We start from the raw sequence: 144179 nt of genomic DNA on the forward strand, positions 1-144179 counted from the left end.
CACCGCTGTGTTTCACGTACATGAATGAAACTTCATACACATGTATATCATGTCCAGGCGCACAAAAAATCCTCTTGGAGCCATGCCCTAAACCCAACAGGAAGTCCGCTATTTTGAATTAATTATGCAAATTTGGCGATTTGCAGCCCTCACACTTTTTCTAATAACTCAGAGGTTTTAGACGTTATCATCTTCATATTTGGTTTGTCTAACCTACACCCCCAGGGGAATCTAAATCTCGAAAATGGTGAGTTTTTGCCAAGGGGGAGGGGTCCTTATGCCCCTTTGAACTTTGATCATTCGCCATGAAATTTTGATTGCCTCTCATTCATACCTACATGATCCAATGTGCATCAAACTTCTCCAGTAGGATGAGGGTGCCCCCCTGAACACATACATATGACAATATTTAATATCAGTCGCAGCGCCACCTAGTGGGAACAGGAAATGTCATATTTTACACTTGGAGGTCCAGCTCCAAGGTGGTTTAGCAGAACCATCTCAAATTTCACCTGGAAAGCCTTAAGAAGTTGGACTTACTGTGTTTTCAAAACTGTGACTTTTTGACAAAAGGGCGTGACCCTTATGGGACGGCAAAATTCGATGATTCGCCATGAACACAAAAATGGCTGTAACTCAAAGCCAACTTGCCCAATCTGGCTCAAACTTCAGTGGTGTGATAAGCATGCTGCCCTGAACACATTCATATGCATAAAGTCCATAAACGTTAGAGCGCCGCCTAGTGGCAGCTCGGAATATCTTAAAATAGCAAGTTTTTTGAGTAGCCCCGGAGCTACGTTTTATCTACATGTATGAAAATGTACAGGCTCATGTAACATCCTAAGACGTACAAAAAAGTCTCTTGGACCCATACCCCAAACCCTACAGGAAGTCGGCCATCTTCAATTGAAGGTGTCAATTTTTGCGATTTCCACGCCTGCTATTTGAACGAACTCGTCCTAGGGCATTTCACCCACTGACACCAAATTGGCTCCAGATCATCTACACAAGAAGCCCATCAAATATTGTGGAAATCTTTAAAAAATATTAAACGGCCTTGTCACACCAGGCCATTAAATTTGGCCTTTGTTTTTCTCCCTCACCACCAAAATTGTTTGTGCACTTGTTCGCACATGCTTTGTCTGATCAGGCTGAAAATTTAATCACTCATGTACACACCCAGGCTGAATCCATAACTACAGATTCAAGACTGTAGGCGCAATAGCGCCCCCTACAGAAGCAAATGAAAATTTGTATGACCGTCCACAGAATTAGTTTTGCTCTGAAATACATGAAATATCTTTCACCATTCCTTACAAAATCCTCATCTATTTGATAAGCCTCCTGCCCTGAACACATTGATATGCATAAAGTCCATAAACGTTAGAGCGCCCCCTACTGGCAGCTTTAAATATCATAATATACCATGTTTTTTAGCTAGCCCCTGAGTTACATTTTATCTACAGCTCTGAAATTCTGCACACTCATGTAACATCCTAAGACATACAAAAAAGTCTCTTGGAGCCATACTCCAAACCCTACAGGAAGTCCAGCATCTTCAATTGAAAGTGTCAATTTTTGCCATTTTCAGGCCTGCTATTTGAATGAACTCCTCCTAGGGCATTTCACCCAGTGAGACCAAATTTGCTCCACATCATCTAGACAAGGAGCCCATCAAATATTGTGGAAATCTTTACAAAATATTAAACGGCCTTGTCACACCAGGCCATTAAATTTGGCCTTTGTTTTTCTCCCTCACCACCAAAATTGTTTGTGCACTTGTTCGCACATGCTTTGTCTGATCAGGCTGAAAATTTAATCACTCATGTACACACCCAGGCTGAATCCATAACTACAGATTCAAGACTGTAGGCGCAATAGCGCCCCCTACAGAAGCAAATGAAAATTTGTATGACGTCCACATAATTACTTTTGCTCTGAAATGCATGAAACTATCTTTCACCATTCCTTACGAAATCCTCATCAATTTGATAAGCCTCCTGCCCTGAACACATTGATATGCATAAAGTCCATAAATGTTACAGCGCCACCTACTGGCAGCTTGAAATATCATAAAATAGCATGTTTTTTAGCTAGCCCCAGAGCTACATTATATCTACAGCTCTGAAATTCTGCACACTCATGTAACATCCTAAGACGTACAAAAAAGTCTCTTGGAGCCATACTGGAAACCCTACAGGAAGTCCAGCATCTTCAATTGAAAGTGTCAATTTTTGTCAATTTTTGCCATTTTCAGGCCTGCTATTTGAATGAACTCCTCCTAGGGCATTTCAGCCAGTGAGACCAAATTGGCTCCAGATCATCTAGACAAACAGCCCATCAAATATTGTGGAAATCTTGACAAAATATTAAACGGTGTTGTCACACCAGGCCATTGAAGTTGGCTTTCATTTTTCTCAATGGCGACCAAAATTGTTTGGGCACGTGTTCGTACATGCTTTGCCCGATCTGCCTGAAAATGTAATCACTCATGTACACAGCCACTCTGAACCCATAACTGTGGATTCAAGGCTATACGTAGCTGCAAGAGCGCCCCCTACAGAAGCAAATGAAATTTTGTATAGCATCCACAAACTTAGTTTCTCGGAAATGTATGAAAATGTGTTTCAACATTCTTGACATCATCCTGATCAAAACAGTCTATCAGACCCATGCCCTATTTTGCATGCTGGAGCCGTGACCCCACCCCCAAATATTCCATTGCGTCTATGCCGAGAGCAAAAGATATCTTTTCCTATAAAAGAATTCAACTTTCTACAGACCTTCTGTACACCATCACGATCACAAGACCTCCGAGTGCGGCACGGGTCGACGAGCGCCACGGGTCGACGCGCAGGGAGTGCGAGGGCCCGATATCACCGCTTGCGGTTTTAATTGTATTTATTACTTGTTTGTAAACAAAATAAATAATTCTACTGTGAACTGTACAAACTGATAAGCGATCTGCTAAGGCGCCAGTCATACAGGACCACAGATGGGTTGGCGATTGCCTGAAACCACCAGTCGCTACGGAAAAAGGAGCGTTTCCAGACTAGTTGCAAGCCCCAGCTGTGGAGGTCTAAAGATTGGTCAGTGGCTCCGTGGAAAAATGTGTATTTCCTCAGCAGTTGCTGAGTGGCTGCAGGTGAAACGGGTTGCAAAGAGGTATACAGCGCTGCACCAAAAACCTCCTTCCACCTGCTTTGGTTGCACCTTTAGTTTTATGGAAGACGCCCACTTGTCATCAAACGCTTGCAAACTACTCGCTAAGCGGTTGTGAAATTACAAACCACAGAGTGTTTGCCTTCAGAGTAAAAGTTGTGTCCTTCGAAACATATTGGTTACAGTGGCAAGGCACAACTTTTACTCTGAAGGCAAACAGTCTTCATGCTGGTTGGTTCATCGGTGTTTGCAGATAAGATGGCATCTCCCATGCAACCACATGGCGACCACGGCAGTCTGATAGTGACCAAAGCAATCGCAAGGTTTTTGGTGCAGCACCATCCTTGCAGCCTTGAATTATGTGAGGGTGGTGCACTATATGTATGAGGACAGCGAGATGGTGGTCAGGTGTGTGGTTGGCATGGCAGATGGGTTCAGGGATCAGCTCTGAGCCCCTTCTTGTTTGCAGTAGTGACAGGCAGTCTGACAGGAGCCGTCGCTGCCTGTGACGTTTGCAGACAGCATTGTGATCTGTGGTGAAAGCAGGGAGCAGGTGGAAGAGAGCCTGGAGGGGTGGAGGTACGCACTAGAGAGAAGAAAAATGAAAGTCAGTAGAAGCGAGACAGAATAAATGAATGTGAATGAGCGGGAGAGGCAGGTGTAACAGTGAAGCTGCAAGGAGCAGAGGAAGTGAAGGTGGATGAGTTTGAATACCTGAGGTCAACCAGCCAAAACAACACAAGAGGTGAAGAAGAGAGTGCAGGCAGGGTGGAGTGGATGGAGATGAATGTCAGGGGTGATTTGTGACAGAAGGAGAGCAGCAAGAGTGAAAGAGAGGGTTTACAAGATGGTAGTGAGACCTGCTATGATGTATGATTTGGAGATGTTAGCACATAGCAAGATGTTAGGATTTTTGTTGAGTGACCAGGATGGGCAGGATTAGAAATGAGTATATCAGAGGGACAAACTCAGGTGGAGCAGTTTGGAGACAAAGTTAAAGAGGCAAGGCTGAGATGGTTTGGACATGTGCAGAAGAGGGATGGTGGATGCTGAAGATGGAGCTGCCAGGCAGGAGGCAAAGAGGAAGACCTCAGAGAGGATCCATGGATGTAGTGAAGGAGGACATGCAGCGGGTTGGAGTGACAGAGGAGGATGAGATGGAGGCAGCTGATCCAATGTGCTGACCCCTAAAGGGAGCAGCTGAAAGAAAGAAAGAAACTCCAGCTGCATATGTCAAACACATGGGATTTAAAATAAGACATCTCAGTGTCATGTTCAGTGGTTTCAACATTAAAGGCACACAATACAAAGCAATTTCTTCTGTGGTTTTGTTAGTTAAGCTCAGACGTATGAGGACACACATCAATCGGTGGCAGCAATGAACCAAGATACACATCAGTGCCTCACTAAAAGCAGTGCAGATAAGTATTGTGTATTCAAACTACTAATGGTGTTTCTTTGCTCGGAGAAAAACCTGAACCACCCATTATTTCAGTTCAGATCCTAAATGCGAGCTCTGAATTCTCTGTGGTTTGAAACTGGAGACTTAATGATGGAAAAAGCTCAATTTGAACGCGAGCTTTTTCAGTTCAAATAAAGTGACCGCACGTTTTTGTAAACGAGCCTGTAACACACACACACACACACACAGAGTATGAATTATGAGCGTGAAGTTCTGTATTCATCATGTTGGACTGTGCAGAAAGCAAATGCAGGAGTTACAGAGGAACCACGGAGCTGCTTTGACAAGAACATCTCCTTCAAGCCAAAACACTGGACATGACAGGCAATAGCGGCAGTTTAATCAATCCGGCATGACAAGAACATCACAAAGAGAAACAGAACAGGTTACATTTTAAATGAGCGCCGATGGCCTCGACAGTCTATTGACAGTCCACACCACCACCCAGAGGCTGGTAAAACCTTCATCAGCGGTCTTCTCGCGTCCTCGGGGATCCTCTTACACGGTGCTCCACTACTCTTTTTACTGTTCGCTTGATGAGCTCTCCTGTCAGCATCAGTCATGTTTTACACAGCTAGATGAAAGTCTGCAGGGAGTGTGTAAAATGTTACTGGGTGAGTAAGCACGGCGCAGGTGCTCCTCTATAGATCCACCACATGTCAGGGCTCATGCAGACCCGCTCGTCCTTTCCCATGCTGCTTTTTAACGAGGCATTTTGTTTAGTCGTCAAACGCTTCTTTTCTTTTTTTTTTTTTTTTTATGGAGCCGGGAGAAGGCTGTTACAGATATTTGCAACGAGCTCTCATTCTGTGGTTTTTGAGAGTGTGTGTTATGAATTACGGAGGCTTATAATGAGTGCAGTGTGTCTCTGCAGCGAGGAGGGTCTCCAACGGGCCCCTGGGAGCTGCAGTTTGTGGTGTCTGGCCTTGTGCGCTGAAGAAATATGCTTTGCATTGTTTGTACTGATTGAATGCACATAATGGAGAGGGTATAGTATGTTCTATTTGAGTCCCAAGGGCTGCAGGTCAATTTTAAGGCCCACGTAAGGCTGATCTGACTGCTCCAAACTATCACTCACAAGTTAACAACCAGCATCTCTGGGGCCGTTTTCTGATCCAATAATCAACCAAAATGCTTTGGACAGCTTTAGAGAAAGGTCTGTGGCCAAGAAAAATGCCGGCTATTGAGAGTCTTATGGGTCTGGGAGGGTGCTGCTGTCTGCTCAGCTGCACTCCTCACAGTTGCAGGCGAGGATGTATCTGTAAGTGGCTGTAATGCGAGTCCCACCGGTGCAGCGCAGCCTCACCGCCTTCAGCTTGGAGGTGTGCGGCCGGCAGCAGGAACAGGTACTCTTGAAGGGCTGTTTGAGCACCGAGCTGAAGGAGATGAGTGGGTCGGAGCGGGTCGTGTGGCTGCAGTGGCCCTCGCAGCGTGCCAGCAACACCATCTGAAATAAGACATGCAGGAAAGGCAAAGTTATGAAAATACAGATAAGCATTTTTCTTTGACCTTCAAACTCTTTAAGGGAGTAGAAGGATGTCTGAGTTCAATCAGGCAAGGCCGGACTCAGCGGGATGATGTTTGGGCTTTGTACGTCTTAAAAAATCTGCCAGTCTCGGCCTTGCACCTGCAAAACGAGAGATAGCCATAAGAACAGCCACACACTCCTACACCTGCCACGCCTCAGGGTCACACATTTGAGCGAGGCTGTCCACTGTTTTTCTGTGATGTGTAGAGGGGAACAAAACCAGAATATGAAACCTTTCCCAAGTTTAACCAATACACCAACACACACACACACACACACACACACACGTACAAAGCACCGCTGATTAGAGTTGTGACCGTCTGACCGGCATTCCTCTGTAGGTCACTGCTGTCGCCTCCCTAAACTCACTCCTGTGTCATGTCCTTCTGCCAGCTGCTCTGTGTCACCACCCATGTACCCACTTTGATAAAAGCCTGTCTGGGGCCATGTATGGCACACACACACACACACACACACACACACACACACACACACACACACACACACACACACACACACACACACACACACACACATCAGGAGTGCTGTCGCCACTTTAAGACCATTTGTCTTAGTTGTGACTGAGGATCAGGCTGTCCGACTTTGGCCTCCTCTCTGTCTGCACCTTTCGTGCGCCTCCTTTCATGAGCGGCTACATCAAATAACCACATGCAAGACTCAGTTAGTGACAGAGCACTGTAACAGCACCATAATGAGAGTAAATGCCACTGAAAAGTGTTAAACTATTAGTTTGTGCTCTCCTGAGGCTCAATTCTCTCACTGCGAGGTAGGACGTGGCAGTGAAAACTGAAGGTGGACTGTAACAGTGCTGGAGGCGTGTCGGACAGTGTGATAACTATAAGTGGAAATTACAAAAATTCTTAAGAAGAAAAGTTAGCTATGAGTCCCAAACGGCAACAATCAACATCACAACGCTAAGCTTAAAGCTCTGCTGTGAAATGTTGCTGTGTGTGCAGTGAGAACTCACGCTGGTCTGTTGTGTTTCAGGTTTTCTGATATAACTTTTTCAAAGCTTTAGTCTCTTTATCGGCAGTTCTTAATTTGAGGTTTTGGTACTTTTGCAAACTAAACTGTGTTGGAGTTTATTTGAGCCCAGGTTGCTGAACACATATGGATTAGTTAATAATGTGCTCACAATGTGATATAAAGAATTTTGAGTATTTTTCCTTTAAAAAAGTAATAAAAAAACCAAATATTAAAACTTAACTGTCACAAAAAAGCACATCTGCAGAAGTATTAGAGTCCAAGTTTAGGCAGATTATGCTGAAAACCAAGATATTCCAAAATGAAGGATGATTTCCTGCATCTCCCAAAGACAAAATCCAGAGAGCCGAGACAGTGATCTGTGCTGTCATCAGCTGGATAGTCTGTGGGTGATCTATACAGACTGCATGGGACAAGTGATGGTTTTCAGGGTGCCTTTTGCTTTAATGCAGGTTGAAGAGCAAAAAGGGTAAAAATCTGAGCAAGTGAGATATGTGAGGTGTGAAAAGGTTGATAAAGCTGTCTAAATATCTGTATTCTGCCTGGTGACTGTGGTTTCTTACAGTAAGAATATTTGTTTCATGCATCTAACATCCTTTGTTTTAGAGCCTGAGGTGTAATTTTGCTCTTTAAAAGGCGGGGTGTGACGGCCCCCAGGTCTCTAGATCCACTTCCTGTAGTTTGTGGTTGCTTATGCCGGGTTTCCATTAGGACCTACTCAGCGCGGGTTGAATCGACTCGACACGACTCACCACGGTTTTGTTTTGTTTCCATTACAATTGAGTACCACCTCAGTGTGGGTGGAGTTGATATAGCAACGTGGGCAGTACTCTCTAAAAAGTACTAAAAAGTACCTGGTACCTGGGCCTGATGGAAAAGCCTACAAAACGTGCCGAGTCGAGTCGAGCCACATTGAGTAGGTACTAATGGAAACACAGCATTAGATCTGGGGAATGGCTCACTGGGAGTAATGGCTCACACCTGGGATGCTCACCTGTAGATATACAGCACAGGTCTGAGCAGTCAGCTGCTCTGTCTACGTTTGATTTGACTGAACTTTGCTTGCTTTATTCTTCTTGGTTTACTTACACAGCACATGTTCACACATTCAAACACAACACAACACACACACACACACACACACACACACACACACACACACACACACACTACTGAAGAACTGACTGCATATTTAACTTTTTAATCTCGGCTGGGCTGTGATGGTAGGAACAGCAAGTCCAGTCAGCTGTTCCTAAATTGATTTTCAACTTTGACAAATGTGGTGTCGTGTTTAGTTTTAAATGCAGCAACTAAATGTGTGTGAGAGTTGCCAGAGAAATAACCAGAAAATAATTGAATAATCTCTTTAATCAGAGCAGAGCTCAGATGCTAACATTCTCTATTTTCAGTTTCTCAAATGAAAAGATTTTGCTTGGCTTTATGGAGTTTTAAATCTTAGGTTTGGAACAGTTTGCAAAACTGACTTTGTAATTTGATGAAGTCACCATTAGTTAAAGTTTTGCACCTGAACAGAACAGGCCTTTCATTAATGTGCTTAAATACTGTTTTTTCCCACAATGATCCTGCCTTTTATATTATTTTGTTTAGGTCTCAACTGTTGATGTTAGTTACATTAACGTGAGGAAGCAGCAGTCAGCACCGGCTATAAACCAGATCCTGCTAATGTTACCTGTGAGTTTTCATCATGTTTTTTGCTAATAAGGTGACATGAAGGATTTGGCGAGTGATGTGTCAGCGTCTGAGCTGAACCGGCACTCAGAAACGAACCCAATCCTATTTCTTTGTACACCTCACAGCGCCAAGATAATCATGATTATTTTCCTTCTCCCTGCAGATCCACAGAGGACATTATACAACTGCTTCCACAGGCTCAGTGGAGCTTTTTGCAACCTGCAAACTGAACTTTATGTGAGGAATTATTGTTGTGACGCTTTAAGTTCAAATTTATAATGGAGGAGTTTGCTTCCAGTATATTACTCAGTACCTGAGCTGCAGACCGCAGCACAGTAGAGATACTTCAGCAGTCCCTCTTTTTCCACACCTACAGTACTGTGCAAAAGTCTCGAGCCACACCCATTTCTTTTTGGGTGGGGAATGTGCAGCAATACACAGTCAAAAACAGAGTTTGTAACAAGCTTGAAAGTCAATATTTGGTATCATCACCTTTATCCTTTTAGGCAGCTTTCTTGTCATTTCTTAAAGGAACAGCTCTCCGGGCTTCCCGAAGGACATTCAAAGCTCTTCTTTGGATGTTGGCTGCATTTTGTTCTGTTCTCTGTCAAGATGATCCCACAATGCTTGAATAACGCTGAGGTCCGGGCTCTGGAGAGGCCAGTGCATGACTGATAGTGTTCATTTGTGTGTTTTTCTATCCAGGTATGCTTTTACTGCACTGGCAGTGTGTTTAGGATCATTGTCATGTTGAAAAATGGAGCTGCTGCCAATCAGACACTTTCCAGATGGTATTTCATGGTGGATCAAAATCTGATGGTACTTTTCTGCATCCATAATTCCATCAATTTTGACAAGAAATGCAGCTCCAAACCAGGACAGAGCCTCCATTGTGTTTTACAGATGGCTGTACACTCACTGCTGTACGTCTCCTTCTGACCTACATATAAATCCTTTGACCATTTGAACCAAAAATTTCAAATTTCTCCTGTTTCCACTGATTTTCAGTCCAGTTCTTGTGTCATTTTTGATACCTCATCCAGTCTTGTTTCATTCATTTAAGAAATATAACAAAAATTAGACCTTTATTGACACCCAATATTATGGAACTTCTTATACACACTTTAATTTTCTCCCATCTTGATTATTGTAACTCAATTTTCGCATGCATCTCTCAGTCCTCCTTAGCCCATCCTCAGTTGGTCCAGAACTAGCCAGCATGCATACAGATACTGTTCATTTGCTGTAGATAGTTTTTAAGCCTGCCACTTAGTCTTTTGTCCTCCACTTGTCCAGCTTCCTCAGACTTTTTTAAAAGCTGTGCCGAGATATACCAATATGTTTACAGCTCTTTGTAAATTATCTTGTTGGTGTAAAAATACTATTTTATTCCTATCAAACCGTGTTATCGTTGACACGGAACAAAGGCTGCTAGTAACAAAGTGCCTAAAGATACAATTTAGAATTGGTTGTTCTGTCATGTGCAATCATTCTAGTATAAAATAAAAGGCATTTAACTAAAGGGCTAAACTAGTGTTGTACTGGTTTATCCCTAATAGTTAAACGCCTTTTTTTATACTTATACTCACCCATCCAAATCATTGAATTCAGGTGTTCCAGTCACGTCCACGGCCACAGGTGTATAAACTAAGCACCTAGGCATGCAGACTGCTTCTACAAACATTAGTGAAAGAATGGGTCGCCCTCAGGAGCTCAGAGAATTCCAGCGTGGTACCGTGATAGGATGATACCTGTGCAACAAGTCCACTCGTGAAATTTCCTCACTACTAAATATTCCACAGTCAACTGTTAGTGGGATTATAACTAAGTGGGAGTGATTGGGAGCAACAGCAACTAGTGGTAGGACATGTAAAATGACACAGCAGGGTCAATGGATGCTGAGGCACATACTGCGCAGGGATCAGCAACTTTCTGCAGTCAGTCACTACAGACCTCCAAACTTCATGTGGTCTTCAGATCAGCTCAAGAACAGTGTGCAGAGAGCTTCATGGAATGGGTTTCCATGGCCGAGCAGCTGCATCCAAGCCTTACATCACCGAGCACAATGCAAAGTGTCAGATCAGTGGTGTAAAGCACGTCGACACTGGACTCTAGAGCAGTGAATTTGTGTTCTCTGGAGGGATGAATCACACTTCTCCATCTGGCAATCTGATGGATGAGTCTGGATTTGGTGGTTGCCTGGAGAACGATACCTGTCTGACTGCACTGTGCCAAGTGTAAAATTCCAGTGAAAGGAACTCTTAATGCTTCAGCATACCAAGATATTTTGGACAATTTCATGCTCCCAACTTTGTGGGAACAGTTTGGGGATGTCCCCTTCCTGTTCCAACTTGACAGCACACCAGTGCACAAAGCAGGTCCATAAAGACATGGATGAGTGAGTTTGGTGTGGAAGAACTTGACTGGCCTGCACAGAGTCCTGACCTCAGCCTGATAGAACACCTTTGGGAGGAATTAGAGTGGAGACTGTGAGCCAGGCCTTCTCTCCAACACTCCTAAACCTGTGGAAAATGGTCAGGTACAAGGATTGGACTCAAAATCAGTGAAAAAGCAGCCAATGTCCAAAGAAAAACTTTGAAAGACCTTCAGAAAGCTGGAGAACTATCGCTCAAGCCCACGTTAAAAAACAAGAAAATCTGGCTTTATCCTTGGAAGCAAAATATAAAGAAATTAGGTGGTGGTTCAAGATTTGTGCACAGTTTTCTACACACAGCCAAAAACTTTAAATACATGCTTAATAAACATAAACAGGACACTTAGCAAGTCCTGGTGCAGGTGGATTTTGTGTAAACTTGTACAGATTGAGGTGTAAAACAGTTGCTCATTCAGGCTTCCACTCAGCTGTGTGCTGTAATAGAAAGCCGAGCTCATGCTGAGAGTGTGTTCAGCCCTGCCTCGCCTGAGCTGAGTTGCGGTTTGGCCACCTGCTCGATGCACTCAGAGTCAGAATATTAAAAAAAGACCAAAGAACAGATCACTCATGCTAGACGAGCAACTGCACTGGAGCAGAACAAAAGGAAAGAGAGAAAATTGACAGCATCTTTCCACAATAGCATTCATATGTTTGGTGCTGCTCAGTGGATCATCAGTCTCTTTATGTCAAGTGGCTGTCTTTAAGCTGTCAGAATACACACCAGACCATCGTTTAATCACTAGCCCTCCACTTTTCTTCTCCTTTCCTCAGCCTGTCTGTCTCTCTTTAGCCCCTGGCAGAGGCAGGGGAGAGCAGGCTAACGGTGAGACAATGGCTTCAGCCAAAACTGAGCCCCAGCTGAGGTGCAGAATATGTCTGCAGCGTGGCCCATCTCCAGAACCACTAACACACACTCCAGTGTGACTCTTCTAAAAGAGAGCTGGAGATTAAGAGAGCAAAGGAAAGAATGATACACTAGAATGGTCAAATGGCGAAAGGCTTTCAAGGGGAAATGAGCAATACTTGTAGAAAGGAAAACAAAACTTGTGAAAAAAAAGGCTTTTTATTCATTGTTGGGGTTTTTTAGGGCCTGGGACTTGATTTGGAGCAAACGGCCTATTACCTTATGGAGCGATGCACAACTTTAGAAAACCATTGTTATTAATGACACCTGCAGCCAGGTGATCAAGAGAGCTCAAGTTCACGTGCAGCTTGTGCTGTCACACCTTGTATGAGCTTCCGTCATCAGAACAATTCACAAGACTGTCTTGCAAATATTCTGTTGTATGTACTGTTTGTCTTGTATCTAGTACAGCAACCAGGACACCAGCGTAAATGAAGGGTATCAGCATGAAGATATCACAGTTGACTTGGATGTGACGAAGCAGCTGCCTGCTGTGTTACAGATAGCTGGCAAACCACCTCAGTGTTGTAGAGAGCAAATATTACACAGAGATATTTGCCCTGTAACATTACATGATTTACTGATAGCAAAAATCAATACCATGTGATACTATGCATAAGTTGCTATCATGGAATACTTTAGCTGGTAAAGAAACTGGGCATGCTAACCAACTAGCACTTTTATTCAATATTTTATTAATTTTTTTTTTAGCAATAACATTGACAAGCAAGATGCAGTTAGCCAGTGTGCTGTAACCATTCTCAGACTTTGTGATGTTAGCAGATAAAGTCATTTTGAAAATGGCCAGGTAAGTTACCAGATTATCTCCAGGGTTTGGACGACTTAGCCGACCCTGCTACATGAGATAGTTTGCAGTTTGTCCTTGTTAGCTATATTAGACAGAAGACAGCTGATCAGATTTGAACACCAAACATTTCCTCCAATGTGCTGCTGAAGTTGCCCAGCAGTTGACATTTTAATTTGGCCAGACAAACTTCAGTTGATAAAACTGTCCGCTCACCCTGTTCGGCCAATCCCAGCTGTCATAGGGCGAGAGGCCAACCTGAACAAGTTGCCAGCCTGTCAGCCTGCAGGGCCAACACAGAGAGACAAACAACCTTTCACACTCACATTTACACCTATGGTGTATATTTAGTATAGCCAATTAACCTAACCCCACTAAGTACGTGTCTTTGGAATGTAGGAGGAAACCCACGCAAGCATGGGGGGAACATGCAAACTCCACACAGAGAGAGGGAGAGGCCTGGTGGAATCGAACCCAGACCTTCCAGATGTTATTCTAACTGTGAGGCAGGAGTGCGAACCACTGCGCCACCGTGCTGCCCGATAAAACTGTCTTCTGATACCTGATACTTGATACCAACAGCAGGTAGCTGGCTAGCCTTGGTTTTCTTGCTGACTAACATTGTCACTAGCTCAATCCTATCAGTGACAGCATGTCTTTTGTCCTGTCTCCCTCCCCTCACTCCCAACCAGTCATGGCAGATGACTGCCCCTCCTGGCTCTGCTGGAGGTTCCTTCCTGTTAAAAGAGAGTTTTTTTCTTCCCACTTTCCCCAAGTGCTTGCTCATAGGAGGTTGTCTGACCGTTGGGGTTTTCTCTATATTATTGTCGGGTCTTTATCTTGCAATATAAAGTGCCTTGAGGCAACTATTTGTTGTGATTTGGTGCTATATAAATAAAACTGAACTGAATTTAATTGTTTTGTTGTTCTTTTGTGTAGCTTGTCTTGCGGTCTGCATTGCCAGCGGTTACTGGCGGCCTGCTTTTCTAAGCTACCATTTTCTACTGTTAACAGCGGGACCGGAGGGGAAGCACCGAGGCATGTGGGATCTAGAACAACTGTTTGGATTTTTGAGGAAAAGCCGACCCACATCCTTCACATAGAAAGCAGACCACAGGCTGATAGAGGGAACTGAGAGAATCAGGGATGGTGTCATTTTTAATGTGAAACTGCAGTCCATTCGCAATAATAAGCATTTAATGTATTTTTTTAAGAGTTACACAATACACATTGACAACTTTCTACCCAAAATGAGCATGTGAAACAGGCTGACTTTTAGTGTGTTGGTATAGGTGTGTTTACCTTGGAGTTGCACTTATAAATCGGGTGTGTGATGGTCTCCACAAAGTGGTGCCTCATGCAGCGGTCTGGGTCAGTATCTCCCAGATGTGCATGTCCGTTATCGCTGGCCTTGTTGCCGCTGCTGGCAGACTGGACCAAACCCAGGAGGGGGCAGCACATTAGGACCAGCAGAAGGCCAGAGGGGGGGCCCACAGAGATGGAAGGTTTCATGATCGGGCCACCCTGAGGCTCTTGATCCTCACGGGAATGTCCAACGTGTCACGTAGCTGCTTTTTTTCTCCTTCTTACAGAATCTATTTCTCAGTCCAGTTCTATCACAGGGCACAAAATGAGACTGTTTTTGACTCTCTGTTGTTCCCGTTAGCACAGTGTAGGTTCAAAATCAGCAAGCTGTAGAGGGAACGGTAGCAGGAGGGTTTCTTGGGCAGGCCGCTCCATCCCCCTCTGCCTTAATCCATCAGAGTCTGGAAGAAGAAGACAAACAGAACTGCATCAATGGAAACATGAAGAGATAAAGACCAGAAAAAGCAGCAATATTACGTGTGGCCCTTCAGTGTTTTGTCCATAAGTTAACTGTTCCAGCTGCAATTTGTGTGTAGCGGATGAAGCTATCTCCAGACATAGACTTTTTTTTGCCAGTTTTTGAGATTAATTATTTGAGTGTGTGCGTCTTGAAAAACTGGCTGTCTACTTTGTCTCCTTTATTCCACGCTCAACCCAGTACACCCACACACTGCGCACACATGTAGACACATACGTCCTTGTGCTTTTATTGCAGAGGAGAAACTTAAGCCATGCGCAAACAGCCTGCAGCCGGGCCCTTTCCTCTCCCCAGGAATGACTTTTTCATTAAAATAATTCACTCTCCCAACAAGCCCTCTCATGACTGCAAACCCACTGCATATTTTCACATTTATTTAGGTAATTTCTTTTTTCAACTTCATAGTTTTATAGTCCTTCTGACAATAGGGTTTGTGTTAAGAGGGAGCCTGGTTCTGGCTGCTGCAGGTATGCTGAAAGGCAATGTGTTGTTAATTAGGTACATGGTGAGGTGAGGGATGGAGAAAGGAGCAAAATGAGGATTTATTAACTATTATTATCTACTAAGTCTGTATAGTTATATTTTTTTATTACTAGATTGGTTTTCACCAGCTACTCATAAATTCATACTTACTTTGCAGTAATTTTGTGTGCCAGAGGTTTACGATGAAGTGGTTACACATGTAGCTGCAGAAGCTGCATTTATGCTGACAAGTGGTCTTTCAAAAATGTAGCAGTTATTCGGGTTCAGACTACTGCCTTACTAAATATGTACAATTAAATGTAGCTGCCCGTTTGTGTTACTTGGAGTGCAAATATGGCAAAATACATCTTGTAGACATTAATTGTTCAGTTACTTTAGGATGAGAAGGAAATATCAGCGGTTTGATGTTGCTTGCACAATAGTTTGTAATCTGTGTTTTGTTAATATATACGAGTGTTAGGTCAGATGAACACTTCCTTAAGACGTCTCAACTGAATGAATAGGTATTAGCAAGCTAGGATGACATTGTCATTTCATACAAACAGTTACTCAGGAAGCGAGACGCTCTTCACGCACTGCTCTGTCGGTTGGACATTTGAGTCTCTGGTGAAGTCGATAACGCTCTGATGTATTCACCACCCTGTCATCAGTGTTATTCTTCATTGTCATTTGTAAGTGCTTTAATTGCTCTCCTTGAAGTTGAGAAAAGTTTAACTAGCCCTTGAAGTTGCTCAGTGTCATTGATTTTCTATGGCCTCAGGTTCCCATCTTGCTGATTGTTGCGTCCTGTGTGGACACCGCTTGATACATATTGGGTACAAATTGTCATTAAGTGATAATGTCTGCCTGTGAAATGTAACCTGTTTGGATAGTACTTGGAAATTATTGATATGAGTTGATAAATTATCTAAGTTAAGACAGTGTTTTCAATATGTGCATGCATAATGATAGTAATGGAGTAGCTAACTCCCCAATCCATTGCTTTAGTTACATAACTCCAAATGAAACGGAGTTATGTAACTATATTAGGAAATAATAAATGTAATCAGTGTTTTTGAGAGTGTGTATTGAGAGTGTGTGTTCGAGCATCTGCTAATGGCCCAGCTGATACCCTTCAACACATTCAAGTGTCTTTCTCATATAGGATACATAATTATAGTTGCTATAGCCACAGTCATGCTTTCTGCACATCTGCAAGCCACTTTGCAACCCAGGGCCACCTCCAAAAACAGAGCCAAGATAAGTTACTGCAGATGGAAATAGTATATATTTTTGTAATTATTTTGGTCCTGACTAAACTGAAACTATGTAATAAAATCAAAATGTTGCTTTTTACAAAGTGATTATATGTGACTTTTTTTTTTTTGACAAAATGTTTTTTATTGATCATTTTTCACCATCATTTTCTTAATAGAAGAAATGTCAGAATGGGGCTGGAGCCTATCTCAGCTGTTATAGTGACAGTACAGTGACGTGGGGTACACCCTGGACAGGTTGCCAGTGTATTATTACAGGACTAACACACAGACACACACATTCACACCAACGGCCAATCATAGATCCACCAGTTTCACGTGCCTAATATGCATGTCTTTGGACTATGAGTACCACACCAACAAGTTAAGCTGGGTGACCAAGTCATCAGACAGACATGCTATTCAGAGATCCAATCCAATCCAACTTTATTTATAGAGCGCTTTAAAAAAACAACAAAGTTGAACAAAGCACTTCCCAGATAAAAGACAGCAATACAATACAGCACAATAAATAAACACATAAAAAATAATAATAATTTAAAAGGTTAAACCATAAAAGGAGTACTAAGTAAAAATATAAAAGCAGTTCCCAAAATGACTCAAACTAACTAGGGACAGATATTTTGAAATGCCTTAGAGAAAAGGTGTGTTTTTAAACGAGATTTAAAGCCCTCTAGTGTTGGGGCCAGCCTAACATAGAGAGGCAACTCATTCCATAGTTTGGGCACCACCGCAGAAAAAGCTCGGTCACCCCGATGTTTCAGTCTCGACTTGGGGACAGCAAGAAGTAGGTGGTCAGCTGACCGGAGTGACCGTTGCGGGGTGTATGTGTGTAAGAGGTCTGTTAGGTATGTGGGGGCCACGCCACTTAAAACTTTAAAAGCAAACAATAAAATTTTAAAATTAATTCTAAATGAAAATTCTAAATGAAAATTAATTCTCGAGATGAAAATTCAAGAGCTTTCCTTCTGAAAACAAAAATAATTCAATCGTGACTGCAGAATAAAGCTTGTTTACCAGCCGTGAAAAGGCTGCTAACACTGTCAAACCTAAGGAAACATCTACAGCTCGTAGAGAACTTCCCTGTTTTATTGCTCATGCTAAAACAGTTGTTTCAAATGTAATTAAAAAGTAATCAAATGTAATAAACAAATGTATTTTCTAAAATGACTAAATTACTTGGTCTTCTTTTTTAAATCAGTAGATTTAAAATTATAGGAAAAGAGGAAATAATTTAGCAAAACCCAAATACATACAATTCAGTTTTTGCTTTGAATTAAAATCCCTGCTAGCATCCCTTTTCAACACTGCACAATTCTGCACTGATTTCTTCATTTAAACTAAAACCAAGCATCTAGTTCAGGTGAAACCTTCCCCCCATCTCTCCATCTTCAGCTCCCCTTCATTTCAACCCCAGTGTTTTTCTTTCTAAGGGGGAATCATTTAACCTTAACATTCCTCTTGAGAGAAATAGAAGTATCCTTTGGCCTGTTAAAATAAATATTCCCCAAGATGCTTCGTTGGCCTGTCGAACATGTGCTGCAGGGTTTACATTGTAGTCGGCTCAAGCAAACGGCTGCTTTATACAGCCAACACCCATCAGCACCTCCAGCTCTGCCAGCCGTACCTGGCCGAGCGTCACGACGATCACTGTTATCCCCATCTCTGCTGCCGGTATCACTATCAGCACCGTTAGTGTGCATGTCTCAGGAATTACAGTCAAGTCACTGAAGATCGAGCAAGAGTATACAATTAAATCAATACTTGGTTCCCTTATAAGACAGGAGGAAAATAGAGGCATCAGCCCAAATGGAGATAAGATTTGAGCAGATGTTGGATAGTTTTTACTAGATAGGCATTATCTACATATTTATGTGCACCTATCTGAAGGTCTATACAGCGGCAAGGGACAAAAATCTGCCGTTAGGCTCCTTTTGACCCCAAGAAACCATCACCTATCACCCTCTGTGCACATTGTACATGCCCTGTGGCCTCCAAATTCCCCCTTCAGTGCAGTGCACACTACAAAGTACACAGCTTCATTTCATCCCCAGAGACCCAGAATAACAAATACTCCAGTGGTAGACCAGCTCCTAGGTTTTCTGCATGTTTGTGGTTGCCAGTTTTATTTTAGAATGAGTGTGATCTGAAAGCCCGACAAAATCAAATACAGGGTCACAAAATTAGGCAGACCTTTCTTCAATCTGCTATTATCAACACAAAGAAATCGGTGCATTTACAAGTTAAAAAGTCAGATATCTTCCTAAAAATTAAGTGGAGTCAAAGAGTTAAGAGGACTGAAAATTACAAAGGTGCATTCAGCAGGGGCCAAGAGACAAATCTACAAGGAATTGGAACAGTGTTGAATATCTGCTGAATGTTCAAATACGCAGATGTCTGCATAAAATCGTCTGCATCAGTTTAAAACATGTTAATCTGGTTTCCCTGGTCCCGAGTGGCTAAACAAGGAATTATTGACAATTCGACTGATTTTAGTGTTCAAATTGTCGGTTAAAGGTACAAAGGTAGCTTTGGCGCTCAGTGACCGCTGGATGCTGCTTTGGCTGGACGACAGTCTGGTTTTGCGTGAAAGAACAGAAAGCATGCACGTGTGATTGCAGCATCTCCTAAACCCAGTTGTTAAGGGATATGTGTTAAATCAGTTCAGATCAAAGATGACAATGTAACTGTATTGAGGCGTTTTCACAGGAGAAACATCCGCAGTATTTCCTCATAAATCAAAATTTCCTCTCGGAACATGTGGTTCCGTTAGACGGCAGGTCCTGGCCTTACCGTGAAGCGAAACAAACAAAGATAATGACAGGAGTGATCCGCCTTGAAAATGCCAGGACAAGCCAAACAAACTTTATTTTACCCGAAATGTTGTAATTCTGATCTACAGCCAGCTCTCCCCTCTCTGATTACTAATTAGTTGAGCTTGCCAGACATTCCCACCTTTTTATGTGCAGCAGGGAGACGATTTTCTATTGACTGCTGTCTGCTTGTTACGTATCCAGCTGAGGCGGCTTCACTCAAACAGCATTGCCCTGCAAAGCAGGGACGTCCCTCACTACAAGGTGACTACACATCATTATTACTGTCGCCTTTTGTAACTCGTCCTCTGAAAGTCGGTGATCAATAATGTCTGCAAATGGCAGCTGACTCAGATAATGGGGGCTTTCAGGATAATATAAAGAGATTGCATCTGGCTGAGTGAGTTCATTACTGCTCTGTGAATGTCCAAACTGAGAACTTATTAATGTGTGCGATGCCAGGTAGCATATGCTCTCACCTATCCAGCTCATATTTATAGAGCTCGTAGAGTTTAGAAAAACAAGCTGGATTGCCCCGTCCACCCCATCCCCCCAACTGATCCGAGTATAATGACCGGCAAACCCGAGACCGTTACGGTCCATATATTTCCTGGACCTATTGTTTGGAATCAACCCCATCATCAAGTCCAACCAAGCTTGTCTTTCTGATATAATTACAAAAACAAATCCCCATAGTGTTCCACTTTAAACTGCACCTTTCCTTTTTCCAAAACAAGTCCCTCCATTCTTCCTTTCCCATCACATCTTTCTTTTTAATTTCCCAAGACCAAGCAGTTGCACTGGTACTGTTGATGTCTGATCTGAGTGATTAATTCTGCGAGGTGTGGTGGATTCAACCTAATCGTGTCACCTCACTGTTTTCATTATACTGTGCTGCTATGTTGACAGCTGAGCCCAAAGTCATTCTTTCTGAGTTACCCATAAAATTTCACCTCAGTTAAAGTAAGCAGCCTCCTTCGATGACTGTTATAGAAAAACTGCTGCAAGACCAGGGCCCATCCAGTAAACCTCCACCAAGAAAGTCACCTCATCCCTCATTCCTACCAAATGGATGACTTCTACTTGATGAGGTGGGGGATCTTTTTTTTGGGAACACAAAGCCACCTTGTATCACACAGATCATTCTGATTGATTTCACTTTAACAAATCCAGGTTTTCAGTTCTGTTATCTTAAAGCCCCTGTTCTGATATCCCTGACAGAAGAACAGCGCATGAGGCACAGAGCGGCTGGTTTGTTGCTTCGGAGCATTAGACTTTTTCTGTTCTAGCAAAGAAGGAGAAAACGGGACATGGGGGGGAGATGTGCTGAATTAGCTGTCACAACCTTGCCAAGTCTAAGGCAAAAACAAGTAATCTGGAGTAGCGGCATTATTATGAGAGGAGAAGGATAGAGTGGCAGTTCTGGGGTGACATTTAGCTGAGAGCATCACTAATAGGGACAGGACTAAATTAAACACATTTACAAAAGTTTTACTATTTCTGTACATTTTTGGAATCTTTGAAACAAAATGTGTAAATTAACCATCATTAATTTTCCTGGTGAAATTCATTTCAGCTGCACAAGTCATTTAAAAACACTGCCTAGAGCTAACCTTTGAATGCGTACAGCTAACATGTGAATGAAGTCTTAAATATAATCTTAATGGCTACATAGTTTATATAAGGCTGAAGCTAATGTTGCGTTTCCCATGCAAAGTTAGCAGTTAGAAAATTACAATTAGAAAACTTCACCAATATAGAAATTGTGGCTTATTTGGAAAGGTTGCCAGGTTCTCTCTAAAGAGAACAACGAACCGCAGCTTAGGTCTGGACATGTTGAGGGTCACTGAGTCCACTATGAACTCCTCTGTACACCAAAGTATTGTAGACTCAAATGTGAGGCCATCTGTCTGACAGCTAAAGCTTGGTTCATGTAAGACTCAATTAATCAATGTCCCAGTCAAAGTCCAGACCTCAACCCAAATGAAATGCTGTGGTGGGACCTTAAGCGAGCTGCGTATAAATGAATGCCCACAAACCTCAGTGAACCGAAGCAACACTGTAAAGACGAGTGGGCCAAAATTCCTCCAAAACAGTTTGAGATACTGATAAAGTCATATAGAAATCAATGAATTCAAGTTATTGCTATTACAGGTGCTTCTACAAGCTACTGAATTCATGGGGCATACTTAGCTTTTCATAGGACTGCACAGAGTTGTGAAAATGCGGCACCATGGATGTAGCCTTTGGCTTTTGAAGTGAAATGTAATATTCTTACTGCAAGCGTCACTCGTGGGGAAATTCAAAGCTTGACAGACCTGAGATGAGTAATGATTATAAAATCATTTAGCAAAGAGCTAATAGTTCCAGCTTTAGATTCCACCTGATCATCCAGTCTTTCTGGCCTAAACCAGGTAAATGGCATTCACCCTTTACCTGGTGGAGTCTGTACACTTGCCTCAGGTTTGACTCCAACAAATTGGAACTTTGATAATTTGGCACAATAGCCTCCAAATCCAAAGCAATCTCCTTCCCTCTTTAACTGACCAACATGAAATTCCCAGTACTCAAAAACTAATAAGAGAGCCAACGCTGGAGGCCCAGAGTCAGATGAAATCATTACACAGCATGTATTATTTGTACTGTAAGGCAGGCCTATCTCTAGATCTGTGTTTTTGCTTATAAAAAGATATATCATCTGTCACAGAACAAATCAAATTAAACAAATTCCACTTCATTTTTTACATAACTTTAGCAGCACTGCCAAAGGGAAGGTCATTTAAAAAAAAGGGGGGGGGGGGGGCTAGTATCTGCAAAAAGATCTAGCTTGGGTTAAAAATGTAATATGTGGGAATCCAAACCACATTACTACAGCGCAGTCCCTCCTTACACACCACAGTTTGTCTGGTTTGAAGCTTTTGGATTCAGCTAGTTATGAGATGATGGTTCCAAGCTTAAGAAGTGAAGGTACTGTGATGGCTCTCTTAGAGGCTACTGTGGGAAAGATGCCTCCCCACACTCACCTGGGATACAGAGATAAATCATTACAGATCTGAACTGCAGGCAGGCCAGATCTGTGAACATCTTCAGCTTTTCGACTGCTTTTAGGCGAACAGTTTTCATCATTTTCTTACATCTTATAAAGCCATATGATGAATCGGTTCATTTTGAAATAACACAGAGAAATCAGTGACAAAAAGAGCTGTTATCCACCTGCTCTAATGACTTCTTCTATTCTTAGTAAAAACACACAGACGCACCGAAGCCACAGCCAAAAGATGTGAGGTGCAAAAAAAAGTCATAATGAAGTCTTTTGTTTAAGAGGTGCGAGCACAACAATGACATCATCTCAAAAATCTGTTCTGAAAAGTGACACTGTGCGGCCTCCCCAGTGTACGTGCCATATGTTGTGTAGAACAGAACTGCACAATACTTGTTACAATGTTTTGTTCTTAGCAGTGGGGTGCGAGTATAAATATCCCCGGCCCACCTTACTTATGGGTTTTTGTTCACGCGCACACAAACCCTCACACGTTTTTTTGTATATAGTACACGAGGGCGGTGTCATGCGGCGTTCTGGTGGATGTTATTGTGCTCCCGCTCTAAACATTGCTGGGATGTTGGTGTGTGATGGCACATGGGCCAGATCTTCAGAGGGGTCCTCTGCTTTATCACCCATGCCTGGCGGCAGCTGAGTGCACAGTTGTTGTCCAGTGACGAGCCTGTCTGCAGCCACAATAGGGAGCTCGGGTATAAAGCTCCCCGCTGCCATGCTGAGAAAACAGGTGCATCACAGGACGATGGAGGAGGTGGAATTAGGGTGAAGTGACAGGTAGAGTGGAGGGAAAGGTTATTTTATGGCCATTAATAACTCCATCTCGCCTTCTCTTCTTCATTTCCAGCTACATCATCATCATCACACTCCTCTCTGATCTGCTCCAGCTCTGTCTCATGCCCAAGGTTTACGTCATGATTTTCTATTCACTACCCCCCCGCCCTCATCCCCAACCTCACCCCCTCCATTGTTTCACCAGCTTTTAATAAACTAAAGGGCAGATTCCTGACTGCAGTGAGGGGGTGGGAGGGGAGGGGGGTGTACAGAACCACAGACCTGTCCAACCACACACACACACACACACACACACACACACACACACACACACACACACACACACACACACACACACACACACACACAGTTTGGCATGCAGAGTGCCAAGCTCTTCCACCGTCTACTGACGCCAGCTCCCAAAACGCACACACAAACTTACTCTTCCTCTCTCACACACGCACACACACACACACATTCACCCTCTCTTACCCTCCCCACGCGCCACTCTCCTAAAAGCTAAGCTCCTCACTAAATATATCCCCCCAGTAAAGATAAGACAAACAGTGTGGATTTGAAAGCACTGTACAGCCAATGACAGGCAGCCGTGTGAGCTGGAGCTAATCTTGTGTTAGCTTTACAATTTAGGCTTCTCAGAACCAGTGGGAAATAAGAGGCACGGAGAGTGGAGAATACACAGAGAAGGTATTTGTTTAAATATTCTCCAGTTTCTTTTTCTCTCATTTAACCACAGTAGTGTGGGAGCCGTTTGGTAACTGCTTTGATAAAAACAGAAACCCCCTAATCTTCCTGGGTCAAATCCTGAACCCATCTCCTCTGTTGTTCTCTCCATCCTTATCAGAAAGAAGAAGAAGAAGAAGAAAAAAGCTGGGAATGTGGTGAGCTGCGAGCTAAAAGCTGCGCATGAAACTAGATCAATCCACTATTCAGCTCCAAGCCTAAGGCGTTTTCGAAAAAGAGTGAACGAAGGAGTTTTAGGCGCGTTTGTTTTATCGCTCTGGACCAGGTTTCTTCGGGCAGCAGATATCTGTCGCATACTTGTCTGGGAGGGTGGCGTTAAGGATCCTCTCGATGGCCTGCGGTTCGTGTAGAGCATCCATTTGTCAGAAGCACATTCCTGTAGCAGTGAGACATTGTGAACTGCCTATCAGAGCTTCAACACTGTCCAAATAAATATACTCACAATGGGCCCCAGTGTGTGTGTGTGTGTGTGTGTGTGTATGTGTGAGAATACGAAACATGAGACACAAAACCAAGTGTGCACTGCTCTGCCAGAGCATTACTGTCTATCTGCACCTGGCTGAATTTGCAACGCTTCAAACACACCTCCTACTCCTCTTCTTCACCTTTTTCTCCAAACAGTTCAGAGGTGATTTTCAAAGTCTGAGGCGACCTTTTGTTACTGTACAAACTGTTTCTCATCTGGTGTCACCGGAAGTGGACGGGGATGTCTGGAGGGGTGTTTGCATCACACATTCTCAGTCTCTTTCTTTTTCCCCCTCTTGTGTCACACTCTCTCATTCTCACCTCCTCCAGCCCTTCTTCTCTCGGCCTCTCTCACACATCTCAGTTTCATTCTGTTTCTCCTATTTATTGTGTCCTCCTCTGGCTCTGCCCGGCTCTTTCTCAGATGTTTTTCCTCCTACTTGGGCTTTTTTTCTCTTACCCCTTTCGCATTATCCCACAGTCTTTTGTAGCCACTTCATTTTTCATTTAAACACCTTCTCCCTCTATCTTTCTCACACACATACATACACGCCTCTCCTTCTCAGTCAAATGAAAGTGGTAGCTCGCCTCCTCCTCCTCCTCCTACCTACCACAGAGTCTATTGTATCTGTCATCATGTACTTTTAGCATAAGCCAGCAGCCTCAGGGTCCAACACAACAGGCCAAGTCAATCATACACTTACGGGCAGAAACGCACACACCTGTAAAACACATATTCATACATCTCCAGAGTTATTCACACCACTGTTAACCCTGTGCGCCCGTGCACGCGCTCTTCCTACAAGCTGCGCGGGCTCCACTATCCTTCCAGCCTCGCTGTCAGTGCCTGATTAGCAAATCCGCCGGCGCCAACACAAACACATTTCCTCCTATTACAAATCATGTCACACCGCGTCCTAATCACAACCATTTGCAGTTTCTGGGCTCAAGCAGAGTAGAAAAGACCTGCAATAAAACAGGAATGCACACCTGAGCTTAGGGATGTGCAACAGAGAACGAAGTGCGCACAACTGTCACTCAAACTCTCTGTGAGTGCGCCCATCTTTGATGCACACACAGCTACGTAAAAAAGCATACATGTAAAACACATGCAGGCTATAATAGTGAATGATTGAATCTTTTATGGCATGCCTGATATAGAGTTTGATTAACTATATTTGCAGCACATAAGGTATAAAAATAGGATCCACCCAAATTTGTAGGACTGCAGACCTAGAGGTGTGACACCCAGCTTAGTGGTCTTACCTTCAGTGACCGGCAGCAGAGAGACAGCAGAGGTATCCGGAGAGGCTGCATGCAGCACTGGATTTGTTGTTCAACTATTGTTTCCCAGCCAGCTCCTCTCTCCTCTTGTTTCTACCTCTCTCTCTCTCTCACACAGACACACACACACTGATTGTCTAAGCGCTCCTCTCTCCTCCCTCTCTCTCACTCACCTCTGCTTTCTCTCTCTCACTCTCTCTCACTCCCCCTTACTTTTCTTTAACAGGGAAATCACCAGACAGAGGGAGCAGCCTGGATGCTCTCTGCCTGTGAGGACAGTCATCACATGTGGATCGTGACACAGCAATCGTATATCATACGCCCTTTCCCTTTTCCTCTCGCTCGCAGACCAGCTGACGCACCGACATGCTCCGCAGCGGCAAATGGGAATTCCAGGCTTGGAACGACTCTGCTCGCCCCATCAGGAGAGAGCTGACCAAAAGCTGCAGCCAGTTTTTTACGAGGTCAGGGTTATAAAACTGTTAGCAGATTTAGTTTATTTAAAAACAACTGGCCCCTGTGGCCCTTCCTCTTCACGCGCTTTCCCCTACCATGACACTGGGGGTCAGGGTGGGGGTCGGGGGGGTTTGCAGGTGGGATTTTTTTTTTTTTTTTTTTTTGAGGGGGGGGGGGGCATATTTGAGATTGCAATGCTGAGATACCACTCACCTCCATACAAGAGGAAAGTCTCATGCATCCTGAATATATTGAAAAAGCAGAAAGCATGCATAATTTCATTCATCACGAGACATTCTGAAATGCTCCAATTTATAGCATGCAAATACAAATGATGGAATAATTTGCCAAACACTACACAATTCTTTCATCACTCCTTGTTTAAAAATATGCACAACCCAGGGGGAAAATATGAGTACAAATGTAAAGCCAGTTGTATGTTTAGAAATGATGAAAACAACTGCAATACAGGGGCGCACTGAGGAGATCCAACTGCAACAACCTCATCCATCATCCTCAAGTGGCTCAATATGAAGACAGACTGACCCTGAAAAATTAAAGGGACAAACTGCCAAGAATAGAAGGCAAATAATGAGGGTGGCCCTGAAAGTCATATATACTCTGAGGCTGCCTGATTATTGCAATATATTACATCAGTGGCCTTGCTTCCCTTTCAGCATTTCTGGACAGGGAGATATCAAAAATATGACACCTAACTGATGTGTAGGGGAAAAACTCAGAGGACGGATGAAGCCAGGCAAATCAATAAGATCATTTAGGACAGTGTGTCAGTGTGTTTCACACAGGCGCAGGGAGGCAGAGCACATTAGGGAACAGCCAACCAGGTGAACTCAGCCATTTTCATAGCCGCATTAAATAAGGAAAGTAATGAGTGTATGGCCAAATAAAAGGTGAAAAAGACTAACACGGGTTTGGTGACAGCATGTGTATCACACACAAACACGTCCTGGTATGCAGAGCAAAAGTTCTCGAGGGAAATAACGGCAGCAAGCTGCATCACACTAAGTAGAGCTTAGTGGGTCAAAAGTTTAAGAAGCACAATTACCTGAAGGACCTCGGGTGACCCCCAAATTTCTCGCCTTCTGTTCCCTCTCTCTCTCTCTCTCACACACACACACACACACACACACACACACACACACACACACACACACACACACACACACACCTTCAACAGAGGCGATTTACAACCAGCGGCAGGAGGGGGGTGAAACTCATATGCCACCAACAGGCTCCTGGAGAGAGTGAGAGCAAGAAGCACACATAAGCACGGTTTGTGTTTTGATTACACTTTCAGGCATTGTAAATGATCACCGCTGTGAACAGTGTCAAATTAAACGGTCATAACTCACCTGGACAGAATCTGACCGCCTCTCCTTGGCTTAACTCAGCTTGTGTCCACATGAGAGGTGGTGACAGGGAGTAAATGGCTTCAGATAATGTATCATAATATCACATTAAGAAAACGGTCAGTGGAGCCAAATGTGAATCCCATATGCGGGGAAGAGAGGGTGGGGTCGGGAGGCAGAGAGCGGAGGAAAAAGGCCAGAAGACAAACTGAACAAAGGGGGATGCACCGAGCCGACATACGGCTCCAAAAGCAGCTTTCTGACAACTTGGAGAAACTTTTTCACCTTCTGCATATATAGCTGGTAAACAGGCGGTAATAAAAAGCAAAATAATGTGGCAGCTGCTGGCAGGCGTTTCCCTCTTTGCTCAGCTCCATTTTAGTGACGTGTCACTGCCTTAAGATTCTGGCTTTGCCTGTGGCTGCTCATTGCAGCAACATGTGATGTGACAGTGGTCCACGTCTTGATTAAGTCCCACCTTGGCTGTAGGCAGTCTGATCCTGCTGTTCCAGCATTTGAGCCGGTCTTCAGCGGGATTAGCGGGGCAGGGTCACATCACATCACCTGAGTCACACATTTGCTGGCCTTCGGGAACGGTATCCCAACGCCAGCCGAGAATTTATGGCGATGATAAAGCTCTGATCCCCTGTCCAAAGTGTTAAACGTTGATATCTATCAGTTTTCAGCTTCTTTCCTTCAGCACAGTACAGCCCATTTCAAGCCAGTTATTATTATCTGTGAGAGACATAAAGCCGTAGACTGACTGACGGTGAACACACACATATTCAGTCTTCATTTGGAAGGTTGATTTTCAGCCTTATTTGAAGCTGCACGAATAAAAAAAATAGAAGTGAGCTATAATTCTTGGAGATTTATGCAGACCGGTGTGCAACAGAAAAACAGGCGTGTTTGCCTCAAAAGTGGTCTACACTGGGAGCCAAACGTCTGACAAAAATAGTCCCATAGTTGTAATTTAAATCTGGTGTAGAATAACTTTCTCTGTTCTTGACCAGGTAGAGTAATGTCACAGCAGCTGCCAAAGACAACTTGATGTTTGATGAGCGTACCAGGTCTGGTTTTGGAGTTCAGGGAGAAACACAGTTAGCTCAGAATCAAGGGGTATTGTCTACTACAGCAATAAAACTCTGGTATCAAAGAGAAACTGCAGGGCTCAAATGGCGATGAGGGCGCAGTGACTGCAGACCACACTGTAGGTAATGATCTTAACACTCATTTAAACCCAACCGCGCAAAGTTATGTGCATGACATTGCATGTGGAGTCAGAGCAATCCCACCAGGCGGAGGGTTTGCGGAGAAAGGGATAAAAGTGAACAATTCTGAACCAGAGATGAGAGATATGGAATAATAAAAGAGTAAGAGCGTTTCCCCATGTGCACCCAGGCCAGGGCCTGACCCTGTAAAGTGGGGTATAAGCCTCAGCCCTCTCTACCTCCACCCTCCCGCTATACCGATGCCCACAGTAATCAGCAGAATGAGGCAGAGCAGCCAAAAACAATCTGCTAAACTCTCTTCATTCCTATAGAAGTGCCATTGCACTGGACATTTAAGTAGCTGCTCCACCTCTGCAGCCCGCCTGGGACAGCAACAGGAGCAGAGCCAACAGGTGGGCAGGCACCAAATTTAGCGAAGGTAGTTTCAAAGAATTTGTGTGCAGATTATTTATGAGTTTGAAGTGTAATATAAGAACACTCCACCTGCATTCAAAACATCTCCCATCTTGCAATAAAACAAAAACAAAACAACAACAAAAAACAGGATACCATCCAGTTCTCATTTCCTAAATTTTTCTCACAATAGCAAAAATTAATGAGTAACTCTGAGTAATAATGGGTAAAAATGTACCTCCATCAGAAAGGTCTATAAACCAGACCGATATTTAAAATTCCATTTCCAAAAAAGTTGACTTACTGTCTGAACAGAGAGCAGTTATTGCAAATGATTTACCTGAAATAAAGAAAAAATATATATATATAATTTTTCAAATGTATAATAATTTTGAGCTTGAGGGAAGTAAAATGAGTATATCAGAGGGACAGCTCAGGTTGAGTGGTGAGATGGTTTGGACATGTGCAGAGGAGGGATGGTGGATATATCGGACAAAGGATGTTGAATGTGGAGCTGCCAAGTAAGAGGTGAAGAGGAAGCACACAGAGGAGGTTCATGGGTGTCATGACAGAGCGCGTGCAGAGTGCCGGTGTGGCAGAAGAGGATGCTCAGGGTAAGATGGAGTGACCCTAATCTTTATTTTAAGTTGTGTAGGTAATAACTTGAGGTATACAAACTCAGTAATTTTCCACAATTATGGTTTTAAGTTCTGTAGAAAATCATTAGACCAAAGTGAAACTTTATACCAACAACTGGAAGCTTGTTCTGAGTTAACTGCGGGGCCAAAAACTGCTGCTTTGGGGGAAGAGTTCTGAGAAAAACAAGATCTGAACACAGGTGCTCTGTGATGTGTGTGTCTGTGCTCCTCCAGGTTTAAGATTTGTTGTCATGAGAAAAGAAAGGCACCCTGCCCGTACACAGAAATACCCCCCCCCCCCCCCCCCTTGTTCTCAGATATCTGTTTAGACTTCATAGATTAGCCATGACTCCATCAGACTTGCATTAGGCCAATCACGCACATACAGCGCACGCACGCAAACACACTCGCATATTTGAATGTGCGCAACGCGCTCAGATCCTCTTCACCCGGGAGACATTTATGGATTTCCTGCATATCAGTTTTTACAGTGCGATTTTCCCGAGCAGAACAGCAGTAAAGTGGAACGAGGACAAAACAAGGGAAGCAGAGTCTTTAAAACAAACCTCCACGTTGTGTTTGCGCTGAGTGGAGACAACAGAACGCAAACCACATGAACTAAACACCGCACGCTGAGAAGAGGCATCATCACAGAGGGTGATTCATGACAGCTCTTTCCTGCAAAGCAGATTCACATGTTCACCATTGTGGCGCTTTGATAAACTGAGTTCTTAAGCTTTAACGACACTGCAAGATGGCTGCAGCCTCGCATACAGCATGCAGGCAAATATGAATTCACGTGAAAGTCCTATTAAAACTGTGACGCTAATAAATAAATACATTTCTAAAGCCACAGCGGGATGCTAAACTAGAGCCCAAAATTTTATGGTGTTAACCAGACTGAGACCATTAGAAATATAGAAACTGATGCCTCATAGCTTTTGCTTTCTGTGTGGAAAATTGTAGGTACACCAAGTGTTTAGGGTTTTTTTTTTTTAATGTAACTATGCTATATGGACTGACTTATTCATTTTTAGTAGCTGATGAATCTTATCAGTCATTTATGCAGGGCGCTCTACTCCCTAATATCAGACAGAGTCATGGCAGAATGCTGACGTCTTCCACAACAGCAAAGATGGGAGTGGGAGTCTAACTTCCAGGGGAAAAATGCTTTTTAAAGCTTTATTTTGGAACAAAACCAGCAAAGTTTTATCAGCTTTTTTTCTTTGTTTTTCTTTGCTATCAAAAGAGCCACTTTGAGCCAAAAAATATCTGTGAAGCTGCAAATCATACTTAAGCCTGACAACGAAGATGACACAGCCTGTTACACTTTAACAACATCAATATCAAGGTTACTAATAAATGTAAATCAAAAGTTATTAACACGTGACTACTCTGCAGCAGACTCCATCCATCCATCCATCATTAAAATGCATCTAAATAAAAGAACTAAAAAAATCAAAAATGAGTTTAGAGCTTGTTCTGTTTAACCCCTTTTTAAAATGCCATAAATATATCCACTTACAATAACTGAGTAGTGTTTATCAATAAATATGAACACCTCAACCACCAGTATAGCTCCTTAATATTTTATCAAAGTCTTTCTACAAGCAAGTCTCACCACTTGAAACACCGTAATGTCTGATATGCGCCGTAAAAAGTGTGACGACTTTGCACCAAAATAAGGTTTTAAACAATGTTTTCGGAACAAAGGCACCAATCAGTAAGTGCAAATTTGAAACGTCCTCTTTTTATCCTACTTTCTACTTCTACAATTAATAGCAAATAAATGACTGATCTGCATAGAATACAATCACTGATTGCTTGTTTTGAAATTAATGCATATTAATGATCTAATATACTGGATGCACAGCGGTCACAGAGACCATTATTCTGCCTGGGGCACTTTTTCTTTTAATAGTAGAAATGCACGGCCCTGATTATAATTACTTCCTTTTCTATTTTCACTGCATGACTTTATCATATCTCAGTAAGTCTCTGAGTACTTCCTCCCCACTTCAAATAACAGAGAGATCCTACCAACAAGTACTGTTGCAAAGCCTGATTTATTTTCATCTGTGACACAGAGTTTAATTGTAGTCTAAATATTAGGGTGGAAAATACACAAAGTATAGAGAGAGAATTAAAATCACTGTTAGTTTTGGTCTTTTGTGGATTTGTTTACATTAAAAAATGCTAATGACCTATCAACAGCCTTATACTTCAATTGAAACTAATATATATTTTGATAATATATGATATATATTTTTTTAAAAGCTCAGTCTGCTCCTGAAGGACGTTCTGCACAGCATACGTCACCTCCATATTTCAAAGCCCAGCGATGATGACGCAGCTCATTCAGTCTGCTGTTGCTGTGCCACGGACCGTGACAGGGCAGAAAATGGGAAGTACGGGGAGCACAGCAACTGACAGGAGGAAGAGGAGCGCTGGACAAGGTGGGGGTTGAAATTCCTCCCTCATTATCCTCCCTCTCTCACATCATGTTTCAGAAGGCAAAAAAAAGGCCAAGCACGCGCCCAGGAAGCTCCCTGTCACTGCTGACCGCACCAGCGTCACTCATTGTGTTTTGGTGGCGGGTGACTGCGGAGGCTAATATTTTAGTATGTGTGAAAGCAGGCTGAGAGGACCTGATAATGCCCTGGGTGATGTAAGGCACTGTTTCTGTGCTCAGTGTGAAGGGGGTGAGGTAGTGCGTATGGTGTGTGCGTATGTGTGTGTGGTTACACAGAGGGGATTGGGTGTTTGATTACCCAATGTTTGACTTATCCCTTTACTATAATTTGCAACGCAGGCTCTTATTACAGCGGCGCCTCAACCTGAACAACCTGTGCCTCTTCATATCCGAACAGTCCCACACACAGACAGCCAAACACATGAGAATGTAGTTCCTTGTAATTTAGACTTCTGAAGAGCTCACTCCTCCTCTGTGTTGCCAATATTATCTGCGATGTTTTCATCCATTTAGTGTGAGAGAAGAAATCCCAGAACTATCACCAACAATAAGTCACTGATGCTGGAATGAGCCTTAAGGAATTTCAAACTGAAGCTGAAGAGAGACAATAACAAAAAAATCGATTTTGTTTTCACTCTTTACTTTTTATTATTTCTGCCTGGAGAAGTAAGATTTTGCCGTCATAAGAAACATATAAGGCCTTTCTCATTACAACCCATCTATATCTCTTTTCCACAGCTCTAGAGGAGGTACATAAAGTTGTCTACTGCTCAGAAGGTTGGTGCTTTGATCCCTGCATCCCACCAGTTAACGGAAAATCATACAGAATAAAGAGCTCTATGGATATCTGCGTAAATATGCAAAATTAGCATGCAGTTTGAAAGCAATCTGTCTCACACAGCCTAGAAAAGCACCAGTGCCAGGCCAGTATGGCTGGCTTCTGTATGTTTGAGGTCATTCTGTATATAACTGTATATTCAGGGTTCCAGTGGGGCTGGAACCTGAACAGCTGTCATAAGACTACACGCAGTGTGCACCGGTTGCAGGTTGCCAATCTGTCACCAACACAGAGACAGACAACCATTCGCACTCTCATTGCTAACTACAGCCAGTTCAGAACACCAACTAACCTAACATGTATATCTAGGAAGGAGCACTGTGGGAGGAAGTCGGAGTATCTGGGGAGAACCCACGCAGGCGAACATACAAAGTCTACACAGAAAGGCCTCGGACGGCTGGTGGATTCAAACCCAGGACTTTCTTGCTGTAAGGCAACAGTGCTAACCACCAGATTTTATTCTGTGTGCGGTAATTGAACTTTGCAGTATGCCTCTGTTCTGGGACCACTGTGCACTTCCATGCACATGTGTGGAAGGCTAAAAGGCACGCAAAGCAGGCATCAGTCACAACAAACATGACTGATTAAGCCTGAAATAGCATAAATAGCATGAAATGCAGGAGCTGGGGTAGAGGTAGGGTTGCAAAGCAGCTTGCAGGATTAACCTTAGACCTCAGAGGGTTAAAGCAGTTTAACCCTCTGAGGGCTTAGTCATCATAGCAGATAACCCTAACTCTGCCATAACCCTGTAAAAATGTGAATAGATTTTAAGTATGTGTCAGGATGACAACTCTCTTTCATTTCTTTATTTTATTTTTATTGTATTTATTCCCTCATTGCCAAAGCTTGAGAAAGGAATTTAATAAAAACAATCTACATATTCTGACTCCTTAGGAGTGACTGATGACTTTGCACAATGTGCAGTAAGTTTAATTTGGGAAGGAAATAAAAACCTTTACAACCTTAGTTTGCTGTTAAACCATGCCCTTGTCCGTGGATTGAATCATTTAGAAAGGTGACTCAACATTAATACCTGGAATCATGAACATCATGGTTGCCAAATGTCCAGTTTTTCTTGTAAAAGGACTTTGGGAATACTCTTTAATCATCATATTTGTGAGCACATGCTGGCCAGAGCTTAAATATGGTTCTGCTTTACGCCTCGTGTTTTGTTCTTCTCGTTTTTCAGCCATATCTAGGCTAAATTCAAACCAAATCACAAACACACACCAGCGCATGCAAGCACATAAAAAAACATCTGTGTTCTCACAACTTCTCTCCCCTAAAGCACCAATTTCCCAGGTAACGAAATTGTTTTCGCTTTACGCTGCTGCCAAACTATAAGAAAAAGTAAATTATTCACGCGCACACACCAAACACAGAGGCTGTTATCTGATGTACCATGTTCTTTAATTGAGGAATGAGGAATTAATGTGTGTGTGTGTGTGTCCACGATGTAAGGTTGTGTGTCTATGCTGAGGTGTCACCGCTGTTGGAGGGTAAGCTGAACACATCCTGCAGGAAGGCAGAGTAGTTGATGTTTTTCACTGCTGCTCCACCGTCATCAGACCTCATACTGACTTCAAACTGGAAACAACAGGAGTACACGTGTCACTGCACAACTCTGACCAGATTAAAGTACTTACTCAGTGTTGTAAATAAATGATTACTCCAGCCTCCAGCTTTTATTTTACTATTTGTTTCTCTCCTCTGCAGCTGTAACTGTTGGTGCTTCTCTGTGATAAAGCACTCCATTATTGCGCTTTTATTTGTTTGACTCTGCTTAATGTACTTTATACAAATTAAACATTTCACAGTGTAACAAAAATGCTCTTTTAAATAGCACTGCTTTTTCTAAAGTTCTAAAGCTGGGGGCTCTCTTTTCTCTCAATTAGACTGATTAAACCCCAGAAAAGAAGCAAAAAAAATCCTGCAAACTTCTCACAAAAGTGCCATTTAGCACTTTTTGCTTTTATTGAACTGTATCCAACATTATTAAGTAAAATGAATAGAAGACGAGGATGATAACAGCAGAGGCAATAAGAAAATTAGCAATCCTATACAGCACGTGGAATGCAGCAAATACCAAAAAGGCACCCAAGGAGAAGCTAGTTTGTCCGGGCCTGTCAGCATGACATTCCTGTTGTGCTTGACACCTTAAAAAAATACCAAAGGCGCAGCGGCCATTTTCAGTCTGTTTGAGGGTTTACCTTCAAGCGTTTTTAGGAGGGCTGAGTAGTTGAGCAGAGACTGAGCAACGAGTTTGGGCTTAGAAGCCGGCGAGGCAAAAAGCAGCTGGAAACCGTGGCGGAGGAAAATGGAGAATAAATTAAGCACAGTGTCAGCATACACACACGCGCACACACACATTCCTTTCACTCTCGCTCTATTCACGCAAGTCTGGTGAATCTCTCTCCTGCTCACCTGTTTCTGCTTAGATCTGGCTGTAGCATAGCATGCCAAATTAGCATCACATAGGAAAGATACACATAAGAGAGAGAAGAACAAAAGAGCTGCTTCTTTTTGACCACCCCTGTATACATGTCTGTCGCAGACATTTGCCTTACACACACACACACACACACACACACACGACTGTTCCTTTCCGCTCACTTGATTCAGCCTTTGGCTCACTCATCCACTGAGTCATCACAGGTTAGGGGAGACTGTAAACTGATTTTCAATTATCCCTATTTAAAAATCTGTGCACACTGTGAAATCACTCACTGAGTCTTTGTGATGCTCTCATTGAACTGAATCTGCTTTTCTTGTTTCCTTTTTCTCACCTTTAAGATGTCTTTGGGCATTACTGGCGGAGTGGGGTGCTCTACCCAGTTAATACCAGCAAGGAAGGCATGGTAGTCAATCTCACCTCCATCTGCAAACCTGGGTGAAACATGACTCCAGATTAGAAACAGTTCTGGTGTGGTCCTTAGTTGCAAAGAGCTGGAGAGCTTTTCAGCCCATTTACCAAACTAACAATTAAGAGCTGCTTCCTTTCTGAGCATAAGTTATAGATGGAATTACACATTTCCAGTAATTATATGAACCCTGCTATATTGCTTACTCTTCTCAGAGATCGCGCCCCTTTTCTTGTCTCAGTAAAAACGTGAAGTTGAATCACACAGTTCTAGCTGGCCTGAGGGTGCTACGATAACCAATAAAAACTAAACTTAAACTCTATTAAACAGATAAAAACTGAAAAGAGCAAACTCATGCTGGAAACCAACTGAAAATAAACTGAATAGAAAACAAAATCAAAATGAAATAAAAAAAAAAAAGGAAAATATGATAACACACCCCTGAAATGTTCAAGCAAGGGTTTAAACCAGGCTTTACTTCATTTTGATGGTTTTCAGTTAGGTTGATCATTTTTTTCAAGAACAATCCTGGGCCTGCACTTTACATCAGTGAAAATAAATCTTTCAAAACTATTCTGAAAATGTTCTGAAAATTTAGAGGGACCTTGAACCGCTCTACTCGAAACTGATTTGTGGGCTCTTACTCGCTGAGAAGACCTTCAAGCAGGCTGTTGGACAGGGGAAGGTGGAAGGCTTTACAAATGGTCCTTATCTGGTTTGTGGGCAGACGGCATGTCCTAAAGGAAAAAAAAAAACAAGAGCAGAACACATCCAGCATATGGTAAAGGCAAAAGCTGCAGTTTGCTGACTACAGTTCAGACTCACACTGGCTGTGCGCCTGCTGTTTGTAGAGAAATTCGAGAAAGGCTCAAAGAAAAAAAAACATGCTGCTTAGAGGCCAGTGCATTACATCAGAGACAATGTGCCATCAGCAGCAACATGAGCTGGCTTTTGTTGTTAGTTTAACATAAAATACATGGAATTCCCATAAGTGGAAAATGCTTTAAAGTGACATTGTGCTAAGACAATGCGTGTAAAACAGAGGATGTCTGTCCTGCAGGAACACAGTTATTTTCCACAGTAATGCCAGAGAGTCCAGAGGCCCATTCTCATCATGCCATCCTTATTACCGGGATGCTGATGAACAATTTGATGCCTACCGAGGGTGTCAACAGAGTCATGTAAACAAACCAGCAGGCTAAACCATAACCCAACCATTAAAAGCGGGTTAAAGGTCCTATCATGTGTAGTGTATATGCATTACATGTAAGATTTTATGCCCAAAAGCAAAATGAAGGTGACAGACAAGGAGAAACACACATAGACTAAGGAGTGTAAGTTTGTGTGTGTGTGCGTGTGTTTGTGTGTGTGTGTGTGTGTGTGTGTGAGTGTGCTCTGGCCTAAACAGGTCTTAAGGATCCATCTGGTTCCAATGCTCTGCTCTTGCACTGCTGGAACGAATCTCTGCTCTGAGACACGGGGCCACAGGCTGCGTGATTGATGCCTTGTTGTGACGCGACGCTGTGTGTTTTTGTGTATGTTTTTGTGTTTATGTTGCAACAGTATTTTGTCTCACTTGTGTCGGTCTTGGTGTGCGAATGCTCTGGCCATTTTAGGAAACTGCTCAAAGGGGTGCTTCTTGAGGAAGTCCTGGGCCACGGCCAGCATCAGACCCACGTCCATCTCGGGCTGCTGGCGCTCTGAGAAACATCGTCCCAGCACCAGCACCTCATGCTCAGACAGATCGCAGTCCAGTCCCAGAAGGAGGCTCCTGTAGCACACGCAGGAGAAAATAATACACAAAAATTGATGACACATATTCTAACCACATCTCATAGTCCTAACTTTAAATATACTGTGTCCAGGACTTCTCTTTGCTTTCTTGTGTCACTTTTTATATTTACATCCCTAAAACAGGCTAGAAACTACTTAGTCTCAAATATATCACCATTTAAGCTTCATGCCACCTGGCTGTGCATGCATATAGTTAATAATTACCCTCATAATCCCTTTATGGTGAGGAACTGAAACCCTTCTCCTGCTCTAATCCAAGCTACCGCACTCAGCTGACAGGAGGTGCTGGCAGTAGTTTTACCTTGTAGAGCTGAGCACACTGATCACATACTTGTGGGCTAGGAATTAAACTGTGAGCATTTTTGCGGCATTACTGTACCTTATCGACTCAAAAGGGATGAAGCCAGTGTTGCTGGGGTCACTGAGAGTCACAAACTTCCTGATCTCGCTCTGTTTCTCCTCTGGAATGGACCGTAGTTTGCTGAGGATGGTGCCCATGTTGGCTTTGGGAAACTTTCAACAGTGACACAGAAAACATGCTTAACACTAGAGGAAATGACTGCTTCATGTCCCCGAGACTAAAAAACGAGCTTGTGATACCATCTTCCCTCGTTACCTCCTCAGCATGCTGCTCCATGTAGTTGAATGTGTATTCATCAGCATCCAGAAGCTGGAAGTTGATACTGTTGAGGCAGAGGGTAGCTCCAACATACAGATCCTGAGCTGTAAAGTACTGAGACAGCTCACTCTTGAACAGCTCCTGGCCTGGTTTCTTTACACGACCACGCGCCAGAAACCTACCACCAAGGACACCTACAAGATGTGGTAATTCTTAGCTAAACATATCCAAACCTCGAGGGTCATCGATTTCTATCTCAAGTCCTCGGAGGAGCTCTGGTGCAGCTGAGGTCCAAACATTTTTACCTGAGTTCCTCTGTGGGCGTTCAAACACACTGATGGTGTCATCGCAGAGGTAGAAGGAGATGATGAACACCCGCTCTCTGTCAGTTGGATCAGCCGTAATCATCTTAGCTCGGAAAGTCAGCACTTTACTGTCCAGGCCGTATCTACAGAGACAGGTTCACACTAGACTTGGGGGCTACTACTAACACATGTACATGTAAGTAGAGATATTTCAGTAATTTAATTGTGACTATGACTTAAACTCATCTAACCTGTCTTTCTCCATAAATTTGTGGAAATCTTTCTGCGGGGGCTTGGGCAGGAGGCACAGGCAGGAGCCTAGTGAGTCCTCCTCTGAGCCAAAGCCGATGTAGGGGGGCAGAGGCCTCGGGGGCTTGGGGGCTGGCGGAGCTTTGTTCTGCACTGGGGTGAAGTCCTCTGAGAGGAAGCAGGAGAAAGAAGAGACAAAACACTTAAAAGAAGAAAAGAAACCCATGAGGAGAGCTGAAATGATCACAGGGAAACAGGTAATCCATCCCTGAGCTGACCTCTGACTGCTCAGAGCCAGACGGGACGCCTCCATCACAGTGGCCTGTCAGCGGGGCCCCTGCCTGGTTCCTACTGTGACTAATGCAGCAAGCCCCCAAAACCTGCTCAGGGTGGCAGAGAGCAAGGGTAAGGGTATGGGTTTTTCTTGCTGGGGAGCAGTGTGCCTCTGGTAATCCTCAGTACCTTTAACTTCAACTGGAGGCCCAAAGTATCTTTTATCAGTTCATCAGTGGTGCTGAACACTTTTATTTGTTCTAATGAGCACTAAACAAGGAATGCTCTCTGTATAGACGGACCTCATTTTCCAAGCAAATCTATCCTGTACCATCGGATTCAGGAATCAGTTCCATAGGAAGGGGGTGGCTTTGGCTGGTGCTTGCTCTTACTGCCCCCAAGTGTTCAGATTAATACAATGCAAGACACGACTGGTAATCCCTGGGAAAAATATCATTGGAAACACTTCGTTATGTCATTTGTTACACGTGAGATATTTTTTGCAAAGTTAAAACTCTTGAAAAACTTTTTTTTTATTCAAAATGTGCCCAAACATTTTAAAGCTGACGATTTTGTCCAAAGAAACAATGCAAACACTCGTAGCAACACTGACACAAAGAAAAACAAATCAACAGCACAGCAGCAGTGTTTACCTATGCCATATTTGGTGCGGTAGTAGTGTTTGGTGAAGTCATCACAGTCGGTGAGGATTACTCTCCTGCCAAACACATTCACTTCCCCACCTATAATCAAATCACAGTCCTTGTAGAAGTCCTCGTGGACAGCTCCTGTCTGCAGGCGAGAGCAGAAAGAATGGAGAAAATGACATGAGTAAAAAAACATATACAGAAAGTTACTTGTTGAACTCACTGAATTCACCTCGGTCAAAGAGCCCTTACATAGCCTGGAGGTGTGCTTGGGGTCATTGTTCTGTTGAAAAACAAAAGACGGTCCCACTAAGCACAAACCAGATGGATGGCATGTCGCTGCAGAATGCTGTCGAAGCCATGCTGGTTACATGTGCCTTGGATTTAAATTGCCAACAGTGACACCAGCAAAGCTGCCCCCCCCCCCCTCCCCATACCATCACACTTCCTCCTCCTTACTTCACAGTGGGAACTACACATGTAGGAACCATCTGCTCACCTTTTTTGTGGTGAGACATGGTGTTAAGAACCAAAAATCTCAGATTTGGACTCCTCAGACCAAAGGACAGATTTCAGCTGGTCTAATGTCCATTCCCTGTGTTCCTCGGCTCAAGCCGTTCTCTTCCTCTTGTTGTTCTTCCTTAGAAGTGGCTTCTTTGCAGAAATTCAACCGTAAAGTCCAGATTCACACAGTTGATGGTGAGATGTGAGATGTGTTACTTGAACTCTGTGAAGCATTTAGGGGGGGCTCTTATCTGGGGTGCTGTTAATTCACATACTCTTGACTGGTACTGTAGCCCAGAGGTAATTGCCAATTAAAATACATGTGACTGTTTTTTTAGATAGCATTGAATTACCAAAACTAGCAGAGGCTGAATCACTGGAATTAGACCGACCCTTTACTGTGAATGAACTTCAGGAAGCTGCTCTGGATATGCATTGTGGTAAATTCCCTGGTGATGGAATTCCCTCAGATGTGTATTCAACTTGTTGGGCGAGCCTGGGTCCCTTACTATATGATACAAGCATCTTTGGATAGAGTGTTTTTTTTTTTCCCAGAGATGTAAATGTGGCAATTAAAAAGGCAAAGATCCATATGGCTGCTCTAGTTATAGACCCTCATCCCTTTTAAATGCTGATGAATGAATAAAATGCACGCAACTTCTGCTCTTTATGACCAAACTGATCAAACTGGTTTTATTAGGTCTAGATTGCCATCAGATAACATGAGAAGACTGTTTCTTATAACACACAGTGTCTCCTCATCATCATTACCTCCTCCTGTTTTCTCACTGGATCCAATGAAAGCATTTGACTCTCTGGAGTGACAATACCTGTGGTCAGTGTTGGAATCTTTTTGTTTTGGCTCTTCATAAGTAAATAATTAAATTCATAAGTATGATACTGTATACTAATTTCTTGGCCATAGTACTGACAGAAAGATCCTGTTCATCCACATTTAACATTGCCAGAGTCAGCAGACATGACTTTCCCTTGAGCCCGTTCCTCGCTGCTCTTTCTCTAGAAACTCTGACTCGGTCAGTTCACGTCTGATTCTGTCACCCCCATTACTTAGTATGTGACCAACCATCACATTTCTCTTAAGCAGATGACATTCTCCTGTATGATGGAAATGCACAGGACTCTATTCCTAACATTTTATCCATTTTTAAAAGTTTGGATGACATATCAGGGTACAGGATTAATTGGACTAAATCTGCATTCCTACCTTTGAATGATCCACTGAAAGGCATGTCACTGCCATCTGATATTACAGTGGTTAATAAAATTAAATATGTCGATGTCTCAGCATCCTTGCAGTCAGCTGTCCAGGTTAATTTTGAGTACACCCACATGAGGATCTCTCGTGATCTTGAAAGCTGGTCCTCATTGCCAAACTCTTTCATTTGTAAGTTCAGTGTTGCCTTTGCCACTTCCAACTGGTTTCCGGCACGAATTACGTATGATAACTAAATTTGTCTGGAATAGTAAACACCCCTGTATTAGGTTATCTATCACGCAGAGTGACAGATCTGATGGGGGACTTTCTTTACCAAACTTCGAATTATGTCATTGGGCATTCATGCTACAGCCTTTATTTAGCTGGTGTAACAATAAGATGGAGGTGTGTTGGCGTGCATTAGAGGAGACTCTGGCTCTCCCATTTAAACTGCGATCTGGAGGGCTACTGAAAAACAATTTTATCAAACTGGAATGTTCATTTGCCTATTTTTAATAATCATGGTCTTTTAATTGGTAAGCACCCAATTAAGATTGGTCATTATTGGCATTGGTATGTCAAGGGTATTCACTCTCTTTGTGATGTGTTTGATAAAAAATGCCTTTGTTTCATTGAGGAAATCTGTGCACGCTCTACTGCGGACTGTGATGACAACCTATGGCGTCTCATGACAGGTTAGCAAACACCAGCTACTTGAGATTTTGCATGAGACTCGAGGGTATAGTGGAACAGTTTCACGCCTTCCATTTCCACTGGATTCACTATGGTGCACCTCAGCCCAACTTTTGACTGGGGTGGTGTTTGGGATATGGTTAAATAGTTTTAATTTTTTTCATTTTAAATGACATATCAATAAAAACTGCATAAGGCAGGAAAACATGTATCTTTAGCTGGTTTGACAGCTACTAAAAAGTTGATTGCCCACAAGGTGGAAACTTCACTTGCTCGCTCAGAGGAAATGGCTGCTCACATTCATGGATTTTGCTTATCTTGAACTGCCCACAGCCTGAATCCATGGAGCTAAAGAAGAAGTTAATCTTTGGGCCCAAGTCATAGAGGATCTTAAGTCTTTATTGTACTGAGTGCCCCCCTCCCCCACCAATATCCTTCGTTCTCTTGCTGTTCATCTCCTACTTTCTCTCCTTGTTTCTTTTCTCTTGCCTCCTTCTGGACCAGATTTTTTTTTTTTCTGTGGTTGTTGGGTTTTGGGGGGGGTCTTAAACTTTATTGTATTTTTTTGATATTACTGATTATATGTTTGTCTAAAGACAACAAAAATCTGATCTCACACACACACACAAAAAAGAAATTAGAAGAGAGTTCAGGCTGTGGAGAATAAAGGTGGTCATTCCAAATATTGTTTTTAAGCTTGCTAGAATTGTCCAAACTCAATTTTTGCCTTATGTACTGTATTTCCATGTATGTATGTATATATTTTGATAAACTGAGTCTTCACATTTTCCTTGTAAAATCTGAAGAAATGAGGGGTGACCAAGATGTTTGCACAGTACTGTATTTGCTGAAGTAGTATCGGTCTTTGCCCTGGACTGATTACTGGATTATAATAATTTGACACATATTTTATCCTTAACTCTAGAAGAGTTCCTTAATAGCTGGTTTTAGGCTTAATCTCCGAGAAACACGGCAATCTCCCTAACTGCCAAGACTCTCGTTGACCTCTCAAATAACATCACGTTGTCATGTCAGCATGTTTGTAGTGTGAGTGTGGATGAGGCAGGACATACGTTGAGGCTGTCCAGCATGTAGCGGTCCCCCATAGTGCCCATAATACTGGAGGTAAGCACGTTGAGCACCGTGTGGTCTGTTATCTCTCCAGGCTGCTTGATTTTGGCTGGAAAATGCTACAAAAAAAATAAGAAGCGCAGACAGAAAATAGCAGAAATGAAAAATACTTAATAGAAATAAATACCATTCTGCATGAAACACACCTGGTAAGAGAAATGAAAAGACTAATGAAAGAATAAAAGACTGAAAGAAAATAAGACTGAAGAAGGAAATGAGATCTGTCATTAAGGACACGGTGACGTCCCGCTGGATGGCGGATTCTGGTCAACCTTTAAGGCTGACATTTAATAAAAGGCACCAGAGCAAACAACGTTACTGGACTAAAAACACACAGTTACACGCTGACATGATTGAAGCCTGGCTGTCCTTCGGGATGAATTAGGCTTGATCAGTCAGTAACTGGAGGAGAAAGCCAAAATGCTTGAGGGAGACGGGGTGCTGCAGGAGTCCTGTCAGAGTGAATGAAGCCTCCATGAAGGCAGGAAGAAGAAGAAAAAAAGCAATACAACCAGAAACAGAGACACTGCAAGCCTTTAGATTAGGAGTAACCATCTTTAAATGCTAAACAAGGTTTAAATAGCTCAACTTTAAGCTCCTTTTATTTAACCCTGTATGTTTCTTCCTTACACTCCTTCACTCAAGATACTCCTCACTCCTCGCTCTCCACTCGAGGGGCTCAGGGGTTTGGAAACATTATTTTTCAACAGCTTTTATCACACTGCCTTACCTTAGGTAGTCTGCAGCGGCAAAGGAATTTGGTCACTTTGTCTCTCCCGGAGTTCGGGGGGATCACCTCCCGGATCTCGATGGTATCATCAGCCAGGAAGTAGTGCAGTATGAGCTCCCGCGAATCCCCATCATCCCAGAAGCAGTTGAAGCACAGGACTTCGCGGTCATGGTCCAGGAACTGCCTCCGCGTGTCGCGTCTCTCATACGGCCGAAGTGGCCGCATGCTCTTTTCGAGCTGAAAGAGAGACAGAGATTTTCAGCAGTGGCAAAACAAACGAATGTTTCAATTATTTATTTATTTTAAATTAGGGAGGATTAAAACTTAATTTTGACAAGGTTGTATTACAGACTAAATAATTAAACACTTATTTTAAAAAAATAAAGTTATAAATTCTAAAAAAAAATTCATTTCAGATGCCCACCTGCTCCCGAAGGCTGCTGTAGGGGTCATCAGGTACGGTGGCAGGGCTATTTACGTACACCCCGAGTTTTGTGAGAAAGTTTCGTGTAAAAGAGTCACAGTCAGTCACAGTGAATGTGCGAGAGTACATCACCATCTGTTGGTTGATGTTGAAATGGAAAACGTTGTAGAACTGGTCTTCGTTTGGAGGAGGCAGTGGGATACGGTGGCGACGAATGAGTGTTCCTGTGACAGGGATCACCAACACGGAATTGGTAGCAAATGGGTATGAAAGCAATAGAATAATGCAAACATATCAAATGTTTAAACTGAGACAGCGTTACCATTTTAAGAAAAGATGAGTCGCTGAATTTGATGGCAGCAACATACCTCAAAGAAATTGGGATGGTGGGAAAAGTGGCACTAAAAAAAGAAACAGCTGGAGGAGCGTTATGAAGCTTAGGCGTGAGTTCAATAAGGAAGACCTGAAATCACTCATTAACATTCTTTCCTGGGTTTTTGACATCTCTCTATATGACATCACCTCCACTTTCCCACGCTGTCAAACTCAATGCTGACCTCATCTCTTCTAGTCCAGTCATCTGTCTGCCGGCCTTCCTTGAGTCGATCAGCCTCCCCTCAGCATGCTTTAAATATCACTGCTTACCTGTCATTCTCCCTTCCAGATTCATGCATGCAACCCACCTCCTCCCCTTCACCACCCAAGAGCTCCTTCCAAGCCTCCATCTTGGTCTCCACCACCACCAGCGCCCTACCTAATTCCTATCTCTACTGGCATTCCCTTCAGCTTCGATGGGCCATCAGAGTCTAATCGCCAAATCAGCTATTTGTATTTCAATAAATCTTGTTCAGTTTCTCCGAATGATCTTAAGAAATCTCAGTGCAAGAGACAAACCAGAAAATCAATATTGGATGTCCATGATCTTCGAGTCCCCCAAAGTATCCAAAACAGGCATGATTCTGACATGGAAATCAGTGCATGGGCTCACCGTGCCATCCACAAACGCAGGTTATGCATTATAACATCTATTACAACTTGAGCAGCTAGAACCTGTATCAGACTTCTGAGAATTTCTTTCTCCAAAGTCCAGCTACTGCTCTGCTTCCAGATGTTTACACACTGTTGGACGCTTCACAGTGGGAAACATGGCCCTGTCTCAGCTTTTGCTGACATCAAATTCAAAGTGACCTTATTTATTTATTTATTTTTAATGGTATATTTCATCAATTTAAACATTTGATATGTTTTTTTTATGTTCTATTGTGAATAAATTATTCACAGTTTATCAGATTTGCAAATCAAGACAAGACACCTTGAGGAATGCCACTGTTCTTATACTCCGGCTCCACCACCTGTATGGTATCATCTTCCAGGAAGAAGTAGATCTTACACTTTCTGATCCTGTAAGTCTCAGACTGAGCCTCAGGCACAGTCTCCTGGAAGAACGCATCAAAACACAGAACCTGGAAGGACAAAGTGATATTTATTAATGAAATGACAAATATTTAGTTCTAGACATGATGGCAGACTTTTAAAAAAATATGCAAATTTTAATTACTGTTTAGAGTATTTTGCTTGAATGAGTAACAATCTATTGAAAGCATTCCACCACACTAATAACATAAAAAATAACACAAAGCTGGAGCGTAAAACTGATTTAATTCAATTATTCACCTGTTTGTCAAAGGTTACCCATGCTGGTGAACCACTGCCCTCTCCTGTGGGATACACGGAGTACTTTGGTTTAATCTTCTGGCCCACTAAATCCTCTCCTCCAATGCCTGGCTTCTCAAACCCAACCAGCATAGGGACTCCATTGGAATAGTCAAAATGTTGGGATTTGTGGAATCTTTCCTTCCCCAGCTGTGGTACAGAAAGGAGAACATATATGGAATCACTTTCTATTATAGACTCTTAATGGACTTAATCCAAGCCAATATGCAAGGAAGAGGAATGGCACTCAAACAATCCCAAATCCCTCACTGTGGGGCAAAGTCATCAAACTTGATGCTATACATGTAGTTTTGTGTCCTGAACGTTCTTCTAAAGGCAAGCTTTGACACATGGAAATGGCTCTGAATGCTTATCTGCGCAGTTATTTTGTATCTTTTTTTGTGGGGGGGGGGATAGTGACTTTGCTCCAGAGTAAGATGTTTCACCCTGGAAGGTGTACTGCTACCAAAGACTTTCCTGCAGGCGTCTCAAGTTGATTATCTAACTGAACTTTACTGTCAGTGCTCACTGAGACATAAAAACTTCATAGACAAACATACTTCTACCGCCATCTTTGCTGTTATAAAATTCTCCTCAGTATTACTTAAGTGTCATGACCTCTTTCTGCGGCAAAATGCTGTATATAGCTTGTGTATATATCTCTTTTGAATTAGTATTACGAAGCTCATAAAAACTACTTAGAGCATGAAAAACGCATAGTTTATCTCCACTGCGGCTGAATTCCTGAATGCGAGTAGTTTTTTTGGTTAACAGGATCAACGCAGTAAGATAATTAAGTCCTTATATTATTAGGGCCCGAGCACGAGGCCCTATTGTAATTATATTATATAACGGATGTTAACTTGGATCTAGCTAAAATACTCTGATACATTCAGCTGCTGCGAAGCAAACGGGGAAACTTACTCGCTTATTGGGAGAATTTCCTGGCAGAAACGGTAAAGCCATGACGTCAAAGCTGGAACAGTTTGATTTGTCTCCATAAACCCGTTTCAACGGTCTGTTATTGGTTACCACGGAAACGTCTGCTGGGGGAGTCTCTTAGCAACAGGAAGAACCAATAAAATATATACCTATATTTTCAATATTATAACAGTATTGATATTATTGATGCTCGTTGTATATTTTAATGCTAACGTAGTCAATTAAATAAAAAAAAAAAATTTATGTACACAAAAATCTAATCTATCTATCGCTTTTTTTTTTTTTAATGCTCTGGTGATCATTGAGGGGTTTCAAAGTGCCGGTGTTGTGCCAGAAAGTTTTTTCCGGTATTTGCAAAAGGAAATAAAAAATAATTTAAAAAAAAATTACTGGCTGTATTTAAACTGTTGTAAATGACTTTTCCCGAACAATATGTCAAACAAATCTCTCATGAATGATATCAAATCATTCTGAGTGAGAAACTACACTCCTGTCACAAGCTACAATCACTTTCTGGCCGTAATTTTTGTATATCCTGTATTTATCAGGGTAGAAGCAGTCATTGACATTAAAAATGGGGTTTTTTTGTTTTTTTTATTTGCAACAAATCTAACATCACAGTTCTGTGAAGGTATTTTAAGTGGTCAAAAAGTCCTGAATTGATTATAACGTAGGTACAAAAATGCAGAGTCATAAAAACACTTGCAAAACAGGTAATTTCTTCATTTTATATATAAACCCTTCATAAATCTTGTGGACTACAGTCTATTTACCAATATAAACAAATACATTACACATTGTCAAAACACACAGAAACAATGGAAAATTTTTTTTTTGGCACAACACCGGCCAGTGGTGGATTTTGATGTCCTTCAAGAAAATCCTCTGATGATGTCAGATATCACATATTAATGCTACCTTTAATTAAGTAGTAATCATGCCTTTTGGTAGCATTTGCGTATCATTTTGTCTGTAAACACAATAGCTCAAAATGTTTTAAATTCTGATCAAACCTTGTAGGGGTGCAGAGTGGGCTCATATTAACAGTCCATTAAAATTTGGCTCCCATCCACCAAAGTGTTCAAGGTCAGCTTCATGATTTATTGGTAGAAAATGGACAAAAGCCTTATAACTTAGAAACTATGATTCTTCCAATGAGAAAGTACTGTATAAAGATTTAAAATATGTCACATTTGACCTCTGACCTCACTTTGACATTTCAGATCTGCCCCCAAAATGCATTTCATCTTTAAAGAAATTGTCACGAGAATGAGCTGCTTGGTTAGAAATATACTGTAGTATAATATCTCATTTTCACGTCTAATTAATTACAAATCAGTACTTATTACCAATTACCTACTCCTACATGTTTGTGTACTGCACTACAAAGTACATTTTAAAAGAACAAAAAAACCCCCAAAATGAATATAAACAAAGAACTATTCCCTTAAAAGGAAACAGTTTTACTCCACCAGTGTGTGCTGCCTCAGTGGAGGCTCTCAGAGTGATTCCTATTATAAATAATATCTTAATTTTCATAGTTTACTGTATTGTTTCTGATTACTTAAAAAAAAAGTTTATTGGAACTTTTATGCTGCTTAAAACCCTTTGAATTTAACCGAAAATGGTCATTTTAATGTATGCCATAAACATCCCTGTAAACATAAAACTGTCTTAAAAACACATTGTAGAAAAACAGAGCACGTTATACACTGTAAACTATTCCTGGATACCTGCAGCCAACATAAAGATGGCCACAGTAACACATTTTAATCACACTGATTCAAAACTCTGAATTGCTATAAAATATTTTACAAAATCTGTTATAAGTGAAAGCAAACAAGCTTTTATGAACGCACATTAACAGACTAATTCAAGAGGAAGAAGATTCATTTGTACTGGTAAATGAATTCCACACAATTCAACTTATGCATTTTTATTTACTTACATAATAGTAAAACAACAACCTTCAGTAGTTACAGCATGAAATCACTGCTAAACATTAAACATAAAAAAAGAGACAGCAGAGGCTGGTGTAACCCACAAAACATGCAGCACTTCCAGAGGCACGAGGACCCCTCATCTATCAGCACTTTTATGCTGAACTTCAAGTTTTCACTCTGAACACGATTACGATGCGTGGAGCTGAAAAAACTTAACTGTGGCACTGAAGGAAAATCCTAAAGGCATTCCCTGCCAGGTGAAGGTGAACTGAAGTCTATTTGTAGAAACTGTGCACAGTAACAGTGGGAAACCTCTCCTTCTGGAACAACCATCCATTTGGTAACTAAATACATACAAAACAGAAACATTCTGCCGGCTCTGCTCTCTTAATTCGTTTTCTATGATATGTATTATTATTTGGCGCTGAAAATGGAGTGTTTCAAGAGGGCCATTCTGAGCTAATAAATAAGTCCCACGTCTTTATGGACAGCAGTTGGAAACAGGGTGTTAGAAACAGAAGGATTTGCAGTGCAGCTTATCTAGAAACACAGAGCTTCACGCTAAACTGGTATCTGTTGGTTGTTTGCTGTTAAAACACTTGAGAACCCTCCAGCAATGATATAATTATCCTCTATAGTTTTTCATAACATCAACAAAAATAAACGAAAAACAATACACTCCTTTCGTTCGGCAGGCCCTAAGACGCCAGGCCGAGCAGGAATCCTCCGATGAAGCCACTTGTGACGACAATGTTTTTCTTCACAAACTCTTTGGACTGAAAGACACAAAACATATTTCAGTGGTTAATATAGTTACAACTCTGGGCGGATATTAACCCACAGTCACAGGCATGCAAGCGGACTCAACCTTTAAAAAGATTTTACATCAATTTTTGTAAAACTTTAAACTAGTGAGAAAGAATGTTGGAAGCATATGCTAACAGCCTCAGCACAGGGGTATGGCACTCAATGAATGCTGAATAGTAATCTACAGCAGGACTCTGAGTTCCTAAAAACGGTGGGTTTCCCACCTCTGCCCCCTAAGAACCGATCGATAACAATACACTAAACTCACAGTCCTGTGAAAAACTAACTACACCTTTATTACTTTCTTAGGAATTAAGAGGCTAAGTAGCGGCCAGGTGCTGCTAATCAAATGCACTTGATGAATTAATCATCAGCAAGTGTGAGCACCTCTATAGAAGCAGAATCTGGCAGTTTGCTGGTCTGGAGCATTCAGGTGTGCGTTAACACAATGCTACAATCTTCCGAGGAGTGAATGTCCCAGAAAATTCACCCCAAGGTCGGACCGTGCAATGCTCAGAGAAACTGCAAAAAACCCCAAAAACACGAGCTACATCTGAGACACCACAAGCTTCAGGAAATATTTAAGTGCTTGATGGTACAATTAAAAAGACTGAATGAGTATGGCTTGTTTGGAAGGGTTACACAACATTCACAGCAGTTTCAGCTGTGCGGCTGAAGATGTATCTACTTATTGTATCAAAGACAAACCTCTTATTGTTCTTGGCTTACTGTATCTGGAACGTGGACTCACATGCTACACTGATCATGTTTGCACTTAGAACTGAACCATAACCATTAAATGTTAATGTTAAAATGGCTTTTTAACCTGTATTTAGATGCAAAGTCACTAAACTGATGAACCAGTTCTTAATCAGAATTGATTGCCAATTTCCCAGTGCCCTTTGAAATAGTTATTCATGAAGATATGAGTTTGGACCAGCCTGAAATAACAGCCCCAAAGTGTTGCCAAGTTGAACACTGAGTGGGAATACATATTTCTGGGAGGACAGACAGACTTTAATAGAAGATAACTGACAAAACATCTTGCTGACTGACGATTTTATTTATTTATTGGATGTTTTAATAAGAATCATTTTTGGCCATTTGCCTTCTAAATGCTTAGTGTTGTTCATGACAGGAAACATGGTTAAAGAAAGAATGAAAGAAACACCTGAAAACGAGGGAGTTAGATGGTCAAGACTTTCAACTACTAGTCCATCAGACTGCCCTCACTGCCTCATTTTCAGCTGTAATGGAAAAGTGAAAATGCTCTCACAATCAGCTCAGAAAAGCCTTACCTTCTCAACAAACGTGTTGAGCTCAGGGCCTGCCTGATCTGTTCCCTTCTTTAACTGCTTCTTAGCTTTGTTGACATCCTTCTCTACTCTCTTCCAGTCCACTTGGATATAGCCACTGTTGTTAGCGACCTGGGCAGAGAGAGATTCACCAAAATGCCGTCAATCTGTTGAAAAGTTTAACCCGCACGTATTTATGCTGAGTGATGCAATAATACCTGCAACAGCAGAAGACCGCCCCCCACAGCTGTAGCAGCAACTTTTCCAACCTTCTGGAAGAGGTAACCTGCACACCTGAGGTGAGTTGAAAATACAGCATAATAGTTAATAATGACATGAGTTAGCTTTACAGTGACCACTATAAGGTTTGCATGACAGTGAATGGACACGCTGATAAAGTAACTAAAACATTGTTTGGGAAGATACTTTAACTGCACAGTTATGTCAGAGCGTGAAATCTGTTTTCATAACTGATGGCAAAACACAGTTTGGTCTCTATTACCGTAAACCCTGAACATTAAGATGAGCATATATTTTATATTTTGCTTCCAAGGAGCCAGATATTCCTGTCGTTTTTTAAAATAGTCTTAAGCAATAGGTCCTTCAAAGTTTTCTTTGGACATTGGCTGCTTTTTTCCACTCATTTTCAATCCAGTCCTGGTACCTGGCTGTGGTACAAAGGCTGAGGTATGCCAAATTATACAAGAACTGGACTGCAAATCAGGGGTACCAGGTCTTATGGAGTGATAAATAGGAATTTGAAACTTTGGGTTCAAATCGAGGTACTGCTTCTCCTTGAAATGACTGTCCACAGCAAAAACAGTGGAGGCTCTGTCATGAGTTGGGGCTGAATTTCAGCCACGGTGTTGGAGATCTTGTCAAAATTGATGGAATCATGAATGCAGAAAGCAATGCCATGTGAAAAGAGTCTGATTAGGAACAACTTCATTTTCAGCATGACAACAATCCCAAACATACTGCCAATGCAGTAAAAGCATACCTGGACAGAAAAACCACACAATGGAACACTATCAGCCATGGACTGTCCTCCCCAGAGCCTGGACCTCAGCATTACTGAAGCGGTGTGGGGATCTTCTTGATAGAGAACAAAACAAAAGGCAGCCAAGATCCAAAGGAGAACTTTGAATGTCCTTCAAGAAACCTGGAGAACTGTTCCTGAAGACTATTTAAGAAATGACAAGAAAGCTGCCTCAGAGAGTTCAGGCTGTACTGAAGAATAAATGTGGTCAATTTTAAGGTTGTTAGTATTGTATAAACTGTTTTTGCCTTATGTGCTTTATTTCCATGCACGTTTGCACATGTTCCAATAAATCTCTGCACCTATTTCCCATATTCCTAGCAAAGTATAAAGAAATAAGGGAAGCACAAGACCTTCACTGAGCACTCTATGAAATAAAGACAGCCATCAGGCAACAGAAGATAGAGACAAGTTGAGACAAAGAGCAATCTAAGACTGCCTAATTTAATCTGACATCGCCTCATTAAGCATTGGGGAATTCCCCAGCCATTCATATTCATATTTATCAATACTATAAGTGGGGAAGTTAGCTAGGAACACTAAAGGCAGCGCAATGCATTTCCAATGAGAATATTTACCATCCACTCACTCCACCTATTGCGATCTGTGTGGCCACTGAGTATTTCTCTGCTATGGGGCCGGAATTTTTTCCGAAAAGGCGGTTCCACCATGGCTGCCGTTTGGCATACTCTGTCAGATCCACGACCTTGTCGTAAATCTCCTCTTCCACGTCTGTACATACAAGAAAAAATAAGCAGCTAGCATAAAATAATGAGTGTAGCAGTGAGCAGTTTTACATACACAGTTGTATTATTAATGTTATGGGAAGATTACCAATGCTACATTCTGGATGCTGTTACCCATTACTTAACGATAAACGGTGGTAGTTTACTTCTCGTTAACTTTACAAGCGTCCCGGTATGACAGAGGCAGATACCTGTAGCTTCATTACAACTTTTTACAACTAAAATTCTTGCGCCTCAAATTAGGTTAGCATGACTTCACAGCCAAAGCTAGCAGTAAAAAGTTAACAGTAGCTGTAAATGCTGCGCCCGGAGAAAGAGTCAGCGCTTCAGAGGAAACGGAGCAATAGCTTCAACGATTCAAAAACAGCGACGTGAACGTTACCAACTGTGCCTACTGCGAGGATAACGAGCGTCCTGGTTCTGATTCACACAGAATAACTTTACAGGCCTGCTTACCCTTGCGATTCGCCATTTTGGAGCGTACTGGTCTCTGTCCTCAGCTGCCTTCACGTCTGGCGTCATTTGCATAGTTTTGACGGTAAAAAAAGAAACCAAGACGCGAGCAGGCCTACAGATGAAGTAACGTCCTTCTTCACGCAACATAATAATAATAATAATAATAATAATAATAATAATAATAATAATAATAATAATAATAATAATAATAATGTTTTTATTTTAGATACAAAATTCTGAACGTCTAAAGATTATTCCAACCTTGCAACTCCATCAGGTGACCTGCTGGACACTCAGTGCTCTGAAGGTTGTTGGGACGCAGGTATGGGCAGCCAAAGGTATAGGTAGTGACTTTTTTTTTTTTACCCTTTAAGTGAGGTAAAAATTTACAACCATATCATTTTAGTGTCTTCTTTTATGGATATCATTGCTTCAGCAAAATAAAGGAATAAATGTGTCCAGGTGGGAATGACTATCCAATGATCTTGTTTTCCTAGTTGTCTGATGTAATAGATTAATCCTACCTGACAACAGCTGCTTTCATTTATTTAGGTCATATTTGTATTATTGATTCCCATCCATCCATTTAACTCAGTGAATGGGTTTCGTAATAACCTGGTGTGCAGAGTGGGAGAGTTAAATAAATAAAACAGACAAACAGTAAATGTATTATTACGTATTCGCCTTGTATCATCTTGTGATTTTGATGGGGAGATTTTTACATTTTATTTGGATTGGTGGGGCATTGTGTTTATTTGTTTAATGAAGTGCTCCTCTAGTAAAGCTTAAAAAATACATGGAAAAATGGAAAATAAAATAAATGACACAAAACTTCAACAAGGGTGTAATTGTCATGGCACAATCTTTACAAATACAATTAACGTTAAATTATGCTTTTTTGTGGCCTGTTTACCATTTGTGCACTTCCTTTCACAGCTCATTTATTTTTTATTCATGTTTTGTATCTGTTATTTGGATGAGAATGAGATCCCCCCGTTTCTCAAGCTGGTATCTGTTTATCCATCTATCAGTCAGAAAGTACATGTGCGACGTTGCAACAATATCCTTGGCAGACATGACAGCTATTATAACCAATGAGTTAACTTGAAAAACAGTTACGTAATCATAATACAACATGAACAACCAATCGCACCACGCGAGGCGGGACTTGGACGCACATTTGATGTGTGCGTGCGCGTGTCCGTCCGCGTGTTCGCAACACGTCAAGGGGAGACGATCACGTGACCGCAAATGCCGCCCGCTGATTGGGCAGAAGGAGCGGAGGGCGTGCCGACGGTGGCGGCGTGCGTTTGCCTGTGTGACACAATTACAACAACTTTGAGCCGATGGTTGGGGAAGTTTGCGATATTATCAAATAACACTCACTCCTAAAACCCAACATTACATCAACTTCATGCATAAATTGGCACTGGAATACACGTTGTGTTTGGTGTACAATGAGGAGTGTGGAAGATAATTTGAAGGGATCATTTCCTTGAGGATTTGGCAAGAATTACACTACGCCCCGTTTTAATCCTGGATAGCTGTGCAACACTTTCGTTGTGACTGCATTTTGGCGGAGTTGCTCGGTGCCGTTGATCTTCCCAGTTCTTTTCCATGAAATCGTGCGGAGTGTCGCTCACCGCCGCTGCCTCCGCTGCTGCCCGGAGTCTCGGCGTTGCTGGTAATGACGAGGAGAAAATGGCGTCGGGAAAAGCGACCGAAATCGAAGAGGACTTTCCGAAGCTAACAGCGCAAGAGAAAGAGAGCTTGGTCGGAATTGACAGGTTAGAGGCTCTATTGTGTGAATAGTTGAATTCGCTTCTTTTTTTTGCAATTAATAAATTTTCTTCGCGCAGTTTGAAACAACAATTGCCCCCACCACCCCCTCCTTCCCCAAGTAACACGGAACCGCCTGTGTTGTCTGTCCTCTACTTGCAGTTCACTGTTTGGATTTCATAGGCTTCAAGAAGATGGCGCCAGAATGAAGGCCTTGCTGTTAAAGGTATGCCACAGAATAGGATCACAGTCGCCTCTCTCCGTTATCTCCACCGACGAGTGCATATCCCACCTGAAATAAGTGGTACAGACCTCCTAACGCAGCTCTTGCTATAAGGCTATCCGCGACATACACAAACCATAATTTCCCCAACTTTGAAGCTGCAGCAGCGACTCACTGTACAAACCAACCCTCAGCTTTAGATCACTGCATACGCCAGACACCACGCACTCTGCCAGGTACACAGCGAAACTATCATTTCTGCTGTGTTTATTAGTATTAAACATTCCCAGACTAGCAGACTGCTCTATAGTGCGTTTGCAGGGAGATGGGAACCTCCACCCTGCTGAAATTGGTGGTGTCATCGCTAGGTGAGAGTAGGTATCATGTACGTGGTAGCGTTACTGACTGTTGAAAACATACTTTGAATAACAGAAATATCGCTTTCAACAAAACGCCTCACAAGAAGCTGAAGGCATGTGTGAATAAAACGTATAATGTAGTGGTTATTACTCGCTGTGTGGTCAAGCACACGTTGCAAACGGTGAGACTAACATTTGACACCTTGCTACCTAGCTAACTCGCATTTGATCTGCAGAAGCATCACAGGGAGCCTGAGAACATGGTATATGCTCACTTTCTTGACTTTTACCGAGAGGCGTTAACAGAAATATTTGTGTCGCACTATGCCGCCCGTCCCCTCTTCAGTAACGGCAGGCAGAGTTTGGTTTGTGCGTCAGCGCACTGTTAGCACGCAACGGCTAACTATCCAGCGGTTATCTCCCCCCCCTCCCTGCTCGCACCTATAGCTATTACGACATAACTTGGAGAACATTAGGCACGAAAAACAAATGTTTGGTATTAATTTAAGCTTGCAAAATAATGGCTGCTTGACTTGGCGCAAGATGGCGGGGATGGGGAGAGAATACCTAGCAGAGGTTTGCTAGCTAGCTAGCAGCGGCAGCTAAGCTAACCACCATTCGCATAAAAGATAAAATGACGGCGGCGTCCAGTGGTTTATAACGAAGATGCATGATTAACGTGCAAACCAGGGGCTGCAATTAACTGTGTAGCGCTGGTTGCACGCACATCAATCCTGTTCGTGCAGTCTGTGCTGCTACAGTTGAGCTGCCTGCGCTTGATGTGTCTTCAACATGTGGCTTCTGGGTTTCTCAACAGATTGCTCGGGACGTTGTTTTGTCGGGGTGCACTTTCAGATGAGGCCGAGCCACACATTCAGTGTTTGCACATTTGTGCTGTTGCTGGCCTTCATAATCTGCTGGATAGTTGGACAACCAGACCTATCAACATCATTAAACTTTAAACATCTGGTTGTTCGGTCTTTTTTGTTGATAATATTTTAAGTTGTGTCCCATTAAATAATGCTATGTCTTCCTAAATGAATCTACACTATTGCCTAATTCTCCTTATCTTCTTTCCGGACCCTACCATTTTAAAATGTGGGGGGATCCTTTTTTTTTTTTTTTTTATTTTTTTGGAATGATGAACTGTTTGAGTCAGTCCAGGTAAATATTAAAAGCAAGCAAATTTGTCATTGTCTAGTTTGCTTAAACGGGTGCGGAAGTTGTCAATGCTGATTTACACTGTCTCTGCAGAGTACACTGCTGGACCACAGGCACAGATTCATAAGTATAAAAACAATAGTTTAAATCTTTATGCAGGCTCGATTTTAAACCAGTTTCTGATAACATACAACTCTTTAAGTTAGTGTAGTTGTCTGTGCAGTGACGAATCATGCAGGCATGCTTTTAATAAGACCTCTAGATAAGTTGTGCTTACCAGACTAATGTTTTGGAAAAATGCTGTCACCAAGCAGTATGCATATATGAAAGGTTGCCTGTTTTACAGAGCAATGGAGTTGATCATAGAAGACGTTAGTTGGCATGGTATTGCAATCACGTATTTCAAATAAGCGCAGTGCAAGTTTTCAGCAGCAGTGCAGCCATTTAATTATCTCAGTCTAAACTCAGTGTAACAACAGATTAGATGAAAGTTCTACATGTGACTTAGGTGTACAGTGAGTTGGTTAGCGCTGTTTTGCAAAGTACAGCTTTCAGAATCAAACATGCCAGTGTTATTAAAAGAAATTGATAAGCTTAGAGAATTGCGATTCAGGTGGACCGGTTCTCTTTTGGAACCAATTCTAGATCCCTTTTCTTTTAAAAGTGTCTGTTATACTGAGATGCATGGGATTCAGAAGGATACAGTGCTGACTGCAAGTTCTGCAAAACATGAGCCAAAAATAAGGAACCATTCTGTATTGTCTGCTGCTACCAGCCTGGTTTCCAGTTCTTGCGCTAACATTATCCCCTACTACCTCTTTTCTACCAGCATGGTGCCGGCGTTGGTTCCCATTAGACAACCAGACCCCATTTTGAGAGTTTTAATAACTAGTTTTTGCGTAGCTCTGCTGGCAGAGGGTATTTCCTTAGCAAGAATGCATTGATGGGAAAAATCTGTGAATTGCTTCTGCCTATCATTGGTGTCTTTATTGCTCTAGCCTCTCCCAAAGCCACTGATGTCAGTGGTTCCAACTTCAGCTCCAGCAATACCGTAGTGCCAGGTTTTAGAACGGGCATCCGTAAAGAAGGCTTAAACTCTAAATGGATAAATACTGTTGTTGCTGTACCTGTGGTTGAAATATCAATCTTCTGCTGTAATGTACTGAATCCTGTCACCCTAAAGTGACATAGTGGCATTGTTGGATGGGACCACATGGGTTGGTTTGATGCAGTAGTTCATTCTTTGCTGAGTTGTAGCTGGTGTCCATATTATTTTTGCACTCAGCAGTTAAGTAAAAATGATTTTGAAGTAGGATGTTGTCTTCTGTCCATCATGAAAACAAGATGAAACAATTATTGTGCCAAATTCTGCTTTAGCATTTTTGCTTTAATCTCTTTAATCTAATCTCATTTGTCTGTGAATCCAGCACATATCTTTCTTTAACTTACCATTTTATTTTTGTCAGTTGAGTTGCATTTAATATAGTTCAGTTAATATGTTGTGGTTCCAAATCAGTGAGTAAGCAAGTGGGGGAAATAAATGTGATGTTGGTATTGGTGGTTTTGGTTTTTGCCATTATTGAGCAGCTGAAAGTGATTCTGTCCAAATCCAAACTGCCCTGTTTAATTCTTATAAATTCAGTTTCTCCAGTGATCTGACAGAATTGTTTTACCACCTTTATTTCACCCTCCCATGTATGCACACAGTCGTACTCACTGTTCATTTCTCCCTAGCGACTGCAGCACGGGCTATCGCACGTAATTTGTTTATCCGTTGTTTAAATACTGACTTTCCAGGTCCATATTTGGGCACAGAGCTGGGACTATGCAAAACGGGTCTAGAAGGATTGAAAAATACACCCATTTGGTAGTATGTGAGTCTAAGCATTAAGGACAAGTTATCAAAATTAGTTTGGCCATATCAGCATTTTATAGCCTGATCATTTCTGTGTAATATGCATTGGACAAACCAAACGTCTAACTCAGTGTTCTCCATTGCGCCCTTTTAACGCTTCACTACTATTGCTCTTTATTTAGGCTGTTAGCTGCTATGATGCCCTCATCCTGAAAGCAGAGGGGAAAGTGGACCCTGACATTTTCTGCCAGCTCGGCCACTTCAACCTTCTGCTAGAGGACTACCCAAAAGGTGAGAGAACAGCGTGTAAACAGCTCCCTTTTTCCTCTTAAATCTCCATCCTAGGATCCACTAAGAGTTATTTTAGACTCTTGTTTCATTACTCTGCTTAAAAAAATGCTGACAGTGAAGTATTCTGATTAGGCAGTTTGTGTTTTCCTTCTGGGAAGAGTTTGTGTAGCAGAACTAAACATTTTCAGCTATTAACAATTGTAACTAATGGTTTACCTCTGTCCCTCTGTCTGTTACATGTTCTTGTACTTAGCATTATCTGCATACCAGAGGTACTTCAGTTTACAGTCGGACTACTGGAAGGTGAGCTTGCATGACTCTACATATGTGTAACACAACACAGCCAACAAAAAAGTTGTATTTATTTGTATCTATTTTTATCAGGGATACACAACAGCCTCTGTTATTCATAAGAGTGAAGTGACAAACGTCTGAGTCTTGATTTATGTGTAGATTCTGTTACCAGCGTGCAGGAATTGTTACTGTACATGAATACACAGCTTTGATCCTGACACCTGTTAGCCTTTTTTTCTTACAAAAATCATTGTAGATTACTCAGGTAGGCTGAAAAGAAGTTGCGTGTTGATGATGACCTTGTGCGTTTGTCTCCTTGTAGAGTGATATTATGTTTGATTTTTTTTTTTTTTCATTTTTCTTTCTACTGCTTTTGTTTTTGAGCTGGCAAAAAGAGCAGGCCAGCAGCAGAAACAGTGCTGCAAACACCCTGCGAGCACTCGGGGGGCAGTAGAGGGTCACAGCTGCTCAGTTGCAACAATGCTTGGCACGTCAGCATCCTTAAACCGTGTGCACGCACCAAATGACAGCAGCAAATGCTTTTGATTGGTTGACAGTTAACCTGTAAAAAGTGCCTGTTTCTGATTAAGGTTATCCACTGCTAGCTCAGAGCAACTGCGAGATGCTGTGATTGTAAGAGTTTGATATCGGCTTATAGAGCTATCGGATCTTGGTTGTAGTGTGTCAGTGTGACTATAGCGTGGATTTCCTCCCGTTTTTTTGCTGTTTAATTATCCTGTTGAAAGTTGAAGTGTGTAGCCTGAATTGGATAAAATGCACAGAAGATGGCCGGATGAAAATTGACAGCTAACTAAATTAAACAGTCTTGCAAACACAGCAAAAAAAATGGGATTTCATTTAAACTGGCTTGATTGCTGGTCTTTTAGTCAGCAGTGTTATGTAACTGTTTTGAGAGCTGAAGGTTGCCAGCTAGTTTTGTTTTTTTATATCAGGGGAGAGAGGAGTGTCACTTTGGAAATGCTGGGGCATGAAGGTTAAAGGCTCCTTTGTACTGTTAGATTTGAACTATCGCGAGTCCCTTTTACGTAGTCTGTTAGAGGTCAGGGGATTTAGTTATTATTCTGTTTTATGTAAAAGGTTGACAAGTGGAATGGTGGGAGGCTTTGTTCCACCTTTAACCTAGTGCATTTTTCACAGTAGCAACACTTACTGTTAGGAGGAGACCACAGCAGGACAAGAAGCTGTCTAAGTTGCAGTTCACATGACCGTCCATCAAGAAGAACCACAGCTTTACAGTAGTAACTAATTTACTAGTTAATGAAGGAAAGAAATCAGACTAGTCAGCTAGTCTACAGGTCGGAAAATGGTTAAAATTTAATCTGCAAGGTAACCAATTTAACCGAGGTCAAACGTTGTCCATACAGGTGTGTGTGTGTGTGTGTCTTTGTGTTTGTGTGTGTCTAAGAGCCATTTTAAACCATTAGTCATATTCTTCACTAAACAAAATGTCACTGAAATGTCTGGCAGCTAGCACTAGCTTTCTTTGTAGGTTAATGTCCACGCTGTGCAGATTGGGGTCCCACGGTGTTCCGGCTGAATGTTTTTCTCAGCCAACATAAAGCCGTTCATTAGCAGAATTAAAATAATGCAGAATCACGGTGGTTAGCAGGGAGTCGTCTGTCTTACTTTACACTTTGCTAGTTTAAAACTTCTTATCAGACAAAGAGAGAGAGAAGGGGGGGGGGGGGGGCTGCATAAGACCAACAGTCAACTGGTGTTATATGTTAAAAAAAAATATATATATATGTTTAGCAGGCTCGTATTTCTGCTGCCCACTAGTGTTTGTCTAGTGTGTGTATTCCCACTTTAGACAACATAACCTCAGCAGTGAAAGCACCATCGGAGCCTTTGTCGGCACATTTGACCACAGTTTGCGGTTAAATTGAAAACTATTTCAAACCTACAAATGAAAACTGCTGTTGTAGCTCGTGTGAAACGCCTCCAGCCTGCTGTCGCTTTGCTGTCGGCTTCCTCCAAGCTACGTTAGCACTCCCGTTAGCAGCCAGTGCACTGTTGTTAATGTGTGGTGTGGAATTGAGTGGATAGGCTGTAGATCGATTGGTTGTCACTTATATCAGAACCAGCTTTTCAAGTCAGGATCAGGACTGATATCCAATCCAGTACTTAAGGAGAAAAATCGTGCTGTAACTCTGTGTGTTTCTACCACTCCAGTTACCTCATCCACAGTCATGGTCAGCCTCCCCAAATTATGTAATTTGTTATCTTAAACTGCAAATCCCTAGTATGTTTTTTTTGTTTGTTTGTTTAATTTAAAGTCATACTTGGCCTCTAGTCAGATTGTCCAGTCATCTGTGTTATGATGGCGTGGAGCCCGTCCTCTCCATGTGGTTGAGCAGGCCCGTTCCCTTTGATGCTTCACTGTTGGGAATGTCCATTAAACAGAGGTGTTGAGAGTTCGATTGTGATCAGACCTGACAGCTCCTCGCACACAGCTCACCACCGTGAAGTGATAATGTGATCTCCTACTCTCTGTTTCCCCCGCCCAGCACCAGTCCTATCAAGACCTCCTGCCCCCTAAAACAGCAAAAGTAACATAAATGCTGTAACAGGAAGAACTTGCATTATTTATGGAGTAATTTATCGTTTCATTTGTGTGCATTTGTGGGGAAAAAAATGTTAAAAAAAAAATGTAAATAACTACGACAAAATCACCATGCAGATTAGTTAAATGCAATACTAAGTTTTCATGTAACACGATCACTGAGATAGAAAGTTAGGAGCAGCAGGGGGAGTTGCCATAGATGTTATAAAAGATGGACAAACCTTTGGGGCCTGAAAAGTGAAGCCAAAGCAGAAGTTTTTTAAACTGGTATTCTTTTGAATGGCCACCAGGGGGCGATAACTGTGGTTGCAAAAAAGACTTGTGTTCCTCGGCCCGTTTTTGGTCATGGTGAATAAATCATTAAGTGTAACTTGTAAATGTTGGTCATCCTAAATGTCAGAAAGGAGGATTTCCCAGGGTATGCTTACAGGTTAACGACTTGTGATTGACAGGTCGTTAGCAAACGAGTGTGCGGTTTCACAGTCATATCAGTCAAAACAAGACAGCGAGGGTGAAAACACTCATCTCGAGACTTCCAAATGGGGCTACACAAACCAACGGGCAACTTCACATTGGCGATGTGCATCTATTATACTGTTTAGTTTTTTTCCCCTCTTGCTGTGCACAACTGCTGTTTTCCGCTGCTTGCTCACGAACACAGCAGGCGATAGAGCCCTGTGCCAGGAGAGCAGAACATCATTACTGCTGTCCCTAGAGGTTGGGCTCTGTCATTTTTGGAAACAAAAAATCAGCTAGTAGGCTATGAAAAGTGGCAAGATCTGGCAGCAGTAAGTTATCAACAGTGAAGTGAAGCGTGGTGATCGCTGCTGTTAGTGAGAGAAGTGTCAGGCAGACAGCAGAGATGGTTCATATTTCCACATTAAAGAAAAAGGGGGGGGGGAAAAAATCAGGGTCCCACACTTGAAAACCAAACACCTACCCACTAAACAGCAGTGTTTGAAAACCCATTTTCTTTGGTTTTTAAATCAGAATGAGTTTTGAGTATGTGGTGTTGTACTCAGGTTTCCTAAACTCTGTGATTTTTGTCGTATTTGTGTTATTTTAGATGTGCAGCACTATCATTTACTGTGGCGCTACTTCTCACTTTTAGACATATGTCCGTGAGAAGTTTTAGAGCGTAATGAAGCTGTTTTTGCCCACCCCCTTTTACATATTTAGATTGACTGACTGCATCGCTAACATTGTTTTCTATCGTTGGGGTGGCTGTGGCTCAGGAGGTAGAGCAGGTCATCTACTAATTGGAAGGTTGGTGGTTCGATTCCTGGTTCCTCCATTCTGCTTGCCAAAGTATCCTTGGGCAAAGATACTGAACCCCAAGTTGCTCTTCGATGCAGCTGTTGGAGTATGAATGTGTGTGAATGTTAGATAACAAGCACTTAGCTGTAGAAGGAAGTGCTTGTATGAATGGGCGTGAATGGGTAAATGCAAACATGTTGTATAAAGCACTTTGAGTACTCAGAGTAGAAAAGTGCTATATAAGAACTAGTCCATTTACCCTTTCAGGCTGTTTTTATGTGTGTATGAAAACAGTAATGGGCTGATAAGATACATTAGCTAGTTTAGTGGCTGATAATGCCAAATAATGTCCCCAGTCCTTAGGCCTGGCAGGAGGTCAGTTTAGTCCAAGCAAGCTGCCATTCTTCCACTGGTGAAAACTCTGTTGATGGTGATGATGAAGGTCTTGTTAGCCAGCCTGCTCATTGGTCCAGAGCAATGAGAAAATGCATGTTTAGTGATATATGGAATGAGAATGGAGTACACTTAAGAAAGTGATTGACTGGGTAGACAGTGTTGGAAGTGAAAATGTCCTAAATAATTTCCCATTATTGCAATTCTGAAACACAATATTAAACTCTGCTTTTCACATTATTGAACAATATTCTTAAAGTTAACCAAATGGTAGACTTAACTTGGTGATCATTTTGAATTGACTAGAAGATTTACTTGAATATTTTTATATTTTTGTACATATTATTGTTTTGATCTTCACTTGAAATGTCTTAAATGTAACGTGCTCACCCCTGCTGACACCCTGAATGATTTTGTTTAAAAAAACCAAAAAGGATGTGGTTTTCAGTGTTGAATGTATTGTATCCAAACATGTTTGATGCCATTCGGGTTATATCTGCTAGCTCTTAATTTGACACAAAGCTCTGTATAATAAAAATTTTAATGTGCTGAAGGACGTCTGTGTTACTGTTAATAACAACTTTTCCAACCCTTGTTTTCTTCCCCAGAATGCTGCCTTTTTATATGGCCTTGGCATGGTTTACTTCCATTACAATGCATTTCAGTGGTAAGTGGTAAAATGCTTTTCATTGCATGCATGGTCTCTGCCAGTTTTATAATGATTAGTTTTTTCTAGGACTGAACAGGGATTTAACAAGCTTTATTCCTTCTCCAAGGAATGCTCTGACCTTTTAGTAAATAAACATGAGCTGTGTCACCTCAACACTGTGTGAAGACCAAGAAATTTGGCAAAACCAGAAAGGTTTAAAGGAGAGAGAGAACCATTGTAATGTAAGCTACAGTACAAGTCCGAGTCCCCCCTTCCCATCCACACTGAAGGCTGCCTTCGTACACTGAGCTGATACGCAGATAAGAGTGAGAGGAATGTGTTGTCCTTTCTGAACTCCCTGTGCTTAATAGGCACTTGACATAATGCTGTCAGGCGTCAGACAGCATTAGCTTTCCTGCGAATTGGAAGTACACTCTCCTGTGTTTCCCTGTTTAAGTGATTTTATATGCGGTTAATAGGCAGTTTTTTAAAATTTATGCTCCTGTGCAAAATAAAGCAGGACAATATTGTTGTCATTAATGTCCATGAGTTTTTACCTTTCTGGTCTATAGACTCGAAACCACACAGAGTTGAGCCCTGAAATTTGGCATGTGTTTCTTTACTCTTCAAAGATGTGCAACATGAACTGGAATATGTATATATCTTTACTAATCCAGGGGCGACTAAATGTATGTGGATAAAGGTTTAGGACCGGGTTTCTCAAACTGTGGGGCGCAGGGTCATGACGGGTGGGGCGCGAACGACCTGGGGGGGAAGAAAAACAAATGTTGAACGTCAGATCAATTCTCACTGCGGAACGAGGAAACGTTAGCAGGTACGTCAGCACAGCGACTAGCGAAACTCTCCACCATCACTGTCTGCTGTGTAATTAGCACCGTGGTGCTGCCGCTTCACCGCTGGGCGTGAAAAGATTTCATCCGGCGAAGTTGGGCATGATGGAAAAAGTTTGAGAACCACTGGTTTAGAGCAAGGCCTCCAAATATGGGCAAAATAATTTTGCAGAAGGTAATAAAATGTCTGCTGAAGGGTTTTCTATCATGAAGTGGGGCTGTAGGATATCCACATCAGTGAAGGTCTTGTGTCTTTCCAGTAAGTCAAGACAGTAGGTTCCCTGTGGGCCTGTTGATTTTACTGCTTTCATGAGCTACAACAGAAGAAAATTGTTTTCTTAGCCTAAGCCAAGTCCTTAAAGCTTTAAAACCCTGTTAATTGTTTTAGTAAGTCTTTTACTACATTACTGCTTTTCATGCTTTAAAGGGCTGCCCTGTTGATGGGTGCATTTCACTGAATCCCTTAAACTGTACTGTCACCAGCTTTGACCAAAGAGGAAATACTTTCACGTAACATCCAGCAAAGACCAACCAATATATTGTCTATAGGCAGTTTAAAATCATCTTACACGAGAGTGCATATCTCAGCAGTGGTGTGCAGCCAAGTGGCATCATAAAATAGCTAACTATTATATTTTTCCAGTTCTGAGGTGAAAACTTGGCTTTAGGTATCTGATGATCCCGAGTACTGATCCGAACATGCAAAATTAATAAGCCTCATTGGGCCTGATTTACTAACATGTGCGTGGAAATGTTCTTACCCTGCACAAAAAATTAGCTTGCATGCAAAATAACTGCCATCACCATTTTTCTATATGTAAAGAAATATGTTTACCTGGAGATGAAGTGGAGATATTGGTGAGTTAAGGCAAAAAAGGAGAAAGTCCTACCGGAGAAACTTAAATAATAGTGTCCGAGGTCTGAGGAGGCAGCCAGAAAAAGCACTGCTTTCCAAAGGGTTTCCCCTGGAGTGATGATGGTTTATATTTTAAAAAAAGTACAGACTCTACATAAAGTGATGCTGAAATAATGGGGATGGTGAATCTCATTTCCCCTGAGAGACTCACTGTTGTTATGAAAAAAAGACTACACAATCTGTCAGCCAGAGATGACAAACTCACTGTAATGAGGGAGAAAAATGTATATATCCAGATTCTCCAGCATCCAAGGGCTACTGCTGAGAAACTAGAATGTAAGTGATGAGATCAAGTTATTTCAAATTAAAGATAAGATCATTTAAGATGAGATGAGGTAAGGGATACTGGAATGTGTATGAATTCAAAAAAGTTAAAGCATCTTTTACATGTACTTTTTGTTAATATTTCATTGTAATTATGAGCATTTTGTGGCTTATGTTTTAGAAAACTGCAAATACTGACCAAAAGGCAGCAGCAGTATATTATTATTATTATTATTATTATTTGTCAGATCTGCGCTCCTACTAACAATAGTGCTCATATTACAGTAACAACAATTTCACTTCCTGAAACTTGACATCTCCACTTTACTTGCTCTTGCCAATGCAGTTTATTTGTACCTCTCTACCTAATCCAGTACTTGTTGTCATAAATATTTTGTCCATCCCCATCTCAAGTCTGGGCAATGTGTAACTGCTCATGAGTGTATTTTGGAGCTGCAGCCAACCAAAGATTCTCCTTGTGAAATACAATAGTAGTTGTGAGTTTAACAGGTTGATTTAATTAGTTAAGTATGTATTTTGGGGCATCAGTAATTGAATTTCAGGGCAGATAAAGAATGTTATAACTAATATTGTTAATACCAGGCTGCATTACAGAGGAAAAAAATGGTTAAAGTATTCCTAAAAATACTTTACAAACTTTTTCAAGTACATGCACAAAGCAAACCACCTGTTGGCAATATTGGTAAAAGCTGAAATTATTTGTAGTTTGGCAACAAGTAACAGTGTTTCCCACATAATCAAGATTATATTTGTGGTGGGAGTGATGTGCAAAGTACAGGCACACTTGTCTAAATGCCATATAGTCACAAAAATGAGTGTTAATTTGTGATCATCACAAATGAACCCCAAATGTGTCTAAATTGGCGTTGCAGGGGTGGGGGTTACTGGTAGCTGGTAGCTCCACCCGGTCCACTGTCCCCAGCCGTCTTTGAGTTTGGAGCATGCTGTGTTTGGTATAAAGGCGGATTGATTACTCCGCCCTGTGACGTCATTTCAACACTTTTCTACTCGTACCCACAAACTTGAATTCGTGTCCACACAGAAGGGAGGTGTTCGTAGTCGAAGAAATTAGAGTTGTATTCACAAGACTCACAGCTTTTAGATTCATACTCACATAAAAACAATCCTAATCCGCACAGTTTCTCAAATACGAATACGAAAGTTAGAATTATGCACACATCTTTTTGGCAGTTATCTTACTCCATAGCATTGCAGCTGGTGATGGTATTCCTCGATCTAGTCTAGCCCTCCTACTTCAAGTGTATCTCCAGAGCAGAAAACAAACTATTGTCAACAACTGCAGTGCAAGCTGGAGGAGTTAGTCTCCTCGCAGGGAGTGGGACTCAGCAGCTGAATGACAACAGCGACCTGACCATCCTTCCTGTGGGGAAACATGACAGGACAAGGACCAGAACAGCTGGTCATCGGTTAATATAAGGCTGCTCGCATGGTTCAAGTGATAAACCATGTTTGAGATTGCAGAATTGCAGACAATTTTTTTTTTTTTTTTTTTTTTATATCTGCAGAGCTTGTGTAGTCATCCTTTACCTTCCTGCCTGACAAATGTACTTGCTCTCTGTTAATCACTGGGAGCAGCCGTGCATATGATGTTTGTAACTGAGCCACTATGCTTCCTGTGGGTGACCAAGAGTCTTCTCATTGACTAAGGGTTAGCTGATGGTTAGGGGCCAGCTAAGTGCTTTTTGAGTCTCTCTATTCAAACAGTGCTTGTAGGGCTGTGCAGTCAGGTTTCATTCACACTGATTTGCACCCATGGTTATGACAGCTTTTTGAATCAGTTTGTGTAAACCAGCTGTGAGTGCTGGGGAATGTGTTAGTGGGGGAAGGGGAGACTGTCATATTGGGCCCTCAAGGACAGATTACGTCAACTTGGGCCCAAGGCCCAGAGAAATGCTGAGCTGTCAGTGGTGAATGTTGCTTCACTGTGGTGAAGTTTTGCATACCCAGAGAGATGCTGGCCTGGCTGTCCAGTCTGCTCCTACAAGCTTGTGATTAAAAACTAATATTTGCTTTGTGGTCATTAAAAAAAGCAACAACAGGAGCAGAAAATATTAGGTCATAAATGCTGTGCTAATTTTAATGTTGGACATTAATGCAAAATTTAAAATGGTCACCAAATGGCATCTGTATAATGAGCCAGATTAATATTTCAGACGTGCACCTTTTTATTGTCAGATGGTCTCTTCTAAAGCCCTCTGTTCATGTTTTGGCTTGAGCCGGCCTTATGCTGTGTGTCACAGTCTATTTTGTAGAGGAGCTTCACCAGTGGCAGAGAGAGAGGGGAGGGTGAACACAGGGGAGGGAGAGCGGGAGGGCCCAGATAAATGGGGAGGAGGGAATGGGGGCAATGAGTTCAGTCAGGCTGCTGTGTGTGTGCGCGTATATGTGTGTGTGTCACACAGTCAGCAGTGAGCTTAGTGCTCTGCTGTTTCATACAGGAGAGGGGCTTCGTGCTGATATGCAGTTGCCATTGTTGTCATAGCTACACAGTGAGTGGCTTCAATTGGAAACTCGTGTTTCTTTGTTTTAATATGCTCTTGTCTCTGTAGATGAGTTTATTTCAATATTGTTGAGAGATCGATGCTGAAAGGCTGCTGTCATGTTAGCAAGTTTTCTATTGCTCTGAAATACACAGCACTTGTGAAGCCAGGCCTGCAGATACAGACCAGATACAGATACTGCTAATGAATGACAGATTTGTGGCTTGATGCATGATAACAAGTGGTGGTGGTGGGGGTCTCAGCATACAGTCGGCCACCATTAATTCCTGTAAAGCTGTGCTCGTGGTGGGTTTATGTCCTCTCCATTTTTCTGGTGGCTGTGCTAAAAATGATAATAGAGGGTTTTGTTTAAAAAAAATGCCAGTACAGTGGAGTGTCTGTTTCTGTTTTCTGTATATCTTTAGATTATATTACATGGCACTGAACAGGAGTGGCCCTCCAATCTCGTTGCCTTTATTGTCGTTATACAGGATGTACATTCTATTCTATTTTATTCTAAACTGTTTAGCTTTTTGTCTTTTATGTCTGAGCTGAACTGAGAAATTAGCTCAGCAGCTTACTGGCAACTAGGGAACAAAATATCAAATCTTAGAGCGAACCTTTGGGCACATTATAGCATTGACATGTCAAGTGTATGTAGACTGAAACCTCTGTCACGCGCATTTCTTAGGTCTTAGTCACTCTAGAGTAAAAACAAGACAGCAGCCTTCCTGCAGTGAATTTTTTTTCTCTTTTTTTTTTTTTTTTTGCTGTCTGGGACTGATTGCAAGTAGTTGCAATAACCAGCTGATTGCCCAGAGGCTGAGCGTGCAACACCCTCAAACTCTTGGTGACAACTTTTGGTCGCAAGGCAATTGCACAGGTCGCCATCAACAGATGGGCAACGGTTTGCAATTAATTGCCATCTAATTTACAAATGCAGACAGATTGATTACAATGTGTTGCGCCATTAAATAATGAAATGCACAAACCTGAATTACTAAGATTTGTGGCAGGCAATTTACTGTAAACTGTCTAAAATTTAATAATGGGAAGACAAAGCATGTCTTATTTTGCACCCAATAAGTGTGATAGTTGCTACTAGGAGCACTTATTTGGAATGAGAGGGGGAGATGTTGTCAGAATGAGTGCGTAACTGGATGGCTCAAAGCTGTGAACATGGTGCCAAAACTTTTGGCTCTCTTCTGTGGCTCTTTCCTCAGTCCTCACTCTGAGTGTTTGAGCCGAGCCCCAAATGTTTCTTCTCCACAATAATACTGGTATTTTATTGAAACAGAGCAGAACTGAACTGAACACGGTCAGAAGGAGGGAGGAGGAGAATTCCAATGCAAGACGCATACAAGGACACGCCTTGTTTATTTGATTTGATTTATTTTTTACAGTGAGCAGAGCGGGTTCCAGTGTTTCAGGCTTTTAGCCATATTTCTACACAGAAATTGGTACACAATGAAACAGTCTCTCCCTGTCTTTTCTCAGCAGTCCACACAGAACAACATTCATGCTCAATGGCCCTTTTATGTCCTGTTACACACAGATTTTACCTCTATTAATAGGCGCTATTAGATATGTCTGAAAATGCAGCTCTTAATTGGACTGTGTTGGTATGCTGCAGTCCAATTAGTTAATTAGCTAGTTAAATTAAGATGCTCAATATTCCCAATGTCATGCTTTCTTCTTCAGACACTTCAATTCAGAAGCAACAATGCAAAATGTTTAATATGCCAGAATTAAGGCCCCTGTCCACTTAGCATTATTTGGTGAGCTTCAATGTTTAATTGTGAAATAATGTCAAAGTGCAACAGCACAGAATGCAGTGAATGACGGGCAGGTTAGGGTCGAGCTATTCATTCAGGAGCGTGGCTTCTCCTCTCTATTGAACCGTCACAGCAGCTGCACATTTCATCAGAGACGCTCTCATAGCAAGGCTTTCTATCTGTAGGATGTGAGAGCAGCCCTGCAGTTCAGGTTCGTACACTGCAGGAAAAACCCAGATTGATGCCCACATTTACACCTGGCACAGTAAAGAGTATCCTCATTAACACAGAGACGGTTCAGGTTATGATAGTAAATAATGTGTTCTTTTATGTCAGCTGTTACACACAGATTTCAGATTCATATTTATAGCTTTACTAAAATAACAAGTAGTGATGACTGCCTTCATGCAGTTGAAACTGTTGTGAACCTTCCTGGTACCACCCTGCGTCTCCCATCTTTCCCAAGCCAAAAGAAAAGATCTTTGGCAAAAGAAAAATATGTAACACCAATAAACAGTAGTGTCTGCAGCACTGAGGAGAATAGTGGGATTTGTGATGCCTGCTCAAGTTGTAGGGCAGACGCTGTCCACTGATCCTAAAGGATGCAGTGCCATGTATTGATACAGCGCTGAAGCTATTTTATCTAATTGAAGTATAGTACTATTTTTTTATTCTAATTAAATATTTTGTAAAAGTAGCGTTAGGCGTCATCCAGGCTACCTCGGCCTGGATAACATGCAGTAACAGTAGCACAAAGAAATGACTCAGTAGGTTTTAGCAGTAGAAAAAGACTTCACTGTATCTCAGACTACTTCCCTCAATGGTTTACAGTTAGAATTATACTCATTTTCTCGTGATATTTATTTATTTTAGTAGCATTTACCCTTGTTTTATTATCTGGTCTCCATGGGCATGTATACAGTCCTGTATTACCATATTATTTTTATTATTGAGGTAATATTGAATCTTATGTTTGTGAAGCTACCACTCATTCTAGTCAGCTTATCTAGTGGTAGTGGATATATTGCTATATTGATAGTTTTTATTAGTGTTGGGTTACCTGTTTATATTCATTTTTATTGGTATTAAACCTGCTGCTTTCTTTGTCTTTTTCCAGGGCAATCAAGGCATTCCAGGAGGTGCTTTACATCGATCCCAGCTTCTCAAGAGCTAAAGAGATTCATCTGAGACTGGGATTCATGTTTAAAGTCAACACAGACTACGAGTCAAGCTTAAAGGTAAATCTGATTAAATAACAAGTTTGAAACCGTGTCATAGAGATACATAATGTTTTTTTTAATTCAAGGATTTTACATGTATTTTTTGTGTAGTGGTAATGTTTTTTTCTGTGAGGTGATACACTGATTTTCCACTGAGATGGTAAAATATGTTGGATTAATCTGAGTGACTTTGGTGTCACAGAGAATGATTGGCCTTATTTATGTCCAAGTCCAGTGTTTGTCTGTGTAGATTCTCAGTTATCCAGGTCATAGTAGTCTCTGGAGCTTGAAAAAGGCGACTGGACTTCTTTTTGTTTCTTGAAGACGTTTCACCTCTCATCCGAAAGGCTTCTTCAGTTCTCAACCAAATGGTGGAGAGACCCAGGTATTTAAACCCCTGTGGGCGTAGTCCCCTGGAGGTGGTTATGACCCTCTGTTGATCATGTGCTTGAACACATGTGCCCAGGTGTGAAGGGGGCGTGGGTCATATTTAATCATTGGTTTCAGTTGAAACCAACTTAGGACTCCGCTCCATTGTTTCCTGTGGCCTATTGAGGTCACTGGAACAAAGGTGTGAATGGGGGTTGAGACGTCTGGGAAGGGAGCTCAGGACAGCACTGTAAGCGGGGGAAAGTTGGTGACGTAATCCACCTCCTCTGTTCAATGATGGTTGTTCACAGTGGACATAGATGGCTTCTTTCACTCCTCTTTCAAACCATCTGTTTTCCCTGTCCAAAATGTGGACATTGGCATCCTCAAAAGAGTGCCCTTTTTCCTTCAGATGCAGATGTACTGCTGAATCTTGTCCTGTCGAAGTGGCTCTTCTATGTTGTGCCATTCGTTTGTGAAGAGGCTGTTTGGTTTCACCAATGTAGAGGTCCGAGCACTCTTCACTGCACTGAACAGCATACACTACATCGCTGATCTTGTGTTTGGCGGGTTTGTCCTTGGGATGAACCAGTTTTTGTCTTAGGGTGTGACTTGGTTTGAAGTATACTGAGATGTCATGCTTGGAGAAAATTCTTCTGAGTTTCTCTGACAAGCCTGACACATATGGGATGACAATGTTGTTCCTCTTGTCCTTCCCATTCTCTGTAGTTTGTGTTTGGCCTTCATTCCTGTGCATCTTAGCTGATTTGATGAAGGCCCAGTTGGGGTAACCGCATGTTTTGAGGGCTTTCTTAATGTGTGTGTGTTCCTTATGCTTCCCTTCTGCCTTAGAGGGAACACTTTCCGCACGGTGTTGTAGGGTCCTGATCACCCCAAGTTTGTGTTCCAGAGGGTGGTGGGAGTCAAAGAGGAGATACTTTCTCATCCTGTAGCAGAACAGATCAGGATGAAAGTTTCAACCACTCTCTCCAGTGCAAGACTTCCTCCATCCAACCTCACCATTCAGGAGAAGAAGGCCATCACAGCCCTAAGCAAGGATCAAAACATCACCATACTGCCAGCCGACAAGGGGAGGTGCACGGTTGTGCTGAATTCATCGGATTACCACAACAAAATTACTACACTCCTCAGTGACAACAATACTTATGAGGTCTTGAGACGTGATCCCACAAGCAACTACAAGAAAAAAGTTGTTTGCTGCCTGCAACAACTTGAAAAGGAAAAAGCCATTGACCGCCCCACTTACTACCGCCTGTACCCTGGAGAAGCCACTCCATGCATTTATGGACTCCCAAAGATCCACAAAGAAGGAGTCCCACTTCGACCCATTATCAGCAGTATAAACTCGGTCACCTACAACATTTCCAAACACCTCGCCACCATCTTATCACCGCTTGTTGGCATCACACCCCACCACATTGAAAACTCTACAGATTTTACTAACAAGGTCCAGAATCTTGTACTGGATCCAGATGAAACCATGGTGTCCTTTGATGTGGTTTCACTTTTCACTTGCATACCTACAACTGAGGCAGTGGAGACCGTCAGAAGACGACTACAGGAAGACGATTCCTTACTGAACAGAACCAGCTTCACCCCAGATCAGATTTGTGCACTTTTAGATCTCTGCCTTACCACAACATATTTTAAATACAATGATGGATTCTACAGACAGAAGCATGGATGTGCCATGGGCTCCCCAGTGTCTCCCATTGTAGCCAACCTTTACATGGAGGAAGTGGAAAGTAAAGCTCTTGGTTCGTTCAAAGGGATGGCACCTAGCCACTGGTACAGATATGTAGATGACACCTGGGTCAAAATCAAAACCCAAGAAGTAGAAGCCTTCACTCGTCACATTAACTCAGTGGATAAATACATACGTTTTACCAGGGAGGACACCAGAGATAACAAGTTACCATTCCTGGACTGTGCGGTGCTTATCGAGGAAGATGGAAGCCTCAACATTGAAGTTTACCGGAAGCCCACACACACAGACCAGTATCTCCTCTTTGACTCCCACCACCCTCTGGAACACAAACTTGGGGTGATCAGGACCCTACAACACCGTGCGGAAAGTGTTCCCTCTAAGGCAGAAGGGAAGCATAAGGAACACACACACATTAAGAAAGCCCTCAAAACATGCGGTTACCCCAACTGGGCCTTCATCAAATCAGCTAAGATGCACAGGAATGAAGGCCAAACACAAACTACAGAGAATGGGAAGGACAAGAGGAACAACATTGTCATCCCATATGTGTCAGGCTTGTCAGAGAAACTCAGAAGAATTTTCTCCAAGCATGACATCTCAGTATACTTCAAACCAAGTCACACCCTAAGACAAAAACTGGTTCATCCCAAGGACAAACCCGCCAAACACAAGATCAGCGATGTAGTGTATGCTGTTCAGTGCAGTGAAGAGTGCTCGGACCTCTACATTGGTGAAACCAAACAGCCTCTTCACAAACGAATGGCACAACATAGAAGAGCCACTTCGACAGGACAAGATTCAGCAGTACATCTGCATCTGAAGGAAAAAGGGCACTCTTTTGAGGATGCCAATGTCCACATTTTGGACAGGGAAAACAGATGGTTTGAAAGAGGAGTGAAAGAAGCCATCTATGTCCACTGTGAACAACCATCATTGAACAGAGGAGGTGGATTACGTCACCAACTTTCCCCCGCTTACAGTGCTGTCCTGAGCTCCCTTCCCAGACGTCTCAACCCCCATTCACACCTTTGTTCCAGTGACCTCAATAGGCCACAGGAAACAATGGAGCGGAGTCCTAAGTTGGTTTCAACTGAAACCACTGATTAAATATGACCCACGCCCCCTTCACACCTGGGCACATGTGTTCAAGCACATGATCAACAGAGGGTCATAACCACCTCCAGGGGACTACGCCCACAGGGGTTTAAATACCTGGGTCTCTCCACCATTTGGTTGAGAACTGAAGAAGCCTTTCGGATGAGAGGTGAAACGTCTTCAAGAAACAAAAAGAAGTCCAGTCGCCTTTTTCAAGCTCCAGAGAAGTCCAGTGTTTCTTGCATAGACTTTACTTGAGTGGCCCACCCAGGCTTATTAACAACCCCCCTCCTGAGTATATTTGGGGAGTATACTCCAGCCCTTCCCATCACAAGATAACCTCCATTTGGCTCTATGTCATTGAGCTGCCTCTCTGGAGTCTCTTGTCCCTGTGGTCTGATGGACTTCATCTCCATTTTGGACTGCAGCTAGCAGTGATTGTTCTTCTTCTTTTAAGACCTACTGCGCGCTGTAGGCACATCACCTGGTTCATGTTCTGTTGCTATGCTGAGGCTGCAGAGCACAGCAAGGCCCAGCTTGTAAGATGCTCTGTAGAGGAATATTGAACTGAGATTTTTTGTTTGTTTGTTTTTGGTAACATAGCTTTTTTTTTTTTCTTCTTTTCTTTTCTTGAATAATTTCTCTCTGGCAGTTGCTCCAATATGGACACATTTTAATAGTACAGTTACTCATTTCAATTATAATATCTTAAATATCTTTATTTGTCAAAAACACTTGAAATATTTGCAGTGGAGCACCTTATTTATTGCAAGGCATGCACACTTAAGTTTTATTTTGCTTTTTTTTTTTTTTTTTTTTGTGGTACCAAAAAAATAAAAGAAAAGCTTTAATGGGGAAAAAAGTTGGCTGTGGTCTGATGTGATTTTAGAAATGGAGTCAGAGATAAAGCTGTAGGGAAGCATGCAAACGATCTTTGCAACATTGTCATAACAACATGTGCAGGGGCACATTAATAATACCAGCTAATATTGGAGGGTCATGGTAACATTTGCTAATGTGGGCGGTTATGAAATATATTATACAGTCTTACTTTGTTACTTGCACATCTAAATATTGTGCAGCCACAGCTCATAAGCTGCTGATGGCAGACAAAGTGTAGCTAGAATAAAAATGTTTTTTTCTTTTTGACAGGAGTCATTAGCAGAGTTATCTTTCCTGGTAAGAATGCTGCAACAATGGATTCATTTTGTGCCATGAACAAAGTTTCATGAACCCTGATGTGCACACAGATAGGAGCCTTGTAACTGTTTAAATAAACCTGACTTCCCTAGTCTTCTAGAGCAACAAAGGCCGGTGGATCATCTGTCCTGTTTGTCTGTAATCTTCTAACACCTGTGAGTCGTAGATGTCCAGACAGTAACAAAAGCCATTCTGACTTTTAGCTTGTCTGACAGGCTGTAATCCCTTTGGGGATTGACTGCTATCTGATCCTGAGCTTTGTCCTGCTGCAGATATTCTGTCACAGGAGTTTTTAATATGCGGGAGTATGCACAGGCATGCCATCGAGCCTCGCAGAGCCCTGTTTAAACAGTTTAGACAAGCAAACTGGATATTATATATTCAAATGTAATATTTATTACAGTGCCATCACAGTGGATTGCATTTAAAGTGATTTGTTTATGAAACTTTGTAAACAGTTATTCAATCTGTAAGTATTATTCGGGTGGCTGTCGCAAAATTGTTTATGATACCTGATGTAAAGAACATGTAAGCAATCAGATGGGCCGTCGATGCAGAAAATTAAGAGTGTAAATGTGTAGACAGCAGTTTGTGTCGCTCATGGTTAAGCTTTGCTTTCATGTGTTTATTGATTAGGTTTAGGCACCCAAACTAATTGGCTAGGTTTAGGAAAAGATTGGTTAAAATTCAACAAGTTAGGAGTGAGTCTGCATAATTTAAGCATTGATGCAATAGGTGCATCAGACGAGCATCTCTGTGCAGCAGGATTTGATGCCCTGATAGTCAGAAAACAGCAGAGGAATACTTAGAAACTCTACACTAGCATCGCTGAGCAAAGCAACGATGCCTCTGACAGGGAGGGTCTTTTTTCTTCCCCAATGAGACTTTCATACTCCCGGAATATGAAGTTCATACACCGCTGAATCTTTTGGGCAAAGTGTGATCTTCAGCACTACACAAACTCATGTACACAACATTGCCATCTCAGTCTGCAGCAGCACAGGGGCTCCTCCTCTCCTCTGATGTCATGTACACGCAGGCAGGTGGAGAACGATGGAGGAGCCAGAAAGAAAATGGTAGAGGTGGTGAGTTAGTGTTGTTGCTACTTTACCAGCAGTAATGCCTGACCTTCTTAGGTAACCTAGTTTGAACATGGGTAGAAAGCCTACTGAAACCCATCTGAGCTGTCAGGTCCCGGGGTTTATGAATGAAAATCAGTTGGTCTGTGAAGCTGCAGCATACACATTTAAACAGATTTCTTCCCCAAACAAAAGACACATAAGCTGTGTGACATCAGAGAATTGTCGACTCATTTCACTCTCACATCAGACAAACAGATAAAACGACAGAAGAGGAAGCGGTGTCAATATTTGCTCATCCATCAGGGAGAATTGTGTTTCCAGAACAATACTGACAGTCTTATATATGTGAAACTGTGAAGGAAACTATGAACTGTGCAGGAAACAAAGTGCACCCACAGCAAAATTAAAGATTATTAAGCAGATATTCTGTGTTGGTTAATGGTGAAATAACTGTTTCCTAAAGTTTAATTAACTGTACTTTATACACAGCATGCTTTTAGCAGTGCAGCATTTGTTGAGCTAAGTAGGCTGCACGCGTTGCACGTCTTCACTCTGTCTTGGAGGCCACCCCTCCCTGTTAGTTCTGGCATGCTGCCAACACACACACGCACGCACACAGGACTGCTCCACTTATCTAAAGGGAGGAGCGGTCTCTCACTCAGAGGAGCTGAGATTGAATAAAGGTAAGAAAGAGAAATGAGAAAGGAAATGGTTTTCTGTGGTTGATGAGCGTGGGGAGGAAGGGAATATGGAAATGGACTTTTATGAAGGATGCGTGTTTCAAGGGTCAGATGCATCAAGTGATTAAGATGCCTAGAGTTTCCTATGTAAATTGGAGCCAGCCTCTGCATGTAACTGCACCAAACTTATATTATATTCCACATCAAACATAGATGATTTCATTCCGTTAGTATCTGCTAATTTAGTTAATGAGAGAAGAGGAAATTATTAGGCGTGAGCGTGCTGCATATTGAGGTGGTGAGCTGGCTGCGTCTGGGGAGCTTCGACCTGAGAAAGAGAGGTGAGATTAGGGGGGAAGGTGTGTGTGTGTGTGTGTGGGGGGGGGGGGGGGGGGGGGGGGGTAGGTAGAGGTGGTGTTTCCCTGCCTATTCCAGCTTTGAGGTATTGTGTGTCATCTCTCTGCACTCTCCACTGCAGCCGTCTGCTGAATAGTAATCAGTGACACCAGGATAGAAGAGGGGGAAGGAGGGGGAGTGAGAGAGGGAGAGAGAGAAAAAGAAAGATTGCAAAGAGACAGAGTGAGGAAAGCGAGACATGGGGAGGGAGGTGGAATGCCAAGCTGACAATCCTGCTGCATTATCTGCCTGGTGGTAGAGCAAGTGTGAAAGGAAAGGAGGGAAAGGATAGAAGAGGCTGAGGGGGAGATCTACAGGAGGATGCTGTGGGGTTCCAGGAGGAGTGTGATGTGAAAGCGATCTAGGTAACGCATTTATGTGTGCCTGTGTCTTTGACTCTGACATTAAAGCATGTGGATATAATGAGCGTGTCTGATGCTTAGTGGCTTGTAGCACTATTTAAAGGGGAGTTTATCCTAAGCAGGGTCCTCTGTGCGCGTGTGTGTGTGTTCGTACACGCATGTGTAAGTGTTTGTGGAGCTCCGGTGGCCCAGGCATGCAAAGAAAGATCCAACTCTTGATTTTTATCTGGTTGACATTGGCCGTCTGTGTGGCTGCTGTCGCTGCGAGGCAGCAGGCGCCTCCTTTATGTGTGCGTTACAGCTATCTTTTGCTCCAGCATGGATGGCTGATACTGGTAATTTCCTTTAAGGTTACAGCAAGAAATCCACTACAGTTGATCAGCAGAGTACAGCAGCAGTGCAGTCTGTTCCATAGGGGTGTGTGTGTGTGTGTGTGTGTAATCTGTGTGTGGATTTTCTCATGCTCAAGAGCTATGAGGTTTTACTGACCCAGATTCTAGTGGTGCCTCTTTAAATGCAGAAAGCAGCACAGGGTCACAGTGCAGCAGCCCAGTGACTGCAGTGGGAACTATCACCTTGAAGCCACCTATAGACAGGACACCTCTTCCAGTTTTATGCACTGAGGTTCTGCTCTGTAAGTTACCCTGAACTTTAAAATGACAGCAACATGTCAGCAACCCCTGGGGCTTTTATGGGAGCACCAAAGGGAGTCAGAGTAGGCCAGGAGAGAAACCTCAGAGCCCTATCTCTGTAGCTATGTGACTTGGGCCAATCAGTTCAGTGACCCCCAGATAGAAAGCATTTCCTGGTGCTTTGCCACGCCTTGGTCTCTGCAGACATCTGCCTTATTCAGAAACAGTTCAGATGATGGAACTGGATGCCATTAATAGCCCGTCACTGGATATCAGCGTCTCATTTTGAGGACAAGTTGGATAGGAGAAAGGAGGGGTGAGATTTGTGGCTTAGCGTCTCCGGCTATCACTGTCCCCTCTCGATCCAGTCGTAAGAGTTCATTGATAGTTTGTTACGAATGTTGGGGATTTTGGTAATGCAGATTAGACTGTATTATTGTAGCCTCGAGGCGACTGATGTGGTGATTTGGAGCTATATAAATAGAACAGAATAGAATTGAATGGAGGTAAATAAAAATTTCTCCCTGATTTCCTTAAAAGCATCAATCCAGTGCTCTGTGCTCACAGAAAGAATGAGCTTAAGTGTGTTTTTAATCACGTATATCTTTCTTCATACTAGCAACACAAGTGTACAGCCCTTTGATCACGTTTATGGATTTGTATTCACACTGAAATATTTTTCCCTCTCTGCAGCATTTTCAGCTGGCTTTGATCGACTCCAAACTCTGCACTTTGTCCAAAGCTGAAAGTAAGTAGCGTTGCTGTAATTATCCCAGCCAAACCGTTATACACTATAAAGTAATGCAGCATTAGCTGTGATGCACTGCCTTGCTTGTGGGATGTAGCACATATTGAAAGGGCATAGGAATATTTCTACAGAGCGGTTTTCCTCGCCGCTGCCGTTTCCCTGCTGACTCTGCCCAAGACCGGGGTTGCCTAGGAGACAGCACAAGGAGAGCGAGCGAGCTGGAAGTGCTTTGGAGCGCACTGCAGACACACACTGTGATTTCAGATTACACGCACACTCTGGGGGAAAGTGTCCTGCTCCCCCTCCCATCTGCGCTCTGTAGTGTTAGCAATCTGTACCCACTGAGCTCCGTGGATCCATTATCTGTCTTAATGTGTCCGCTCCCCCCCCACAAGTAAACTGACTTTTTCCCTTTTCTCTGCTTTCTCTCCCTCCACAGTTCAGTTCCACATCGCTCATTTGTATGAGATCCAGGTAAGCAATCCGTTCAGGCCAATCAAAACTTTGTTTGTGTATCAGATTTCAGTCCAGGAGAGCCACCCTGGAAGTTGCGGTCTTAAAACTCTATAAATATTGTAAAACAATACACATAAGCTAACACAATTAAAACGAGCAAGTTCCTTTAAAGTACTAAAATAGCACGATTGAGAACAGTGAGTACCACTGCAGCATTTCTGCACTGGCTGCAAACAGCTGCCACAGTTTAATGTTGCACTTTATTAATATGGCGCTATGTACCTGCTATAACCCTGTATGCCACAGATGGAACAGCAGAGCTACACCTACTGGGGGTGGTGGCCCTGGTGCAAATATAAATCACGTAAAGTATAAAATAATTCAATTTTAAAAAGTCCATTGTGACAAGAGCAACATTAATAATAAAAAAAAACCTAAATAAAATGAACGTTACAAAGTAATCCTTCCATTCTCCTGCTGTCAGCACTGAGGGCCCAGCCAACTGGGGTGCATTAACCACACTGTAATTGTAGGGCATATATAACTACTAATACACCCCTACTTTGTACTGGACCACTTGTGTAGTCTAGGTCTTAAGCTCCGTATAAACACATTTAAAAAATGTCTGTTTCCATGTAGCTTCTCCTTCATCTTAGTGAGAGCACGCTTTAGTGCAGTCCTGAGTGTAACTGTATGAAAATGTGCCAGGCTCCATTATTTTATCTTGTTGAAACAACTTGGTCAAGACCTAATGGAAAATGTGACCCTTTGTTTAACTGCAAAACAGTGTAATATCAAGTAATACCTGAAGCTGAATGACCCCAAATGATTTTAATGTTTTTGTTTTGCCAAATCGTGTTCTCGATGCATCGTGGCAGTCAAACAGCTGTTCGGGTGTTTGGTTGTATTTGTCTTAAACTCCGATGACAATCATTAGTCCGTGCAGGAAGGAACAATGTAGGGCCTCCCTCATTTATGTGCCCCAAGCGTCAACGTTTGCCCAGAGGTGTCTTTACTGTGTGCAGACAGGAAGAGTCCAGAACTAGAGTGGGTGTATGTGCAAGGTCTGCAAAGAAGGGGGGGGGGGGGGCAGGTTGGCTTTCAAAAGGTTGTTTTAGACCTGATAGGAGAAGATTCTGTGCATGTTCAGACATATCTCTACCTGTTGGTCTAGACACAAGGTCAGTAAGGTCACCAAGTTAAAACAAACCGTTGGTTCACCTCAGAGCAGGCAGCTCAGGTTTCCCCCAAACACAAAGCAAAGCTTGCTGTTAAAGCACACATATATTTAAGTGCAGACACACACACACACAAACAGGCCAGACTTGTTGTGCCTAGCCTGTTCTCTTCCACACTGACCCTCCCCCGTGAGCATGTTTGTGTGTTTGTGTGTGTGTATGCACGTCTGGGTGGACGTCTGAGTGTGAGGAAGTCTTTAGACTCTTTGTCTGACCAGATGGAACCATAAAACACTGGCTCTCCTGTCTCTCTTTCTTTCCCTTGCTTGTCCTCGTCCTCCGGTTCTCTCGTGCAGAAGAAATACAGAGCAGCGAAGGAAGCGTATGAAAGTCTGTTGCAGACTGAAAATCTTCCTGCACAGGTGAAAGCGACCACACTGCAACAACTTGGTGAGTGTCCTTTGCTCATGTAGGTCTCAAACTACTTTGTATGCAGTGAAGTCGTCGTGCATTATTTACACTGTTTTGGGTGAGATTATAAACCTATCTAGAGACGGGCATTGCAAATTAGCTTAGACTAATAAATATGGTGCTGTGTGGTATCGGTTCTTGCTACACACTTACAAATCAACATTGAATAAATGATGACTTGATTTATCTTGTGGGGTAATACTGCTTATTTTTTTTGAGATATTTACACCAACTTTCCATAAACTCTTCTGCTTTCTAAGTGCAAGTTGGGGCTTGTGTTGCAGCAGAACTTTCTTCTTCTGCCCCCTTCCCCTACCTAGAGCTAGATATGCCCCACGCATGCTGTAAACAACCCAAACTGTTGTTAAACATCCCAAAGTAATGCTGTTTCATTTCATTTTTGAGCATTTAGAGTAAACTTGGAAAAGTAAACGTGCTATATTCAAATTTTAGGATACAAGAAAGAGACATTTTCTCTCAGTGGTCATACTCAAATCAGTGCAGAGTTTCACACTTTTTTTTTTTTTTTTACAGTGAAGTTGATTGAAGAAAAATGCATCTAAATTGCTCTCTAGGAATCTGATTGTGCTGAATATTTGGGTTGGAGGCAGTTAGCAGGAAAGATATTAAATCGTGGAATCATCCTATAATTAGATATTCAGATTAAGATTGTTAGAAAGATTTTTTCAGCTATTTGGTTTTTGGGTGTTCCTGCAGATGACGTCTTAGTCAGCACCAAAGAAAAATCGCCTGCGACCAGAAAATGCTATCATAGGTGTATTTTTCACAGCTGTGATAAGTGTATGTTTATCTAGTTATGATAATTCTGGTTTTGGTGTCAGCGGTCAGCATTGACCAGAAATGCATACATTTCTTTTTTTTCTTTTTTTTAAAAGGACTACATATACTGTGATGATGGCTCAGTTATGTTTATAAATATTATATGCATTTCTGTACACTTGCCACTTCAGTACACACGTTCAGCTGCACGTCAGTGCAAATGTTTAATCAGCGAATCACGTGACAGCAGCTCATTGCATTTCGGCATGCAGACAGGGTCATGTTGACTTGTTGAAGTTCAAACCGGGCATCAGAATATAAAGGTGATTCTAAGTATGTTGAACACAGCATAGTTGTAGGTGCGTCCGGCACCAATGTGTGTTGTGGTCTACCAGGATTTTCCCACACAGCCGTCTTTAGGGTTTAAACAGAAAATATCCAGTGAGCAGCAGTTCTCTGGGCAAAAAGATTGTGTTGATGGCAGAGGTCAGAGGAGAATGGCCAGAATGTTTCAAGCTGATAGGAAGACAACAGTAACCCAATCAGGGCATGCAGAAGAGCAGCTAGCAGGCCACACTGACCTAGAGTTTCTGTCTGTTTAATGATGATCTCTTATTATTCCAAGAGCGCTAAAGGTGGTGATTATCATTGTCTACCTTCTACTGGATGATAACGTTAGCATAGCTCTTGAGCTCCTGGGCTCACCCATGATGGGTTTCACATCACAGTGGTGGATTCTGAAGTCAGTATTTCTTTCAACATGTGCAGTGCCTGACTAGGGGAGAAAGTACACTCAATCGTGCATCCATCCCTGGATTTTCTTCCACTCATCCAGGGCTGGGTCACAGGGACATCAGACTAGCAGCAGAGAAGCCCAGATGTCCCTCTCCCCAGCCACCACCACCAGTCCCTCTCCCCAGCCACCACCTCCAGCTTATTGAGTGGCACACTAAGGTGTTCCCAGGCCAGCCCAGAGATGTGCCAGTGAGATCCTGGCACATCTCAGATGCTCGAACCACCTCAGCTGGCTCCTTTCGATGTGGAGGAGTAACCGCTCTACTCTGATCCCCTCCTGAATGAGTGAACTCCTCACCCTATCTCTAAGGGAGAGGGCAGCCACCCTTCATTGCAAATTCATTTCTGCAGTTTGTGCCAGCGGTCTCATTCTTTCAGTCGTTACCGAAGGCTCGTGACCATTGGTGAGGGGCATAGATCGACCGGTAAATTGACAGCTTTGCTTTTACACTCAGCTCTCTCTTCATCATAACGGACCGGTACGACGTCCACATTACTGTAGATGCAGCCCAATCTGTCTGTCAATCTCCTGCTGCCCTCACTCGTGAGCAAAACCCAGAGATAAATGTTATACCTTAAACTCCTTCACTTGAGGCAGTACCTCATCCCTGATCTGGAGTGGGCACTCCACCGTCTTCCGTTTGAGAACCATGGCCTCAGACTGGATGCCAGTCAAGGGTGGAGGCCCTGGCAGTCCGATCCCCAGCTTTTGAGGCTGGCTGTTGGAACAAACTGGATCATGTTTATTCAAATATCAAGCATGCATATAGAGCCACTGTCTCAAAGTGCTGCTCATAGGGGGTCGTTTTGTTAGGTTTTCGGTGTAATTATTGTAGGGTCTTTACCTTACAATATAAAGCGCCTTGAGGCGACTGTTTGTTGTGATTTGGCGATATATAAATTGAATTGGATTGAACCTCTATACGTGCAGTAGGTGCTGTCAAAGTTAAGTCAGCTTTCATATTGGAAATGTTCATGGAGAAAGAGGAAAGATGGCAGTGCTGGATTTGTTAGTAAAGCTTTACCTCTTTTCAAATTACAGGGTAAAGGCTTCGTAGCACCTGTTTTTCTCTAAACATCAAGAGACTTAAATACAACACCCCACCCCCCCCACCCCCCAAAACACACACGCACTCATTTACCCAGTTTTAAAATCCTAGCCTGCTGGGTTGTCATGGTGACCTGTGGACCTTGTCACAGGTGTACAGGAGAAGGGATACAGGAGGTCTCTTACTGCTTGCTGTTGTCTTCCTGAGCCACTCTGCTTGAAATTGCCCATTACTGCTTGTGTGGATTTGGGGGTGGAGGGGTGGGTGTTGCCACACATGAAGGTGGAAAGCGGGGAGGACCCCCCCCACCCCCACCCACACACACACACACACACACACTGTTACCCTTTGGTTAAAGTGCTTTGGTAGGAATAAGCTATTTGTTTTTTTTGTCCATTTGACATCAGACAAATGTTACACATTTTGTATGTGGATTCAGGTTTGTGCTTCACACTGCTCTGATTCTGCGTTTGTATGTAGTCACCACGTTTGGTGCAGAAAACAAAGGCAGCTGGTTTGTTACAGCTGAATCTTGAAGGCTGTTCTTTTTGCTTTGCTCTCCTCAGGCTGGATGCATCACACCGTGGAGCAGTTGGGGGATAAAGGCACCAAGGACAGCTATGCCATCCAGTGTCTGCAGAAGTCTTTAGAGGCAGACCCAAACTCTGGCCAGTCCTGGTACTTTCTTGGCAGGTAAGATGTTCATTTCCTTGTCTTGATGTTTTATGAGTCCTGATTAGAAGCTTATTGTACTGACTCCATCTTGCCTCCATATACTTTTTAGCTATCTAAAAATCTATCTACTGCTTCATTATGTTAAAATGCAAGATAATGTTTGTCACTACAATCTTGTTTCTGTGCTGCTGTTGGGGTTGAAGGGTTCATGCTGTCCTCAAGGGTAAAAACAAAAAGAAACAAAAAAATTGCATCTGTGAATATTATTATTGGTATAATATCCCTTTTAAACCAAGCACTCTGCATTGAGAGTCAACATGTTGATGCACAAGAATGAACCTTGCCTGGTGACCCGCTTAAATGGGCCTTTCTCTGATCAGAGTAGTGAATACTGTGCAGTCCACTGAATGAAAGAGGGTTCGCTTAGAGTCAGTTCAGGAAAAGAAGTTGAAACTTGCAGCCAAATAGTCAACATTTTACAGTTCATTGCTGTTATATCACTCCACTCTAAAAAGTCATCCCCCACTAGTTTCTTGATGTTGCATTTTGAAGCCTGAACGTTAATGTTTTGATGACCGCCGCGTTGGCCTCGTGGAGCCTGAATTGACCATATTTGAACAAGAGGGTGGAGTTTGCTGCTTGTTTAGCAAGTTGCCTGCATGAACTGTGTGTGTTAGGTGCACATAACGCATCACCTTGTCGTTTCTTCTCAGAATTAAAATAATGACCCATAAAAATACAAGTTTGAAACTAATCTAATGTATTTTTAACCATCACAATAAATATGAAATAAACAATGCATATTAAAGTGAATGCAATTTTTATTTTTAAATGAAAATATAATGTGCAAATGAATAAAAATGGCCTCTGTCCAAAAGTTCAAATAAGGCTTCAAATTAAATCACCTGGAAAGTTTACAGATGATTCAGTTCATACAGAGGTTTTCTATTCAGAATGAACACAGATATTAATGCGAGAAAAAAATAGTAGCCAGTGTAGCTGTTCCTGTTGTCCTTCACTCGTTAGCTAACATCACTGAAATGGCGGTGCTTAGCAAACATCATCCATGAGAGCTCGTTTCCGACAGGTAAACTAACAGAAACATTACTGTACAAACATTAACAGGTATCAGCGACGCACTAAGCTGATGTCACAGCTCCAGGGTGCCGGCGTTTTAAACGCTCAGCGCTGCAGCGATGCTGCCCTGGAAGGAAAGCTCTGCTCTGCATTCAGCTTTATTTCTGTTATCTGTCAAATGCTCCCACACCTTTGACAGTCCATCTCCATTTTCTTTCATTTTCTCCACCCTCATCTCTGTTCCACCATCATTATGTTGTTCAGGTTATGTTCTTCTTCATTGGTATTGTTGTTATTGGCAGACAATGGAGGCAGTACTGCCCCCATATCTTCCTTTAGTGTATTGCAATTCCAAAATCAGACGATAAGTGGAACAGAATAGATGAATGGGTTTGAAAGTACGACGCTTTGACGATGAAATTACACGTCGACAAATTTTTGTAGTCGACATCATCGATTACGTCAAGGAATCGTTGCAGCCCTACTTCCAAGCCTGCTTAGCATATCCTTCATTATAGGAGGTAGAGCAGTTGGAAGCTGAAAGATACTGAACCTCAGATTGCTCTTGATGGAGCCATTGGAGTGACAGTGCGCGCACGGTAGTTAGAAAGTGCTTAAATGTATGGACAACGTATGAATGTGTGTCAGTGGGTGAATGTGGCTTATAGTGTTCAGAGTAGAAAAGAGATATGAGAATCAGCCCGTTATCCTGCAAGTAGCAAATGGCTTCAGTTCTTAAGTTTATTTATGGGCAAACGAGGATCGTTAAGACAGTTTACCTGATTAGTGTGAGTGTCAACAGATCAGTAAATTCTAGAGCAGAGGTCCCCAACTGCCGGGCCACGGACCGGAACCGGGCCGGACTTAAAGAATAAATAACTTACATTATTTCTGTTTTACTTATTATCTGAGTCTGAACAATGTTTTATTTTGAAAAATGGGCAGCTTCTCGCCGTTACATACGTCTCAGTAACGTGATACGTCACTGCTAAAATTAAACCCACAAGCTTCACTGGTCCCCGTGCGTGTCTAACAGACTAGGTTGGTTGACCTGCATAAAGCTTGAGTGCTCAGCTAGAGTAGAAAAGCGCTATATAAGAACTAGTCCATTTACCATTTATATTTAGCAGCACCGGGGACCTCAGCGAGGCGAACCAACCGAGGCAAGCCGACACTCTCCGGCGCTCGACACCGCGGCTCTGCAGCCACTCTCCATGTGAAATCAAAGCTTCCTGTTTACTGTGTGTGCCGGCCAATACTTAGTGAGGCCAAACCCAGCCAACCCACAAGCTAGCAAAAATGAGTTTCAGAGAAACAAGCTCAGGGCTCACACTGATTCAGTGTTATGATGACTTCCGTTTTCTCTATATGGTAAAAATCACCTAAGTCAAAGTCACACAAATCAGATTTTTGCTCTATTTGGATGGCTTCTGCAGGTCCCGATTTTTTTTCCCTAACTTTAATTCCAATAAAATCATTGCCTAACTCTGATCATACAGGTCGGATCTTTGCCTACCTCAGATGAAAAATCAGGTCCCATTGTTATACATTTCCAATTAAATGTGATTGCATAAGTCAAATGAGCTTAGTGCTGAAGCCCTCTTCAGCTACCGTCCAACAGAAATCAGAACAGGAACAGTCATTCATAGTTGTTTAACTGTTCTTTTGTCTTTTTTTTCCCTCCCCTCTCTTTGTGTCTCCTCTCCTCAAGGTGCTACTCCAGTATTGGGAAGGTGCAGGATGCCTTCATCTCTTACCGTCAGTCCATTGATAAATCGGAGGCCAGTGCTGACACCTGGTGCTCTATAGGGTAAGAACAGAACATGTCATATGTTGTTATGCTGAGAGACATGATTAAGGCCAAAACGAGGATCTTTAGGCTTGGGTTTGTAGTCGCGTCCTCAGAGGCTCTCCGAAGGCCTTGTTGGGAAACAGCAGCTGCAGTGTGACAGAGGACAGACAGAGAAGCTGGATAGGAGAGTGTGAAATGATCTATTGTTAGAATGATGAAGAACAGGTTACATCCCTTAGGAATTGAGATTTGTAAGAGGATAAGGACCTAAATCCTGGAAAATGGCAAGAGAATAATTTCCTCTTGTTGCCTCTGCCTCCAGGGTGCTTTACCAGCAGCAGAACCAGCCTATGGATGCACTGCAGGCCTACATCTGTGCTGTTCAACTGGACCACAGCCACGCGGCTGCCTGGATGGATCTGGGCACTCTCTACGAATCCTGCGGACAGCTGCATGATGCTATCAAGTGCTACATCAATGCTACACGCAGCAAGGCCTGCCTCAACACTGCTGCACTCACACAGCGCATCAAGCTGCTGCAGGTTGGGCTGGCATTTACATACCCATAAACCCAAAGCACTTTTAGATGTTGTGAAGTATTTTGGTGTTCGTGCGTGTGTGCGTGTGTGTGTGTATTAAAGTGATGTGTTAAATGCCAAGCATTGCCAAAGCAATCAGGTTTTTGAATTGCAGGCTGTATGTGTTTGTCATTTTGATTTCTGATAACAAATATGAATAATAATTCATATTGGTGTTTTTTTTGTTGTTTTTTTCTCACATTATTGTAAAACATACCTTCATGGCATTGAGCATTTTAGTAAATGGTTAAAATATGGGAATTGTCCCATTAAAAACTATATCTGATTTTAATCTTCCCTTTAAGTTCATCTTCTTATATGGATCCAGAATGCTTTCAGCATGGCTGCTACTGTAACATTGCTTTCTGGAAGTCCCATCTTGCCCTTGTGCACCTGCGAGTTTACTACAATCTTCAAACAAAGACGGCAAACCTCGATTTTTAAAGCTCTGGTTATGAGAGCTGGATCAGCTTCAGTTTTCAGTTAAAAATCCACAATATGCCAAAAGATCAGGAGTGGTTTGACCAGAATTGGGCTTGTGGGGTTTTTTTGACATTCAGTAAGTTGTGCACTGTGAGTTTGTCCCCCCCCAGAGTCAGACTGTCAGTGTGGAGCTCTGCTGTAACACCTGAGGCCCGTAAGGCTGAACAGGCTGTGCGCAGACACAGTGACTTTTTTGGCCCCAGAGAAAACAAGTCACCACCAGCGTCGCCACCTGGCCTACTCGCAAATGCAAGTGGTCAAAATGGGACTTTCAGTGGCTTAAAAATAGCTACCAAACCATTTAGATATGCACAAAAAAGATGACTTTTGAAGCAAAGACCAGCCAAATTTAAACCAAGTGTGTTTTTTTGTTTGTTTTTTAATGGGCCACTTTACTGAACTTTTTTGATTACAGCTCGTACATGAGCAGTAACTTTTCCTGTGCTTTTTTTTTTTTTTTTTTTTTTTTTTTTTTTGGGTCTAACGCAAGTTTAGCACTAAAGTTTGTGTCTTACACAATTTCTCCTAGGCTCAGTTGTGTAACCTACAACCAGGTAGTCTGCAGAGTAAGAGTAAAATGCTTCCTAGTATTGAGGAGGCGTGGAGCCTACCCATTCCTGCTGAGCTCACGTCCAGGCAGGGGACCCTGAACACTGCACAGACACAGCAGGTGAGATCCAGCTTATACAAGAAAACTCCTGCCTCTTGGAAACTCCTTAAACTGTAACTTTAAGAGGACTGTTTAAGCCTCTCGCTCATACTTTTAGAGGATTTTCCCACATTATAGTAATGTTTCCAAAATCCTGGCTTGCATCTGTGTTCAGTATGGAGGTCCCAAAGATGAACAGTGTGAAAGCACTGCAGTAATCTTAATTGCTAAAGTGCAGTTGCCCTTCATAGTGTCTTTCTTGTCAAAAGGCAAGTGTTAGAATTATTAAGCAGTTCTACAAGGAACTCATTATGTCTCACAACTCTTATCCTTTTTGCAAAGATGCACAAAACTTGTGCATCTTTGCAACATACTTGGCAAACAGCAAGGCTGAAAATGTATGCCTAATGGATACACCATATCCAGTAGCATGACTGCATGGAGTTGACCTTCATATATTTTAAATGGCATACATGAGTTTTGCTTGTCACATCCCACTTTGAAAAAGAGACGCACCTTAGCCCTGCACATGAATTCTGAGGCTGAACTCCACCCATGTCACTTCACATCAGTTTTAGCCTTCTTATTTTTTTGTTGTTAAAATATTTGAATTCTCATTTTGGCTCCAAATAACCATATTTGCATCATACTTCATGTATACCACCAAATATTGGTCATTTGTAATCATTTCAAGTATCGATTATAGGGAACCAGATACTATCCTGTGCAGATGAGGGATTTACAGTGTGTTACAGAGTTTTGGGAACGTCTTAGAAACAGAATATGGGGAATATGAGATGTTGGCATGTTCAAACAACATTCCACTAAAGCAACTAAAGCTGTACTGAATACCATTTTAGTAGTAATCGACAGTAGTAGTAATTGGCAAGTTAAAGACAGTGGTTGCACTGTGATTTTTAGCTGCCTTCACATATAAAATGGTCACTAAGACATAGTGTAAACATACAGTTGCTACCATGAAGTCCTATTTTGAAGCCTTGACGTGAGCTTTTCTTGATGGCACCCTTTGGTGTTTGAAACCAGATGTGACGGTGGGTTGCTGTCACTGTGAAACTGAAAACTACTTGTTACTCACAAGTCGTTAGCCAATGAGTGTACCCTGGAAAATCCTGACGCAGAATGACCAAATGTATAACTGGACTGAACCCATAAGCTCATCAGTGTTTGCTGCAGGTCAGGGTTGAGAGCTGTTCTCCCAAACACTTCTATAGGACCAGAGATTTTGCATTTCAGGTAACTGAGAGAGAGGGAAGTGAGGGGCACAAACTAAGAGTTTTTATTTCCTCATGTGTCTGAATTTTATTGAAACCCAAATATCTACCCAACAAATGTCAGAGTATTTGAATATTCAGTTACAGCCCTAAATGCAACAAATTGCACTTTATTTCACATACTAATCACAGTGTAGATACACCGATTATGACCTCAATTAATTAGATAAAAGTAAACCAAATTTTATATTGTCATACAAACATCGTTTAAATGCTCTGATTGTTTTGCATGTAAATGTGTAGATGGAGCCTGTTCTTTGGTGTCAGTGTGGAGGAAACTTTTTTTTTTCTTTAAGGGCTCATTTTTAATTTTTATCTTACTTGGAAGAAGCTTTGCTGTTATTGATAGTAAAGCATGAAGTCTCAAACTGTCTCTGTGATGCCTTTTTAGGCCTGTAAGGGGGAGGGAGGCCAGTCTGCCAGCAATCACACAGATCCGCAGGCCAGTCCTGCTAAGAGGAAGCGCACTGCCAGCCCAGCTAAGGTACAGCTAGGGACGGTAATATGTCTGATGGTGTGTTAAAAGTGTGGAGTGTGTTACACATTTGTTTGTGTCATTTACAGGGTGCTGCGGACTCATGGGGAAACGGCCCCAATCAACAGCAAATCCCCAGCTGGTATCTAACACCTCAAAAGCTTCAGGTAGGAAGAGGCATCATTTTCTTTATTTAGTTTTAATTATTACCATTTTCACAGAGGCTCCGTTGTGTAGTGGTTAACACATTTGCCTAAACATTCAAAAGATCCTTGGTTCGAGCCCACGAGGGGAGATGAATCCTATCAGGAAGGGCGTCCAGTGTTAGAGCCAATATAATTTTGTATTTTCTAATTTGTTTAAAATGAGATGAGACAAGATACAGACGGCCACAGCAAAGACCTGGATACCAAATGCACAGTAGGAAATCACAAGACAGTATAAGGGGATTATCCATTAGAAAATCCATTATGGTTCTCAGTCAGATAAAAATAATACGTGAAAAATGCTAAAAAAACAAATCATCAAATATATTTGTGTGTTAGTTAATAGATGTGAGTGGCCTGTGTGTGGAGGATGCTGCCTGTGCATTTATGTATTAAGCTTTGATAAGTGACCTGCTGAATTAAAACAACACTGTTGTGAAATGTCCAGCACCTGGATCACCTGCGGACCAACCGAGCAAACCTCAGCCCCTCTCAGTTGCAGCTGCTGGAGCAGCTGGAGAAGCAGTTCTCTCTCATGCAGCAACATCAGCAGCAGGTACACATACGCTACCTTGGTTATCTGTGATGTGATGAGTTTATATTGGCTAACGTACAGCTGTGGTCTAAAGTTTTCTTGATTTTCTTTTTTTTTTTGGAAATTAACACATGGTCAAAATTATATGTACCAGAGGCTTTTGGTAGCCATGAATAAGTTTTGACATAATTCTGGTCCAGTATTAAGTATTAAGCAGAATTAGTTGAATTAAATTTGTTGGTATTCTGACATGAACCAAACTTTTAGGTAGAGCTCATACATTTCTGATGGGGCTAAAAGAGGAAAACTTTGCAGTCGGTTTGAATGTGTGTTTCTGGTCATTGTCTTTTTGGAACACGCTATGGTTTATGCTGAAGAATTATGATAAAGTCTTATGTTTGTGATTCACTCTGTGGCAAAGTGGCTACTCTTTCCTGTAACTTGTTTAAAAGTGACTACAAGAGACATTATCGGCTTGTGTAAATCTATGATCCTCTGCACTGAGTCCTTTGGCTTTCCCATCTTTTACTGTATGTTGGTCGGTCCAGGGAGTGCTGTGAAAAAAATCCTTTGATGCTTTCAACTGTAGTCATTCATGGTCACCAAAAGGAAGTGCAGAGGTGTTGGCAGTTAAGACATTTTAAAGCTGTCAGCACCAATGACTTGGTACTCCTAGTGGGGTTGTGTATACTGATCCTGTATTTATAATTTTGAGCCTGTTTGTTTGAGAAGCAACACAAAATGAATTCAAATTTCTGCACCAAAATTTTTGAGTTTTCTAGTTGGATGTCGTGCAGTCATTCAGCCCCAGAAAATGAGCTGTTTACAGAAGTCATGTTCATATTAAGTGTGTGTAAACTTCTGACTAGAACTGTTTGTGTTAAGTGTGAATCTTTTCTGATTCTCTGCCTCGTATCAGATGCGGCAGCAGGCAGCAGCGGGTGGGCAACCGAGGCCCAGCCTTCCCAACGGTCCATTGGCTGAGCCCTCTCCCCTCCACGCAGGCTTCTCTCGCACCTCCCCTCTCAACCACACAGCCATCCGGCCCCCGTGTGTCACTCAGCCCACAGCCAATGGATCCTGTTCCACAAGTCCTTCAACGGGGCTGCCTGGACACCCGGACAAAAATCACACCCTGGGATTGGGAGGTGGCGGCGCGAGCAATGGAAACGTGCCTTACCCGCAGCAGAACTCTCTACCTCACAACTGCACAGCCGCCAGTCACCCCAGCACCAGCAGCACTACCAGTAGTCCCAGTCAAGCAGACGAGACATGGAGGAGCCAACAACGCAACACTACCACTCAGGTATTCCCCTGGCTCCTTTGATATTTCTTAGTTTTGCACAACTGTTATATTCACTCACAGGCCACAAGTACGTACTAGTACCAGGCTTGACCTCCCTTTGCCTTCAGAATTGCCTTGGCTCTTTGTTTCATAGATTGATCAGGTTGCTGGAAACAATTCTCAGACAATTTGGTCCATATCGACATGATGGCGTCACACAGTTGCTGCGTATTTGTCGGGCGATAAACCATGATGTGAATCTCCCATCTCCCCCTCTGCTGGATTGAGATCTGGTGACTGTAGAGGCCTTTTGAACACAGTGAACTCATTGTCATGTTCAAGAAACCAGTTTGAGATGATTTGAGTTTTGTGGAAGCAGCCATCTTAAAGGGATGGACCTGGTCAGCAACAATACTCCAGCAGGCTGTGACATTTTGACGATGCTCAGCTGGTACTAAAGAAAATACCCCCCTCCACCAGCCTGAGTTATTGATAAATTGCAGGATGGAGCCATGCTTTCGTGCTGTCTGTGCTGAATTCTGACCCTGGTATTTGAATGTCATAGCACCAACAGACATTTTTCCAATCTTCTATTGACTAATTTCAGTGAGTGGTGTGGTCTTGTGTGTCTGTGGCCCATCTGCTTCCAAGTTTGATGTGTTGTATGTTGTATGGATGTTTTCTCTTTTTTCTGACCATTCTTCGTAAATCCTGTGGATGTTCGTGTGGGGAAAATCTCAGCAGATCAGCATTTTCTGAAATCCTAAGACCAGCCTGCCTGGTCACAACCATGCAGTCATATAAATCAGCCTTTTCCCCCCATTCTAATGCTCAGTTTGAATTTCAGCAGGTTGGCTTCACCGGCTCTGCGTGCCTAAATGCTTTGAGTTTCTGTCATGTGAATGGCTGATTAGATAGGTTGAACGGGTATACCTAACAGAGTAGCCGGTTTGTATATATCAACATCAGCCTTATTTTGTTTGTGCATGTTTTTGATATGAAATATTTTGGCTCATTTAATGTATTATTTATTATTCAGTATGTCTTCTTCTCTCCCCAGGGGCTTCAAACAGGTCCAGGTTCACATTCGGCAGGTCCTAATGGAGAACCCCCTTTCTCTTCTTCCTCCTCCCCTCAGACCTCGTTCACATCCTCTGGCATTCTGAATCAGGTTGGACATTCCTCTGGGCCCTGCACTGCCTCTTCCTCTGCCTCGTCTTTATCCCCCACTTCCCCCCAGACAACCCCCAACCACTTGTCCTCGCCTCCCCACTCTGCTACTACCTCAGGGGTCCACACCAAAGACACCAAGCCTTCAGGGGGCAACACCGGCAGCAGTGCTGCAGCTGCCACTTTGCCATCAGGTCAGGAGGCTGCCATTAGGCATTCCGGAGGGACATCACATAGTCCCGGCGCCACCCCCGTGCAGGGATTGACTAATCACATCCAGCCGCGGGTGACGGACAGCTCTGCCAGTGTGTCTCAGCCTGGCTCTCCTGCCCCCGGTGTGCTCAGTTCAGACAATCCTCTCTCAGCCTTGATAAAGGGAAAAGCTAATACTACCAGTAACGACAATAACAATAACTACAGCAACCACGGAGGGTCTTCCTCAGAGAAAATGAACAATGTCCATCCGGGTCTCAACGGCGCTACCAAGCCGGTTTTGGAGCACTCAGTGGCATCCTCGCCACTTTCCGCCACTGCAACGCCCTCTCCGCGCTCAGCAGACCCTCACGCCACCAACAGTCTCCCCTGCCTTAACAGCCCGTCCAGTACAAACAGTCAGGGGCCCACGCTCAATGGGAAGGGGATGGAGGACTCCCAGAGCCCACTGAAGGTGGAGCCTTCTGGGGGGGCTCATCGGCACTCTGTCCCTGCTGGCTTGGCACCCTGGTCCTCAGTTTCCATCTACCCCAGCTCCAGTGAAGTGCTCAAAGCATGCAGGTAAGAAGGCAATAAAGCGGTATTGATTTTTGTATTTAATTAAACTGTGACTCAATTCAGTTTTATTTATATAGCGCCTCTCAGCACGCTTTACATTGTGAAGAGCCTACAATAATACAGAGAGAACCCAACAATTCAAAATTTTTCAAACTTGTTAATCTGCCATGAAATTTGGCACAAAGTGTATATGAGTACGTGTGACACAGTTAACCAAACTCCAGCTATGCTGGTTAGCCGCACATGCTAAAAACACCCCTAACACCTGCCCGTCATCTGTTTGGGGTGGTGATCATTTCTGGACACCAAGCGTTTGTGTCAGTGGACACATTCATGTGTGAACTTGTGCTGTTGAAGTGAATAACATGTTGATTCTGTGCGACATTTTGAAAATGCCATGACATTTTGACCCCACGTTGTACTTTTCACCCCAGCGTCATGAACCCGGCGCTCCTGTCAGACAGATCTGAAGAGTACACGTGTTAAATGTTTGTGTGTCCATGTAGATTTGGAACTGCCACAGTGCTACAAACATGCTCTTATTGCTTGAGCATAGCTTCTTTCTTATTTACAGAAATGTGGAGCAGGTTTTTGGCTATAATCTTAATCCAAGTCATGTAGAGTCAGGCCACCGCTCGTGCTTTTTAGAGAAGAATTACAAGCAGCTAATTTAGACAGATCATCCGTGTTTGCCTTCGAGTTATAAATGTGAGTTGCCGGGTTTTGACCACAAAAGCTGTTAGCCCCAGCCACTGTAAAGCTAATGCTAATTGGTGGTACAGACAGAACACAGCAGGGATGCATTTGTGCAGCTCCTCACAGTGGCAGGAGAGGAGGGAGGCAGAGAGGCTGGTCAGGCTTGCAATAAATGAAGAAGTACACACAGTGATGTGAAGTGTCAACAAACTGCTAGCAAAATGGCTTTAAACCACTGCTACCAGATCAGTTTTTGTTGTTTTGTTTTTTTACTCAATTACTGATTTGTGTCTTTCACAAAGCAGAAATGACAAGCTGTGTTTAGTGGCCTGTTGATTCGGAGGGTGCAAGCAGTTTCCAAAGAGGTGATTTTTAAATTCCTGTCTGCTACGAGCTCCTCCATGATTGCATTTGTTGAAAATGGGGACTGCCCCACTCGACCTGTGTGCACTCACTACTGACCGTCAGCCCTGCAACTTGCAACTTCTTTTACCAGATCGGGTCACATATATCTGCAATTCCCATTTGTTTGATTGGCAGTGATCCTTTGGAAAGTTCTCACCTACTGCCCAGCTCTACTATACACAGTTTATGTTGAGCTTAGCATAGAGGCTAAACGTTCACTAGAACTAGCTCTCTATTGATGTTAATATAGTAGCAGCTCTGTCATAGTTTAAATTCACTGTATCCCAGCACGCTGGCTCGCTGTGTGATCCAGTAGTAGCTTGCAGCTTGGTAATGTTTTTTCTTGCCACCTGGCTCCCAGGCTACAATAGAATAGAATGCCTTTATTGACATTATACAGAATGTACAGTGAGATTGGAGGGTCACTCCTGTTCAGTGCCATGCAGTAGAAAGTTACACTTCCTAAAATAAAAAATGGAACTTCTGAAAATATAAAGAAAATAAAGCAATGAAAATATGTACATTGTTAAAAAAAAAAAAAAAAAAATTAAACAAGTATATACATATAATAATGAAGATGGTGAGTATTGCACTTGGTGAATGAATATTGGATATTACACAATATAGGACTGATAGATATTGTTCAGTATGAATAATATAATATTGCACAGAGATGTGGGTGTTGCACAGTTACAGTGGGTGAGTGTGTGAGTTCAGGGTGGTAATTGCTCTGGTGAAGAAACTGTTCTGGAGTCTGTTTGTTCTGGCTTTGATGCACCTGTAGCTCCTGCCGGAGGGCAGCAGGTCAAACAGGTCAAAGCCAGGGTGTGAGCTGTCCTTGGTGATGTTCCTGGCTCTGCTGATGCAGCGGGAGGTGTAGATGTCCATCAGGGAGGGGAGAGGGCAGCCAGCGATTCTTTGTGCTGTCTTGACTACCCTCTGAAGCCTGACCCTGTCTGCCTCAGTGCAGCTGCCGTACCATACTGTGATACAGTACGTCAGCAGGCTCTCAATGGGTGAGCGGTAGAAGGTCAGCAGCAGGTTTGAGTCCAAGTTGTTCTTCCTGAGGACCCTCAGGAAGTGAAGTCGCTGCTGAGCCTTCTTGATAACAGCTGTGATGTTATCTGACCAAGAGAGAGATCAGCCCGACCACTGTGGTGTCGTCAGCAGATTTGACGATGAGGTTGTTATTGTGGGCCGGACTGCAGTCATGGGTGTAGAGGCAGTACAGGAGGGGGCTCAGCACACAACCCTGTGGGGAGCCAGTGCTCAGTGTGCAGGTGGAGGAGAGATGGGGGCCAAGTCTCACAGTCTGTGGCCAGTTGGTTAAGAAGTCCTTTATCCAGGAACATGTGAGGGGAGGGGGGGGGGGGGGGGGTGTGCAGGGTGTGCAGTTGTGGTGAGAATATCTGGGATGATTGTGTTGAACGCTGAGCTGTAATCCACAAAGAGCGTGCGAGCGTAGCTCTGCTGCTGCTAGGTCACTGTAGTGGTCACCCTCGTCTTTGACTGCGACTTGTGACTGTTGTCCTCCTGTTGCCTCAGTGTCAAAGTTTATCTGCAGAGTTAGAGACTCTCTGTGAACACAGTGGGGAAACACAATCAGGATTTTATAGCAGAACTTACCTGTCTGCAAAGCTGTAATGGCCTCTGGGTATCCCTTTGGTGTCAGTGCTGTAGATAACTTTTACCTAAGCTCATAAAGTCATGTGTCCTTTGCCCTTTGCCTGCAGGAACCTGGGGAAGAACGGCTTGTCGACCAGCAGCATCGTACTGGACAGGTGTCCCCCACCGCGGCCCCCTCGCCCACCCTCTCCTCCACTGCCAAAGGACAAACTCAATCCCCCAACGCCCAGTATTTATGTGAGTACAGGCACGCCATATATGGAGAAGTAGTCATCATGTTGTTGTGCTTTATGCTGGATTCACAGTATCTTGGCTACAGCTGAATACAAACACTCTAAGTAAGCTCCGTTTTAATGCACTGATGCTCTGAGTAAGCCTGGAGTCACTCCCCCTTCTCCTCTCTGACATACAGCTAGAAAACAAGAGGGATGCCTTCTTCCCTCCCCTTCATCAGTTCTGCACCAATCCCAGCAATCCGGTCACTGTCATCAGAGGTCTGGCTGGAGCACTCAAACTAGGTAAGAGGATGAGCGAGAGATTTTGGGGGGACGCACACACACACACACACGCATTCAAGGGCATTGCAAAGTGCTTTTGTGTGCGTGAGTATCAACATTTTTCTTTGAATTAGAGGCTTTACATGAAAAGGGAGACAGCTGCTGGATGTTGGTCTTTTTCAGTCTCACATGGCTCTGTGGGTGTGTCTGAAATCATGGGAAGGAGCATGTTGTTTGGATGACTTTGACATGTATGACAACAGCACCACCTGCAAGTGGAAAGTGTTACTGCACACACTTCCTGTGGTGAAAACTAGTTTTCCAAATTAAAAAAAAATATTACTGACATCTGCTCTTTTTTTTCCTTCTTCAGTGACTTGGTGAACTGTTATGTAATACTCTAATCTGACAGATTGTTCTTAGCTCATTTGTGAAGAACACAAAACTGACACCAAGCCATATAACAGTGCGTTACGATGCTGTGTCTCATAAGTGTTACACTCTGGAGTCATAGGATCACATCTATGTTAAAAACCTGTTTTAACATTTGTTTAAATTGATGTTAAAGCTGTTTTACACTCTTCGTCCTCTTTGTTTTCCCAGACTTGGGCCTGTTCTCCACTAAGACGTTGGTGGAGGCTAACCCAGACCATCTGGTGGAGGTGCGGACCCAGCTGGCTCAACCCACCGATGAGAACTGGGACTCCAGCGGCAGCAGGAAGATGTGGCGCTGCGAGAGCAGCCGCTCCCACACCACCATCATCAAATACGCCCAGTACCAGGCCTCGTCCTTCCAGGAGTCTCTGCGGGTCAGTGGGAGACAGAAAATCCCAAATCAAAGTGATGTCAGATTATTGTGTCTGCCAGGAAGTCCAAAATCCAAAGAAGTTCACTTTACTGTGTGGCATAAAAGAAGCGTCACACACTGTTTGACTGTACGATTATTCCACTGTTGAATGGTTATGTCTTGTTTTAGGATTGAGAGATTAATCAGATATTTATGATTTTGATGAAAAGATAATCGGGATAAATTGTATAGTTTTATCATTAGTTTAGTTGTGTTGCAAATCAGGCACCTGCACAGCGGCGTGCTCTGACCTCAGTCAGTGTTCGGGTTGAGGTCTTTGAGTTTTATCTAGAACAGAAAAGTCAGGAGTGGGTGAACCTGTGGGGTGATCAGAACTGTTTGGATCTTTGGTCACGTCACACACGGTCCGCTTTCACCAGCACACAGGCGAGGTTTGCGCTCCACTGCTCGTCTGCCAAACTCCCTCTCAGACGCCCCGTCACCACTATGTCAGCACTTTTTGTTAAATTCTTGGTTTATTTTTATATTCCTGTGAGTGTGAAGTTCCAGGAAATTGTAAAAAGGTCTTTTTAAAAAAAAAACTTTAAAAATTACAGTAGGTATATCTGACTGATAAATGATTTTTTTTAATCAATTTTGAAAAAGTCCAGGAGCCCTGCATGTGTATCGTGTTGTGATTGATAAAAAGTATTTTCTCCACACGGCTAAATATGCTACCAGCCTAAACAAATGTCCAATCTAAATGTTTCCTTTAACAGGAGGAAAACGAGAAGAAAAAGGAGGTGGAAGTGGAGGCAGGTTCCTCAGATGGGTCAGTTTTCTTTGTCTACTCAGATTTTAATACTTACTGTTTCCATTACTAATAACCTTTTCCCCTCATGCTTCATTAGTTTGAGGCGAAGGAAGGGTCCATTCAAACACATCAAGTTCGGCACCAACATCGACCTCTCGGATGACAAGAAGTTAGTGCCTCGTTCAGTTTATCCGCCAAAACATTTAAAATGATTTGTAGTTGAAGAAAGGTGAACCACTAGTCCCTTTTTTTATCGTCTCATTAACCTCTGCCCTTTACAGGTGGAAACAGCAGCTCCAGGAACTGAGTAAGCTGCCTGCCTTCGCCAGAGTAGTGTCAGCTGGTAACCTGCTCAGCCACGTAGGTCACACCATCCTGGGCATGAATACTGTGCAGCTCTATATGAAGGTGCCAGGGAGCAGGACACCAGGTATACGTGAATGCAGTGACCATAACTGTCTGTATAGTCTTCCGTCTCACTCTGTCTCACTCTCAAAGTAATCATACTTGTTCGTAGGTCACCAGGAAAACAACAATTTCTGCTCTGTCAATATTAATATCGGTCCCGGGGACTGCGAGTGGTTTGCTGTGCCTGAGCTGTACTGGGGCGTCATCAACGACTTCTGTGAAAAGTACGTCAACGGAAAAGATGGCTTAAAAGTTTCCTATCCGAAGCTCAGAGTGGTTTATGGTATCTGATGATATACGTATGTATTTCTTCCTTTTACAGGAACAACATTAACTACCTGATGGGTTCCTGGTGGCCCAACTTGGAGGACTTGTACGAGACCAACGTGCCTGTTTACCGCTTCATCCAGCGTCCCGGGGACTTGGTGTGGCTTAATACGGGCACGGTTCACTGGGTTCAGGCTATCGGCTGGTGCAACAACATCGCGTGGAACGTCGGACCCCTTACAGGTTAGAAGGAAAACCTTTTAAGTTCAGCCAGGTTCAGCTGTCTGAGTGAATCATGCGCAGATGAGCATAAGTATGTTTTTGTCCTCAGCCTATCAGTACAAGCTGGCAGTGGAGCGCTACGAGTGGAACAAACTGCAGAGCGTCAAGTCAATCGTTCCCATGATCCACCTCTCCTGGAACATGGCCAGGAACATTAAAGTGTCGGATCACAAGCTTTTTGAGATGATCAAGTAAGAGCCCGCAGAGTGATAGATTCATTTTTGGTTTTGTGTGTGTGTGTGTTCCCTTGAACTTACCACAGGTTTGGTTCTGTTTCTTAGGTATTGCTTGCTGCGCACTCTGAAGCAGTGTCAGATGCAGAGGGAGCTGCTGCTGGCTGCCGGGAAGGAACTGGTGTGGCACGGGAGGACCCAGAACGAGCCGGCACACTACTGCAGCATCTGTGAAGTAAGCACAGCCCTGCCGCACCACATTTGTGTTGTCCTTTCTTGCTGCGTGTGTCATTCGAAGGGCACTTTCCTGCTTTGATAACGCTTGTGCACCTGCTCTTTTTCACCAAGGTGGAAGTATTTGACCTGCTGTTTGTAACCACTGAGAGCAACAGCAGGAAAACATACGTGGTGCACTGCCAGGACTGTGCCCGTAGGGGGAGCGCTAACCTGGACAACTTTGTGGTGCTAGAGCAGTACAAGATCGAGGACCTCATGCAGGTTTATGACCAGTTCACACTTGTAAGTATCAGGTGCAAAATCCACCAGGTCAGCCCACAAAGAACCAGTGAAATGCTTCAGTGTGTTCTTGTCTTTCTCCACACAGGCGAGTCCCCTGCCTTCCTCCTCTTGATGGTGATATTCTCTCGTTCTAAGGACTTTTAGAACCACAAATCAGAAACTCTCCGGAAACCTTGGGGACTTTTTTGGTTTTGGTTTTTTTTTTCTGATATTCAGGAAGTAAGCCGGCAGTCACCCAACTGCACCCTGTAGCTAAATCCCGTAAGGCAGCTGCGTGAAAGCTGTGTGTCTATGCAACCTGCCCAGTATGGTGTGCCACCCCCACCCCCCCCTAAACAAGTGGACTGGAGGGGGCAGATGGCAGCTCCTCCTGCCATCACGACCAGACTGTTCTACTGCTGGCCCAGCTGGACTTCACCCCAAAAAGTCATGAAAGGGAAGAAGAAGAAAAAAAAAAAAAAAAAGTAAAATTTTGTACATATTAAGTTTAAACTGGCATCAGACTACTGACTCGATGGTTTTCCTTTTCCCATTTTTGTCTTCTGTTTGTGGGTTCACTAGAGCTTTGTTCCCGCCTTCCCCTCGATGACACAAGTAAATTAGCATAGCGGGTCTTTTGTATGTTTAGACGCCTCCTCGGTCAGGAAAATGAGTTAAAAACTGTTCTGTAATGTGAAAAGTTGAGTGACACATTCTTTAAGACATTTCCCTTTTGCTTTTGTTCGTTTGTTTTTTGGTAATCACTTAAGTTTTTGATTTTGCTGGAAGTTTGAGTCTTTGGGTTGAGGGAGAGGAAATGCGTTTGTAGGCCATGTCACAGAAAAAAGGGTTGCACATAGACAAAAGAGTGAACTTTCATTTGTTTTTTTTATTTTGTTGTAAATTTACACTATTTATAAATGCCTATTTATTGCCTGAAAAATATTTGTTGATGGAATGCTGTAATTTTTTTTTCCAGAGTACCTGCCATTAAATTTGAAGGAGCCTTGTGATTTTAAAGCACGGCCCCTCATACGTTTTCTATATGAATAAAACTGCTTAGTAAGCATTGTACAGAGACCTTACCTTGAAATGGGTTTATTGTTTGAAGGATGTTTTATGCGTCAATAAACAAAATTGGTCTTTATTTACATCTGCAGCTGCCTTGTATTTATGTCCACAGTGTTGTCTGCTTGTTGGTTAAGAGAGTGGATGGAAAACTGTCACCTGCACACAAAGTGAAAATATTCCTTATACATAACAGAAGAAGAAGAAGAAACAGCCTTTATTGTCCCACAGAGGGGAAATTTGGGTGTAACAATATCATTATCCAGCAATAGAAAATTAAAGTCAAGAAATGTTTGCTTACTTATGTTAGAAACAGTATTAAATGTGTGTTGTGTTCAAGGTTTTTGACACCATGTGTAGTGTGTAGGTTAAAAAAAATAATTCTTTAAATATAGCAGCAAATCATAACAGTCACCTCAAGGTACTTTATATTGTAGGTAAAGACACTACAATAATACAGAGAAACCTAACAGTCAGAATGATCCCCTATGAGCAGCACTTGGTGACAGTGGGAAGGAAAAACTCCCTTTAACAGGAAGAAACCTCCAGCAGAACCAGGCTCAGGGAGGGGCAGTCATCTGCTGGGGGGGGGGGGGGGGGGGGGGGCGCTGAGGGGAGAGAGACGGGACAAAAGACATGCTGTGGAAGAGAGACAGAGATTAATAAATGATTAAAAACAGAGTGGGGTATAAACTGAAAAGAGGTGAATGAAAAGAAACAGTGCATCATGGGACACCCCCCCCCCCCCCTTCCCAGCAGCCTAGGCCTATAGCAGCATAACTAAGGGATGGTTCAGGGTCACCTGATCCAGCCCTAAGTATAAGCTTGATCATAAAGGAACGTTTTAAGCCTAATCTTAAAAATAGAGAGGGTGTCTGTCTCCTGAATCCAAGCTGGGAGCTGGTTCCACAGAAGAGGGGCCTGAAAGCTGAAGGCTCTGCCTCCCATTCTACTCTTAAGTATCCTAGGAACCACAAGTAAGCCAGCAGTCTGAGAGCAAAGTGCTCTGTTGGGGTGATATGGTACTATGAGGGCTTTGAGATAAGATGAGGCCTGATTATTCAAGACCTTGTATGTGAGGAGAAGAATTTTAAATTCTATTCTAGATTTAACAGGGAGCCAATGAAGAGAAGCCAATATGGGAGAAATCTGCTCTCTCTTTCTAGTCCCTGTCAGGACTCTAGCTGCAGCATTTAATTCAGTTCAACTATAACAAAGAACTAATTCTTAAGGGTGATTTGAGTTTAGACTGGGACAAAGAAAATGTTGTGTAATGGACAAATATAATCTAAGGGGTGCAGTAAGGATTTCAAAAATGTCAAATACACAGTTGGACCTGATATACACAAACCAGAAAGAATAAAAAAGTTCAAACCTTGTCTCTAATCATAATCTGACTCTGGTGGCATAGAAGCACAATAATAATAGATTTTTCTATTGATACCATATTTATTAAGAAATACTGCAACTCAATAACCACTGTAGGAGTCTGGAGAGGCATCATTTAATGAGGTTTGACATTTTTAAATTGTTTTCCAGTGTGTTTGGTGTTTAAGGTTTTAAATTTCTGGTCCTCTGCTGCTTTATTTTATTAACCTTTAACCTGGAGAGTCCATAAAATCTACAAGGATGTCTTCAACTAAAGACTGTACTGCACCTTTTCGTCACTCCGCTTTTAGTCATTCAGCACTCTCCCTGAAAGCTTCGACTCAGTGGACGCCTGATATCATTAAGAACTGCAGCTCCATCACAGCTTTGAGAACAGACTGAAATATTTGCTGAAAGATTCACAGACTTGTAAACATTAATGTTTGTTTTTTCTTGTTTGGTGCTTATGGGTGTTTGGATGTCTTGTTTTCTGTGATTTACTTTTTCTGTGATGTTTTATTGCAGTGATTTATTTATTTATTTATTGCACATAACCTGCCAAGGGACTGCAGATGCAAATGAACTTGAAGCTAACTCTTAACATGGGACTCTTTGTGGATTGACTCCCTTTTGCAGAAAGCCTCAAGTGGGACCTAAAGGAACCTAAAGATTCCTGAGCACTCTTAGTAACTCTTTTACTCCAGAGACGCTGAAAGTGGATACACTATTCTGAGGTTACAACATTCTGATGTAACCTCAGTTTTACTCGGTCTTCTGTGTTTATTTAGCCGTGTAACAGAAAGCGGTGTAAACAGGTGGGGTGAAGTATCTAATGCATCTCTGTAGCTTTCACACAGCACACCCTCATCTGTGTCAGCATCTGCTGTCAGATTTAAGGATACACATGGAAAGGTAGTTCACCGGGTCGAGTTAAAGACATGCTGTATATAATATTACAGCTACAACCCTTTATCTCATACTGGGCCTTCCTGCAGCCTCACAGTTCATCCTCTGTCTGAAACAAGCCTTTTTGGATCGACTGCCTTTAAGGCAGGGATCCTCAAATCCAGGCCTCGAGGGCCGGCGTCCTGCAGGTTTTAGATGTGTCCCTGATCCAACACACCTGAGTCAAATATAGAAGTCATTAGCAGGACTCTGGAGAACTTGACTGCATACTGAAGAGGTAATTCAGCCATTTGATTCAGGTGTGTTGAAGCAGAGACACATCTAAAACCTGCAGGACCCCGGCCCTCGAGGCCTCGATGTGAGAATCCCTGCTTTAAGGTCACGCCTCAAGAAAGTCATCTTTCTTCTGATTGGCTGCTCCTTCCAAACAAAAGGTTTGAACAGCAGATGGGTGTCAGCTGCTGGCCTCACAGATGAGTATAGTGGCATCATACTCGTGATAACTTCTGTACATACTGACCTGATTATCTGACACTTTGACTACATTTAATATGAACAGCTGACATTATAACAGTATGAAAGAACTCAAGGGTGAGCATACTAACCTGGATTTGACCCTTAGTTAGCATTTGTTGTGTCACATAAATCCTTTAAAAAGTTAAAGTCATGTTTGGTCCTCTACTGTAATTCAGTGTCAGCCTCACTGGTTAATCTACAGAGGTTCACACTGATGTTACCTGCACACCTCTTTTTGTTGCTGATTTACACACAGCAGAAGGAAAATAGTCGAGCCCCCTGTTACAGGTGAATGGATGGCTTCTTGTGCAGAGTGTTTAGATAGGTGGGTGTATTTTGGGAGAAGTCCTTCGTGCCACCCATTAAAAGTAAAAAAAAAAAAGCCTGGAAATATCCCAGCTCTAGTTACCTTTTGGGGTTTTGTGATTTCTTCCACCTCAGTGCATTTCTCTCTGTTAAACCCTAACTTCATATTAAAGATCCTTTAATAACACTACCTGCCTTCAGTCCTGCATTGTCAGCAGCTGGGTCCACGCACGGCTGCGTTCAGTTGGTTTCTCTACAGCAGGCTGCCAGCAAAAAGTCCACTTTGCCAAGTGGCTCACTACAAGAGCAATTAAAATAGTTTTGCTACTTCAGTTTTCCTTAAATTATTTCACAAAGTTGTCGAGTGATGCAGTACATTGGTTGGGGTAGAGAATGTGATTTAGAGTCTCTGAGAACCGTGTGTTTGTGTGTGTGTATGCAGCCAAAACATGTAGAAACCAGAAGTAATGCTGACTGATTCGAACCAAAAGCAAGTGAAAGAACAGCTCCAGGTTCAGGCACAGAAAAAAATGATCCTACGTGTTCTTCTACAGCAGTCTCTTGAGATTGAAAGATTTTGCAGTGTTAGTGTATTAAGCTGTATTAAGCTGCCGCACAGCATTGAAATGAACTCCCAAAAAAATGAAAAGGGCATCGCATTCGGATAGCCACTGAGTGCCTCACAGAGCGACCTGATTTCCTGTTTGTTTTTCTGTGGAAACTGTTCCTTTCACCACAGCTGAGCTCTCTTTCAGTGCCTGCTGGTTCTGTGCACACGGTTCATAGGGGAGGCTGTTATCCCTGTAAACTGTGTCCTGAATTTGCGCCACATTCAGTCCACTGCAAGCATGCCACAGTCAGACCCTGTGGTGTAACAAAGGCACGATACCTCATTAAAGGTCCCCGTGGTGCATCCAGCTTCAGCGGGGAGCTGTTTTTATCAGAATGAAGTCTGGAAGTAAAGACGCAGAAACAAAGTAACGACTCGGAACAAAGAGAAATCAAAAGCTTTTCTGTTTATGATCAATGCAAAGTTCTGCCCTTTTTCGCCTTCGGTGTTTCCCCTCAGCAGGTTATCGTGTTTGGTAATCAAACAGTGTGCAGCTCAGTTTCTGGAGCTGCTGCATAAAATCTGCTTTACAGCTTCCTCCCAGAAACGGCAACAGGTGATTCCAAGAGAAGAAAAGAGGAACTTTGATAATTGTCGGTTTGTAAAAGAGGAACAGAAAGTGCCTTCCACCTCCAATAATGGATTGGGACAGAATGATGCAACAAGCTAAATAAATTATGAAATGATTCACTGGTTCCATTTCACCCGACTGCTTCCACATTTGTGACCAGTTTAATAGGCTTGATTCAATCTGACACCGGGTAATAAGATCCCAATTTAATTAAATTTTTTAAAATTTAAACACTTGAAATGGTTTCTTCGAAGATGGAGAGCAGGTCTGCTGCCAGTCTGTGACTGAATGGGTTCAATTTGGCAATCCCATGCAATTAAACAGAAATTCACACTAACTACTTACACTTAGAGCCCACTGAGAACTTCGGAGAGTTCAAACAAAAATTCCTCCACAAATAGTGACGTAGCTGCTGCAGGATTTGACCGATTTAACTGCAAGAGGACATGGGCGTTCAGCAACCTTGCTTTATATGGGAATATAACCAGAATACAACCAGTTGGCAACAAGCTGAGTCAAGTACCCTATTGTCAAGTGATGCATCACATGAGTCTGAGCAGAGTGACTCAGGTTGATTGCAACATTTTTGGCAATCTGTCTGCATTTATGAATCTGCCTACAATTATTTGCAAACTTTCGTCAGTGAGTCTGAGACCTGATGACCCGTGCAATCAGCTTGTGATTGAACGTGGTCGTCCAGAGGTTGAGGGTGTTGCATGCTCACCCTCTGGGTGACCAGCTGGTTGCTGCAACTACTTGCAATTGGTTGCTGAATGTGAAAAAATTCAATGCAATCATGGGGCAACTACCACTTTTTCCAAGTTGCAAGGAGGTTGCTGTTCTATTTTCACTCTGGTGTGACTGAGCCATGAGCCCTGTGATTGGTTAATGACAGGTTCCAGCCCTCCTGCAGCCATATTTGATAAGCAGATGGAAGATGGACAGATGTTTTCACAGCTGCTGGATGGATTGAAGTTGAACTCAGATGCTGAAATCCCTCCTGGATAAACTTTCAAGAACTTTCTTTCTTTTCTTTTTTTTTTATCACATTAGCCTTAAACTGTTGAGAGGAGTGGACTGATAACATGCTGTACACACATATTTGCTGTTACTTTTGCAGCACGAAGCTGCACTGTCAATGTCTTTTATTCCAAAGTGCAAAGGTTATTTTTAAACAGATCTGACAGTACCCTGCAGCTGCTTCCACTCCACCGCTCTCTGTGGGCCTCGTGGACTGCCGTAATAATGATGAAGACATGTTTGCTCTGCTGACTGGACTCTAATCTCTGTTCAGTGGTGTCCTGATCTCGCCACCTTTGTGGAAACAGAGCAACTGATCATATCAGTGTCCCAGAAAATGTTGATGATGTGTTAATAAATGTATACGTAAAGTAATACATTAAAAAATATGGTTGAAATAAATATTATATACATTCTTAATCTAAATGATTTAATTGTTCCATTATGGTCAAAATGATTTCAATGGCAGTTTTCTGGTGATTCATTCACTGTTGAACTTCTCCAGGCTGTTATTCTATTAGCAGATGTTCTGTTTTCCTGTTCTAATGTTACTCGTTTGCAGTCATTTTCAAATTTGGTGTGATTACTAAAGCTTCACAGGCAGCTGGTACAGCAGGTGAGTCACGCCAAACACAATAGCCTGGTCTTATGCAGATACAACATGCCCTGTCTTTGAATATGTTGTTCTTTTTTATATATTTTATATAGTTAATAAGAGAATAAAGTACTGTTTAAGATTCTCTATGCTGTGAACTTTGAAAAGAATCCAACAGAGTGAGAGATGTTGCAGAAAAACACTTTAAATATCCAAGAACAACAACACAGCGTTACAGAAAAGTCCTGGACTGCTTGGATGAGCGGCCTGTCACATGCTGCACAAATGAAACGCCCGGGCTCCAGGATACTCCACGCTCAGGTGGGAGTGCACAGCTCTCTTAAGGTCCTGACACAACATTTCGTTGGGGAGTCTTCCTGTTGGGGATTTGCTGGGATCACTGTCCTGTTGCAAGAACCAATTTTATGGAGTGTTGAAAAATGTAAAAGTTTGATCGTGTCGGATTGCTGCGCATATGAGAAAAGTCGCCTGTCTGTATTTCAGAATAACATTAACAACATAATATGCAATGCAGAACTTATATGGTAATGGCATAACAGCAATGCCCTCTGCCAAGCAGTACCCTAAAAAAGTGGTCCCAAAAAGCTTTAATTAGGAGGAGATTTTCTTTTTAAAGGAGTTTTTTCTTTGATACTTATTAACTTTCACTGTGTCAGTGCTATTTATCAAGAACAAGGTGCTTATGACTTTTCAATAAGTGGGATTTACCATTAACTTTCATTACAGAACGGATAAAGAAAGCGATAAATGTAAAAAGCTAATAACCAACAATAAAAGGCTGACATAACAGACCTCCCACATTTTAAATGCTACCAAGTTTTGCAGAATTCGTACTCTATTAGATTCTTATTCATTTTCTAATTGGAAAATCAATCGCTTTCACATAAAGTAGTTGTAAAGCAATATTAGTTTCTACCACTAGATGGCAGTAGAGGCTTTGATGTCTTATTCAACCCCCAAAAATAAGAAATACCCTGGATAAGCTGGATTTGAGCCACATAGAGACCTCAACAAATTGACAACAATTCAACAGTTGTCTGCACAGAGGTGGCTGCTGGATATCACAAGGAATGCTTATATTCTAAATGCCTTGTGAAATGGATGTAATATAAAGACAATTATTTTCTGAGGATTTTATTCCATTTCTGACAACTGCTTTATGATGGAATTAAAAACTTTTACTTATGTACAATCTAAGCATTTTACTTGTAATTAATTTTGTGGTACTGTTACACTGTAAGTAAAAGTTCTCACCAAGGGTGGTGCTGTTCATTATTCAATTCAATTCAATTCAATTCAATTCAATTCAATTCAATTCAATTCAATTCATATAGCACCAATTCACAACAGCTGCCTCAAGGTGCTTTATATTGTAAGGCAACAATACGAGAAAGAAATCCTAACAATCAGACGACTGAGCGACCGCTCAGCAACAGTGGGAAGGAAAAACTCCCTTTTAACAGGAAGAACCCTCCAGCAGAACCAGGCTCAGGGAGGGGCAGCTGTCTGCTGTGACCGGTTGGGGGTGAGGGGAGACAGGAGAGAGAGCCAGGACAAAGGGCAAACTATAGCAGAAAGAGTTTAATAATTGTTAATGATTACATTCAGAGTGGTGTATAAACACAGAGTGGAAAAAATGAGTGAAGAAGAAATGCTCAGTGCATCATGGGAGGCCTCCAGCAGCCTAGGTCTATAGCAGCATAACTAAGAGAGGGTTGAAGGTCACCTGATCCAGCTCTAACTAGAAGCTTTATCTGTCTTACAAATCCAAACTGTGAGCTGGTTCCACAGGAAGCTCGATAGCTGCAGTGATCAGTGATTGTTTACTCAAGTAGGTAGAGGTGGCTCCACCAGTCTGCATGTGAAAGTATCCTTGGGCAAGATACTGATCTCCAAATTGCCCCTGATGCATCCAGTGGAGGGTGAGTGTGTGTGTGAATGTTAGACAAAGAGCTTCAGTATAGAAAAAAGTGCTTCTGTGAATGTGTGTGATTGGGTGAATGAGGCTTATAGTAAAAAGTGCTTTGAGCGCTCAGTCGGAGTAGAAAAGCACTTTATAAGAACCAGTCCATTTACTCTTTACATGTTCATTAAGTATTCTTTCACATTAACACATCGTACCTGTGAGGAAAAGAAAACCTTGATCAAAACTAGTCACATTTTCTAATAATCATACTTGTTTTGTGGTTTCACCAAAATGTAATACATCTTCTTCTTTAAGGGTCACCATAGTGGATCATCTTTGGAAATTATTGGATCTCAGCTGGATTTTATAAAGTTTGATGCATTTGAATAATTTAGCAGCACACAAGTGTGAATACGAAATGCTCGGCACTGAGTTTCAAGTCAGTATTGAACAAGTGGTTTTTCACAGAGGTTATTCTGGCATGTGACACTAGGAAATGGACAGGTGTAATGAATAGTTGGCTGAATGACTGTGTTCCACTTAGTGGCTTTAATTTCAGGCTCCTGAGTCTGTGCATGCTGGTTCACTGACACACTGTTATTACTCACTGGGACATGTGAATAGTTTGGGGGTACTGTCAGTGTTGCTAAAGATTTTTTTTCCACCATTGCTAGAAATTAGTGGCTCATGAAAGAAAGCCTGTATATTATCTCCCCATCTTTTATCTCACCTGCTTTTTTTTTTTTAATTAGCTAATAGAAATATTATGCTAGTGTGAGTATACCATTAGTTCATGCAGGCAATGGAGTCAAGATCACCCAGAAATCCTGACAAACTGGCAAATCTCATATAGGGGACAGTATTTAGGTTGCTTCAGCCTACGCACAGTTGCTGCTTATCTGCAAGCTGCTTTGCAGCCCGCCTCTGCCCCAGCTTTTCATCCTCTATCTGATCTAATTGATATATCTTTTTTTGCAGTGCAGCTCTTTTCTGTGCACCTCTCCGCCTTCAGGCTTTGCATCTTTCCACATGAAAGAAAGGGAGGTGCCAGAACAGAGCCGTACTGTGAAATATAAAGTGCCGAGGATGGAATCAATATCTCATTTTGACTAAAGCAGACCTGACAGGACAGCTAGGTAAGGTAAGGCCTAGTTTTCTAAATCTAATCTTGCCACTTATCAGTCTAAGGTTGTGGGGATAAAACCACAGACAGATCACCAGTGCATGACAAGGCTAACAGACAGACAGACAGACAGATGCCCACGTCCGTCGTTGGACTTTGGGAAGAAACCAGACCAGCTGGAGACAGCCTACACCTGCTGTTTTACTTTTCCATCTGTAAAGCTTTTTTATAACTACTGTACAAAGTGCTATAAAATGTGAAGCTTAGAGAAATGTATTATTATTTACCTATTTGCGAAAAGTGCTTTCCATTAAAGCTGTTAATGTGTCACGCCCATCATTCAACCCAGCAGGAGGAAAGCGCTCAGCCCTGACTCAAAATCAGACATGTTGCTCTACCTTCTTGAACACCTGATGGCAGGATTCAATTTATTCTCAGCAAAAGTTGTCACGGCTGTTACTTTGTATGCAGATCATGCCTTTAACAACATGTTTTGCACATTCGTTTTTAAAAATGATTAACAACAAATGTTCTGATAACATTTTATTCCACGTGTACTTTTGAACACACAGTGCCCTGCACTGCTGCATTTGACCGTGCTGACAAACGTGGACGTGCAGTTTGTTCTGAATCCATGTAAATGACTCTATGCTGCTGGTTAAATGTGCAGCAAAATGCTGTTTAAGGCAGTGATAAAACATACAGACAAACAAACGGGTGCCAGTTTAGCTCAGTGGGGACTGTATACCCTATGGCCCCAAGTTTGAGTCCGACCTGCAGCCCTTGTTGTGTGTCCTCCCCTGCACTCTCGCCCTCCTCCTTCCTGTTTGCTCTTTGCTGCTACTATTGAATAAAAGCAAAAAGCCCGAAAATATAACTAAAACAAACAAAGCACACACTATTACTGCGCTAGTACAACGGAAGCTGGTATGTGCTGAGAGATGGACTAATGCAATGTGGAAAATTTGTTGGTTTTAACAACCAGATGCATTAACACCCTGCTGTGAAGCTGCCGTGGTGTGGATTGATTTGGCCTCTGAGTGGGCACCGCTGTCCTTTTTGTCTTGGCTTTGGGGCAGAAAAGGACAGAAGTATTCAAAAATCTGGCAGGTGCTGATTGAATTACTCTGACAGTCTTTTGCACGAACAGTCAGTGTGAAATGTAGGAATATAAAGCTTATAATAACACTAAAATTAGCCTTTTTGGTCCTTTATGGTGCCTGAATCATTAAACAATGTATTCCTTACCTAAAGCTTTGAAAACTTTAGAAAGCATGTGATGGGGGATGTTCATTGTGCTCACTGGTTGACATTCATTGTGCTACTGTAATAAAATGAATCATAAGTGCAAGCTCATTCATCTGTAACAAGGCCTGTAGGCACTGGGCTTGACAGTTACTTCATTATCACAACCACAGGTGGCTGTGTTGAATCGATGGACTGACAACCACTTCAACCAAAACACCTTTAATTTATTCATAATCCCTTTTGCATTTTATGTTTGAAAAAAATGTACTGGCAGCCCCCCCCCTCCCCCCGTTACCTTCAAAAGTGAGGATGGGGAGGAGGCTGACATTTTAGAAAATACCAAAGCTGGAAGCTGAAGTTGGGATTTGTAGAGATTTCTGTTTCTAGTGAAAGGGTAACATGCAAATCTGAGTTTTGTATATGACAAATACATATAAATGCCCCCTTGCTCCATATTCTCGTTCCACTAGCCCACTTCTCATCAGTATGCTCTGGTTCCTCACCACCTAATGTGGAGCTCATTAATCTGGGCGACATCTGAGCTGGTATGGCTTCAGTTCAAATTCCGAGGTGGGCTTGGGTAGCATGGGGGTGGGGGTCTAGCCCCAAACCTTTTGTTCCAAAGACAGTAATGTTGCCAGTACACCATCCAGCTGCTATTGGGACCATGACCCAGAACATCATAACCAGCTGGCATAGTATGCAGGAACATCTGTGTATGGCAGGGATCCTCACATCCAGGCCTCGGGAGCCAGTGTCCTGCAGGTTTTAGATGTGTCCCTGATCCACCTGAATCAAATGGCTGAATTACCTCCTCAGTATGCAGTCAAGTTCTCCAGAATCCTGCTAATGACTTCTATATTTGACTCAGGTGTGTTGGATCAGGGACACATCTAAAACCTGCAGGACACCGGCTCTCGAGGCCTGGATGTGAGGATCCCTGGTGAATGGCATGGAAGTCCTGAGGTCAGAATGGGATACGCCCCCAAAGGTGGTTGAGAATGGCTGAGCTAAGGTCCTGTGGGACTTCCAGATACAGATGGATAAACTGGTGATGGCTAACCAACCAGACACAGTAGTGGTGAACAACCAGAGGAATAAAGCGGTAGTGATAGATGTAGCAATACCAAGCAACAGAAATACCAAGGGCTAAGAGAAGAGCTAGAGATGATGTGGAAGGTGAAGGTAATCGGAACACGGGGCAGTGACCCCCAAACTGGGAGAGCATCAATGAACGACTGATAGAGTAGTCAGAAACTAGGCTTCCCCAACTTCTGCTATTTCAAGCCATTTAATGTTCAGTTCTCAAACACGCCTAATGGGGTGCTTGTCAAAAGAGGTAATAGTTTATTATTCCTAGTTTTTGCCATAATGGTACTACTAATCCTGAAGTAATCACATTTATCACCAAGCACATCCCAGTTGCTTTCTTGTATTTCAGTCTGGTGTTATCTAAAAACACTGTACCGTGCCACCTGGAACAGCGTGGAACCTGCGCTCGGCTGTTATTTATGGACTACGGTGTGGTAAGATACTTCCATGCAGACTGTTCGGTAAAATGTCCAGCCTTGATCTTCCACACGACATCTGCCTGCGGACGCAGGACTTTTTAACCAACAGGCCACAGACTGTCAGGCTGGGCCTCCACCATTCCTCCACGCTTTCACTCAGCACGGGAGCCCCACAAGGCTGTGGTCTGAGCCCATTTCTGTACTCTCTGTACACATACAACTGCACAGCCTCCCACAACAACACAAATGTCATCCGTGAGTTTGCAGATGACAGGACTAATCACCGAGGGAAACGAGGGAGTCTACAGCAAAGCTCTGCAAAGAGTAATCAATGCACCCCAAAAGATCACCAACTGCCCTGAAGGAAATCTTCAGTTCTCGCTGTCGGACCAAAACCGCAAACATCCTGAAGGAGTCTTCCCACCCTGCCCACTCCCTGTTTCAGCTCCTCCCGGCAGGCAAGTGATACAGAGCTGTCGAAACACGCACTACAAGACCGTTAATCAGATTCTTTCCCAGAGCCATCACTATGACAGCCATGTGCAATAATCTGTCTCCAGTGAAATAACTTTGGCTAGTACATGTGCAGTATAGTTAGTTTGTTCCCTTGTATTTATACAGCTTATCTTTATAGTTGCATGAGTGTCGACTGTATGAGTGTACTTTAAAATCTGTGTATTAAAAACATTCATAAATTTATAGTTATTTATTTCTATAAAGCATACTTTATACAAGTGTCTGTACTGCTTCATCCCAGAGTGCACCAGAGTTTTGTTGTATATGCAGTATACAATGACAATAAAAAAAACCTTGAATTTTGAAAAAGATCTTTTTTTTTCTGTCATTTCCAGCTGTCATTTACTGTATTTTTCCTGCATGCTTGAGCTCTGGGACCTGGCAGCAGAGAAAGCAGCACAGAATATAGCAGGCATCAGTGACCACAGATATGACACAGATTAAGTCAGATACAGCATAAACAGGAGGAACTGGGGTGGAAGTGGGTTGCAAAGTGGCTTGAAGCTATGCATCAACTATTTGCAGGCTAAAGCAGCCTCATACGAACTTTGCATATTGGAACGCAATCAGCTGATGTGGGCGAGCACTGAGATCAGTTGATCTGCTGGGATTGCAGCTGAACTTCCCTTCGTAGCTTGCCTGAACTCGTGCTCTGATAAATTAGTCAAGCCTTGTGTTATACATTAGCACAGTTGCTTGTTTAACCTCTGAGACTTAAGCCGTCCATCCACAGAGCTAAGCTGCAAACATCACTATCAGGGAGTTTTCGTAGTTTTGTTCACAATCAGCAGAGCTCACAGACTTTGAACTATTAATGAAAGTTTCACTTTTGTCTAAATCATCATATTTTCGGTGTTTGGTTCATTTTTTTTTTTTTTTTGTCTTTTCTGAAAAACCTGAAAATGTTACCATATGTAAAGCAAGTTGGTAAGAATAAATTAAATTATGATTTGGATTTAAAGTTATTATCACCCCCCCCTCCCTTTTTTTTTTCTCAGAAAAAAAGTTAAAGGATCTTATTCCATTTTCTCAAAAATCACATGAAGTCCATCGCCTTCATTTAAATATGAAGCTCTATGATCATAAGAATATTTTTCATTTCAGAGATTTAACTGCTGGACACAAGATGGCTCCCACTCCCCCGAAAGTTCAGTTTTCAGTGAGTTTCAGTCGGAGGCTTCAAGCATCCACCCCACTTTAACTCACAGTCAAACATCCAGATAAAGTCACAGGTTTGTGAAGTGAGAGGGTTTGAAAGCAGTCTGGCTGAGGAGCACACACACACAGCTGATGACCCCACTGCCATTAAAACCATTAAAACTGTGATCAGAGCCAGTGTAACATGAAGCCAGCAGATGTCACTGTAGTTGTGAAAGAAACTAACTTATGTCTGTAGGAAGTGCCGCGCACACACACACACACACACACACACACACACACACACACACACACACACACACACACACACACACACACACACACTACTAAACAGGATCAAAGCTGTTCCTAAATCCTGAAGGTGTATTCCAGATGTCTTAGTCACTCATGTGAGTCAACTTGTATTTGTTCCGTTTACTCTTAAACAGAGTGAGTCACACTAAAGTTGGCAAAGAAAACGTATGCAAGTATTTTAGAACAGGAAATGGATGTACAGAAGAGCAGAAATTATATTTCTTGGACTGTGCGCATCAAGTGCTTTCAGCAGCCAAGAGGAAATCATAGTCATTTGTGGAAGTACTGGGCTTGTGAGGAATGTGTCTGTAAGAAGCGCAGGCTACCGTTAATGCCAAGAGCAAAACATCTGAAGTCTGACAAGGTAATGAGAACATGGTTAAAATAGCTTCCTGATAGAGAATGCCACCAAAGTTTCCTTCCTCAAGGATGAATTATTTAAACATAGCAAAAGTTAGAGTTTGCATTTGTCTGCTTCAAGTCAAATAAGCTGTGAAACTGCGATCAGAATTACACTTCATGAGAAGATAAATCATTATGAAATATATACATGAAAGTGATGTAAACACAAACCATACAGAGAACAAAATACAGAAGAAGGCTGTATGATTGCACACTGGGCTCTATACAAGTGAGCAAAATACCCAATGGAAGGGGGAATTTCCATAATATGGGAATCCCACTAACTTTTGTGTCATCACCCACCTTTGTGGAGGAGGTTTCACCTTGAAACTTAAGGAAACACACACCATTTCCAGCCTCAGTAGCCAAATGATACAGTAGGAAAAGGAAGAAAGGTGTGTCATCATCTAAATCACAATAGAAAAAGTCTTATAGAAATTATATTCAAAAACAAACAAGTCGTTTGTGAATGCCAGAGGAGAATAACCTGAAAATAAATTAACAGACAGGAGAAAAATCAGGAGTCACATGAACCAACCTTTAAAAGCAAAGGTTTCAGATTTCTCTTAAATAATATATTTATGTGTATTCAGTTCGTTATTTCACTCCAAAAAAAAAAAAAAAAAAAAAAAAAAATATATATATATATATATATATATATATATATATATATATATATATATATATATATATATATATATATATATATATATACAAACGCCATGATGACCGACTAGAACTCTACTCAGAAGCCATCCCTACTGGACTAACTATATTTCTGTCTGCTAATTGCTCACTTTTTAAAGATAACACACAGGGGACATATTAATCACTTTATTTGAATGAAAGAAGTACTTTTTAAAATAACATTGTAGTGGTAAATATTTGTACGATCATCTTATAGTATTTGCTTATTTCATAACGCCTGGTAGTTTTTGCTCAGCTGCTTTTGAATGTCCTTTTGACCTCTTTCTTCCTCCTCTCGGCAGCAGTCGGGCTCTGGCCGCGCAGATTCTGTACAATGAGCTGGGTGGATGCTGAGCGGAGGTGCTCTGCATCATCAGCTCCGTTCACTTCCTTATATACGACCCCAGAAATAGGCGGAAGCGGAGGGCGCAGCGGCGGCGGCGGCGGCTCTGTGCGGTCCGCCGGTCCGGTGACTCAGCTGCGAGTCAGCGCCGCCGCGGTGGGTCGCGTGCGTCTCGCGGGGCGCGAGGAAGCTGCGGAGCACATTGCTGGGATGGATAAACAACCGCAAACTTTCAAACCCACGAGGCAAGACAAGCGGAAACTCTTCTGCTAATGCAAATACAAAATACAGTGACAGAAAAATGCTCAAGACTGTGTGACTGGCAACCAGCCAGCCAGCTATAATAAGTCATCCATTCACTGCCCTCTATTTGGGTGGGAAAAGTCCCTACACCTCCGGCAACCATAACAATGACTAATTTCCCATGGAAGTTATTAGTTAGCCGTTTATGCAGCAACAGTGATAAACGCAAAGTTAGAAGAGTTCAAGCTTCAGATTCATTTACACACAGTGGAAAAGAAGCAAAAGCAACCGTTCCCTGCATTCAAAATGTCACTGCTTTCAGCAAATGTACATGAGCATTAACACAGGTTAATACTCACAGTGATAATAGCAGACTCTGTTAAAATGTCAGGAAAAAAAAAAAGGTTTTCAAACTTCTTTGGTTTTGGCTCAGTCCATCCCTCCACCACCGCATGGTTACCCAGCACAGTGAGGTCTGAAAGATGCTTTGTGTTGTTGTTTTACTTTATTTGTACATCACTGTAGTCAGTCACTCACAGATGCAGAGATGCGACCTGTCTGTGTGAGGTCGCTGTCGATTACAGTGGCGTGCAGCTGTCTGGTGAGTCAAAGGGTCTGACTTTCCTCTGACTCCTGCAGGTCTAATGTCTCCTTAAAGATGCCATCACAGTTTTCCTGCTCACCTTCAAGAGGCTGGAACGTGTCTGCAACTCTGGCCGGAGTGAGCTAAGCTTTTATTTGGACAAATTCTAAAGAGCACATCAGTAAGGTCAAAAATACAAATGTAAAAGATAAAAAAATCAAATCAAATCAAATGGTTCTCAACTGTGACAACTGTCATGATGCACGATGTACTCTTTCACGGTCGAGGATGCGCTGGAAGAGCTCGAGCAGCTCGCCTCTTTTTTGTCATGGACTGTGCAAACTGCTGTTAAGCTCAAATTCTGCTTCCCATCACAGACTCTTGGCAGCCTTCTTCTCACAATATAAATTCAGCGATTAAATGTATCTGACAGCCCTCCCACATTCACAAAAAAAGTTTTCACGCTCCTTGAGACATCACAGATCATGTCACATCAGAACGAATATAAGTGCATAACTGTGCACAAAGGGAGCCTGGGGGATTGATTCTTTTATGCAAGCTTGCACTCTTCTAAGTCTTGATGCCATTACGGCAGCTTCTTCAAAGCACTACCTTTGTTTTTCTGTCAAAGATGTCCAACATTTAAAGTAAAGTAACTACATCGTGGCCTTGTTTCTACTCAGTGTATTATAAAAAATAAATCTGTATTTTACACATGTTTCAGTAATGTACCTGAGGATAAATCACAGCTGTGTGCTAATGCTGGAAGCGGTGGTCTAACTGATCACAACTATTGCAATTTTGGTGATTGATGGTTTTCTTGATGGCCTCTTTTAGCACCTCAGTAAAAGCATTTATGGGATCTTTCTGAAGTCGTCTTACAATTGCTCTAAAAAACTGTGCAAGTCCAGTCAGGACTGTAGTGTAAAAGTGAAGTAATTACCTCAATTCAGGAACTCCACGAGCTGCTCCCCTGATTTCACAGTAAGCATGCTCATCGGCCTGCAAAACCAACTGTTCTCTTCAAATGTACCTCTGCTTCGAGGTGATGCTCAGCAGTGTGCCTTAGGGAAATTAAGATCAGTGCCATTCAATGTACCTCGACTGATAATAACAAGTACACGTGGTTGATGTGTACTAGCTGTTAGCCAGTCACTGTTGCTCTGGTTGAAATACGTAAATGCAGTCTGCCGTCCTCAGGATTTGGCGAAAGGGGAAAAAGAGCATTTCATTGACCAATTTTTGATTCTATTGGCTGCCAAAGGAAAAAGATTAGATCTTCCAAAAAGACAAGATTTTTGGTAGAGAGGCTTGAAGGCAAGCTTCTTTCATCTGCCAATGGTACCCAAAGCATTTGCCGACCTTGGTAAACCCCTTCCTCTTAGAGTAGGTCTGTCTCTACTCCTCTCTCCCTCCCTCTCTCTGATATGCCTTAAAAAAAGAAAAAAAGAAAAGCTGCTTGAAGTAGACTGGCAGCAGGATTGGCAGTAGCTATGGGCAACTGCACTTCATCATCACATAGTCAAAGTCGTACCCACCAATGGTTTAAACTCAGAGTTGACAGTGCGGATCAGCATTTGAACACTGGATCATGATGATGGCTCAGGAGGTAGAGCAGGTCCTCCACTAATGGGAAGGTTGGTGCTTCGATGCCTGGCTGCTCCAGTCTACATGCCAAATTATCCTTGGGCAATATACTGAACCCCGAGTTGCTCCTGATGTGTTCATTGGAGCGTGAATGTTAGAAAGTTGCTTTACAAATGTGTGAGTGAATGGGACATGACGTATAGAGTGCTTAAGTGGAATTACATAAGAACCAGTCCATTTACCATTCAGTGACTCGAAGTTGCAGACGACCGGCAACATCAAGATCACCACTCGGAGCTGGGATAGCTTAAATGAGCTCCACAAGAACTTAACCAGTCTCCTCAGCCACGTTGGAACCAATTCTTTATTTTGTAGCCCCCATCTAAATGAATGAAGAGAGAGCCCTAACTTTAATTTTAATGGTCACTGGGACATAAAAATCACATATATACAATCACCAGTCAAATCCTGTAATGGTCACAAAGGGCACATAAATGCAGAGTCAAAAAACAAAACCAGCAGTGATAATTCAGAGCGTCTGCCATCGTTTCTGAATTCTGCAGTAGAGTGCCACATCTCTCCATTATAGCATCTCTGGAAAAGCCGTGTTAATTTCTTGGCTCTATTATAGCAGCATACTGAACAGGCAATTGAGTAATTATGCACAGTAGTCATTAAAAACAAAATGGCACCAAAAATGAAGGTCCACAGACCCTGCAATTCCTGTCTTAGTAAACAGGTGGATTGGATGTACACATGTATCACACCCCTCCTGTATCACTGGAGGGGATGCAGGAAGCTCAGCTGCTTTGCCTGCCAAGTGTGCAGACCGTTCAGCGCTGAGCGAACTCACCATTATGTTTTCAGAAAGCATCCATTTTCCCTGCATGTGCCAAAGCAACAACAAGGCCTCCATGTGGTAGAAGTCCCCCAGATTCCTCTGGGATGAGTTGGAGTATTTTGGAGCTGTGAGTCACAGGATGCATCGGGTTAACTTGATGAACATCTTGTGATTTTGTGTGCACACGCACACATCCACTCTGAATGAAATGTGCACATGTAGTACAAGTGCTCATTATAATGAATCAAGCCTTTTCAAAGTGTTTTGATGTAAGAGCATCACTGTAGGTCCAGGTGGGGAAAGGCAAACTCCGACATATCCAGAGAACCCAGCCACTGTAGCCATCAGATTCACTTATGTGCAGGTTTAGAAGAATATTCTCCATATTCCCAATGCTGAGCACTTCACTGCCTTCCACTTTCCTCAAGGGTTCTAATTTGTTCTCCACTGCATTTTTTATAGTTAGGTCATCTTTAAAGACAAAGAGAAACAAGCCTGAGATGATTTGGACATTGCAGGGCAGTGGCTGGATGTTAAAGATGGAACAGCACTGTATGGTCTGGTACTTATACAGCGCTTTTTTACTCACACACACACACACACACACACACACACACACACACACACACACACACACACACACACACACACACACACACACACACACACACACACACACACACACACACACACACAGTGGATGCATCAGGTGCAATTTGTAGGTCAGTATCTTGCCCAAGGACACTTTCAGAGGTGGCTGTGGGTCAGGATGTAGAGCAGGTCTGGAGCAAGTGCTCTTGGGGAGGACGCTGTTGCTCCCGATGCTTTCATCTGAGCGTGACTGTTAGACAGAAAGCACTTAAGCACCCACAAGAAAGCTTGTGGGTGAATGAGACGTGGAATAAAGTGCTTTGAGTGAAAAGGCACTTTATAATAACCAGTCCATTTACCATTTGACGTGCAGACTGGAGGACAGGCCTTCCAGTAAGTAGACCACCTGTCCTCAAAACAGGAAGACAAAGAGACAGTTTGATGATGTAGAGACAGAAGACACGCATGATGGTTGGTGTGATGGAAGAGGATGCCATGAGATGGAGGCAAATGATCAGCTGTGGCGACCCCTAAAGGGAGCAGCTGAAAGAAGACAAAACAATAGTCAGCTTTGTTTTTCACAGCCCAGTCTCACAAATACAGCACAGGGCCTTCCACCTTTCCAGCAAACTATCTTCTCTACCTGACCATCGGCTGGGATGATGGAAAAAACAAAACAATACAAAAATCTTTACTGGGAAAGAAACAGACCGACAGACATGCAAGGGACAGAGTAAAGCAACTTTTACAGTGTGATACATTTATTGGTTGCAAACAAGTGAAATGTTATGAAAAATGTATTAAATTTTTAATTTTGTCAGAGCTCCTTTGAAGTTGTTGCCATGATGCAGTAGATTTGTGGAACTAGTGAGATGGGTATCGAAGCGCGGACTCCAAAGGACACCGGGGGATCTCTGGGATGGTTAATGCACTGCGCAGACTTGAAAAATAATTTTCTACATGTGAAATTTCTCAATTAATTTGATCAATCATAAAGCATTCCTGCCTCCTGCACGTGCTGAATAGAAGAAACATCTCACAACAACTCATATTTTAATCCAAATTTCCTTTTGAAACTCGATACCTTTCAAAGACACCTTACCTTAGAAATCCTACTGTTTAGCAAAATGTTATGCACATCCACTTTGCAGATGCCGGACCAAGACAGAGTCATCTTTATTGTTTAAAAGAAATTGGGCTTTACATGTCTGCTCCAATCAGCCTTTGGCTTTCATTCATTCCTGTACAATGAGCAACTGAAGAAGCAAAAAAACCCCTTTCTTCTCTCGGATTAACGCCTTGAGAGATTGATGGAAAGAAGTGGCTGTCTGAATTACAGGAATATGCACCATTACATTTAAAACATGCTGTTAACAGGATGATGAGACTCAAATGTAGATGGAGACCCAGAGGCAAGTTTAGTATATTTACAAAAACACTGAAGAAGGAGGGGAGGGGGTCACTGAAGCAGGGCGGATTAGCCATGGTGAGTACTGCAGGTAGTGAGGACTTTGGTTTGCTCCTTATTCCTTAAGTGGTGGAGTTCAAATGGGCAGCAGGGTTCCTTGCAGAAAGTGAGTAAGGTGCATAACTGGAAAAACTTCACATAAACACAGCTAAGCCTGAACTAATTACCACATTGATAGCTGTAACAACGTGGGTGATGAGCTGGTCCTTTGATGTGCAGGAGGATGATGTGTGAATGAGAAGCAGGTGTGTCTGCCAGAATCTGGTCTGGTCAGATTAAAAGACCTCCAGAGGGTCCTGACAGGCTGGTACGTCCTGCTCAAACTCACACATATTCACACCAGGAGGGAGAGCAAGGAAGGAGGAATGAAGAAGATAGGGGACGCTGGAAGCTGAGGAATCATAACCCATGCAGTTTGAAATGGTCAGGAAATGTTACATTGTTCTAAAGTTAAGCTAATATGACAAGAACTCTCTGCTAACTGCTCCTGAAAGACAGCAGCGTGATGAAGAGGAAGGTCTTATTTAGAAAAGTGTTGGGATCATCCTGGACGTTAGCATCGCCTCTGTTATCGGGTTCATGAGTTCACCAACACTAACCGCCTGTGTTCGCTCTGATAATGTCGAATGCCTCTAGCAACGTCTGGAATTTCATTTAGCCACTTAGCAAAAACCTTCACTGATACACACAAAAACGTCCAAACTCGTGAGCAGGACATATATTTCTGGATTTCTGGGACTGGCTCAAGGATGGATGTATGGATGGATGGACTGAGATGAGATGACCGGTAGTGCAAAATCCAAGCTCATTTCTAGTTTTTAGTACTCTTTTCTGCAACGCTGTATGCTGCAGAATGCATGACGGCTCTTTTTAAAGGTATTTCCAGTTGAATCTTTGTAGCTTCCAGCACTGTTACGCTGTGCAGAGGCATAAAGGCAGTTTGATCACCTTGATATATTTGTTATGAAACCAGTCCTGTGCTTTCACTTCCAGAAGCTCATCACCAATAACCACAAAGATAGTTCTTAGATTTGTCATTCAGTAATGTGGCAAACATATCACCGCTGTTACTTACCGAGCAACTGCAAAAAGTACATGCTGCATTTTTGTGGGATGCTTTTTCCTGTTGTACTTTATTAACCATAATAACATGAATCAGTGGGTGTTGACCTCAGGACTGAATCATACTTTTAAAATGTACATGGGGAAAATATTTATCCGCTCGTTCAGTAACACCGCCGGCTGGAGGTGATTTTCTTATTAAAATGTGTTAGCTGCTCGTCTCAGTATTAATTAACACGGATGATCTTAAAATTGAAATGGAGAGCAATTACATATCTAAAGCTGGCATTCTTGAACAGTAATTTATCAATTAGCCTGAATATTGATGCCAGTAAATTGTTGTTGGTTTGATGCATGACATGAAAAACCTGATTTATTTTCACAGCAGTTTGACTCACTGTCAGGATGAATTTATGCTTTAATGGCCATTTTAGCTGTGAAAAGGAATTACCAGGATATGCACTGTCCATTTAATCTCAGCTTTGCCAGCATGACTAATGTTTTAAATATCAAGGAATATGATTGGACATACACTATACTACCAAAAGTATTCGCTCATCTGCCTTCACACACATATGAACTTGAGTAACATCCCGTTCTTAATCCACAGGCTTTAATATGATGTCGACCCACCCTTTGCAGTTATAACAGCTTCAACTCTTCTGGGAAGGCTTTCCACAGGTTTAGGAGTGCTTATGGGAATTTCTGACCATTCTTCCAGAAGCACATTTGTGAGGTGAGAGATGAGAAGGCCTGGCTCACAGTCTCCCCTCTAATTCATCCCACAGGTGTTCTTCAGGTTGAGGTCAGGACTCTGCGCAGGCCAGACAAGTTCTTCCACACCAAATTTGCTCATCCATGTCTTTATGGAGCTGCTTTGTGCAGTCATGTTGGAACAGGAAGGGGACATCCCCAAACTGTTCCCACAGAGTTGGGAGCATGAAATTGTCCAAAATGTCTTGATATGCTGAAGCATTAAGAGTTCCTTTCACTGGAACTAAGGGGCTGAGCCAACTCCTGAAAAACACCCCCACACCATAACCCCCCACCCCCCCACCCACCACCACCACCACCACCAAACTTTACACTTGGCACAATGCAGTCAGACAGGTACCGTTCTCCTGGCAACCACCAAACCCAGACTCATCCATCAGATTGCCAGATGGAGAAGTGTGATTGGTCACTCCAGAGAACACGTCTCCACTGCTCTAGAGTCCAGTGTCGGTGTGCTTTACACCACTGCATCCAACACTTTGCATTGTGCTTGGTGATGTAAGGCTTGGATGCAGCTGCTCGGCCATGGAAACCCATTCCATGAAGCTCTCTATGAACTGTTCTTGAGCTGATCTGAAGACCACATGAAGTTTGGAGGTCTGTAGTGACTGACTCTGCAGAAAGTTGGTGACCTCTGTGCACTATGTGCCTCAGCAGGTGGTCTAACACCTCATCGCTGAGTTGCTGTTGTTCCCAATCACTTCCACTTTGTTATAATACCACTAACAATTGACTGTGAAATATTTAGTAATGTGTAGGTATCATCCTATCACGGTACCACGCTGGAATTCACTGAGCTCCTGAGAGTGACCCGTTCTTTCACAGATGTTTGTAGAAGCAGTCTGCATGGCTAGGTGCTTGGTTTATACACCTGTGGCCACAGAAATGACTGAAACACCTGAATTCAATGAGCTGGAGTGAATACTTTTGGCAATAAAGTGTATAATGCAAATACTTTTTGTGTGTACAGTTAGTGTTTGAATTAAATACTAGCACTCTACACTGCTTATCTGAACTGAAACCCGTATTTTTTTCACCTGTTAATCTTGAAAATATTTGCTTATTTTTTGAACTGTGTGTTGCATTCAAATGCTGCTGATATTCAAGTTTGATCCTATGCTGAGATGAAGCTCAGTAGAATGGAAGGAGCCACACGGTGGCAGTGTCCGCAAATACTGTTAGCTTGTCTTCAGTATCCACATAAAAACAGCTCTTACTTGTGGCTTCCCCAAATACAAGGTGATTGCACCTCCAGCTAACAAGCCATGTCTGCTGTGACAAGATCTGAAACGGAGATCTCTGCAAAATGCAGATGACAACCCAACTTGGCAGTCTGGGCAGTTGTCCAAAGTCTTTAAATTCCTTCCCCTGTTATGCTTGAGTCACCATGACTCTTCCAACAATCATCAATCAGCAGAGAGGTCACTTTAACAGCCATTTAATGGTTCACGTTGCTAATTTGAAACAGTGGTTAAATCCTCCCACAGTGGTGCCTTTTAGTCATTTTTTATCACATTTTGGTGCCAAGAATATCTGGAACATCAAACAAAATAAACTAGGGGAAAGATCAGCAGCCTGAATACGAGCGATAACAGCAGTGAGCAATGATGGTGACTTGATTGTAAATCAGATGCAATAATAAAATATATAAAAAATATTTTGTTAACGGCAGGAAGAAAAGCATCAGTGTTCTGTTTGTTTAAATCATAAAGCAACGCTCTTGTGGACAGGTGCTCTGCTACCTGGGCAGCAAGGGAAACTCCACCGTTCCAACGGATGGGAACAAGAGACTCCTTTTTATCTGCTCTGTTGACATAACTTAATCCAGTCACATCAGTTCAGATGTCTTGCCAAAATTCTTGTTTTTTAAATTCAGAGAGAAGTCATCGTGTTTTTCTAAGTATGACAAATAGATGTGTGTGCGTGAGAGAGTCCACATGCTTGTGTGTAACAACCAGAAACAGGAGAAACAGCTGAATCTGAGGTTGTGTTACTTCCTTTTCAAAACAGACCGCAATATTTGGTCATCTGAATTGCCTCCAAAAGTGATCCGATTATCTGCTTTGCCAGATAGTACGGTGCTTTCCACCTACTAATGCTGTATAAGTCACTGGCTCTTGACTAACCAGAAGCACTACAGCGATGCCTCTGTGCCGGCTGCAGGCTCCACATGACAGATGTTGTTTAGAAGTTGACCAGCCGGCTCCCAGCTATGACCTGCTGTTGTCCTGGTGCAGAATGACGCAGGTATTGCACAACATTTTCCTTGGATATGACTGCGTGACATCACCAGCTCCTATTAATTCTCACTATCCCAGTTCCCCTGACGTGTGACACGCACTCGAACGATTGCACTGTTATGTGTAAACACCACAAACAACTCAAAGAGCGCATGCATACTCACACGGACCTTCATTGCCTCAGGTCCTGCTGTATGTACAGAGGCACCTGTCGTACATGACGTCATGTGTGAGTCAGGCGAATGCACGCATGCATGCGTGTAGGTGTGGGTACAGGCTCCTGCTGGCTGTGGGATGTTTGCATAATCAGCACAGCAGCACACCTTGGTCACAAGGTAAACTTTCCACTGTGTCAGAGAAAAAGACACTTTTTCACACTTGAGTAGTCCGGGATTGACCTACTTCTGGAGACGGGGCTGATGAGAGGTAAAAGGAGAGCCCTCAGGGTCTGACTGTCCATACGCAAGGATTCATTGTTAGTTTATATGAATAAACCTTTTCTATAAAGCTTCCTTTTTCACTGCATGACAACAATGGTTCTTAAACTGGGGCTCTCCAGCTGGAGCATCTATCATAGGTACATGTCACTAGTCTATTGCTAACACAGAGTGACAGATGATTTTTCACACTCACATGTGAAACAGCTAGCGTCTCTCTTCCCAAAAGTAACCAAAATGTTAAAATCTAATGAAAAACTCCTTCTTATGATCAGAACAAAAACCTTTTGGGAAAGCATGCCTGTTTTATCCAGTTATTCAGGTTATCTACTTCCCAAAGCCTTTCCTGCTATCTTTTCATTAACACCCTTGCCGACCTTACGGCCCTACGATAGACTGGTGACCCGTCCAGAGTTTACCCTGCCTCTCACCCAGTGACAGCTGGGAAAGGCTCCAGCACCCCAACGACCCTGAATTGAAGAAAATGGATGGATACTTTACTCATGCACCACTGGACATAAGTAAAGAAATCTTAAAAAAAATGTTTTTTCTCCGTCTTCAGTATTTATGCTAAGCTAAGCACGCTGATAGTTGGCTGTACCCATGCTGCAGAGACAGAGACATAAAGGGTTAGCCCTTTATGTCTAACCCTAACCCTAAGCACGGACTCTCACTAACACCATAATCTGATGCTTGGTTAGGACTCCTTCCCATCACATTTCATACACTGGGTTGAAAAAAAGAAAAGTCTGTATCAGGAAGCATGCAGGGTGGTGATTGCATGGTGGTGTTTGCCCAGAAGATGTGCTCAGCTCCTGTGAAAACATGTTACTTTTAGACTTTTGTTTTACTTTTCACTCCACTTGCTGTTTAGCTAGAATTATGCAACAAAAACTACTTGGTTAGATTTAGAAAAAGCTCATCTCCTTCAGGATATTATGGGTAATTTTGTCAGAAGCTGAGATAGCAAGGATACACACCAAGAGTTTTATACCTGCGGTGCCTTGACACACTACATCAAATTTAAATGCTGTCAGCTAATTGGCCTGTTTGAAAGCAGCAAATACATTTAAATCTGATAGAAGTCCTGAACAAGCATCCATATGTGACAGAGTTGTGAGTAAGACTTGTCTGACAAGTGCCATAAACAACACTTTAAGATGCCAGCTTTATCCAAATGAGTATTTCATATCCTGGGGCAAAGAACAAGATGTTCCGCAGTGTTAACCACATGCTAGAAGGCAAACTTCTCCCACCAGCTACAAGCTCCTCTCTGCTTGCCACAATAGGCAGTCCGATGCAACTGTGACATCAGCATCACCAACTCATCGCGTCTATTTTAGACTTCAGGGGGACTTCTGAAGGGCTGGCCAACACGTTTTAAATGTAACGCTATGTGGTCCTGCCCAAGCATTGGTTTATGGCAGCTAAATTAGTCAGCTCCTGACGCATAATACAAAAATATGCAAACCAAGATACTTCAGATTTGTTTTACGTTTTTTTTTTTTTTTTTCTTCTTTTAAAGTCAAATCAAACAAATCAGAGTGCAGCGATGTGTTGACATGAAATGATTCCTGGATGCTGCACCAGCTGTGATCTGGCCTCTTTTTGACAAGTATTTATAGTGAGTCATGTCATGTAAACTTGAGAAAGGAAATAGAAATCAACACACTTTACATGAATACACATAATTTCTTTTGCAAAGGCTGCAAAGTCATGCTGCTGTTAGTTTAACTTTGATAATCTTTCTGTTTCTATATGCAGATCTGCTTGGGTTTTGCCGTGCTTCACTTTCTTGCGCTATTAATGGATGTTCAATTTCAAAATAAAAACAAGTAATGAATCAGTATATTTACGAACTAATCATAAACTCAAGGAAAAGTCATTTGATCTAAATTTTAAAATAGAATAACCAAAACCTTAACATTTTTTTTAGTACTAGCTGCAAAATGAGCATAAAGTTGAGAATAACACTGTTATGTTTGCCAAATGCTAATTTTGTGAATGAGAAATTTAAAATCTTTGATTGCCAGCTTTCCGTTACCCCGTGTGTGGCACCGTTGGGTGGTGCTTTGGCAAAACATTGCTAATCTTCTGATGGAACTTGCTGGCTCTGGCCTTAATGTGCTAAAATGAAACTGCAGACATGATTTATTTCTAACATCCCTGAAGTCTGAAGTCAAGGACGCACAGAGCAAATTCTAATGACAGCAAATGAGAGTTCTTGTTACACCCCTTGGCATAAAGCCTCTTTTTATCTTAATGGTTATTTCATGCAAAGTGGTATCATGGCAAAGAGATATTTTTGGTTTTACTCGAGCACTTTTTTTAAGAAAAAAATCCACCTTTGTAAGTTCTGCTGCTTTCTCAATTAAAATTTTGCTTGTTGTATTGAAAACACTGGATATTTGAATTGAAAAGATTTGTATCTCCCCCAAAACAATATCCTGCTTACTTAATCCATAGACCTCACTGTGATTACTTTTAACACTTTTAGCTGACTAAATATTTACTCTAAAAACTGTCTGTACCAGCAAGCATTTGATTCAGCATTGAATAACTGTTGGCTTGGTTTTAAAAAAAGGTACCAAAATGAAAACGTCTGAACATCCATCTTTGTAGCAAGGAGAGGTTATCCTTTCATCAAGAACGAAAGAACTTGGTCTAGACTCTCAAATTCCCAGAAAAAAATGACACAAGCAAAACATTTATTTATTATTATTATTAAACAAATTAATGAAAAGCTAATCCTTCAGAGTGACAATAAAATTTAGGATGTTTAACTATAAATTTGTTTTCTTATCTCACTAAGCTAACTGCTCAAGAAACTTGCGTTTTCCTTCTTCATTGCAATGAGATGATTGTGCGCTCTATCGTCCATGAAAGCAGCTCCAATCTATCCGTGTATGGTGCAGTTTTTGCCATTGTGGCACCACAACCATGTTTGATTGGGGAGATAACGATGTAATATTTCAATTTATTTCAATTCAATTTTATTTATAAAGGACCGAATCACAGCAACAGTTACCTCAAGGCGCTTTATATTGAAAGGTACAATATTTACAGAGAAAACCCAACAGTCAGTGGGAAGGAAAAACTCCCTTTAACAGGAAGAAACCTCCAGCAGGACCAGGCTCAGGGAGGGGCAGTCATCTGCCCCTCCCTGAGCCTGGAGAGTGAGGGGAGAGAGACAGGACAAAAGACATGCTGTGGAAGAGAGCCAGAGATTAATAATAACTAGTGATTAAATGCAGAGTGGGGTAGAAACAGAGTAAAAGAGGTGAATGAAGAAGAAACACTCAGTGCATCATGGGACACCCCCCCCCCAGCAGCCTAGGCCTATAGCAGCATAACTAAGGGGTGGTTCAGGGTCACCTGATCCAGCCCTAACTATAAGCTTAATCAAAAAGGAAAGTTTTAAGCCTAATCTTAAAAATAGAGAGGGTGTCTGTCTCCCGAATCCAAACTGGGAGCTGGTTCCACAGAAGAGGGGCCTGAAAGCTGAAGGCTCTGCCTCCCATTCTACTCTTAAGTATCCGAGGAACCACAAGTAAGCCAGCAGTCTGAGAGCGAAGTGCTCTATTGGGGTGATATGGTACTATGAGTTCTTTGAGATAAGATGCGGCCTGATTATTCAAGACCTTGTAGGTGAGGAGAAGGATTTTAAATTCTATTCTAGATTTAACAGGGAGCCAATGAAGAGAAGCCAATATGGGAGAAATCTGCTCTCTCTTTCTAGTCCCTGTCAGTACTCTAGCTGCAGCATTTTGGATCAGCTGAAGGCTTTTCAGGGAGCTTTTAGGACAGACTGATAATAATGAATTACAATAGTCCACCCTAGAAGTAATAAATACATGAATGAGCTTTTCAGCATCAGTCTGAGAAAGGATGTTTTTAATTTTAGAAATATTACGCAAATGCAAAAAAGCAGTTCTACATATTTGTTTAATTTGTGCATTGAAGGACAAATCCTGGTCAAAAATAACTCAGATTCCTCACAAGCACTTCATCAATGTTTTCTGGGTGTGGTTCCCAAATGGTTTGGTTTGACAAGTGCAAGTGTGTCTTGAGATTCAGTGATAACCATAACTTACTAAAAACTTCTGTATGAACTGCTAGCTTACTTCATCAATACTTTGTAAGAATTCCTTTCTCCTGAAAAAAAACCCATTCGGTCAGAGGTAAGCCCAGTCTATGCATGCAGCTGCTGGATGGTGGTAATCGTGAGATTATGATATACGACAGTGTAGTGTCAGGATTCCGACTGGTGCAGGCAAGGCAGAGGACCCCAGTGCAGGACTCAGATGAAGAGGTTTAAACTTATGGCTTTAATCAAATGACTTGAACGTGGCATAGACATAGACTTGAACGTGGAACTAACAAGGACAGGGCATGGAGCACACAGCAGATAAGACCAACAAACAACTGACGACACGACGAGGAACTAAACAGAGAGACCTTAAATACACAGAGACATAATGAGGGAAAAGGGAAACAGGTGGCAACACAGGTGAACTAACGAGACCAGGGGAAGTAAACCTAAACACAAAGCACAAGGACACAACATTGTCAAAATAAAACAGGAAGTGGCCTAAACATGACACGTATGAAAACTTAACACGGAGGGAACCTAAATACAATTTACAAGAAAACAATGGAAAGATAACTAAACACAGAAGGGCCAAGACAGACAGCACAGGGAAGACCAGGACTAACATGAAAACTAAACAAAGGCAAGCTACAATCCTAATACAAAAACTATAACCAAAACTAGAAATAGAACAAGAACAAAACAGAACTTCACCAATAGAACTCAAAACACTGGGCCACCGGCCCAGGATCATGACATGCAGAGGTTAATCAGGGGGGAAAATGGATCATTTTATGTATGGAGCAAATCACAACTAACCACAGAGGCAGATAACCCATGATCTAAGGAAAAGAGAAAATGTGTTGCGAAAGGTTCTCGTCTTTAGGCTTTAGCTTCATCTGTGATGTCAACCGTCTGAGGGCGTCGTCTGTCGGGAGAAGCTGACTATCGTGGTGCCACAAGCTAAAGAGGAACTGGGAAACCAAATGTCTTTGCCTACTTCAGTAGAGTGCTGGATCTAAACCAGACGCAGCGAGGCCATGTTGTTAGACTGTGTGAAAGTGTCAGAAAAGGTGAAGTTGCCAAGTTATATGCTGGAGGAGTGGCGATGGTAGCGTAAAAATCTTCCAGGTGTCGTGCCTGGGCTTGGTGACACCTTGAAAACTCTGATAATGAAGCTGTTCTGTGCAGATATGAGTCCGGGTATGACGTGTGATCTGGCCACAAAAGGTTTGAAAACCACTGGTCCAGCGCATCATTCAGGATCCCATGACAGTGATTTTAGAAAGACACGTTGGTGTTTAACAGTTTTGGATGGCCTATTTAAATGCTCTGAATACCAAAAATAAAATTCTAGGCAACGGCAATTTTAAACTCTGAGAAAATAAAACCTAAACTCTCCAATTGAGACTGTGACATGAAATAAATGATTGAATTTCCCTTTTCTGTTGATAATAATCCTCCACACTCCAGCAGTTAATTGTTTTAATAAGAGCTGAACTGCAGTTGACTTGCCCAGGAGACGCTAATGGTGGGCCTGTTGTTAGCCTGGACGATGCAGCAGAGACCCATTTGCTCTGCTCCTGAATGATCATGAGGCCAGGCTGAAGCATCTAAATATAAAAGGGCCAAATTAAATTCAAATGACTCAGATGCGTGATGACTGAGACGAGTGACTTATTTCTCCTCAGCACCCTGCTTCAGTCAGTCAGTGTGCTGCCTGCCTTTGAGCAAACGAGCCAGGAGTCACTTATTCCACTCTGGGTCGCCTCTCAAACCTTCAACTGTTAGAGGAAGGAGGTTGGGTGGTATGGGGTGGCGGGGGTGGCGGGGGTTGTGGGGGCGTGAAAGGAAGATGGGTGGAGGGAAGGAGGACAGAAAGACTAAATCAGTTGGCCGCGGAGAGGAAGCTCTGTCATATCCAGGAGGAAGTGTGAGTCAGTGCTCGTACATTCTTCAAGGCTGATTCAGCGCTGCACAGGAAGCGGGAAACGCTTACTGCTGGGCTTTAACGCCAGGAGGGAAAGAATCGTGTCTGGAGTAGTGTAACTGTGAAAAGTGTCCCCCAGTAAACGACAAACTAAAGGAAATAAAAAACAAAAATAACAATATTTGAACACAAACATGGGTAATCTTATCCACAGAAGTGACTCGCTCATTGCTTTCAAGTTGGAAGGAGGTGGCTGCCACTCAACATCGACTCAACACAGACCACAAAAAAGGAGAAGAAAGACTATCAACAGGAGAGAGGCGCAGCGCTGTCAGAGAAGAGGAGGGCAAAGGGTAGCGCGCTGGGTCTTCCTCTTTTTCTTTGCTCCCCAGAAATCTCCCCTTCCCTCTCCCTCTCCCATCACTTCTCAGATTTCACGGTTCCGGCTATAGCAGTTTAACCCCTTCTGTTCCAGTAAAACAGCCTTCGGTTTCAGCTACGTCTGAGAGCCGTAAGTCACTCAGAAGGAGGAAGTGAAAGGCTGAAAGAGCTCACTTAGTTATTATCACTGTTACATCAGTTTACGTTTGTTCCAATCGGGTTTGAACTTTGGTGTCACTCTGTGGAGGTTTTCCAGGTTGTGACCTATATTTCAGTTCAAAGCCAAGGCTGGTGACATCATGGTGGCCATGTGGGAGGTGGTGGTGGTGGTGAAGGGGATTGGGGTAGTTGTTTATAGGATGTCTTCTCCCATTTATACAACCACGGACAGTCTGTCCCACCCAGACTCTCATGGTCACTGCCCCCCCCCCCCCCCCCCCCCGTCCTCGTGATAAAATGCCAGCTTATCACCAGTTTCCATTCAGCTTCTTAGTGCTTATGTAACATCAACCCAGGGAGGAAGTGCTGTCCGCTGCGAATGAAGAATGTATCTGTGTGTGTGTGTGTGTGTGTGTGTGTGTGCTGAAAGGACGGTGTTAGAGTGAGACGACGCGTGGAGTGGAACGAGTTTCCACATGACAGAAAAAGCCACCAAACATGTATGACAGTGGAAAAAGTGTGTTCAGCTGATTACTGCATAGACACACACACACACTCTTTCTCTCTCTCACACTCACTCACACACACACACACACACACACACACACACACACACACACACACACACACACACACACACACACACACACACACACACACACGCATAGATCAACTGGTTCCCAAAGTCTTTCACACTTCTTACAAACACACACACACATCACTCTCACACTGTGTCTCTGTCTCACACAAAACCATGTTGTATTGTACGGGTTGTTGCTAGGAGACAAATTCCAAACCTCTTGAAACAGAGGGACTTACTCCTCATTTCTAAGCTGGTATGTTGGGAGAGAAAAGGGAGAGTGAAGGAGAAGGGAGAAGAGGGATGGGGATGAGGAATGGGGCTCTAAGAGACAAGAAAGCAAGTCTCCCACGCACAAAAGCTTTCGCTCTCAGCGGGAAGAAGTCCACAGACTCATCAGTCTCTCGCTCTGACATCAGCTCTGTTTCTCAAAAGATTCTAGAGGGAATGACGACACACATCCACAGTATCACTGTTGCAAAATGGCTCTGCAGCACTCTTCTTCACCTTTGCAAAATTGAACTATTTTTGACGAGGAATATGAGAGTGACAGCTGCGGCCAAAAAGACTTTTAGTATTCGTAGAAGAAAATTTAATTGGGGATCTATTATATTTTGGAAGCAATGCCTCGGGATGGTGTGCTCAAACTCAGCTCAAACCTAAACGTTTGTATTTAATCCCACCATCCCTTCGCATAGCTACAGCTTTACTGAGGTTCAAATACTGGCTGGGAGGAAAAAGGTGTAATTTTAAAACTGTGTAAATGCCAAATATTATTTTACGTGTTCAAGCGAGTGAAGTAGAAATCTTTGCTTAGCTGAAAATATGAGAATCCCAATAATATTACATTTTTTTTTTTTATTTTAAAAATGAAATGCATATCTGTGGTATTCCCATGTTTTCCTCTCATGTAGACACAGATGATCCAGTCAAACATAACAATACAAACTGTAAATGCTATTTCAGTGTGCCAGAATGAAATCCCTCTTCCACCTAGCGCTACTTATTCAGCAGTGCTATTTAACGTCAATATATAAAATGAAATCATCTCAAGATGAGACAGCATGAAATGCTGTCAATTTAAAAAAGAATAAATATTCCACTCCTACAGATTCCTTAGAAAACAGTGTTCTCTGATTGATTTTCTGCTTTCCTGCGCCGCCCTCGTTTACCTGAACAGGAAGGTGCTCTGTTGCATTTATTGAGACTGGTAGCTGACGTTTGAGAGTAAATTTAAAAAAAATGTATATATAATGTATTTTAGGCATCATGGACCACAACTAAATTGTGGAAGATGCACTGAATGAACATGCAAACTCCACACAGAAAGGGTCCAGGCAGGATTCAAACCAAGAACCTTTCTGTGAAGCAAACGTGCCAACCACTGCACTACCATGTTATTTGAGCTGTTGAGGAGATCCTGAACTTTTCTGTCGGTAAGCGCTGCTGTTTTTATCGCTGTCAGCTGCTGTTAGCCAGCATCAGTGAAACTTTCTCTGCAGTGGATCTAGGATTGTTGGACTCGGACACTTAACAAATAAACAATGTGAGAACGTAATCAAACTGTTTATCAGAGGGAAAGTGTGATTTTTAGGACACTCACATTAGATGGCATAACGTTAGCTTATAACCAGCTGTTGCTGCTGTTCAGTTGGTTCTTGTCGGCTGTCCAGAGACGGGAGGGTCGCATGTGTAATCTGCTGACAATAACCAAATGCAACATGGGGAATAAATAAGCATGCTTATGCATGTTTTTGTGTGTTAGAGCGCCGACTTCAGGAGATGAAGCTTGAGGTGAGGAGGAAGAGGATGAGGTGGAAATGATGGAGGGGAGTGCAGTGGTGGAGGAGGAAAAAGACATAATGAGAGAGAGATGATGAAAATATACATGTACAAATGTTAAATGGTCATATATAATTTGAAAGAGCTATTTGTGATCTTTAAATTTAAAGTAACGTAAAGATTTTCATTCAGTCAGTCAGGCAGAATGACGATGTCCATCTCAGCCTCTTTATTAAAGATAGCATGGCAACATGGCAGCTTCCACAAACTACTGTTACTACTACTACTATTTTTTAATGGATCAATTCAGTTTAGTGCAAATTAATTTTATGTGAAGGCATCAATTTGTTGGAAATATACATTGTAAAGACCATACAATAATTACAGAGAACAGTGCAAACAACCCCCTGTGAGCAAGCACTGACAGTGGGAAGGAAAAACTCCCTTTTAACAGGAAGAAACCTCCAGCAGAACCAGGCTCAGGGAGGGGGGGGTCATCTGCTGAGAGGAGAGAGAGACAGGACACAACCTCAAAAGATCATTTTAACCTTTAACTAATTTTTAATTCAGGCAGTGAGAGCCAATGGTACTTCACAATGTGCTTATAGCTTATATTGATGCACAGCAACCAATTTCAGATTGGGTCCTGAACAATAACAGTCAGATGTTGGTAAAAATGTAATCGAGTAACTAAAGTTTGACTATTTTCCTTGCAAAGTTGCTACTTTTTTCTGTGTATTTTCATTCAATATTTGCTCTAGGAATTTCCAGCAAATGTAATAATGATAAGAAAAGACAGGAAATCTGTTTGTGCCCATGTCCACAACGCAGGGTTTTTCCAGCTTTGAAGTGCAAAAAAGTCAAGATTGAGAGGAAATGCCGAAGTCACTTTCTCTTTCACACAAAACTTACATATGATCCAGTCATTTGTCTTTTTATTGACTTCTGATGTGTGTGTTTTAGCCATTTCCTTCAGTTCTCATTCTTTGTTTGCTTAGATTAGGGCTCCGAAACTATTCACGTGGTTAGTGTTAGAAAAAGATCACGGATTGTTCTAAATACGCTCAGTTTTAACCAAACTCGCCCTATGACAGCTGGGATATGTTCCAGACCCCCTGCAACCCTGAAAAGGATAAGCCAAAGAAAATGGATGGATGGATGGACACTTAGTTTTAGGGTGATGCATCTCCTCAGAGAAGTCATGAGAGCAAAGTGCATGCACAGAACTTTTTTTTCCATTTGAAATACAACAGCTTAAAAGACATGGTGACTATAATGAAAACAAAGCAGGACTTTTTATGTCTTTGCAGAAATAGAGTTTGTTTTTGTTACTATTTCACATTTTGCCAGGTGGGCGCTGACTGAAAGCTGTGCATGTACATTAAAAGGAGGAAAGGGCGGATGGTGTTCAGTTTGAGAGACTGCAGCTGGCCTGTATTGCTTTAGATTATTTGCATTTCTTATTTTTGATATTTAACCTTTCATCGAGACTCTCCTGACAGCTCCTGTGGCGAGTCTAGGCCTGCACGCCACTAGCATGACTAAAAGTATGCATTATGAAGCTTGTAAAGTATTAATAGGCATGTTTTAAGGGGTTAAAAAAAACAGTACCTTGAGCCCTCTCAGCAGTAAAATCTGCCACTGTGTGTCAATCACAGTGGCAGTCTGTGCTTATAATGTCATTACCAAGGTAAATGAGGCCCTGAACATTCTTCATGAAAGCATGCACACACACATACAGAAAGACACCCAACCTTCTGTCATGTGCTCTTCATTTCCATCCCACCATTTCAGCTGCTCTGCTATGTACTCATTTCCCCTTTAGTGTTGGCATCTTCTCAGCTTCCGTATCTCTCCTTGCCTCTCATGCTGTGAAATGCAGACGTTTTAGGCAAAAGAGAGAAATCTCACCCTTATATGACAATGCTGTCCCCTTTGATGGGTCTATCCCTGACACTAGCTGATCCTCTAGCCTATAAAGTCACATACTGTGGTGTCACGAGGTCAGTTGCCTGTCTGTCCATCTTTCTGACACGACAGGGATTGTGCTGCATGTTTTGCACGGTCAGGGTTTCCCACAGGATGAAATCCAACCAGAATGCCGATCTCACGGTTGTCCCGGCCTTCGTCTTGGCTCTCTGAGCTTTCTGTTGATAAGGGACTTGATGTGAGAGATATAAAGGCTTCTGACAGAATGCATTTCACTTGCACTTTACCTCTGAGTTTGTGCAACCACAAATACCTTAGGGTCACCTGCTGTGGCTCTGTGTTTACCACTGTGTCACCTGCATGATGAGGAATGATGAAGAGACTCTAATCTTTAGGAACGTTTCAGTAAATCAAGGCTAACACAGTCTCTGAACACGTGACTGACTTATTCCATTTGGGTTTTAAAGGCAGAAAAGATTACACTCATGTTGGGCAGCATACTGGCCCCTGAAGATTCGATTCGATTCGATTCAATTCAATTCAATTCAATTCAATTCAATTCAATTCAATTCAATTCAATTCAATTCAATTCAATTCAAATTGTATAGCGCCAAATCACAACCAACAGTCGCCTCAAGGCGCTTTGTATAGTGGGTAAAGACCCTACAATAATACAGAGAAAACCCAACAGTCAAAACGACCCCCTATGAGCAGCACTTGGTGACAGTGGGAAGGAAAAACTCCCTTTAAACAGGAAGAAACCTCCAGCAGAACCAGGATCAGGGAGGGGCAGTCATCTGCCATGACTGGATGGGGGTGAGGGGAGAGAGACAAGAAAAACAACACACAGGACAAAAGACACACTGTGGAAGAGAGACAGAGATTAAGTATTATCAGAGTAAAAAGAGGTAAATGAAAAGAAACAGTGCATTATGGGAACCCCCGAGCAGCCTAGGCCTATAGCAGCATAACTAAGGGAGGGTTCAGGGTCACCTGATCCAGCCCTAACTATAAGCTTGATCATAAAGGAATGTTTTAAGCCTAATCTTAAAAATAGAGAGGGTGTCTGTCTCCTGAATCCAAGCTGGGAGCTGGTTCCACAGAAGAGGGGCCTGAAAGCTGAAGGCTCTGCCTCCCATTCTACTCTTAAGTATCCTAGGAACCACAAGTAAGCCAGCAGTCTGAGAAAGAAGTGCTCTATTGGGGTGTAATGGTACTATAAGGTCTTTGAGATAAAATGTGGCCTGATTATTGAAGACCTTGTATGTGAGGAGAAGGATTTTAAATTTTATTCTAGATTTAACAGGGAGCCAATAAAGAGAAGCCAATATGGGAGAAATCTGCTCTCTCTTTCTAGTCCCTGTCAGTACTCTAGCTGCAGCATTTTGGATCAGCTGAAGGCTTTTCAGGGAGCTTTTAGGACAGCCTGATAATAATGAATTACAATAGTCCACCCTAGAAGTAATAAATGCATGAATGAGCTTTTCAGCATCACTCTGAGAAAGGATGTTTCTAATTTTAGAAATATTGCGCAAATGCAAAAAAAGCAGTCCTACATATTTGTTTAATATTTGCATTGAAGGACATATCCTAGTCAAAAATGACTCCAAGATTTCTCACAGTGTTACTGGAGACCAAAGTAATGCCACCCAGAGTAAGTATCTAGTTAGACACCATGTTTCTAAGATTTGTGGGGCCGAGCACAAGAATTTCAGTTTTATCTGAATTTAGAAGCAGGAAATTAGAGGTCATCCAGGCCTTTATGTCTTTAAGACATTCCTGCAGTTTAGCTAATTGATGTGCGTCATCTGGCTTCATTGATAGATAAAGCTGAGTATCATCTGTACAACAATGAAAATTTATGCAGTGCTTCCTAATAATACTGCCTAAGGGAAGCACGTATATTGTAAATTAAATTGGTCCTAGCACAGAACCCTGTGGAACTCCATAATTAACCTTAGTGTGTGAAGAAGACTCCTCATTTACATGAACAAATTGGAGTCCATTAGATAAATATGATTCAAACCACTGCAGTGCAGTACCTTTAATACCTATAGTATGCTCTAATCCCTGTAATAAAATGTTATGGTCAACAGTATCAAAAGCTGCACCGAGGTCCAACAGGACAAGAACAGAGATGAGTCCACTGTCAGAGGCTCTAAGAAGATCATTGGTAACCTTCACTAATGCTGTTTCTGTACTGTGATGAATTCTGAAACCTGACTGAAACTCTTCAAATAAACCGTTCCTCTGCAGATGATCAGTTAGCTGTTTTACAACTACTCTTTCAAGAATCTTTGAGAGAAAAGGAAGGTTGGAGATTGGCCTATAATTATCTAAGTCGGCTGGGTCAGTGATGGCTTTTTAAGTAGAGGTTTAATTACAGCCACCTTGAAGGCCTGTGGTACATAGCCAAGACAGATTGATTATTTTTAAGACTGAAGTATCAATAAATGGAAAGACTTCTTTGAACAGTCTAGTAGGAATGGGATCTAATAAACATGTTGATAGTTTGGAGGAAGTAACTATTGAAGTTAACTTCGAAAGATCAACTGAAGTGAGATTTTCTAAACAAATCCAACAGTGATCCAAGTGGTCCAAAAGATGAATCCAAAGGTGTAATTCTGTACAGATGTACCCTCACCAAACACTTTATTAGGTACAATTTGTTTGAGATAATCTGAGTTTTGTGACATGGCACATTATCCTTCTTGAAGCAGCCATCAGAAGGTACACTGTGGTTATGAAGGGATCGACACGATCAGCAACAATACTCAGGTAGGCTGTGACATTTAAATGATGCCCACTTCTGTGCCAAGGAAACATTGCCTACACCATTACACCACCACCACCAGCAGCCTGAATTGTTCATACAAAGAAGGATGGAGCCATTGATCCACATGCATGCTGATTATGCCAAATTCTGACCAAATATCACAGCAGAAATTGAGATGCAGCAGACCAGGCAACAGTTTTCCAATCTTCTATTGGCCAAGTCTGGTGAGTCTGTGTGAACTGTAGCCTTGGTTTCTAAGATTACTGTTCTTAGCTGACAGTAGAGGCACCTGGTGTGATCTTCTACTGCTGTAGCTCATCTGCTCCAGGGTTCACATTGTTGTGCAGTCAGAGATGCCCTTTTGCCTAGTTTGGTTGTAACAAGTAGTTATTTAAGTTTATTTTGCCTTCATATCAGCTTGAACCAGTCTGACCATTCTCCTCTGCCCTCTGTCGAAGAACTGCTGCTCACTGGTTATTTTCTCCTTGTTGGATCCTCTCTGCATGGCAGTAGCCCACTAACTTCATATGGGCTGAACCTCTGAAGTGTCTGAACCTCAGTAATTTTTTTTCAAAACAATATAGTAAAAATTTTTATGAATACATGTGTGATGCTCTAGGTGGTTTTTACTTTGAAAAGACTCAACAGGAATTCTATGAGATTATGATCCACTTTGCAGTGCCTCTAATTGGGTTGTGTTCAGGGGTTAGGGTGACACATGACTCATTGGTTGGTTTAAGGCACAATACGTGAATCAGAGGTGCAGTAGGACCAGAGCTACTAAGTAAGTAACTTTTCCCCTTGTGTTATTTTAATTTCAAGTGAAGAATAATTATATATTTTGTTGTATTTTTTCACACGAAACAGAAATCTTCCATAGTTCTATAGCCACAGTATCCAAGCTGTACAAAATAGTCCTTTGCAGTTTTCAAAATTTCTGGTTTTGTGTATTGAAACTCTGAGACCTAGCCTCTTCAGAAGAGTAGCCTTTTCTACTGGTCATAAGAGGTGCTAAACCTTAAATATGATATGCAACGCCAATTCCAAAAAAGTGGGGATGTGTAAAATGTAAATAAAAACAGAATGCAATGATTTAAAAATCTATACTTTACTCACATTAGAGCCTACCACCCTGAATCCGCCAGATCTCATCTGCTCTCTGAAGCTAAGCAGGGGCAGGCCTGATTAGTACTTGGATGGGAGACCACTTGGGAATACCAGGTGCTGTATTTAATGTACTATGAGTTAAAAGTGACTCAGGCATATGTGGGGAAAATCTTATTTTGGGTGCTGTTTATGTTCCACATGAGTCTATTTATCCCAACGCTGACTCATTTGATATTATAGCTGATGACTTAATTATGATTAATAATATCTATGAGGATTGTTCAGTTTTATTCCTAGATGACTTTAACGCCGGTACTAGTTGCTTATCTGATTTTGCTGATATGGATGAAAATCTCACCGTTTCCTGTGACTTACATGTTGAATATTTTTTTGTTTGATGGTAGTGAGATGGATTTACTAGGCATATCAACTCCAAGATATGATCAAGATAAGAAGAACAATAATAATGGATACAAATTGATTGAACTGTGTAAAGCCTCAATGTAAAGATAGTGAATGGTCGGATGGGATCTGATCTGGGAGTGGGTGAATTTACTTGCTATAAACCCAATGGTAAAAGTACTGTTGATTATGTTATCGTGAATCCTAAATTGATGTCCAAAATATATTCTTTTGAAGTTGATATGTTTGACATAAATCTCTCTAATGTCCACTGCCCAATTAATTTAAGTATCAAAACCAAGTACACATCGAATGTGTTGGATGTTTCTTATTTATCATTAGAAAGTAATCATACTCCCAAAGCTCAATTATAAATTAACTGGGATTCAAGCTTAGCCAATGAATTTAGGACTGCACTTGAAAGTTCATCTGAAGTGACTGGTAAATTAAATGACAGAATATCAAGTTTAGATCTTAATTCTGTTACACAGAATGATATAACCTTTTAACTCGGGAACTGTGTTCCATATTTATTGGTACTGCAAAACAATTTGGCATTAGTAAAGAGGTTTGGTTTACGAATTGTAATAGGCATAACTGTAAATCAAACAAGGATTGGTTTGATGATGAGTGTAAATCAGTTAGGGATAAATATGTGAAGTTAAAAAATAGGCTTAG

General features: G+C 42.3%; 4 protein-coding genes and 1 pseudogene across 7 annotated transcripts; 2 read left to right on the top strand and 3 right to left on the bottom strand.

Annotated features, from left to right (window-relative positions):
- Positions 1-4833: 4833 nt before the first annotated feature.
- On the bottom strand, positions 4834-14516 carry ndp (norrin cystine knot growth factor NDP). The gene is made up of 2 exons (XM_030758328.1): positions 14295-14516; positions 4834-6071 (listed from the first exon to the last, which is right to left on the bottom strand). Exons 1-2 carry the CDS (start codon positions 14502-14504, stop codon positions 5847-5849), a joined length of 435 nt encoding a protein of 144 aa, XP_030614188.1. The 5' UTR covers positions 14505-14516; the 3' UTR covers positions 4834-5846.
- A 109-nt stretch (positions 14517-14625) lies between these two features.
- Positions 14626-47324, bottom strand: efhc2 (EF-hand domain (C-terminal) containing 2). 2 transcript variants are annotated; one of them, XM_030758326.1, is made up of 15 exons: positions 47211-47324; positions 46248-46436; positions 45886-46036; positions 44574-44797; positions 44150-44386; positions 43362-43478; positions 39882-40020; positions 38958-39123; positions 38707-38849; positions 38399-38595; positions 38162-38295; positions 37565-37759; positions 36633-36725; positions 35914-36013; positions 14626-14758 (listed from the first exon to the last, which is right to left on the bottom strand). In XM_030758326.1, the coding sequence occupies exons 1-15, from the start codon at positions 47250-47252 to the stop codon at positions 14744-14746; spliced, it is 2142 nt and encodes a 713-aa protein (XP_030614186.1). In that variant the 5' UTR covers positions 47253-47324; the 3' UTR covers positions 14626-14743. The 2 variants fall into 2 exon arrangements, with proteins under 2 accessions (XP_030614186.1, XP_030614185.1); XM_030758325.1 differs by lacking the exon at positions 14626-14758 and adding an exon at positions 34529-34714.
- A 1824-nt stretch (positions 47325-49148) lies between these two features.
- Positions 49149-53632, bottom strand: fundc1 (FUN14 domain containing 1). The gene is made up of 5 exons (XM_030757803.1): positions 53515-53632; positions 52891-53044; positions 51492-51567; positions 51277-51405; positions 49149-49947 (listed from the first exon to the last, which is right to left on the bottom strand). Exons 1-5 carry the CDS (start codon positions 53528-53530, stop codon positions 49870-49872), a joined length of 453 nt encoding a protein of 150 aa, XP_030613663.1. The 5' UTR covers positions 53531-53632; the 3' UTR covers positions 49149-49869.
- Positions 53633-54819: 1187 nt separating this feature from the next.
- kdm6a (lysine (K)-specific demethylase 6A) lies at positions 54820-103521 on the top strand. 3 transcript variants are annotated; one of them, XM_030757630.1, is made up of 30 exons: positions 54820-55301; positions 55456-55519; positions 59074-59182; positions 59436-59485; positions 64319-64377; positions 71805-71925; positions 80146-80200; positions 80640-80674; positions 82191-82284; positions 85496-85622; positions 88393-88491; positions 88796-89015; positions 90064-90204; positions 91867-91959; positions 92040-92117; positions 92605-92712; positions 93611-93997; positions 95037-95920; positions 98752-98881; positions 99057-99162; positions 99745-99950; positions 100708-100760; positions 100840-100911; positions 101024-101172; positions 101260-101374; positions 101473-101660; positions 101749-101890; positions 101981-102107; positions 102221-102391; positions 102477-103521. In XM_030757630.1, exons 1-30 carry the CDS (start codon positions 55132-55134, stop codon positions 102501-102503), a joined length of 4380 nt encoding a protein of 1459 aa, XP_030613490.1. In that variant the 5' UTR covers positions 54820-55131; the 3' UTR covers positions 102504-103521. The 3 variants fall into 3 exon arrangements, with proteins under 3 accessions (XP_030613490.1, XP_030613493.1, XP_030613491.1); XM_030757633.1 differs by lacking the exons at positions 54820-55301; positions 55456-55519 and adding an exon at positions 55677-55884; XM_030757631.1 differs by lacking the exons at positions 54820-55301; positions 55456-55519 and adding an exon at positions 56049-56138.
- Positions 103522-143107: 39586 nt separating this feature from the next.
- On the top strand, positions 143108-143225 carry LOC115801321 (uncharacterized; annotated as a pseudogene).
- The last annotated feature ends 954 nt before the right edge of the window (positions 143226-144179 follow it).

Source organism: Archocentrus centrarchus, chromosome 21 (assembly GCF_007364275.1).
Source record: "Archocentrus centrarchus isolate MPI-CPG fArcCen1 chromosome 21, fArcCen1, whole genome shotgun sequence".
NCBI classification, from domain to species: Eukaryota; Metazoa; Chordata; class Actinopteri; order Cichliformes; family Cichlidae; genus Archocentrus; species Archocentrus centrarchus.

What these genes read in the sequence shown, in the direction of transcription:
- ndp (XM_030758328.1), bottom strand. Translation starts at nt 14,504, where the DNA reads ATGAAACCTTCCATCTCTGTGGGCCCCCCCTCTGGCCTTCTGCTGGTC. An exon ending in TTTATAAGTGCAACTCCAAG is followed by an intron (nt 6,072 to 14,294) that starts GTAAACACACCT and finishes GTCTTATTTCAG; the next exon opens with ATGGTGTTGCTGGCACGCTG.
- efhc2 (XM_030758325.1), bottom strand. Translation starts at nt 47,252, where the DNA reads ATGGCTTTACCGTTTCTGCCAGGAAATTCTCCCAATAAGCGA. An exon ending in GCCGCTGCAGACTACCTAAG is followed by an intron (nt 43,479 to 44,149) that starts GTAAGGCAGTGT and finishes TTTTTTTTGTAG; the next exon opens with CATTTTCCAGCCAAAATCAA. An exon ending in GCACACCAAGACCGACACAA is followed by an intron (nt 36,726 to 37,564) that starts GTGAGACAAAAT and finishes TTTTTCCTTTAG; the next exon opens with GACATGCCGTCTGCCCACAA.
- fundc1 (XM_030757803.1), bottom strand. An exon ending in GCGGTCTTCTGCTGTTGCAG is followed by an intron (nt 51,406 to 51,491) that starts GTATTATTGCAT and finishes CTCTCTGCCCAG; the next exon opens with GTCGCTAACAACAGTGGCTA. An exon ending in TCAACACGTTTGTTGAGAAG is followed by an intron (nt 49,948 to 51,276) that starts GTAAGGCTTTTC and finishes TGTGTCTTTCAG; the next exon opens with TCCAAAGAGTTTGTGAAGAA.
- kdm6a (XM_030757630.1), top strand. Translation starts at nt 55,132, where the DNA reads ATGAAATCGTGCGGAGTGTCGCTCACCGCCGCTGCCTCCGCTGCTGCC. An exon ending in GACACCTGGTGCTCTATAGG is followed by an intron (nt 88,492 to 88,795) that starts GTAAGAACAGAA and finishes CTCTGCCTCCAG; the next exon opens with GGTGCTTTACCAGCAGCAGA. An exon ending in TTTATGACCAGTTCACACTT is followed by an intron (nt 102,392 to 102,476) that starts GTAAGTATCAGG and finishes TTCTCCACACAG; the next exon opens with GCGAGTCCCCTGCCTTCCTC.